General features: G+C 47.5%; 1 protein-coding gene across 1 annotated transcript; it reads right to left on the reverse strand.

Annotated features, from left to right (window-relative positions):
• Nucleotides 1–7,556: 7,556 nt before the first annotated feature.
• Nucleotides 7,557–115,820, reverse strand: LOC147120779 (uncharacterized). Its single transcript, XM_085978526.1, has 10 exons — nt 115,673–115,820; nt 79,731–80,078; nt 40,888–41,235; nt 21,688–22,035; nt 16,083–16,217; nt 14,423–14,496; nt 13,031–13,072; nt 11,710–11,752; nt 10,920–10,965; nt 7,557–7,927 (listed from the first exon to the last, which is right to left on the reverse strand). Exons 1-9 carry the CDS (start codon nt 115,722–115,724, stop codon nt 10,940–10,942), a joined length of 1,416 nt encoding a protein of 471 aa, XP_085834652.1. The 5' UTR covers nt 115,725–115,820; the 3' UTR covers nt 7,557–7,927; nt 10,920–10,939.
• Nucleotides 115,821–144,179: the final 28,359 nt, after the last annotated feature.

Below are 144,179 nucleotides of genomic sequence, written 5' to 3' on the forward strand. Positions count from 1 at the left end.
AAGTGATGCGCAAGTCCGTCATCCTCATCGCCAGTTTTGTTGTGTCTCAAGGGGTTTTATACCCTTACCTGTATAACAATTAAGAAGGACTCCGGGGTGGGGAGTTTAGTTAATGGCCATTTTATTTACAATTAGCTGGGGGGAGCCCGGCTTTGCCAGGGCTGTTTTGGGCTGGGCGGTTTAAATCGAGTCCCAGGCTTTGGGGCCTCTCTGTGTCCCTCTGTGAATCTGGTGCCGGGCAACATTTAAATCGAGTCCCAGGCTTTTGGGCCCTGTCTCTCTGTCCCTTTGTGAATCTGCTGCCGGGCAACATTTCTACCTTTTAATACCTTCAAAGATGAAAGTGAAAGTACTTATAAAACGTTTTTGGTAAATGTTATGTTATTTTTAAAAGAGATACTAACTTTTTCAAAGCTGGATAAGGAGAATAGTTTGAGCTGGAAGCTGAAGTAATGGCAGTGAAACAATGTCTGCCACATCGCTGAGATTAAAACAATTAGTCCCGCCCACACACACACCGATTGGCCAACCATCAGGGGACCCTACTGTAGGATTGGTCAATCGTGACGGCACAGGATTGGTCGAACCTTGACGTCAGTCAATCAATGCTAAGTAGCAGATAATGAGTTTAATTTTGAAGGTTTTTTGCATAAGGCGCGAACAATTTTGGTCCGACCGAAAAGTAAATATGCTTACGACTGTCCCGGAAGCGTAAGCTTTCTTCGGAGGTAATGCGCGCGTAGGTACGCTCTATAACTTTCGAGCGCATAGCCGGACAGACGCACACCCGAGGACAGACAGACAGACAGATCGACTCGTTTATATATATATATATACTAGCTGGAGTGCCCGGCGGTGCCGAGGCTTTTTCGAGGACATGTTGTTGGAAGAGAGAGGGAGAACGACTGGGGGGGGAAAGAGAGCGAGCGACTGTGGGGGGGGGAAAGAGAGCGAGCGACTGTGGGGGGGGGAAGAGAGCGAGCGACTGTGGGGGGGAAGAGAGTGAGCGACTGTGGGGGGGAAGAGAGCAAGGGAGAGGGGGGAAGAGAGCGAGGGAGAGAGGGGGGAAGAGAGCGAGGGAGAGAGGGGGGAGCGAGGGAGAGAGGGGGGTCGAGGGAGAGGGGGGGTGAGGGAGAGGGGGGTGAGGGAGAGGGGGGGCGAGGGAGAGGGGGGGCGAGGGAGAGAGGGGGGGCGAGGGAGAGAGGGGGTGAAGGAGAGAGGGGGGCGAGGGAGAAGGGAGGCATGGGGGGGCGAGGGAGAGGGGGGGTGAGGGAGGAGAGAGAGAGAGAGAGAGAAGGGGGGAGAGAGTGAGAAGGGGGGGAGAGAGTGAGAAAGGGGGAGGAGGAGGAGGGAGAGTGGAAGGAGGGGAGGAGTGTTTTGGGGGGGTCAGCGAAAGAGCAAAAAATATTTTTTTTCAAAAATGGGTGTTAAGAAGATGGGAGGCCATCTTGAAAGTTTTTTAATGTTTTTAAAAAGCTGCCATGGAGAAAGAACGCGCAGTCTGTGAAACCAACAGAAATTTTTTTTTTTAAAGCTGCCACGGAGAAGGAACGCGTAGTCTGTGAAACCAACAGAATTTTTTTTTAAATTTTTTTTTATAAATGGATGTTAAGAAGATGGGAGGCCATCTTGAAAGTTTTTTAATGTTTTTAAAAAGCTGCCACAGAGAAGGAACACGCATTCTTGCTGAAAACACCAAAAGTTATTTTTTTTAAACGGCTGTTAAGAAGATGGGACACCATCTTCATTGTGTTTTAACGTTTTAGACATTGTGTTTTTACGTTTTACACATTAAAAAAAAGAAAAAAAATCGCTCCTAACAAATAAACACACAGAAGGTGAGAATAAAGATGGCGGCCACTCACCTCAGTTCAGAACGATAAGGCCCGCCCACACACGCACTGATTGGTCGATCGTCATGTCACCGAAGCATAGGATTGGTCAATCGTCCTGTCACTCGACTCTAGGAGGGCCCGGCTGCACATGCGACGAACCCGCCCCCACCACGCATTGATAGGTCGACCATCGGGTTGGTCGACCGTACGATTGGTCGACCTCAATGTCACTCTATGGTAATGAGTGGATAATGAGCGGAATGTTGAAGGTTTTTTGGATACCGTGGGCGCAATTTTCGTCCGGCCGAAACGTAAATATGCTTACGACCGATTTGGAATGGTAAGCTTTCTTTTGAAGTAACGCACGCGTAGGTACGCTCTGTAACTTTCGAGCGCATAGCCGGACAGACGCACACCTGAGGACAGACAGACAGAAGGACAGACAGAAGGACAGACAGATCAACTCTATATATATAGATACTAGCTGGGGGAGCCCAGCTTTGCCAGGGCTGTTTTGGGCCGGGCGGTTTAAATCGAGTGCCAGGCTTTGGGGCCTCTCTGTGAATCTGCTGCCGGGCAACATTTTAAATCGAGTCCCAGGCTTTTGGGCCCTGTCTGTGTCCCTTTGTGAATCTGCTGCCGGGCAACATTTCTACCTTTTAATACCTTGAAAGATGAAAGTGAAAGTACTTATAAAAGGTTTTTGGTAAATCTTATGTTATTTTTAAAAGAGAAACTAACTTTTTCAAAGCTGGATGATCAAAGGGCTTTCAGGCCCTGTCTCTCTCTCCCTGTGTGAATCTGCTGCCGGGCAACATTTCTACCTTTTAATACCTTGAAAGATGAAAGTGAAAGTACTTATAAAACGTTTTTGGTAAATTTTATGTTATTTTTAAAAGAGATACTAACTGTTTCAAAGCTGGATGATCAAAGTAGTTTGAGCTGGAAGCTGAAGTAATGGCAGTGAAACAATGGCTGCCAGATCCCCGAGATGAAAACGATTAGTCCTGCCCACACACACACACACCGATTGGCCAACCATCAGGGGACCGTACTGTAGGATTGGTCAATCATGACGGCACAGGATTGGTCGAACCTTGACGTCAGTCAATCAATGCTAAGTAGCAGATAATGAGTTTAATTTTGAAGGTTTTTTGCATAAGGCGCGAACAATTTTGGTCCGACTGAAAAGTAAATATGCTTACGACCGTCCCGGAAGCGTAAGCTTTCTTCGGAGGTAACGCGCGCGTAGGTACGCTCTATAACTTTCGAGCGCATAGCCGGACAGACGCACACCCAAGGACAGAAGGACAGACAGACAGATCGACTCCTTTATATATATAGATGTGCTTCTTCACTCAATACACTACATTTCCCATAGTGCATTGTAAATCACCACTACAGTATACCATGTGGGACAATTCTAATACACATTCAAAATACACAACAGGAAGGATGATATTGTTTGTTTCAGCCTTCATTGTTTAATTAGCATTCGTCCTTTACTTTCCCAGCATTCAGTCTCATGACTGACTCCATTTTGAAGACGCATTTAAACCAAATCTTGGGGCATTTTCTCCTCCACAGTCTAGTCACTCAATCCAGAAAGGCTGCTACGGCCCTTCAGAAGGTTCAGAGGTGAACATTGAAGGTGGTTCTGGACATCTGTATTGAATTTCAGTTCTTTTCCTTTGGAGAAGAGAGCAACTTTTCAAAATTCTGACATTGACAGAATTGATCCAGGCAGATTGTTCATTGTGGCAAAGGCCTCAACTATCAGGGCACGGATTTAAAAATTAGGAGCAAGAGAGGGAAGTCTGACAGATTCTTTTTGAAGCAAAGGATAATAGAGTTGTGGAATAAATTCTAGGATAGACCTCCAAACAGTAATGCGGAGGTCGGGGATGGCATTAAAAGGGAAATTAGAGATGGGTGCAATAAGGGCACAGCAGTTATCATGGGTGACTTTAATCTACATATAGATTGGGCTAACCAAATTAGTAACAATACTGTGGAGGAGGAATTCCTGGAATGTATATGGGATGGTTTCCTGGACCAATATGTTGAGGAACCAACTAGAGATCAGGCCATCTTAGACTGGGTATTATGTAATGAGAAAGGATTAATTAGCAATCTTGTTGTGCGAGGCCCCTTGGGTCGGAGCGATCATAATATGATAGAATTCTTCATTAAGATGGAGAGTGAAACAGTTGACTCAGAGACTAGGGTCCTGAATTTAGATAAAGGAGACTACGATGGTATGAGGTGCGAGTTGGGTAGGATTGATTGGGGAATGTCACTCAAAGGGTTGACGGTGGATGGGCAATGGCAAACATTCAAAGATCGCTTGGATGAACTACAGAATTTGTTCATCCCAGTTTGGCATAAAAATAAAACAAAAAAGGTGACTCAACCGTGGATAACAAGGGAAATTAGGGACAGCATAAGATCCAAGGAGAGGACATATAAATTGGCCAGAAAAAGCAGTAAACCTGAGGATTGGGAGCAGTTTAGGATTCAACAAAGGAGGACAAAGGGATTAATTAAGAGGGGGGAAATACAGTATAAGAGTAAGCTTGCAGGGAACATAAAAACTGACTGTAAAAGCTTTTATAGATATGTGAAGAGAAAAAGATTGGTGAAGTCAAGCGTAGGTTCCTTGAAGCCAGAATCAGGGGAATTTATAATGGGGAACAAAGAAATGGCAGACCAATTAAATACATACTTTGGTTCTGTCTTCAAAAAGGAGGACATAAATAACCTCCCAAAGATGTCGGGGAACATAGGGTCTGATGAAAGAGAGGAACTGAAAGAAATCAGTATTTGTAGGGAAATGGTGTTAGGAAAATTGACAGGATTGAGGGCCGATAAGTCCCCAGGGCCTGATAATCTACATCCTAGGGTACTTAAGGAAGTGGCCCTAGAAAAAGTAGATGCATTGCTGATCATCTTCCAAAATTCGATAGACTCTGGAACAGTATCCATGGATTGGAGGGTAGCTAATGTTACCCCACTATTCAAAAAGGGTGGTAGAGAAAAAACAGGGAATTACAGACCGGTAAGCCTGACATCGGTAGTGGGGAAAATGCTAGAGTCCATTATAAAGGATGTAATAGCAGAGCACTTGGAAAAAAGTGACCGGATCGGACAATGTCAATATGGCTTTACAAAAGTTAAATCGTGCTTAACTAATCTACTGGAATTTTTTGAGGATGTAACTGGTAAAATAGATAAGGGAGAACCAGTGGATGTGGTGTATTTGGATTTTCAAAAGGCTTTCGATAAGGTCCCGCATAAGAGATTAGCGTGTAAAATTAAGGCACATGGGATTGGGAGCATGGTATTGACTTGGATAGAGAACTGGTTGGCAGACAGAAAGCAAAGAGTTGGAATAAACGGCTCTTTTTCCAAGTGGCAGGCAGTGACTAGTGGGGTACCGCAGGGTTCCGTCCTTGGACCCCAGCTATTCACAATATATATTAATGATCTGGACGAGGGAACTAGATGTAATATCTCCAAGTTTGCAGACGACACAAAGCTGGGTGGGTGTGTGTGCTGTGAGGAGGATGCCGAGAGACTCCAGTATGATTTGGACAGGTTGTGTGATTGGGCAGAAGCATGGCAGATGCAATATAACGTGGATAAATGCGAGGTTATCTACTTTGGTGTCAAAAACAGGAAGGCAGATTATTATCTGAATGGCAATAGATTGGGAGAAGGGGAAGTGCAACGAGACCTGGGCGTCCTTGTGCACCAGTCGCTGAAAGTAAGCATGCAGGTGCAGTAGGTGGTTAAGAAGGCAAATGGTATGTTGGCCTTCGTAGCGAGAGGGTTTGAGTACAGGAACAAGGATGTCTCGCTGCAGTTGTACAGGGCCTTGGTGAGACCACATCTTGAGTATTGTGTGCAGTTTTGGTCGCCTTATCTGAGGAAGGATGTTCTTGCCATGGAAGGAGTGCAGCGAAGATTCACCAGGCTGATACCTGGGTTGGCAGGAATGATGTATGAGGAGAGATTGGGTTGATTGTGCTTGTACTCACTGGAGTTTAGAAGAATGAGAGGGGATCCGATCAAAGCTTATAAAATTCTAACAGGACTAGACGCTGGAAGGATGTTCCCGATGGTCGGGGAGTCCAGAACCAGGGGACACAGTCTAAGGATAAGGGGTAAGCCATTTAGGACAGAGATGAGGAGGAATTACTTCACCCAGAGAGTGGTGAACCTGTGGAATTCTCTGCCAAAGGCAGTAGAGGCCAATTCATTAAATATATTCAAGAAGGAGTTGGATATATTTCTTAAGGCTAAAGGGATCAAGGGATATGGGGAGAAGGCTGGAACAGGGTACTGAATTTGGGTGATCAGCCATGATCTCAGTGACCTCCGTCTTACCCAGCATTGGGACTGTTTCCCCAGTGTAGGTCTTTAAGATGAGCTTGGCTGGCGTCAGTGATAGGTGGTTCAGTTTTTCTTTGAATAGCTTCTCTGGAATCAAGGAGACAGCAGCCCCCGTATCCAGCTCCATTTTGACCAATATTCCCTCTAGTAGTGGAGTGACTCCTTAGCCTGATGAGCCTCCATTCACCGTTAACACATGGAGATTCAGCTCCCCATCAGAGTCTGTGTCACTGTCTTCCTGTTCTTGTTTCACCATGTGTAGGTTTTTCTTTTTAGAACACCAGTTGGATGTGTTTCCTTGTTTGTTTTTATGTGTCTCTGTGTAGGATTGTTTGCTTTGCCCTTTACACACACGTTCAATGTGTCCATTCTTTTCACATTTCTGACAGGTCAGGTCTTTACACCAGCAGTCAGATGGCTGATGACCTGACCTTCCACATCTGTAACACTCTCTGGCACCCCTTGCATGCTTATCCGGTGTAGCTGCTACCCTGTGCACTCTTGTTGCAGCCCCCAACAGCTGTGCATCTTTAGCTGCTAACTCCATAGACACAGCAAGCTCCACTGCTGATTTAAGCGTCAGTTTGTCAGTCGTGAGCAAGCGCTTCTGTGTTGCTTCAAATCTTAATCCACACACAAACCTATCACGGACAGTGTCATTTAGAGTTTCACCAAACTCGCAATGCTCAGTTAGCTTCTTTAGCACTGCAACATATTCGGCTATGGACTCACCCTCCCCTTGGTTTCGTTTGTGAAACCTGAACCTCTCGGCAATCAGCAGCGGCTTGGGTGCGAAATGTGTTTCCAAAACTTTCACAATCTGATCATATGTCTTAGCGCCAGGCTTATCCGGGTGCATCAAACTCCGTAACAAGCCAAATGTTTTTGCTCTGATCACACTGAGGAAAGTCGCCACTATGACATCATCTTTAATGCCATTTGCAGTCACGAAAAATCCGAAACGCTCTGTATAAGCACTCCATTGCTCCGCCGTTTCATCAAATGGTCCAAACGCTCCGGTTAGCATAGCCATTTTGTTTTCTTTTTTTTTTACACTCCTTTTCCTCCACTTCGTTTCACTGTATCGTTACTCTCCCCCTTCTTATTTGTGTAACACACGAACCGCCACCTTTACGAGGCGATTGCATCAGCACTAAACTGCGGGCGCGCCATTAAGAAAAGACAGGAACTTCTTACTTTAAACATCGCCGATTCCAGTGCAAAGTGATGTGCAAGTCCGTCGTCCTCGTCGCCAGTTTTGTTGTGTCTCAAGGGGTTTTATACCCTTACCTATATAACAATTAAGAAGGACTCCGAGGTGGAGAGTTTAGTTAACGGCCATTTTATTTACAATGTGCTTCTTCACTCAATGCACTACATTTCCCATAGTGCATTGCAAATCACCACCACGGTATCCCATGTGGGACAATTCTAATACACATTCAAAATACACAACAGGAAGGATGATATTGTTTGTTTCAGCCTTCAATGTTTAATTAGCATTCGTCCTTTACTTTCCCAACATTCAGTCTCATGACTGACTCCATTTTGAAGACGCATTTAAACCAAATCTTGGGGCATTTTCTCCTCCACAGTCTAGTCACTCAATCCAGAAAGGCTGCTACGGCCCTTCAGAAGGTGCAGAGGTGAACATTGAAGGTGGTTCTGGACATCTGTATTGAATTTCAGTTCTTTTCCTTTGGAGAAGAGAGCAACTTTTCAAAATTCTGATGTTGACAGAATTGATCCAGGCAGATTGTTCATTGTGGCAAAGGCCTCAACTATCAGGGCACGGATTTAAAAATTAGGAGCAAGAGAGGGAAGTCTGACAGATTTTTTGAAGCAAAGGATAATAGAGTTGTGGAATAAATGCTAGGATAGACCTCCAAACAGTAATGCGGAGGTTGGGGATGGCATTAAAAGGGAAATTAGAGATGGGTGCAATAAGGGCACAGCAGTTATCATGGGTGACTTTAATCTACATATAGATTGGGCTAACCAAATTAGTAACAATACTGTGGAGGAGGAATTCCTGGAGTGTATACAGGATGGTTTCCTGGACCAATATGTCGAGGAACCAACTAGAGATCAGGCCATCTTAGACTGGGTATTATGTAATGAGAATGGATTAATTAGCAATCTTGTTGTGCGAGGCCCCTTGGGTCAGAGCGATCATAATATGATAGAATTCTTCATTAAGATGGAGAGTGAAATAGTTGACTCAGAGGCTAGGGTCCTGAATTTAGATAAAGGAGACTACGATGGTATGAGGTGCGAGTTGGGTAGGATTCATTGGGGAATGTCACTCAAAGTGTTGACGGTGGATGGGCAATGGCAAACATTCAAAGATCGCTTGGATGAACTACAGCATTTGTTCATCCCAGTTTGGCATAAAAATAAAACAAAAAAGGTGACTCAACCATGGCTAACAAGGGAAATTAGGGACAGCATAAGATCCAAGGAGAGGACATATAAATTGGCCAGAAAAAGCAGTAAACCTGAGGATTGGGAGCAGTTTAGGATTCAACAAAGGAGGACAAAGGGATTAATTAAGAGGGGGAAAATAGAGTTTAAGAGTAAGCTTGTAGGGAACATAAAAACTGACTGTAAAAGCTTTTATAGATATGTGAAGAGAAAAAGATTGGTGAAGTCAAGCGTAGGTCCCTTGAAGTCCGAATCAGGGGAATTTATAATGGGGAACAAAGAAATGGCAAACCAATTAAATACATACTTTGGTTCTGTCTTCAAAAAGGAGGACACAAATAACCTCCCAAAGATGTCGGGGAACATAGGGTCTGATGAAAGGGAGGAACTGAAAGAAATCAGTATTTGTAGGGAAATGGTGTTAGGAAAATTGACAGGATTGAGGGCCGATAAGTCCCCAGGGCCTGATAATCTACATCCTAGGGTACTTAAGGAAGTGGCCCTAGAAAAAGTAGATGCATTGCTGATCATCTTCCAAAATTCAATAGACTCTGGAACAGTACCCATGGATTGGAGGGTAGCTAATGTTACCCCACTATTCAAAAAGGGTGGTAGAGAAAAAACGGGGAATTACAGACTGGTAAGCCTGACATCGGTAGTGGGGAAAATGCTAGAGTCCATTATAAAGGATGTAATAGCAGAGCACTTGGAAAAAAGTGACCGGATCGGACAATGTCAACATGGCTTTACAAAAGTTCAATCGTGCTTGAGTAATCTACTGGAATTTTTTGAGGATGTAACTGGTAAAATAGATAAGGGAGAACCAGTGGATGTGGTGTATTTGGATTTTCAAAAGGCTTTCGATAAGGTCCCGCATAAGAGATTAGCGTATAAAATTAAGGCACATGGGATTGGGAGCATGGTATTGACTTGGATAGAGAACTGGTTGGCAGACAGAAAGCAAAGAGTTGGAATAAATGGCTCTTTTTCCGAGTGGAAGGCAGTGACTAGTGGGGTACCGCAGGGATCGGTCCTTGGACCCCAGCTATTCACAATATATATTAATGATCTGGGCGAGGGAAGTAGATGTAATATCTCCAAGTTTGCAAACGACACAAAGCTGGGTGGGTGTGTGTGCTGTGAGGAGGATGCCGCGAAACTCCAGTATGATTTGGACAGGTTGGGTGATTGGGCAGAAGCATGGCAGATGCAATATAACGTGGATAAATGCGAGGTTATCTACTTTGGTGTCAAAAACAGGAAGGCAGATTATTATCTGAATGGCAATAGATTGGGAGAAGGGGAAGTGCAACGAGACCTGGGCATCCTTGTGCACCAGTCGCTGAAAGTAAGCATGCAGGTGCAGCAGGCGGTTAAGAAGACAAATGGTATGTTGGCCTTCGTAGCAAGAGGGTTTGAGTACAGGAACAAGGATGTCTTGCTGCAGTTGTACAGGGCCTTGGTGAGACCACATCTTGAGTATTGTGTGCAGTTTTGGTCGCCTTATCTGAGGAAGGATGTTCTTGCCATGGAAGGAGTGCAGCGAAGATTCACCAGGCTGATACCTGGGATGGCAGGAATAATGTATGAGGAGAGATTGGGTTGATTTTGCTTGTACTCACTGGAGTTTAGAAGAATGAGGGAATCTGATCAAAACGTATAAAATTCTAACAGGACTAGACGCTGGAAGGATGTTCCCGATGGTCGGGGAGCCCAGGGGACACAGTCTAAGGATAAGGGGTAGGCCATTTAGGACAGAGATGAGGAGGAATTACTTCACCCAGAGAGTGGTGAACCTGTGGAATTCTCTGCCAAAGAAGGCAGTAGGGGCCAATTCATTAAATATATTCAAGAAGGAGTTGGATATATTTCTTAAGGCTAAAGGGATCAAGGGATATGGAGAGAAGGCAGGAACAGGGTATTGAATTTGGGTGATCAGCCATGATCTCAGTGAATGGCGGAGCAGGCTCGAGGGGCCGAATGGCCTACTCCTGCTCCTATCTTCTATGTTTCTATGTTGAATAAATAGATAGAAGAGGAGTGTTTCTGGAGAGATTAGGGATTGAGCAATATAATGAGGTAGGTAGGTGGGGCTGGGATATGGTGAAAAGACGCCTCGATATGGTGGGATATGGGGAGGAGGTGGGGATATGGGGAGGAGGTGGGGATATGGGGAGGACAGGTTTGATCTATGAAATAAGGAACAGGCTTTTTGGGCAAGTCCCTAATAGTCGTTATGTTCCTGGTCCCAGAATGACAGCTTACGGAAGGATTTCTTCTGTAGTTCAGATGTCGGCAGTTTGTTTATTGCCTGTTTAAACAAAATAAAAAATAGTGCAGTTTCCAAAATTAATCTCGCAACAAATGTGACAATAAAAGATAATTCCAGATCCTCTGATGTGTTTACCCAGGAAGTATCCTCATTTTTAAACTTTGTGCCCTGATAGTTGGAGTGACTGTTAACTTTGTCCCTGATTATTGTTTCTAAAAGCTTCCCCACTCCCGAGGTTAAACTGACTGGCCTGTAGTTGCTGAGTTTATCCTTACAACCTTTTTTGAACAATTGTGTAACATTTGCAATTCTCCAGTCCTCTGGCACCACCCCCGTATCTAAGGAGGATTGGAAGATTATGGCCAGTACCTCCGCGATTTCTTCCTTCACTTCCCTCAGCATCCTAGGATACATCCCATCTGGTCCTGGTGACTTATCTACTTTAAGTACAGCCAGCCTTTCTAGTACCTCCTCTTTATCAATTTTTATCCCATCCATTATCTCCTCCTCCTTCACTATGTCTGTGGCACCATCCTCTTCCTTGAAGAGAGATGCAAAGTACTCATTTAGTACCTCAGCCATGCCCTCTGCCTCCATGCATAGGTCTCCTTTATGGTCCCTAATCGGCCCCACCCCTCATCTTACTTCCCATTTACTATTTATATGCCTATAGAAGACTTTTGGATTCCATTTTATGTTTTCCCACAGGTTCACCATTTATACAAAAAGTGACAGATATCACAAGCTTCGCCTCCACCCTTGTCAAGTGTTACAGAAACATACCTTTAAGCTCAGTGTATATGGACTGATCTGGTTGCTGTAATGCCTAACAGAGAACAGAGCAATGATAGAATTAGCAATCTAGTGGCACGTGCCCAATGAAGGGTTAGTTGGAATATTTCAATGTTCTAATAATACTTATTGTTATGGGCAATAAAAGATGTACCTGTGTCTCTGCTAGTGTCCTCCTGAATTCCTAAGAGTTGGCTCACTGGGTAGTACACTTGCCTCTGAGTCAGAAGATTGTGGGCTCAAGCTCCACTCTAGAGACATGGTCATATAACCCAGACTGACACTTCTGTGCAGTGCTGAGGGAGTGCTGCAGGGTTGGAGGTGCAGTCTTTTGGATGAGACGTTAAACTGAGGCCCCATCTTCCCTCTCAGGTGGATATAAAAGATCCCACTGCACTATTTTGAAAAAGAGCAGTGGAGGTCTCCCAGTGTCCTGGTCAATTATGTTTGTGGGTCATTACTGTGCTCAGATTGGTTGTTGTGTTTCCTACATTACAACAGTGACTACTCTTGAAAAGCATTTCATTGGCTGTAAGGTGAGGTGGGACAATGAGGTCGTGAAAGTAGCGATATTAATGGAAGTTTTCTTTCTTTCTGAGAAATTGTGGAATGCAGTGGGTGGCCACAAGTCCTGAGGTTAGGAGTGAGCAAAGAGATTGTTATGTTCATTAATAACTAGACATTCTTATTATGAACACAGCTAGCTTTTGCTAGTTACTTTTATTGAGCACATGTGGACTTGTACAGCATCTTGTAGAGGCTTCCATCTTGACTGCTGCCTTGTGGGTAGCCTAGCCTCATGGGTAATGTAGTCTTAATATATATACAGCTGGGTAGTGTTGTCTTAATACATACAGCTATATACAGCTCTACACAGCTCTATGGCTCCACCTAGTGTCCACTATAGAATGACATGTTTTTGATCATTACAGAGACCAGGGGATTGGGAATGAGTGAGTGCAGCAGAAAGCCTGTGGTGGCTGGGTGGGAGCAGATGAGGCATGAACTTGTGGGGGTGGGACTGGAAAGGAATGAGACCTGAATGTGGAGACAGCAATGACCCTGCACAGTGAGCCTGGAACATGAGAACTGAGCAGGAAGATCCCAGTGATTCAGTGGGCAATCCAGCAGGGCTGAACATTTGGATTGCTAGTCACCTTGCCCATTCCCATTAGTTAGGGCTTTGGGATTGGTGGATAGGTCTATCAATAAGACACATGGGACCAATTAGATCCCAGAAAGGTAAAACTTTGTGCATTTGGTGAATTTTGTGCACCAGACACATCATTGTTTATCGTACAAAGAGACTTACCATGTATATTTGATTGGAATCTGCTGGAGAATGTTTCAAACTCTGTAACAAAGTGTAAACAGATAAAGATTGGGTCAGGTAGCCATTGTCAAAATGAGAATTTACTAAATCCTGCCGACACACAGTCAGGAGTTACCGTCTTGAAACGTTTATATTTCCACGAACGTGCCTGATTTCTGATATAGTTTAATTCGACTGTAGACACAGTATGTTAACGGAAGATGAACACTATAGTTGAAGATGAGAGAAATGTCTTTGTTAGAACAGTACAAACATACTGTGATCGTACGTTGCAAGGTCAAGCTTCAGTCTGCCTCTTTCACCAGTTTATCACCGGGTCTCTGTGCTGCTTTGAAGCTAAATGATGTGATTGAAAGAACACAAACTCCTGAACTCCTGAAGTTTGACAATTAATCCACACGTAACCTAATATCACTGCTCAGTCAGTTATAAGTAATTTGAACTGTTTATCTACATTTAATCTCACTCACTAGACAAATCCAGCCATTGTTAGATTAACAAAAACATTGAAAAGTATTTAACAAAATATTATGGACAAAAAGTCAACAGATCCAATGTTACTTTTTTGGCAGTGTTCTATTTCACAGCTTCCTAAATGTGTCCAGTGACAACACTGGCAGTAAGAGCATTGACAAAGGAGGGCACCTGGTTTAACCTGCCGGAGGATTGCCCCGTGTAACCGTGGTGATAACCTTTGGGAGAGTGATCAGCCGGGTGAAGAGCGCAATGGCTTCTGTCAACAGGTTTGTTGGGTTGTTTAGAAATGTATCTGTGTCCAGGAATGGTCTCGGAGAAAGCTCAGACTGGCACCATTGGCTGCAAGCTGAAACTTGTCTGGTTGCCCTCCAGGCTTGGGCTGGTTGCAATACGTGGATTGCTGAGATGGTGACCAGCTAGGGAAGGGGTGTTTGAGTGCTCAGCATCGTGGTCTGTAGCCTGGGCTGTGGTTCTTCCAATATCCCACTTTTCCTTCAGTCCTGCCCAGTTCTCTATTTGATTCAATGGGAGGGAAAGCCTTCCCCGGACTGGGGATGCAGTGCGGGTCGTGATAGAGCCCCGTGAGAGAAGCAGAGGTCAGGCACCGTCCACTGGGAGAGCACATTGGAGGATGGGTCGTGCCAAGCTGTTCCCAAATACCTAATGTGAGTGTCAGAGGAGTCTGTAGAGACCAGGGATCAGAGCTCCTGATCTCTCTCGCTATGCCAGGGACTGATGATCTCTGAGCATGGGATATATTCAAAGAAAAAAGCTGAAAAGTTGGGCTGTGCAGAAGAAATTGATTTGAAATCACAAACTCAGATTCGCACCAGCCGCACCATTGGGCCTTTTCTTGTTACAGGATCACGTATGTTAAGAACCAGCGGAACTCACCCGCCTGTGTCCTGCAGCAGGACGGTTACCGTAATCTACATGTGGGCTCTGGTCACCAGTTGTCCCTGATGAGGCTGTGAAATAAAGGATAAAATGTCACCAACAGCCAAGTGTTATGCGTTATTGAATGGCGGAGCAGGCTCGAGGGGCCGAATGGCCTACTCCTGCTCCTATCTTCTATGTTTCTATGTTTCTATTGAGAACACTTCCCTGAATGTTAATTCAATTCTGAAAGCAAAGGTTAGAAAAATAATGAAGGATATTTGCCAGCTTTCTTATTGTTATATAAAAGTGAATTTGAGCCTGACTGTGGTCCCACTTCACTCCCAATATCTGGTACAATGTAGATGGGCTGATATTAACTTGCAATGCAGTCTGCAGATCACCAAAACACGTCCCTTAATTATTCCCGGACTCATTTCTATACAAGATGCACTGCAGCAACTTGCCAAAGCTTTTCTGACAACATCTCGCTAACCCGTGACCTCTACCACCTAGAAGGACAAGGGCAGCAGGCACACCACCACCACCAAGTTCCCCTCCAAGTCACACACCATCCTGACTAAGAAGTATATCGCTGATCCTTCATCGTCGCTGGGTCAAAATCCTGGAACTCCCTCCCTAACGGCACTGTGGGAGTACCTTCACCACACGGACTGCAACGGTTCAAAAAGGCGGCTCACCACCACATTGACAAGGGCAATTTTTTATTTGTTTATGGGATCTGGGCATCACTGGCAAGGCCAGCATTTATTGCCCATCCCTAATTGCCCTTAAGAAGGTGGTGGTGAGCCGACTTCTTGAACCGCTGCAGTCCGTGTGGTGAAGGTACTCCCACAGTGCTGTTAGGGAGGGAGTTCCAGGATTTTGACCCAGCGACGATGAAGACTCGGCGATATACTTCCAAATCAGATGGTGTGTGACTTGGAGGGGAACCTGGAGGTGGTGGTGTTCCCATGCGCCTGCTGCCCTTGTCCTTCTAGGTGGAAGAGGTCGCGGGTTTGGGAGGTGCTGCTGAAGAAGCCTTGGCGAGTTGCTGCAGTGCATCTTGTAGATGGTACACACTGCAGCCACAGTGCGCCGGTGGTGGAGGGAGTGAATGTTTACGGTGGTGGTTGGGGTGCCAATCAAGTGGGCTGCTTTGTCCTGGATGGTGTTGAGCTTCTTGGGTGTTGTTGGAGCTGCACTCATCCAGGCAAGTGGAGAGTATTCCATCACACTCCTTACTTGTGCCTTGTAGATGGTGGAAAGGCTTTGGGGAGTCAGGAGGTGAGACACTCGCCGCAGAATACCCAGCCTCTGACCTGCTCTTGTTGCCACAGTATTTATGTGGCTGGTCCAGTTAAGTTTCTTAATTAGGATGGGCAATAAATGCCGGCCTTGCCAGCGACACCCACATTCCGAGAATAGACAAATTTTCACTGCCTGAAAGGGCGGTGGAAGCAGATTCAATAATAACTTTCAAAAGGGAATTGGATAAATACTTGAAGCAGAAAAATTCCCAGGGCTATGGGGAAAGAGCGGGGGAGTGGGACTAATGGGATAGGTCTACTAAAGAGCCGGCACGATGGGCCAAATGGCCTCCTTCTGTGCTGTATCATTCTATGATTCAAAACAATTGCATAACAATCAAGTCAAACTGAATTATTTCGTCACATACGGGATTGTTTTTTTCCACAAAGTGTGTATCTGATGAGTAAAATGGCTCCAGTAACAACAGCGACTCCCAGCACAGCACCCAGAATGATCCAGACAAGGGTCGTCCTCACGACTCGATCCATTTGTGTTTCAGGAACTGGGAAAGGAAATGACATGTTTAAGGCAGAAGACCAGGGAAAGGCATCAGATTCTCTTCAGACAGTGAAGTGTGAAATGGTACCAACGGGAAAATCAAATCAGGGTGGAATTCAGATTGAGCAGGGCACCCAACATGATGGAAACTTGGAGGCATAATGGCCGGGAGTTGCTTTGCTGTGGCGCCGTAACTTCACCAGACGTGCGGTATAGACCCATACAGTTCCAAGGAAATTCTGGCCACTGTTAGCTTGAACATAGAGCGTTTGGGAGGGACGGTAAGTTAAGTGGATGGGAGCAGCAAGTTAGAAAGGGCAATAAAAACAGTGAATGCTGGAAATACTCAGCAGGTCAGGCAGCATCTGTGGAGAGAGAAACCGCGTTAACGTTTCAGGTCGATGACCCTTCGTCAGAACACAAAGGGACATCGGCAGACTAAATAAGTGAGCAAAACTGGCAAATGGGGTTCAACGTGAGGAATTGTGCGGCCATGCACTCTGGATCCAAGGAAGACAAATGGGAACATTTTCATAATGGCGAGAAACTAGGAACTGTGGAGGAGTAAAGAGATTTGGGTGTCCAGGCACAAATATCACTAAAAACTAGAGAACAGGTGGAAAGGCTGATGGAATGTTGGCCTTTATCGCAACATGGCTACAATACAAAGGGGGGCAGCGATGCTTCAGCTGCACCGAGCCTTGTTCAGACCCCATCTGGACACTGCGTTCAGTTCTGGGCAGCGCACCTCAGGAAGGATAGATTGGCCTTGGCGGGGCTCCAGGTACAGATTCACCAGAGTAATACCGGGGATAAAAGGGTTAAATTATGAGGACACGATGGGCCGAAGGGCCTCTTTCTGTTCTGTATAACTCTATGACAGGTTTCATAAACTTGCCTTTTATTGCCTTGAGTTTAGTAGATTGAGGGGTGATCAAATCAAGGTGTTTAAAGGTAGGTACAGAGAAATGATTTCACCTGGTGGGGAAGTCCAGAACAAGGGGACACAATCTAAGGCTGGGTCATTCAGGAGTGAAACCAGGCAGCACTTTTTCACAGAGAGAATAGTAGAAATCTGAAACTCCTCTCCCCCAAAAGGCAGAGGATTCTGGGTTTATTGATATTTTCGGGGCTCAGATTGACAGATTTTTATTAGGTAAGGGTAACAAGGGATATGGATCAAAGGCGAGTAACTGGAGTTGAGGTACAGATCAGCCATGATCTAATAGAATGAGAGAACAGCTCGAGGGGCTGAATGGCCTCCTCCCGTTCGTATGTTCCCCCACTTTATCCCAGCATTGGCAGTCGCGCCTTCAGTTGCCTAGGGCCCACGCCCGAGTTCCCTGCCTCAACCTCGATTTCTCTCCACCTCCCTCTCCTCCTTTAGGACCCTCCTGAAAATCCACTCTTTGAGCAAGTGTTTGGACACCTCTCCCAAAACGATGCATCACCAACTCCCCCTACATGCTACTGTGTGAAGCTTTCAGTGTCAGCCCTCACTGGGTCAGAAGTATTGGTCTTCACGGTTTCACACCATGCCTCTGTTCAGCTTGGAGTTCTCGCTCCATGGGCTGATCAGTTGCAGTGGGGTTTGGAGGTGGCCAAGTTGGTGGGCAATTGGCAGATTTGCGACCAGCTGATTCTTTTCTTCCATCTGAGGTGGTAAGTGTGAAAGTATCTTCTCAGCAAGCCTGATTCTGTTTTACTTCATTAATCAATGGTTAGGTGGCCGAACTTTCAGAATTTCAGGGGGATTGACTTTGTCAGCTTCAGCCATTAGATATCTCCCCTCCTCTGTGGGTGCTGGACGACAACAACAGGGCTGTTGGGGTGGGGTCGGGGGTCGAAGGTCAGCAATCACGGTGTTGACATGTCTTCTCTCTTTGGGTGCTGATGGGCGTGTTGGATGTTTCCAATATTTTAGGCATTTATATTTGATTTCCAGCATTTACAGTTTTTTTCTTTTTAATCTCCCATTTCACTTTCCATGTTTTCCATCTCTGTCCACTTGATTCTGGAGTTTATTTGCTGTGTATATTCCCTGTACCTTTTCACATGCAGCTATTTTCACATCTTTTTACTGTCTTAATCCCTCGTTGTTGCCTCCTGCAGGTGATCTCCGTCTATCATCTCCCTGTTTACACCTCTTTCCAGCTTTATTATAAACCTCTCGGCCTCTCTCTTCAGCAACACTGACGCACTCTATCTCAAAGCTGTCCTGGTCCGCAGTTCCATTTCAACCTTCGCCTCACCCAGCGATTCAACAAAAAACTTTTTTTCTTCCTTTCAGGTGTCAAGGATCGCAAGCTTCAACAACTCTTGAACACCAACACCCCTCCGGAACCTTCTTCCCCTTCACTTTCCTCTGACCCCATCCCTTCTCCCAATCTCACCCCCTGCCGCATTTTCACTATCCCCTCTGACCTTCCCCTTTCTGACCCCGAACGATCAGTCCTCAGCAAAGCCCTGAGCTTCATCCCCTTACGCCCCCATCTCAATGAATTTCGAGCTCGGCACGATGCTGAGCTCTTTTTCCGCCGCCTTCGTCCCCGTGCCCACTTCTTTGGCCAGGGGTCTTCCCCTCGCACAGCTGACCTTTTCTCCCGCTTTCAGAATTCTCGTTCTACCTGGACCCCTCCCTCTGGCCTCTTACGCTCTCTAGATCTTTTCATTGCAAACTGCTGGCGTGACATCGACCGTCTCCATTTCTCTGCTCCCCTCACTCACTCCAACCTACCTCCCTCTGAACTTGCAGCACTCCATTCTCTCAGATCCAACCCTGACATTGTCATTAAACCTGCTGACAAGGGTGATGCTGTTGCTGTTTGGCGAACCGACCTCTACCTAGTGGAGGCTGAACACCAACTCTCCGACACCTCCTCCTACCTCCGCCTGGACCATGACCCCACTACCGAACATCACGCCACCATTTCCAAGGCTGTCACTGACCTCATCTCTTCTGGAGATCTTCCCCCCACGGCCGCCAACCTCATAGTTCCCCAACCCCGCACAGCCCGCTTCTAACTCCTTCCCAAGATCCACAAACAGGACTGCCCTGGTAGACCCATCGTTTCAGCCTGTTCTTGCCCCATGGAACTTATCTCTTCCTAACTCAACTCTATTTTTTCTCCCTTTGTCCAGTCTGTTCCCACCTACATCTGTGACTCTTCCGACGCCCTCCGCCACTTTAACAGTTTCCAGTTTCCTAGTCCCAACCGCCTCCTTTTCACTATGGACGTACAATCCCTCTGCACCTCCATCCCCCACCAGGATGGCCTGAAGGCGCTCCGCTTCTTCCTTGAACAGAGGCCCAACCAGACCCCATCTACCACCACCCTCCTCCGCCTGGCTGAACTTGTTCTCACATTGAACAACTTCTCCTTTGACTCCACTCACTTCCTCCTATTTAAAGATGTTGCTATGGGAACCCGCATGGGTCCTAGCTATGCCTGCCTTTTCGTGGGATATGTGGAGCATTCTTTGTTCCAGTCCGACTCAGGTCCCCTCCCTCACCTCTTTTTCCAGTACATGGATGACTGTACTGGTGCTGTTGCCTGCTCTCGCCCTGAACTAGAAAATTTCATTCACTTTGCTTCCAATTTCCACACTTCCCTCACCTTCACATGGTTCATCTCCGACTCTTCCCTTCCCTTCCTCGACTTCTCTGTCTCCATCTCTGAGGATAGGCTATTGACAAACATTCACTACAAGCCCACTGACTCCCACAGCTACCTGGACTACACTTCCTCCCACCCCGCTTTCTGTAAGGACTCTATTCCATTCTCCCAGTTTCTCCATCTCCTCTGCATCTGCTCTGACGATGCCACCTTCCATACTAGTGCTTCTGACATGTCTTCCTTTTTCCTCAACCGAGGATTCCCCTCTACTGTTGTTGATACAGCCCTTGAAGGTGTCCGTTTTATTTTCCGCGCTTCTGCTCTCACCCCTTCCCCTCCATCCCGGAAACACGATAGGGTTCCCCTTGTCCTCACCTTTCACCCCACCAGCCTTCACATTCAACGGATCATCCTCCGCCATTTCCGCCACCTTCTGATCCCACCACCAAATGCATCTTCCCCTCACCTCCCCTTTCAGCATTCCGAAGGGACCACTTCCTCCGCGACACCCTGGTCCACTCCTCTATCGCCCCCAGCACCCCTTCCCCTTCGCCCGGTACCTTCCCGTGCAAGCGCAGGAGATGCAACACCTGCCCTTATACCTCCATCCTTCCCACTGTCCAGGGCCCCAAACACTCCTTCCAGGTGAAACAGTGATTTACTTGTACTTCTTGCAATTTAGTATACTGTATTCGCTGCTCACGATGCGGTCTCCTCTACATTGGGGAGACCAAACGCAGATTGGGTGACTGCTTTGCGGAACACCCCGAGCTTCCGGTCGCTTGTCAGTTTAATTCTCAGCTCCACTCCCACTCTGACCTCTCTGTCCTCAGCCTCTTACACTGCTCCAATGAAGCTCAAGGTAATCTCGAGGAACAGCACCTCATCTTTCGATTAGGCACTTTACAGCCTTCTGGACTCAACACTGAGATCAAAAATTTCAAACCATAACCTCTGCCCCATCTTTTTTCCCATTTTTTTCTCTCTCACATGGCGGCGCTCGATCATTCTGCCATCGCCATTCACACTTCATCTACAGTCGTCTATTGTTTCTGAACGTGTCCCATTACCATCTCCTTTTGCCTCGCACCAGCAGCCCTTTTGTCTCTGAATCTCTCCTGCCTTCCAGCCTATCACAGACCTTCCCTTTTGTTCTTTCCTCCCCTCCCCCCTCTCCCTGCCCCTCCACTCGCTTAAAAACCTGCTCCATCTCCAACTTTTTCCAGTTCTGACGAAGGGTCATCGACCTGAAACATTAACCCTGTTTCTCTCTCCACAGATTCTGCCTGACCTGCTGAATATTTCCAGCATTTTCTCTTTTTATTTATTATAAACCTGCTGGCGGGTCACTGAACCAATCAGCTGCCTCTTTGTGACGCCTGTTGTCGTTCAGCTCTTCTCTCTGCCCCGTTCCCCACTTCATTTTGTTGAGTCTAAAAGGGGCTGTTTCCCCCCAGTTTTTTCAGGCTATAAGCCCAAAACATGGGCCCAGCCTTTCTCTGTACAGATGGGCATCGGCCTGTTATGTATTTCTAGCATTTTCTGTTTTATTTCGGATTTCCAACATTTGCATTATTTTATTTTAAGATTGAACAGCATTGGACTAATTCCCTGTGGTAGTTTTTTTGCGCAGTTGCTGTGGGGAGGACATCTCTTTACAAGTGTTCCCTGTGGTTATCTGCCAACTTACAGGAAATGAATGGAGGCGAGTCTGTGACTGGACAAACTGGGCATTGCTGTTGGAAGGGCAGGGCTCAGTGTCCAAATGGCCTTGTCTCATCCCATAGCTTCCGTGTTCTTACACTCAATACGGTGCTGTTACTGAGACCCTGCCAGTGTTAGCTAACATTGACTTACCGGTTACATTGAGCTGGGTCCCTGCTCCATAGATGTAGCTCCACACACCACAGCTGTAGGCAGCAGTATCGCTGAGGGACACATTCACGATGGTCAGAATGTAACTGTTACTGGTGACGTTCCTGGAAGGTTGAAAACGGTCGGGGAAACCCCGGGATCTGGTAATGGTGCCATTCACAAACTGGCTCATCACCCACTCGCTGTTGTTCCCAGGTCGCTGGTAGTGCCAGTGGACATCAGTGTCACTCACACTGGCATTGTACATGGCACATTGTAACTGGATGGTTTCACCCTCTGGCACCTTGCTGACTGTTGGATACTGAATAAGGACCGGATCAGCCAATGGACCTGTTAATATTTAAAAGAACCAAAAATAATACAACTTGAAGCACCACATTTTATAAAACCTGCTCCTGCTTAAAATGATCTGCTAAAGGTTAACTGAACCTTATAGCATGGAAGCCCTGTCTGCAAGCACCTTGGGAGTGGATGATGTGATACAAGTGCATCTGCTGATTGCACTGCGATCGGCGTATATTATCCGTTCAGTGCAAGTTCCTGCCCACAGAACGGACTCTCTAAAGGAGCATTTACACAACGTTCACAGCCGACACTTGTTCAAAGAACTCTAGCAGACATTTAAATAGGTGCATTCTCACCTGCAGCATAAAGGAAGGGCTTTAAAGCTTCAAAGCTGCTGCACAACAGTCGCTCCTTGACCACACCGGGCCAGAATTACTGTGACTGCACTGACACTCACCTTGGATAAAGTGAGGGAAGGAACTCCGTCCTCTGTCACATCTTGGAGCCCCTTCCCTAAATAGACTGGTGCAATGGGCTGGCGGGAATTAACTGACAGGATGATTGCTCTTACCAACTTACAGCAGATTGTCAGCAAATATTACCTCGAATGACATCGAATATACCGCCCAGAAACTGGCCATTCGGCCCAACTAGTCTGTGCTGGTCTTTATACTCCACACGAGACTCCTCCCATTCTATCCACCTCATCTCAGCCTTTCAGCAGATCTTTCTCCTCCCTTTTCTCTCATGTACTCCTCTAGTTTCCTTTTAAAAGTAACTGAGCTATTCGCCTCAACCACTTCCTGTGGTAGTGAGTTCCACATCCTAACCAGCCTCTGAGTACAGAAATTCCTCCTCATTTCCCCATTGGATTTATTAGTAACTATCTTGTATTTATGGCCCCTGGTTTTGGATTCTCCCACAAGTGGAAACATCTCTCCACATCTACCCTGTCCTTCCCATTCAGAATTTTAAAGCCCTCTATCAGGTCACCTAAAGAAAAAAAGCCCCCAGCTTATCAATCTTTCCCGCTAGCTGTAATCTCTCCGTTCCGGTACTATCCTTGTAAATCTTCTTCGCACTTTCTCCAGTGCTTCTGTGTCCTTTTATAGTGTGGAGACCTGAACTGTGCGCAGTTCTCCAAGTGTGGCCTGACCAGGTCCTATACTAGTTTATTGTAACTTCTCTACTTTTGAATTTGATACCCCTAGAAATAAATCCCCGTGCCTTGTTAGCATTAATTGCTTTGCTGACCTGCGATGCTGCTTTTAATGATTTGTTCACTTGTATCCCGAGATCCCTTTGCTCTTCCACCCCATTCAGTTTCTTATTGTCTAAGGTGTGGGTGATGTTTCTATTTTTCCTACCAAAGTGCTTCAGCTCACATTTATCTCTGTTAAAGTTCATTTGCCGCTTAACCGACCAGTAAGAGCGATCTGAAGAAATCCGCCGAGATGAGGAGCTGTGTTCTTAAGCCAGGTCTGCCACAAGGGGGTAGATCTTGACTTTGTGCGATTGTGTAAAACGGGTGATCGCGAGTCGGCAGCCCGTTCTACATCTCTCCCGATTATTGATCCCAATAGAAATAAAAACCGGGAGAGATGTAGAACGTGCTCCCGACTCACGATCACCCGGTTTACACAATCGCACAAAGTCAAGATCCACCCCAAGGGGTTTCCTCAAAACCTGCTATTCTTTCATGGCAGCCCCAAGCAAACATTCCGACAGCCTCACAGCCCTTTGAATGCTTACTGTACACACACATAAGTAGGCATAAGTAGGATAGTGATAGACTTCAAGAAGACATAGACAGGTTGGTGGAATGGACGGACAGGTGGAAGATGAAATTTAATGCAGAAAAGTGCGAAGTGATACATTTTGATAGGAAGAATGAGGAGAGGCAATATAAACTAAAGGGTACCATCTTAAAGGGGTGCATGAACAGAGAGACCTGGGGGTATATGTGCACAAATCATTGAAGGTGCAAGGCAGGTTGATAAAGCGGTTAAAAAAGCTACGGGATCCTGGGCTTCATAAATAGAGTCATAGGCTAGGATTTTCATTGGGCCGTGGAGTCGGGATTGGAGGCGTGTGGGGGGTTAAAATCCTGAAATCAGGGGCATGAACCCATTCCGCACCCAACCCGCCTCCATGCCAGTTTCAAAGGAGGTGGGTACCCGCCATGCACTGGGACCCACCTACCCTAGGCGGGAAGGGATTAGTGCCAATTAACTGCCTGTTAACAGATAGTTAACAGGCAGTTTTTAGCCTAATCCCTATTTTTAATGTTGAAGTGTGGGATTCCCAACAGCTCCCAACCACGCCAAGTTAGAGGAGGTGGACCGTCGGGATGAAGGGCTTGGAGGGGTCGAAATGTCCGGTGTTCAGGTGAGTGATGTGTGCATGAGTGCAAAGGTAAGTGTGTGTAAAGTGTTTAAATAAGTTTTACATACCTTTACTTAACTTTACAGCCTTCCTTCCTTCAGGTCTTGGGAGTTCCTCATCTCACCGGCACAGAAAGCAGAATGGCTGTGAGCTGTCAAAAATTGCAGCATTCAGCTTTCTGTTCCTGGGAGATCTCTAAAGCAGCCTGACAGGAAGGAATTAACCTGGAGTGCAGATTGTCAGTGTTTGACAGCTTCAAAAAGCTGTGAAACACTGATATTTCATCTGTCAAAAGGTCTTGACAGATGAAATATCAATCTGTGATATCACCTGTTGCTGGGTGGCCCTTAATTGGCCTGCTGAGCCCGCTGGGCGGGCTCAACAAGGTCAATCAAATTAAAATCACGTGGGTTGGCTAGAACTCAATGGAGGCGGGACTACAACCCCAAAAGTTGTAGTCCCGCCTCCTCCCGACTTCTCAATGAAAATCCAGCCCATAGAGTACAATAGCAAGGAAGTTATGATGAACTTTTATAAAACACTGGTTCAACCTCAACTGGAGTATTCTGGGCAATGCACTTTAGGAAGGATGTAAAACCCTTAGAGAGGGTGCAGAAAAGATTTACAAGAATGGTTCCAAGGATGAGTGATTACAGTTACGTGGACAGATTGGAGAAGCTGGGGTTGTTCTCCACAGAGCAGAGAAGTTTGAGAGGAGATTTGATAGAGGTGTTCAAAATCATGAGGGGTCTAGACAGAGTTGATCGAGGGAAACTGTTCCCATTGGCGGAAGGGTCGAGAACCAGAGGACACAGATTTAAGGTGATTGACAGAAGAACCAAAGGCAACATGAGGAAAAACTTTTTTACACAGCGAGTGGTTAGGATCTGGAATGCACTGCCTGAAAGGGTGGTGGAGGCAGACTCAATCACGGCTTTCAAAATGGAATTGGATAAATACCTGAAGGAAAACAAATTGCAGGGCTACGGGAAAAGGGCAGGGGAGTGGGACTAGCTGAAGTGCTCTTGCCGAGAGCTGGCACGGGCTCAACGGGCCGAATGTGCTGTAACCATTCTATGATTCTACTCGAATTCCTTCCAACACACCCAAGCTGCATGATGCACCTTCCTTTACTGACACACATTGTGCTGCAGGCTGGGCCCTTCTGTGTCACTTGATGTGTTCTTCAAATTTCCCGTGACTATAGCCTCGACTATATTACAACGCAAGATCTGTGGAGCTAACATTATAACGTATGTTCATAAAAAGGCTTGGAAATTCTGATGGGGTTCTACCAGTTTCCGCTGTAACCTATGGAGAAATGGTGTAAATGACTGCACATTGTGACGGGGTTTCTGCCGATCTCCCACTGAGGTCATAGCAGGAAACAGGAAGAAGCCCCACAGAATTTCAGGGCCCCAATGTTGTAAATCTGAAACAAAAAAACAGAAGTTGTTGGAAGTACAGCCCGTCAGTCAGCATCTGTAGAGCGCGAAGAAAGGTCAACATTTCAGGCAATGCCCTGCTTCAGAACGGAGAGCTGAAAGATCAGCGAGCATTTCAACAGAATCAGAACAGGAGGAGAAACTCCAAGCACAAAAATGGCATTAATAGGTTGAATGATCCGTAAGCTGCTGAAATGAAAAGCAAAAGATTGTTAGATGATGTAAAAAAGATCATCTGAGTTAGGCAACCGGAAGAAGCATTAAAAAAGTTGAAAGTGTAGTGTATGTACCTTTAAGGGGAGAACTACTTTTTACAGCTCCTGTATACTGTAGTACCGGCAGTGACCACACCTGTGTATAACCCTGAGTAGGGATCTGTACGTTTATCACAGAAATCACAGAAACCCCACAGTGCAGATAGAGGCCATTTCGGCCCATCGAGCCTGCACCGACACATATCCCACCCGATCCCTGTAACCCCTACACCAACACATATCCCACCCTATCCCCGTAACCCCACGTATTTAATCCCCCTAACACTAAGGGTCCATTTATCATAGCCAATCAACCTAACCCGCACATCTTTGGACTGTGGGAGGAAACCGGAGCACCCGGAGAAAACCCACGCAAACACGGGGAGAATGTGCAAACTCCACACAGACAGTCACCCGAGGCCGAATTCGAACCCGGGTCCCTGGCGCTGTGAGGCAACAGTGCTAACCACTATGCCACCGTGCTGTTTAGTTTTAGAGTAACCCTCATCTAGTAAACACCTGTTGATTGTTCCCTGCAGTCTCGTGTCTAGTTATTGAAGGACACACAACATCAAAATACACGGATCTAACAATGGCGACGAGGCAGATTCGAACCTACCTGCAACTCTGCATCACCTCCAAGGGATTCACTCCTGGAGATCAGTGGAAGAAGGTCGATTCCAGAGGCACAGGCGTCGACCACGAGCAACCGCCCAGTCATCCAGCGGAGATTTGAGCATCACAGGGGAGGCTGTTGAGAGCTGGGCTTGGTTCTCCAGTCACGGTGGTCCAGCGAAATGGGCTGGCAACAGGTACGGTGCAGACCCTTCCCGGACAGCGGCGGCTAGAGCCGACCGATGGCACAGAAAAGGCCGAGCAGTGTCGACGGGAGAAGAGAGAGGGTAGAGCGCACAGGGTGCAGCCGATGTTCAGGACTGAGCTGCGTCGATGGGAGAAGAGAGAGGGTAGAGCGCACAGGGCGCAGCCGATGTTCAGGACTGAGCTGCGTCGATGGGAGAAGAGAGAGGGTAGAGCGCACAGGGCGCAGCCGATGTTCAGGACTGAGCTGCGTCGATGGGAGAAGAGAGAGGGTAGAGCGCACAGGGCGCAGCTGGTGTTCAGGACCGAATGGCGTCGACGGGAGAAGAGAGAGAGGTGCGAAGGAAAATGCGCAGAGCGCAGCCGGTGTTCAAGGGACGAGCAGCGTCAGCAGGGAAGAAAGGAAAATGCGCAGAGCGCAGCCGGTGTTCAAGGGACGAGCAGCGTCAGCAGGGAAGAAAGGAAAATGCGCAGAGCGCAGCCGGTGTTCAAGGGCTGAGCAGCCGCAGTGGAGAAGAAGGGAGAGCGCGGGAAACGCCATTTTGAGCCACAGCGGAGAAGAAGGGAGAGCGCGGGAAAATGCCATTTTGAGCTGCAGCGGAGAAGAAGGGAGAGCGCGGGAAAATGCCAATTTGAGCCGCGAGAAGAAGGGAGAGTGCGGGATAACGCCATTTTGAGCCAGTCAACCACACCCAGGGATGCCGAAGAGTGGCAGTATCACAGCGTTCAACAATGAAGTCGAAGATTGGACGACATATGTCGAACGCATAGAAGTGTACTGCAAGGCGAATGAAGTGCCAGATGAGAGGAAAGCACTGGTATTGTTGAATTCAATGGGTGCAAAAACGTATGGCTTACTGCGAAACCTAGTAACCCCAGAGAAGCCAGTGGAAAAGGATTTTGGAAACATAGTGTCAATCCTACAGGACCACTTAAACCCCACACCGCTGCTGATAGCAGAAAGATTTAAGTTTCACAAAAGGAACCAGCATAAAGATGAAAGTAATGCTGAGTATTTAACGGAACTGCGCAAGCTATCAAAAAACTGCCAGTTTGGAACGGGACTAGCAGATACTTTAAGGGACAAGTTTGTGTGTGGGCTTCAAAGTGAAGGAACCCAGAAACGGCTTCTATCAGAAAAGGATCTTACGCTGGACAAGGCTTTCAGCATGGCAGTATCACACGAAGCTGCCGCACGGGGCGCTGCAGAGATACAACGGAGACCGCAAGAATATGGCACAAATGAAATGTCATACAGAACAGTGAAGTGCGATCGCTGCGACAGAACAACACACGACCATAATGATTGCTGGTTCAAGGACAAAGTGTGCAGACAGTGTGGAAAAGTAGGACACATAGCAAGAGTCTGCAGGTCGGGAAAGAAAACCAGCAGCAAGAAATCTCCACAGGAGAAGTACAAGAAGGTACATAAGGTGACGGAGAGTAGTTCAGATGAACAGAAAAGTGATACAGACTCCGGAAGTAAGGAGCTGGGTTGTCTGAAACTACATAATTTGATCAAAATGGAGGATCACCAAACTATCTGGGTCACGCTCAAGATAGCTGGAGTGAAAATGGAATTGGACACAGGATCAGCCCTAGCAGTCATAAACCGAAGGGACTACAAGTGGCTATTCTCACATATACCCTTGAGAGATACAGAGATTGTCTTGAAGACATACACGGGGCAAAAAGTCTACCCCAAAGGAAAAATAAGGGTGAACGTTATATATAACGGCAAGGAAACACCAAAAATGGACCTATATGTATTGCCAGATGGAGGACCACCACTACTAGGACGTGAATGGATCCAGAAGATACAGCTAGATTGGCATTCCATACAAGCACAGACTGTAGATGCCAAAAAGGATGACGACGCCACACCTAGACGACTGTCAAAAATGCTAACTGACGCACAAGAAGTGTTCCAGGAGGGACTTGGAACACTAAAAGGCATAACAGCGATGATGAAAATAGAGGAAAATGCAAGCCCAAAGTTTTTTAAGGCCAGACCGGTGCCTTATGCGATCTGCCCAGCCGTCGAAGCAGAGCTGGGAGGTTTGGAACATTCAGGAGTACTGTCCAAAGTGGACTGGAGCGAGTGGGCCACACCCATCGTTCCTGTAATGAAGAGGTCGTTGAGTAATACGCCTGGGGAACCAAAGAAAGTTCGCATCTGTGGGGACTTTAAGGTGACAGTGAACCCAGTCCTTCACATGGTACAATATCCGCTTCCGCAGATTGAAGATATTTTTGCCTCGCTATCTGGAGGGAAACACTTCACTAAGATTGATCTGGCCCAGGCGTACCTGCAAATGGAGGTAGAAGAAGCCTCGAAACAGTACCTCACGATCAACACTCATAAAGGTCTCTACCAATAAAACCGGCTGGTGTTCGGGGTAGCATCAGCTCCGGCTATTTGGCAAAGGGCAATGGATCAAGTCCTGCAAGGGATTCCAGGGACCCAGTGTTATTTGGACAACATCCTGGTCACGGGCGAAAATGACAGTGCTCACCTTGCCAACCTGGAGCAGGTGCTCACTAGATTGAAGGAATATGGGCTCCGAGCAAATCGCCACAAATGCGAGTTTTTCCAGAAGCAGATCTCGTATTGTGGCCACGTTATTGATGAAGAGGGGTTACATAAGTCCCCTGAAAAGATTGAGGCAGTAGTCAAGGCTCCAGCACCGGAAAATGTGTCACAACTGAGGTCGTTCCTTGGGCTGGTGATCTACTACCATAAGTTCTTGCCGAATTTGTCTACAGTACTACACCCACTGAACACCCTACTGCAAACGGGGGTACCATGGAAGTGGAATGACAAATGTAAACGAGCTTTCCAGAAGTGCAAAGAATTGATCACATCAAAAGAGGTGTTGGCTCATTTCAACCCAGCACTACCAATTCGGTTGGCGTGTGATGCATCACCCTATGGCATTGGAGCGGTGCTGTCGCACAAGTTCCCGGACGGCTCGGAGAGGCCGGTAGCCTTTGCGTCTCGGTCACTAACCTCAGCCGAGCGTAACTACGCCCAGATTGACAGGGAGGCCCTCAGCCTAGTGTGGGGAGTGAAAAAGTTCAACGACTATCTGCACGGGCAGAAGTTCACCTTGCTGACTGACCACCAACAACTTGTCTCCATCTTTAATCCAAAGAAGGGCGTTCCGGTGATGACTGCGCAACGGCTACAAAGATGGTCCCTTTTTCTAGGGGCGAACCAATATGAAATCGAGTATAAGGGCATGAAACAGCATGGAAACGCTGATGGGCTATCACGCCTGCCACTGCCTACTGCGGAGGAAGCACCAGCAGTGGACCCTGTTGAAATATTTTATTCGACTATAATTGAACGCTTGCCAGTAACTAACGCTGATATAGAGAAGGAGACCCGAAATGACCCGACACTGTCTCGGGTATATGACTTGACGGTGAAGGGATGGCCAACACATGGCGACTCACTGTTGCCAGCATTCTCATCCAGAAGAGAACAGCTGTCAGTATGCCAGGGGACCTTGATGTGTGGATCCCGAGTGGTAATTCCACCCAAGTTAAGGGAGAGAGTGCTCAATGAGCTTCACGAAGGCCATCTGGGAGGGGTGAAAATGAAAAGCCTTGCTTGGGCTTATGTGTGGTGGCCGGGGATCGATCAGCAAATTGAGGACCTGACAAAGAGCTGCTCAGGATGCCAGAAGGTCCAAAATGCACCACCACATGCCCCTCTACACCCATGGGAGTGGCCCTCATCTCCATGGCAACGGGTGCATATTGATTTTGCTGGTCCATTCATGGACTCAATGTTTTTAATAGCCGTGGATGCGCACTCAAAATGGCCTGAGGTGATCAAAATGTCGTCCACCACCACGGAGAAAACTATTGCAGTCCTACGGACCATATTTGCCAGGAACGGCTTTCCAGAGCAGATTTGCTCCGATAACGGACCACAGTTTGTGTCCGAAGAGTTTCGAGGATTCATGAAAAGGAATGGGGTAAGGCATTACACATCCGCCCCGTATCATCCAGCCACAAATGGATTGGCTGAGAGGTTCGTACAAACCTTTAAGAAAGCAGTAAGGGCCATGTGCGATGACGACATTCCACTGCAGCATTAGGTGGACAATTTCCTGTTAGCCTACAGAAATGTGACACATGCAGTCACCAACCAGACCCCGGCCATGATGTTCTTTAACCGAAGGTTGAGATCTCGTCTGGATTTGCTCAGACAAAATGTACGAAGAGATGTTGAGAGTAAGCAATTCCAGCACATCAATGAGAAGGCGACAAGGAGCTTCAATGTAGGACAACCAGTCTTGGCCCGCGACTACCGAACAGAGAAATGGCAACCAGGAACGATATGCACACGGCAGGGGCCACTAATGTACAAAGTGGATGTTGGGGAGAACATTGTGAGACGCCATGTCGACCAGATCCTGGAGTCACAGGAACGAGTCAACCCCATGTCTCGCGCACCTGGTGATGAACCCGACATACAGGTAGCATCTACCCCAGAAACAGTAGCATCGGAAGCTGATGAACCAACTGACGACAGGGGGCCTCCGCACCAAGAGCAAGACACTCAGGAAAGGCGCTACCCAGAAAGGATCAGGAAGCCGCCCCAAAGACTGAATTTATAAATGGACTTTTTTCAGTTAATGTGCATGTTAAAAGTGTTAATTGTTAAATGAATGTTATGTACTGTTAATCTAAAAGGGGAGGAATTGTAGTGTATATACCTTTAAGGGGAGAACTACTTTTTACAGCTCCTGTATACTGTAGTACCGGCAGTGACCACACCTGTATATAACCCAGGGTAGGGATCTGTACGTTTAGTTTTAGAGTAACGCTCATCTAGTAAACACCTGTTGATTGTTCCCTGCTGTCTCGTGTCTAGTTATTGAAGGACACACAACATCAAAATACACGGATCTAACAGAAAGCATTAAAGATACGAAGAACACGTGAATCGTTAAAGGAGCGAGAGGCCCACATGAGGGAGGAAGCAAAAAATTGAGCAAGTTGAGAAGAAAGACACAAAAAGCCTGTAGATCAGGTCCACGATTAAAATAGAAAATACTGGGTAGATACAGTAGATCAGCCTGTCCCGTAGAGGGGAAAGACAGACCATCACCAAGGCCACAAACTCCACCAACAGCTGAGTCTTCTGACCAAGGAGATAGATCTCCCTGTTTCTGCCCCTGGATGTATTGCAATGCCTGGGATATTGAATCGAGGGGAGAGAGAAGCACACGCCCATGAGGGAACCCACCCAATCTCCTGTCCATTAAATGAATGGAGGGAACATCAGGCAGGCTTCCTTACAGACCTACACTCCTCCTCAACCCATCTTTCTCTACACGTTGTGCCCAGGCGGTTCAATACGCCCAGGCACAGGAACGGGGAAATCTTCCCTCGGCTCTGCACCCCAAATGCCAACCCGCCTCTCCTGCCCTCTGACACTAAAAGACCCACCCCACATCACCGGCACCCTCTACCACATAGACAATGGGAGAATATAGCTAAAGTCTGAGGTTACTAAAATCAATATTCAGAAAAGAAGGTTAAAGATTTTCCAGGATGAAGTTAAGATATTGACTCTGAAGCTTACGTTGCAATCATTTGGAACAGTATCAGAGGTCGAAGGTGGAGAGGTCAACAGCTTGTGTTTATATAGAGCCTTTAATATCGAAAAACATCCAAGGTGCTTGACAGAGGTATAAGGACAAATGGACAGCAAGCCAAAGGAGGTATTAAGAGCGTTAACCAAAAGCTTGGTCAAAGAGACGGGTTTTAAGCGGGTCCTAAAAAAGGAGAAAGAGGCAGAAAGGTCGAGGGAGGCAATTCCAGAGCGTAGGGTCGAGCCCAGGGAAGCACAGACACCTTTGGTGAGCCAAAGGGAGTGAGGATAGGAGAGGAAATAAAGGCAGCCAGCCTCTCATTCTTCTAAACTCTAGTGAATACAGGCCTAGTCGACCCAATCTCTCCTCATACGACAGTCCTGCCATCCCAGGAATCAGTCTGGGGAATCTTCGCTGCACTCCCTCTACTGCAAGTATATCCTTTCTTAGGTAAGGAGACCAAAACTGCACACAGTACTCCAGGTGTGGTCTCACCAAGGCCCTTTATAACTGTAGTAAGACATCCTTGCTCCTGTACTCAAATCCTCTTGCAATGAAGGCCAATGTAGTGTCCGTGTGTAGATAAAGACACTGAAGACAGGAGTTGGTTCATAGGTATTTACTAAGCAAGTCTGGGGGGGGTTCTAAAGGATATACACAATACACAGGCTTATATAGCCAAGTGGCAATTACCGGCATTACGCACACCTGGGGCTCTTAAAGGCACATACGCCACAATTCCTCCCCTTCTAGCTAACTAGTACATCATATTTTAAGTAATTATTAATTACATGTTATATGCAAAATAATATACATTGCTGTATTAATTAATTATAAGTTAGTCTCTCAGGAGGCTTCCTGACTCGGTCCGGATAACGCCTCGGGGGTGTAGTAGTTTCTGGTGGTGTAGTAGGTTCTTCTGGCAAGGCTGATTCGGCTTGAAGGCCAGTGTCGGGTTCATCGGGTTCCAGTATCACCGGATCGGAGGTAGATATGGGTATCTCTACTTCATCGTTAGATGTATAGCGTGGTGGTGTAGGTTGTCCTTTTTCGGATGACTTGATGATCTGGTCAGCATGGCGCCTTATTATGCTTTCTCCGATGTCCACGGTATACATCAGTGGTCCTAGTCGTGTGCAGATAGTTCCAGGCTGCCATTTCTCGGTACGGTAGTCCCGGGCCAAAACCGGTTGGCCTATCTGGAAGGCCCTAGTTGGCCTTTCATTCATGCCCTGAAACTGCCGGTTCTCCACGTCCCTTCGGATGTTGGGCTTGACCAAATCCAGCCGGCATCTTAGGTTTCTATTGTAGAACATCATGGCAGGAGTTTGGTTTGTAACCATATGTGTTGCATTCCTATATGCAAATAAGAAGTTATCCACCTTGTGCTGAAGTTTTATGTCTTCATTACCCATGGCCTTTATGGCCTTCTTAAAGGTCTGGACAAACCTTTCAGCCAATCCATTGGTGGCGGGATGGTATGGGGCGGACGTGTAGTGCTTTACCCCATTGTTCTTTAAGAACTTTCTGAATTCTTCGGACACAAATTGCGGTCCATTATCAGAACATATCTGTTCCGGCAGCCCATTCCTGGCAAATATGGTCCTTAATACTGTGATGGTTTTTTCCGTGGTGGTGGAGGACATCTTTATTACCTCCGGCCACTTGGAGTGTGCATCAACTGCGATTAAGAACATTGAGTCCATAAATGGACCAGCAAAGTCGATGTGCACCCTTTGCCAGGGAGATGAGGGCCACTCCCATGGATGTAGAGGGGCCTGTGGTGGAGCATTTTGGACCTTCTGGCATCCTAGGCAGCTCTTGGTCATGTCTTCGATGTCTCCATCGATACCTGGCCACCATACAAACGCCCTAGCTAGGTTCTTCATTTTCACTCCACCCAGATGCCCTTCGTGAAGCTCCTTTAGCACTTTATCCTGGAGTTTGGGTGGAATCACCACTCTGGATCCACACATCAAGGTTCCTCGGCACACTGACAGCTGTTCTCTTCTTTGCGAGAATGCTGGCAACAATGGTTCGCCATGTGCTGGCCATCCCTTCATTGTTAAATCGTAGACCCGTGAGAGAGTAGGGTCATTTCTTGTCTCCCTTTCAATGGCAGAATTTGTCACCGGTAGACATTCCACTATGGTAGAGTGGAATATCTCTACTGGGTCTACTGTAGGTGCCTCTTCTATCGTTGGCAACGGCAGGCGCGATAAACCGTCAGCATTCCCATGCTGTTTTGACCCTTTGTATTCAATGTTGTATTGGTGTGCCCCTAGAAAAAGGGACCACCTCTGTAGTCTTTGTGCCGTCATAATGGGGACACCTTTCTTAGGGTTGAATATGGAGATGAGGGGTTGATGGTCAGTCAGCAAGGTAAATTTTTGTCCGTGTAGGTAATGGTTGAATTTCTTCACTCCCCATACCAGGCTGAGTGCTTCCCTGTCTATCTGGGAATAGTTATGCTCAGCTGAGTTCAATGAGCGTGACGCAAAAGCTATCGGCCGTTCCGAGCCATCAGGGAATCTATGGGACAATACCGCTCCTATACCGTAAGGGGATGCATCGCACGCCAGTCTGATTGGTAGTGATGGGTTGTAATGAGCCAAAACTTTCTCGGATGTGATTAAGTCTTTACATTTATGGAAGGCACGTTTACAGTCTTCGTTCCATTTCCAAATCACTCCTGTGCGTAGAAGATCATTAAGAGGGTGTAGAATAGTTGATAAGTTCGGTAAAAATTTATGATCGTAATTTATTAATCCCAGGAATGACCTCAATTGTGAAACATTTTCAGGTGCTGGGGCTTTTATAACTGCTTCAATTTTTTCAGGTGACTTATGCAACCCTTCCTTATTAATTATGTGGCCACAATATGATATCTGATTTTGGAAAAATTCGCACTTGGGGCGATTTGCTCGTAGGCCCCATTCTTTCAGCCTAGTGAGCACCTGCTCCAAATTGGCAAGGTGCTCGTTGTCGTTTTCTCCTGTTATAAGGATGTCGTCTAGGTAGCACTGAGTCCCCGGAATCCCTTGCAGGACTTGTTCCATAGCTCTTTGCCAGATAGCTGGAGCTGATGCTACTCCAAAAACCAGTCGATTGTACTGGTACAGGCCTTTGTGTGTGTTTATTGTGAGATACTTTTTAGAGGTCTCCTCAACCTCCATCTGTAGATATGCCTGTGCCAAGTCAATTTTTGTGAAACGTTTTCCTCCGGATAGTGAGGCGAAAATATCTTCTATCCTCGGAAGAGGATACTGTACCATGTGAAGGACCGGGTTTACAGTCACCTTAAAGTCCCCACAGATGCGAATTTTTCCCTGTTCCTCTGAGTTATTTTTCAATGCTTTTTTCATGACTGGAACGATGGGTGTTGCCCATTCGCTCCAATCTATTTTGGATAATACGCCTGCCTTTTCCAAATTCTCCAGCTCTGCCTTGACTGCCGGACGTATTGCGTATGGCACCGGTCTTGCCTTAAAAATTTTTGGAATTGCTGCATCTTCCACTTTTATTGAGGCGGTGATGCCTTTCAAGGTTCCTAGTTTCTCTTGAAACACTTCTTTGGCGTTGGCCAAGATGTCTTTTAATCGTTCAGGTATGATGTCATCATTGTTTTTTTCCTTACTGGTCACCGTCAGTGCCTGAATGGAGTGCCAGTCTAAACGTATCTTCCTTATCCATTCACGTCCCAACAACGGTGGACCACCATCTTGTAGAATGTATAAATACAACTTTTGTATTTCTTTGCCGTTGTATACCACAGGCACCTTTATTTTTCCTTTGGGGTATACTTTCTGCCCCGTATATGTTTTTAAGATAATGGATGTGTCTTTTAGAGGTATATGCGAAAATAGCCTCTCGTAATCTCGTCGATTTATTACGGTTAGAGCTGATCCTGTATCTAGCTCCATTTTAACTGGGGACCCTGCTATTATGAGGGTAACCCAAATGGTCTGGTAATCTTCATTGGCAATTACATTATGTAATTTGAGAGAGCTTAGTCTCTTGTTCCCGGAGTCGCTATTGCTCTTCTGGTCTTTGGAGCTACTGTCCGTCATCATTTGTACCTTTCTGTGCTTTTCCTTATTGTTTCTCTTCCCGTTAGTGGATTTTTTATTTTCAGATCGGCATACACGTGGAATGTGTCCCATCTTCCCGCATCGCCTGCATGCTTTTTCTTTGAACCAGCAATCCCTCTGTTCAAGGTTGGATCTGCCGCAGCAATAACATCTCTTGAAACCCCGTGTCATTTCATGGGTGCCGAAGTCCTTTGGCCTTTGCTGTATCTTTGCCGCTCCTATTGCACTGAAAGCTTTGTCCAGTGTTAAATCTTTTCCAGAAGATACCTTTTTTTGTGTTTCTACACTTAGGGGATCGCAGATGAATTTGTCTTGCAGAGAATCTGCCAGTCCTGCCTCGAATTGGCAGTGTAGGGTATCAACAATCTCCTCAAAATTCTTGTCCATCGGTTCGGCTGGAGTGATTAAGTTGCGTAACAGCTTGTATGTTTCTGCGCCCATTAGATCCAGAAGCACTGAAGCTTTTTTTTCATCTTCTATTCCATTTGCGGTGCAAAACACCTCCACTCTTTCTACATATGTGGTCCAATCCTCTATCTTGTTATCAAAAACATCAATATTGCCAAAGTTAGGCTCTGTTTCGTTATCAAAAGCATCAATATTGCCAGACTTAGGCATTTCAAAAAAGATATGGCGCTTCCCGCGCTTTTTTTTTCTCTGTAGCAACGATATGGCGTTTCCTGCGCTTTCCCGCCGCTGCTACCGATAACAACGCTGTTTTACTGTGGTTTCCGTTTATTCACTGTTGGAGACTAGTTCCCGACGGAGGTCTAAACGCTGACCTGCTTGCCGCGCCGGCCGTCTCCCGAGTGCACCCTCCCAGTCCGTTATTGCTTGCCTCCGATTTCGCTGCCTGTCTCAGCTGTAGAGCCCGCCGCTGGAGCCCCAGCCTGACGCCCAGGAAGGATTAGCGCAGTACCTGCCACCAGCTTGGCCAGCTGGTGAAACCACAGTTTCTATTACTTCCTTGAGTCTTCTGGACGCTGGAGGAATCGATGTCCTTGAGGTGCTGCCGAATTGCAGGTAAGTCCGTATCCCATCCTCGTCGCCACTGTAGTGTCCGTGTGTAGATAAAGACACTGAAGACAGGAGTTGGTTCATAGGTATTTACTAAGCAAGTCTGGGGGGGGTTCTAAAGGATATACACAATACACAGGCTTATATAGCCCAAGTGGCAATTACCGGCATTACGCACACCTGGGGCTCTTAAAGGCACATACACCACAGCCAACATACCATTTGCCTTCCTAACTGCTTGCTGCACCTGCATGTTTGCTTTCAGTGACTGGTGTACAAGGACACCCAGGTCCCTTTGTACATCAACATTACCCAATCTATCACCATTTAAATAATACTCTGCCTTTCTGTTTGTCCTACCGAAGTGGATAACTTCACATTTATCCACGTTATATTGCAAATGCCATGTATTTGCCCACTCACTCAACTTGTCTAAATCGCCTTGAAGCCTCTTTGCATCCTCCTCACAACTCACAATCCCACCTAGTTTTGTGTCGTCAGCAAACTTGGAAATATTACATTTGGTTCCCTCATCCAAATCATTGATATATATTGTGAATAGCTGGGGCCCAAGCACTGATCGCTGCGGTACCCCACTAATCACTGCCTGCCACCCCAAAAGAGACCCATTTATTCCTACTCTCTGTCTCCTGTCTGTTAACCAATTTACAATCCATGCCAGTATATTACCCCCAATCCCATGTGCTATCAAGCGGCAATTACTCACCAATAACGTGCTCACTGATGCCCAGTTTGGGTTCTGCAAGGACCACTCGACTCCCAACCTCATTACAGCCTTGGTCCAACCATGGACAAAGGAGCTGAATTCCAGAGGTGAGGTGAGAGTGACTGCCCTTGACATCAAGGCAGCATTTGACCGAGTCTGGTATCAAGGAGCCCAAGTAAAACTGAAGTCAATGGGAATCGGGGGGAAAACTCTCCACTGGCTGGAGTCATACCTAGCACAAACGAAGATGGTTGTGGTGGTTGAAGGTCAATCATCACAGCCCCAGGATATTGCTGCAGGAGTTCCTCAGGGCAGTGCCCTAGGCCCAGCCATCTTCAGCTGCTTCATCAATGAACTTCCCTCCAACATAAGGTCAGAAATGGGGATGTTCATTGATGACTACACAGTGTTCAGCGCCATTCGCAACTACACAGATAATAAAGCAATCCATGCCCGCATGCAACAAGACCTGGACGACATTCAGGCTTGGGCTGATAAGTGGCAGGTAACATTCGTGCCACAGAAGTGCCAGGCAATGACTATCTCCTAAAAGCGAGAGTCTAACCACCTCCCCTTGACCATCGCCAAATCCACCACTATCAACATCGTGGGGGGTCACCATTAACCAGAAACTTAACTGGACCAGCCACATAAATACTGTGGCAACAAGAGCAGGTCAGAGGCTAGGTATTCTGCGGTGAGTGTCTCACCTCCTGACTCCCCAAAGCCTTTCCACCATCTACAAGGCACAAGTAAGGAGTGTGATGCAATACTCTCCACTTGCCTGGATGAGTGCAGCTCCAACAACACTCAAGAAGCTCGACACAATCCAAGCCAAAGCAGCCCGCTTAATTGGCACCCCATCCACCATCTTAAACATTCACTCCCTCCACCACCGGCGCACCGTGGCTACAGTGTGTACCATCTACAGGATGCAATGCAACAACTCGCTAAGGTTTCTTCGGCAGCACCTCCCAAACCCACGACCTCTTCCACCTAGAAGGACAAGGGCAGGAGGCACATGGGAACACCACCACCTCCAAGTTTCCCTCCAAGTCACACACCATCCTGACTTAGAAGTATATCGCCGATCCTTCATCATCGCTGGATCACAATCCTGGAACTCCCTCCCTAACAGCACTGTGGGAGCACCTTCACCACATGGACTGCAACAGTTCAAGAAGGTGGCTCACCACCACCTTTTCAGGGGCAACTAGGGATGGGCAATAAATGCTGGCATTGCCAGCGATGCCCTGATCCCATAAAACAAATAAAAATTAAAAAAATATATATATAGACAGGCTAAGTGAGTGGGCAAGAACATGGCAAATGGAATATAATGTGGAGAAATGTGAAGTTATCCACTTTGGTAGGAAAAATAGAAAAGCAGAGTATTTTTTAAATGGTGAGAGATTGGGAAATGTTGGTGTTCAGAGGGACCTGGGTGTCCTTGTACATGAATCATTGAATGTTAACATGCAGGTACAGCAAGCAATTAGGAAAGCTAATGGTATGTTGACCTTTATTACAAGAGGATTTGAGTATAAGAGTAAAGACGTCTTAATGCAATTATATAGGGCCCTGGTGAGACCACACCGGGAGTATTGTGTACAGTTTTGTTCCCCTTACCTAAGGAAGGATATAATTGCCATAGAGGGAGTGCAATGAAGGTTCACCAGACTGGTTCCTGGGATGGGGGGACTGTCCTATGAGGAGAGATTGAGTAGACTCGGCCTACATTCTCTAGAGTTTAGAAGAATGAGAGATGACCTCATTGAAACATACAAAATTCTTACAGGGCTTGACAGGGTTGTTGCAGGGGGGATGTTTCTGCTGGCTGGGGAGTCTAGAACTAGGGGTCACAGTCTCAGAATAAGGGGTCTGCCATTTAGGACTGAGATGGGGTGAAATTTCTTCACTCAGAGGGGGTGAATCTTTGGAATTCTCTACCCAAGATGGCTGTGGAGGCTCAGTCATTGAGCGTGTTCAAGACAGAGATCAATAGATTTTTGAATATTAAGAGAATCAAGGGATATGGGGATAGTGCAGGAAAGTGGAGATGAGGTAAAAGATCAGCCAAGATCTTATTGAATGGCGGAGTAGGCTCGAGAGGCCAAATGGCCAAATGGCCGACTCCTGCTCCTAATTCTTATGTTTACCCTCAGCTACATCATCCAGAAGCAGGGTCAACATTTACATCTACAGCAACACTCGGCTCTGCCTCTCCACCTCCTCCATTGATTCCAAGGCTGTTCCATTCTCTCCAAATGCCTGTCCAACATTAGGACTCGGCGAAGACAAAACTTCCTCTTCAGCTCAGCAAACCCCTACACGCCTCGAACCTCCCCAGACACCCGCTCAGGCTAAGCCCAGAGATGTCGAACTTTGGTGAATTACTCGACCTGAGCTCAGCTTCTTGCCCCCAGCTAATCCATGGCCCAGACCACTTTACTTCACCTCCTACTGCTTTATCAGATACTGATCTCCAATTCATTCATGTGTGAGGGGTTATTACTTTCAGGCTATTGTAATGCAAACTCTACTTACTGGTTACACTGAGCAGGGTTCCTCTCCCATAGATCCTTCCCCACACTGAGCAGTAATAGACGGCAGTGTCACTGGGCTGCACGTTTGTGATTGTCAGAATGAAGCTGTTATTGGAGGTGTCTCTGGAAGGCTGGAGACGGTCAGTGGAACCTGGGCTCCCTCGTGTGCTGCCACTTGCCTCATGTGTTAAAACCCACTCCATATCTTGCCCTGGTCGTTGCCGGCGGGACCAGTGGACATCGGTGTTGTTCACTGTGGCGTTCCGCATGGTGCACTGTAACCGCGCCGAGTGACCCTCTGTGACACGTTCCAGGCTCGGAGACTGGAGAAGGACTGGATCATTTGCACCTTTAAGGGAAAAATATCAATAACTTAAAAACCGGTCTGAAAGTTACAAAGTGTCCTGGTGTTTAAAGGGACAGTCCAGGCAGTACAGATCAGGTTAAACAGAGAGAACAGATTGTAAGACTGAGCCCGTGGGTTAGATTGTTACTGATTCAGATCAAACAAAATATATTACAGTGAGTCAAGAGAAATAATTCAATAAACAATGACTTTAAAATATCTGTGTTAAATATCTATTAGTTTAACCATATGAACAGGAATGGCAGGATCAGAGTCTGGAGTGACGTGTGCCTGAACAGCGGGCAGCTCCTCATTACAGCCCCCAGCCTCAGACTTTGCCTGCTCCCTGTCCCCACTAGGGTCCCCAAGCCCCACACTTCACCCTCTCCCTCTTCCCTGATACCAGCCACCGCTGGTGCTCTGCTCATTGCTCAAGTCCCGCAGCATGTTCCCTGAAACTCCCTAATCCCCTCCCCACCCTCACTTTCCTCTCAATGCTCACCTTTCCCTGACCCTGAGTCTTCACTACTCATTCTGCTGCCAAGTACATAGTGTAATGATATCAGCAAATAGAGATGGTATTTGCTTGTTTGATTATGATGCTTTACCAGCATGTATTGATTGCTTGTGCCTGACCAGCAGAGGGCATGTGACAGAGACAAGCAAGGCAATTTGGTTTGGTTTCAGTTTCGTTCTCGATGCATCACTAGCATGATGTCTCCTGTAAATGCTGTTAAAAGAGTTGAACAAGCTTTAGATTAAAAGACATTCTCTTTCATAAATGTCTCATCATTGAACCCACAAAGAAATCAATACATGGTGTCAGAAGTGATTGAAAGAGATGAAGAGAAAAAATCTGAAGTTAAATCAGCTCTCCACAAATTAGCAAGCCAAAAGAGAACATCGTTACTTACCATTAGAGAATAGGTAACAAAGTGAAAAAATGGAAGGTTTACACCCACCGGCGATGCTTCAGTTGACAGGTAATGTGGCTGAAAATTGGAGGAGGTTCAAACAACGTTTGGGGTTGTATTTATCAGCAATCGGAGCTGACGAGAAAGGTGATAAAATGAAAGCGTCACTGTTCTTACATGTCGTGGGTGATGAAGCGCTGGAGGTGTATAATAACTTCACATTCACTGCTGATGGAGACAAAATGAAGCTAGATAAAATAATGGAACAGTTTGAGGCCTACTGCATACCTAAATGTAATGTGACGTTTGAGAGGCACAGATTTTTCACATGTGTACAGAAAACGGGAGAGACTATTGATCAGTATGTGACTGAACTGAGAAACCGAAGCAAAACATGTGAATTTGGGGGACTGACAGACTCGCTGATAAAAGACAGACTGGTGTGTGGTATTCCAGATAATGGTCTAAGGGAAAAACTGCTAAGAGAGCAAGATCTAGACCTGGGAAAAGCCATAGCACTGTGTAGGGCTACAGAGACTGTGAAGTGACAGGCAAAGGAGCTGTTCAGTGACAGTAGCTGCAACGTGGATGCAGTGAGAATGAACGGACACAAACCGGTTAACAAAAAGAGCGCCAATGTGAAAAAAGAGGCGTGGCCAGCGAACAAAAATGAAAGGGACTATCGAAAGACATGTAGTCGATGCGGTGCACAGCATAAACCAAAAAAGTGTCCAGCATATGGTAAAACATGCAATAGTTGCAAAAAAAACAACCATTATGCCCGTTGCTGCAAGAACCAAGCGCAGCAAAGCAAGGTCCATGCAGTAGATGAAAGCGGGATAGAGGAGTTCTATGTAGATGTTGTGTCTGAAAACAAAAAAGAAAAAAGAGACTGGATGTTGACACTAAAAGTGAATGACATACACATTCCATTTAAATTGGATACTGGAGCACAAGTTAATGTGATATCAGAGACTGATTTTAAGAAAATTAGACCCAGGCCAAAGATACATGGAATAAAAGTGAAAGTGACAGGATACTCAGGTACTGATATACCAGTGAAAGGAAGATGCATTGTCAAAGTGACACACAAGGACAGAGAGCACACGCTAGCATTAATCGTGGTGCCAAAGGATGTGCAAGCCATACTAGGTTTAAAAGCCTGTGAGAGACTGAACCTGGTAAAGAGAGTCCTCGTTGTGGAAAGCGAAGGAGAGACAGTCTATGATGAACTGAATGTTGCGTACACACCGGGTAAGCTGATGTATACAGCAGACACGTTGTCCAGAGCTGTTGACCCAGGAGAGCCCGCAAACACAGTGAAAAGACTGAAGTACAAGGCACAAGACAGTGGAACTGACTTCTACCAGAGCATGCTTGTATACCGCACAACACCGCTCGAGTGTGGTAAGTCACCAGCCCAACTCCTGATGGGACGTCGGCTAAGGTCAAACCTACCCATCCCGGAGAACCTCCTGAAAACAAAAGAGGGGGAGAAAGTGAGGAAGTTCAAAGAACAACAGAAAGAAAAGCAAAAGTACTACTATGACAGAGGAACACAAAACCTACCTGAACTCCACACTGGTGACCAAGTAAGGTTCAAAGACAAAACAAACATATGGACTCAGAAGGGAACCGTCCTGAGTGAAGTTCAACCAAGATCATACACCATTCAGACAGATGAGGGTGCTGTTCTGAGAAGAAATCGTCGAGATCTTCTCCTGGGACCAGCCACAGCAGGTCAAGAGACTGATACTGTTGAACAACCTGATCACACAGCTGAGAACACATCATCTGAGGCAACAACTCAGATTCAAGGACAATCAATCAGAAAATCCTCAAGACACGTGAAGCCTCCTGAGAGACTCATTGAGCAAATTTAAGGACTATTGTTATAGAAGGAAGTAATGTTATCTTATTCTTTCTTCAAGTTCTAGTGTATTGACATATTTCATGTGAACACACAAAGCAAGGTTAAAAAACCTTAATCATGATAATGATAATGTAAGTTCATTAAGTGTTACAGTTAAAATGCAGATTAATACAAAGAAAACATGTTGTTAGTTAAAAGTAAAATACTTTTGTTTTAAGAAAAGGAGATGTAATGATATCAGCAAATAGAGATGGTATTTGCCTGTTTGATTATGATGCCTTACCAGCATGTATTAGTTGCTTGTGCCTGACCAGCAGAGGGCATGTGACAGAGACAAGCAAGGCAGTTTGGTTTGGTTTCAGTTTCGTTCTAGATGCATCACTAGCATGATGTCTCCTGTAAATGCTGTTAAAAGAGTTGAACAAGCTTTAGAATAAAAGACATTCTCTTTCATAAATGTCTCGTCATTGAACCCACAAAGAAATCAATACACATAGTGCCCCTGAGTATTCACTGGCACCAGGTACCAGCTGATTACTAACGGGCCCTGTACCCCCCTGTGTTTAGGAGCCACTCAGACCCGAAACCCCAGTTTCTCGCACCCACACGTGATACACCAGCTCCCAACCAGTCTGTCCCCACCTGATCCTGACATCCTCCTCTGACCCAGGATATATTGGCTGGCATCTCCCCTTGCCCAAATCACCAAAGTTGTGGCATAATACATATCTCCAAATCCCACCTTGATCCAACAACCCAGCTTTTTCCCCATGAGCCGTCATGAAACTCAAATATCCACAATTAATTACTGCTCCCCCACCCACCGACTACACACACACTTTCACACACACAAACTACACACACACTCACACACACACACACACTCACATCCACTGACTACACTCACACACTCACACACTCTCACACACACTGACTACACTCACACACTCACACACACTCACACACACTGACTACACTCACACACACACACTCACACACACTGACTACACTCACACATACTCACACACACTCACACCCACTGACTACACACACACACTCACACACACTCACACCCACTGGCTACGCACACACTCACACAAACTCAAACACACACTCACACCCACTGACTACACTCACACACACACACTCACACACACTCACACCCACTGGCTACACACATAATCACACACACTCACACTCACACACACACATTCATACACACACTTGACGTTGTCAACTTCTGCTGTCTTGAGACTTTCCAAAGCTCTTTCTAGTTCCTTCCTGTCGTGTATTGATTGCAAGTTTGACACCAGTCAATGCGGTAATGTAATATGCATTGCATTATGGGAATTACCCGGGAAAACGGCAGTCGGCCATTTTAGGCAATAAAGTGAACATCGCAGTTATAAGCCTGTCTGCCTGACTCTGATTTAATTTGACATATCTACATGCTTGATTGAATGCATTAAAGCATAGATACAACATTGGCGACGAGGATAACGAACGGAATCATTTTAGATAGGTAGTTGCCCAAGTTTTAGTTAGCTAGGATGGAGAAGACCGGCATTCAAAATTTTGCATGCTTCGCCGAGCCAGCCACGTTGGGTCCAAGATGGACGAGGTGGTTAACGTCTTTTGAGCTTTATGCCGACGGCAAAGGACTCATTATCGACGATACCTCTACAGGTGCCACAAAGCAGAGTAGAAGAGCTCTACTTCTACACCTAGCAGGACCAGATGTCCAGGATATCTTTTCCACTCTACCAGACACAGGAGAGCCAGCAGACTACATGGCGGCAGTTAGTGCTTTGAATCACTACTTCGTGCCCCAGGTCAACGCAGCATTTGCTAGACAGACTTTTCATAAGTTGTCCCAGAAGACAGGTGAGACTGTGCAACAATTTGCTACTCGCTTGCGGCAGGCTGCTAAAGACTGTGCTTTTGGGGGGGATGTGGATAATCAAATAAGAGATGCTATCCTGAGTATGTGCACGTCAGCCTATGTGCGGAGGAAATTGCTAGAGGAAGGGCAAGGCCTAACGCTCGCCCGCACGTTACAATTGGCCTCACAATGTGAAAACGTCGAGGAGCAGACGTCAGCCATGTCATGTACAGAGAAGGCGGAGACAGATACTGTTCGTCGTGTTACACAGAAAAGAGGGTATTATGCGAAAAGCTCGACAGAGAAACCAAAGGGAAATGGCAATAGGAATGAAAGGAAATGTTACAGATGTGGACACACAGACCACATGGGCAGAGATCCGAAATGCACAGCACATGGACAAACGTATCATAAGTGCAAGGGAAAGGATCATTTCTCCAAAGTATGCTGCACAAAGGGTACAAAGAAACACAGTGTGAACAATGTAGAGGAACAAAATGACTTTGCATTTGCTGTTACTGTAAATAACGTGACAGAGGGACTTACCTTTTGTGTGGGGGGAGTAAACCTGAAAATGTTAATTGATTCGGGTGCAACTAGCAATGTGATAGATGAGAATACATGGGAAGAATTAAAGTCAGAACACATTAAGTGTCAGTCACATGTCCCTAAGACAGAGAGAAAGTTATTCTTTTATGCTTCTAGCTGACCACTGTCAGTTAAAGGCATATTCACATGTGGGATTACAATAGGTAAGAGTACTGAGCAGGTGGAGTTCATTGTGGTTAAAGGCCATGGAGAGCCGTTGCTAGGAAGGGAGACAGCCATGAAACTGGGAGTTTTAAAAATAGGCGCAGATGTCTCAGCTGTGGTAGATGTAAGACAGCTACTAGAACAGCAGTATCCAAAGATGTTCCAGGGAGTAGGAAGGCTGAACACAAAACAGATCAGTTTGTATATCGACCCACAAGTGAAGCCTGTGGCCCAGCCACTCAGGCGTATACCATTCAACTTAAGGGGGGCAGTAGAGGCCAAAATAAAACAATTGAGGGACATGGACATTATTGAACCTGTAACTGGTCCCACCCCATGGGTAAATCCTGTGGTTATTGTACCAAAAGCAGATAAGGATGTAAGGTTATGCCTAGACATGAGACGAGCAAACCAGGCAATAGTGAGGGAACGATATCCAATCCCCACCGTTGATGAGATACTGCAAGGTATTTAGTAAGCTAGACCTGAAATGGGGTTATCACCAGCTAGAACTGACCCCTGAGTCACGAGAAATCACAACATTTGCAGTACATAACGGAGTATACAGGTACAAGAGGCTGATATTCGGTGTATCTTCAGCTAGTGAGCAATATCAGCACGAGATAGCTAATGCCTTAGCTGGAATAGAGGGAGTTGAAAACATCTCAGATGACATTATCGTGCATGCACATGACCAGGAAACTCACGACAGATGCCTGCACGCTGTCATGGCCAGTCTAATGGAAAGTGGACTGATACTAAACTCAGAGAAGTGCCAATTTAACACGGACTGATTGATTTTCATGGGAATCCTGTTGTCTGAAAAGGGCATCGGACCAACAGCAGAGAGAGTGCAAGCGGTGGCAGAAGCCCGGGAGCCAGAGAATGCTACAGAGGTGAGGAGTTTCTTGGGACTCGTTGGGTACAGTAGCAGATTCATCCCGCAGTTTGCAATGCTATCAGAGCCATTGCGACGCCTGACGAGAAAAGACACACCATTTAAATTTGGATCACAACAGAAACAGTCATTCAATGCACTCAAGGAAGAGTTGGCCAGAGCTGGCACTTCAGCATATTTTGATAACGACGCACCAACCAAGGTGATAGCAGATGCCAGTCCTGTAGGTTTAGGCGCAGTACTAGTTCAGGACCAACAGGGACAAGAGGTGCCAATATGCTATGTAAGTCGTAGTTTAACAGACTGTGAGAGGAAATACTCTCAAACAGAGAGAGAGGCCTTAGCTCTGGTATGGGCTTGTGAGAGGCTGCATCCATATGTGTATGGCCAAAAATTTAACTTGGTAACTGACCATAAGCCATTACAAGTGACATACGGCCCACACGCTAAACCCTGTGCCCGTATAGAGAGATGGGTACTTAGATTACAGCCATACGATTTTAAGGTGATACACATTCCAGGCAAGCAAAACATTGCAGACCCACTGTCACGATTGCTGGGGGAGACAACAAAACAGGAGAGACATTCTCATGGCTCAGATGAATACGTGAGATTTGTAGCTGTGAGTGCGACACCAAAAGCACTCACTACTAGAGAGGTGGAGGAAGCATCTGCTACCAACCCAGAGCTGATTGAGGTACGGAAAGCAATCACAAACGGACATTTTGAGCACTGTAAAGCTTATGCAGCAATTGCAAACGACCTGTGCGTAGTGGGGTACCTAGTTCTTCGGGGAACATGCAGCGTGCTACCCACAGTGTTACACACATGAGCCCTGGTGTTAGCACATGAAGGACACTTGGGAATAGTTGCAACAAAGCAACATCTCAGAACCAAGGTTTGGTGGCCTGACATGGACAAGGCAGCTGAAAAACACTGTAAAGCGTGCCACGGCTGTCAGATAGTAGCCAGACCCGACCCAGCTGAACCGTTGAGACCAACACCATTACCGGAGGGCCCCTGGCAGGATGTAGCTATAGACTTACTGGGACCCTTGCCATCCAACCACTCCATTCTTGTGGTAGTTGATTATTATAGTCGCTACTATGAATATGACATCATGACCTCCACAACAACAGAGAAGGTTATTGATAGTTTAGAGTCAATCTTCAGCCGTCATGGTTTGCCAATCACCTGCAAATCTGATAATGGTCCCCAATTCAGATCTGAATTATTCCCAGAATACTGTGAAAACAACGGGATCAAACACCTGAAAACGACAGCAAAATGGGCTCAGGCTAACGGAGAAGTCGAGCGCCAGAATGCATCGCTGATGAAGAGAACCAGAATTGCTCAGTCAGAGGGACTAGATTGGAAACATGAACTTAGAAAATATGTGACTGTGTACAGGAGCATTGACCATGCCACGACAGGAAAGAGCCCGGCAGAGCTGTTCTTTGAATGGAAAATGAGAGGAAAGCTGCCAGACATCACGGAGTCATGCGCAGACATGGAAGTACGTGACCGGGACGCAGAACAAAAAGGCAAGTCCAAACTGTACGCAGATGAACAGCGGAGAACACAATACTCAGAGGTGGAAGTTGGTGACACGGTGCTGGTACGGCAGGACAAAGTGGACAAGTTCACCACTCCTTTTAATGCCACACCCCACAAAGTTTTGAGTAAAACAGGGAGTCAAGTAGTAGTAGAATCTCCAGCCGGAGCACGCTACTCGAGGAACACTACGTTTGTGAAGAAATACAGAACCAATTGACCAAAGGAGACACTCCATGAGCAGGAGGAAACACAAGGGACTGAGGACAGTACAGTAGACCCTGACACACATACCACTGTGACACAGGCAATACCCACTGACACCAAAATGTCAGACATACCCAATACAGCCAGACCTCAAAGGGTTAAAAGAAAACCCCAAAGGCTGTCTGATTATGTCACAACATAAACTGTGCAAGAACTGCATGGGTGGCGCTAAATGTTAAACCTTGGAATTATTTAGTTGTGTGGTAAGACACAAGTTTGTAAAACGTTTATAAACCAAATAAGTTATGTCGTGTTATTGTAAGCAACTGTTTGTAAACTGCAAGTTTGTTTCCAAGGAAAAGGGGGATGTTGTGTATTGATTGCGAATTTGACACCAGTCAATACTGTAGTGTAATGTGCATTGCATTATGGGAATTACCCGGGAAAATGGCAGTCGGCCATTTTAGGCAATAAAGAGAAGATTGCAGTTATAAGCCTGTCTGCCTCACTCTGATTTAATTTGACGTATCTACATGCTTGATTGAACACATTAAAGCATAGATACAGCACTTCCTAATCAGCTTTCTCCTAAATGTCTCCCTTCCTAGTTTCTATCCCTGGAAAAAGGCCCACCTTCATTTGTGCCGCCTCACATTCCAACCTCCCTCCACCCATGATGTCATTAATATCTCACTCGATCAACCGCATAAAAGTTTCACATTTACGGTCAATATCCTTTCGCTATTATCACCAACAATTTCCCATTCCCCACACCCCTGGTCTCGCAGCCACCTCCATGGTTACATAGGCCACAAGCTTGAGCACCTGGTGAGTGACCTGCCCAGATGTTGCTTGTTAAATATGACTCGAGTATAGCGAGCTCCACAGTTCCCTTTCCACAGCCGAATCCTCTTACAACTCTCAGATAATCCTGGAGAGAAGAAACAACTCGAAACTGCTCCTCTCCACCACTAACCATCTGACCCACCTCACCGCACACTCCATGCTCATTTCAGGCACCAATTAAAAGGAACACATAGACTTCTTTGTGTCCACAATCAAGATCACCCACTCTACTGCCTCTTGGCTCTTGCAGTTGGGACCCACCTCCTGCCCACTCACACTTCCAGATCCTGCAATCAGTCTTCTGTCTGACCCACAACACTGAGACGGCACTGATCAACGTCACAACTGACATCTGTGTGATTGTGATGGTGGCTGTCTGTCCCTCCTCGTACTCTTTGATCTCTTCGCTCCTTTAGACACCATTGAGCACACTTTCCACACTTACCGCAAATGTAACACCCCTATTCAAGAAAGGAGAGAGACAAAAAGCAGGAAACTATAGAACAGTAAGCCTAACATATATCATTGGGAAAATGCTGGACTCCATTATGAAGGAAATAGTAGCAGGACATTTAGAAAATCATGATACATTCAAGCAGAGTCAGCATGGTTTTATGTAAGGGAAATCATGTTTGACAAATTTCCAGAGTTCTTTGAGAATGTAATGAGCAGGGTGGATAAAGGGGAACCAGTAGATGCAGTGTATTTGGATTTCCAGAAGGCATTCGATAAGGTGCCACATAAAAGGTTACTGCACAAGATAAGAGCTCATGGGTTTGGGGGCCAGTGTTGGGAGGAGCAGAGAGCGGTGGTACAGTGAGTACTTAAACTCACTTTCACAGGCTTTCTTTCAGAGTCCAGTGTCAGGAGGAGCAGAGAGCGGCGGTACAGTGAGTACTGAAACTCACTTTCGCGGGCTTTTTTACAGAGGCCGGTATCAGGAGGAGCAGAGAGCGGCGGTACAGTGATTACTTAAATTCACTTTTGTGGGCTTTCTTTCAGAGGCTTACCAATCTCACAGACTGGCGGCGGCGTTCCGGAGCCACGTCACGATTCAAAAAGTGACGCGGGCAAGAAAAAGCAGCTGATTGGGTGAGTACGGCAATGTGAGTACTTATACTACTCTAGAGTTTGACAGTTAAGATTAATAGGTTATAAAATTTAGAAGGTCTTAATTTTTGTGGTTATAATTTCTAAGGTCTCTGTTGTGTATCGGGGAGTGCTAGTAACCAAGGGCCCTTGAGTATATCATTTAATTGTAGTGTAATTAGCGGTATTGATTTGATTTAATTTAACTTAAATTAATTAAAGGGTAAGTCATGGCAGCACAACTCGGCCCCGCAGCATGCTCCTCCTGTGCTATGTGGGAAATCAGGGACACTCCCTGTGTCCCTGACGACCATGTGTGCGGGAAGTGTGTCCAGCTGCAGCTACTAACAGACTGCATTGCAGCACTGGTGCTGCGAATGGATACATACTGGAGCATTCGCGATGCTGAGGACATCGTGGATAGCACGTTTAGGGAGTTGGTCACACCGCAGGTAAAGGGTGCACAGGCAGAAAGGGAATGGGTGACCACCAGGCAGAGTAGTAGGCGCAGGCAGATAGTACAGGGGTCCCCTGTGGCCATCCCCCTCTCAAACAGGTATACCACTTTGGATATTGTTGAGGGAGATGGCTTATCGGGGGAAGGCAGCAGCAGCCAAATTCCTGGCACCAGGGGTGGTTCTGCTGCACAGGACGGGAGGAAAAAGAATGGGCGAGCTATAGTGATAGGGGATTCTATTGTAAGGGGAATAGATAGGCGTTTCTGCAGCCACAAATGAGACTCCAGGATGGTATGTTGCCTCCCTGGTGCAAAGGACAAGGATGCCTTGGGGTGGCTGCAGGGCATTCTGGAGGGGGAGGGTGAACAACCAGTTGTCATGGTGCATATAGGTACCAACGATATAGGTAAAAAACGGGATGAGGTTCTAAAAGCTGAATATAGGGAGTTAGGAGGTAAATTAAAAAATAGGACCTCAAAGGTAGTAATCTCAGGATTGCTACCAGTGCCACATGCTAGTCGGAGTAGAAATAGGATATTTCAGATGAACATGTGGCTAGCGGAATGGTGCAAGGGGGAGGGATTCAAATTCCTGGGACATTGTAACCGGTTCTGGGGGAGGTGGGACCAGTACAAACTGGACGGTTTGCACCTGGGCGGGACCGGGACCGCTGTCCTGGGGGGAGTGTTTGCTAGTGCTGTTGGGGAGGGTTTAAACTAAAATGGCAGGGTGTTGGGAACCTGTGCAGGGAGACAGAGGAAAGGGAAGCAAGGATAGAAACAAAAGACAGGAAGGAGAAAAGCAAAAGTGGAAGGCAGAGAAATCAAGGGTGTTAATCAAACAGGCTCCAGTAAATAATAATTCTAAAAGGACTAAGAGTGTTAAAAAAACAAGCCTGAAGGCTTTGTGTCATAATGCAAGGAGCATTCATAATAAGGTGGATAAATTAGCTGCAAAAATAGATGTAAACGGATGTGATATAATTGGAATTATGGAGATATGGCTTCTGGGTGACCAAGGCTGGGAATTCAACATCCAGGGGTATTCAATATTCAGGAAGGACAGGCAAAAAGGAAAAGGAGGTGGGGTGGCATTGCTGGTTAAGAGGAGATTAAGACAATAGTTAGGAACGATATTAGCTCTGAAGCTGTGGAACCTGTATGGGTAGAGCTGAGAAATACCAAGGGGCAGAAAACGTTAGTGGGAGTTGTATACAGACCCCCAAACAGTAATGCTGTTATTGGGGATGGCATTAAATGGGAAATTAGAGATGCGTGCAATAAGGGCACAGCAGTTTTCATGGGTGACTTTAATCTACACATAGATTGGGCTAACCAAATTAGTAACAATACTGTGGAGGAGGAATTCCTAGTGTGTATACGGGATGGTTTCCTGGACCAATATGTCGAGCAATCAACTAGAGACCAGGCCAACTTAGACTGGGTATTATGTAATGAGAAAGGATTAATTAGCAATGTTGTTGTGCGAGGCCCCTAGGGGAGGAGCGATCATAATATGATAGAATTCTTAATTAATTTGGAGAGTGAAGTAGTTGACTCAGAGACTAGGGTCCTGAATTTAAATAAAGGAAACTACGATGATATGAGGTGCAAGTTGGCTAGGATGGATTGGGGAATGTTACTTAAAGGGTTGACGGTGGATAGGCAACATTTAAAGATCGCATGGATGAACTATAAAATTTGTTCATCCCTGTTTGGCATAAAAATAAAACAAAAAAGGTGACTCAACCATGGCTAACAAGGGACATTAGGGGTAGCATAGGAGAGGACATATAAATTGGCCAGAAAAAGCAGCAAAACTGAGGTTTGGGAGCAGTTTAGGATTCAACAAAGGAGGACAAAGGGATAAATTAAGAGGGGGAAAATAGAATATGAGAGTAAGCTGGCAGGGAAAATAAAAACTGAGTGTAAAATCTTCTATAGATATGTGAAGAGAAAAAGATTGGTGAAGTCAAGCATAGGTCCCTTGCAGTCAGAATCAGGGGAATTTATAATGGGGAACAAAGAAATGGCTGACCAATTAAATACAAACATTGGTTCTGGCTTCACAAAGGAGGACACAAATAAACTCCCAGAGATGTCGGGGAACAGAGATTCGAATGAGAGGGAGGAACTGAATGAAATCAGTATTTGTAGTGAAATGGTATTATGGAAATTGACGGCATTGAAGGCCTAAAAATCCCCAGGGCCTGATAATCTACATCCTAGGGTACTTAAGGAAGTGGCCCTAGAAATAGTTGATGCATTGCTGTTCATCTTCCAAAATTCTATAGACTCTGGAACAGTTCGCATGGATTGGAGGGTAGCTAATGTAACCCCACTATTTAAAAAGGGTGGTAGACAGAAAACGGGGAATTATAGACCGGTAAGCCTGACATCGGTAGTGGGGAAAATGCTAGAGTCCATTATAAAAGATGTAATAGCAGAGCACTTGGAAAAGAGTGACAGGATCGGACAAAGTCAACATGGATTTACAAAAGGTAAATCAGGCTTGACTAATCTACTGGAATTTTTTGAGGATGTAACTTACAGAATAGATAAGGGAGCACAGGTGGATGTAGTGTATGTGGACTTTCAGAAGGCTTTTGATAAGGTCCCGCATAAGAGATTGGCGTACAAATTTATAGCACATGGGATTGGGGGTAAGGTACTGACTTGGATAGAGAACTGGTTGGCAGAGAGGAAGCAAAGAGTTGGAATAAATGAACCTTTTCCAAGTGGCAGGCAGTGACTCGTGGGGTACTGCAGGGTTCGGTGCTAGGACCCCAGCTATTCACAATATATATTAATGATCTAGCCAAGGGAACTAGATGTAATATCTCCAAGTTTGCAGACGACACAAAGCTGGGTGAGCGTGTGTGCTGTTAGGAGGATGCAGAGAACCTCCAGTATGATTTGGACAGGTTGGGTGATTGGGCAGATGCATGGCAGATGTAGTAAAATGTGGATAAATGTGAGATTATCCATTTTGGTGGCAAAAACAGGAAGACAGATTATTATCTGAACGGCAATAGATTGGGAAAAGGGGAAATGCAATGAGACCTGGGTTTCCTTGTGCACCAATTGCTGAAGGTAAGCATGCAGGTGCAGCAGGCGGTTAAGAAGGCAAATGGTATGTTGGTCTTCATAGCGGGAGGATTCGAGTACAGGAGCCAGGATGTCTTGCTGCAGTTGTACAGGGCCTTGGTGAGACCACACCTTGAGTATTGTGTGCAGTTTTGGTCAACTTATCTGAGGAAGGATGTTCTTGCCATGGAGGGAGTGCAGCGAAGATTCACCAGACTGATACCTGGGATGGCAGGAATGACGTACGAGGAGAGATTGGGTCGATTGGGCTTATATTCGCTGGAGTTTAGAAGAATGAGAAGGGATCTCATTGAAAATTATAAAATTCTAACAGGACTAGATAGACTAGATGCAGGAAGGATGTTCCCGATGGCGGGGGAGTCCAGAACCAGGGGTCACAGCCTAAAGATAAGGGGTAAGCCATTTAGGACAGAGATTAGGTGGATTTTCTTCACCCAGAGTGTGGTGAACCTGTGGAATTCTCTACCACAGAAGGCAGTTGAGGCCAATTCATTAAATATATTCAAGAAGGAGTTAGATATGCTTCTTAAGGCTAAAGGGATCAGTGGATATAGGGAGAAAGCAGGGACAGGGTACTGAATTTGGATGATCAGCTATGATCTCATTAAATGGCGGAGCAGGCTCAAGGGGCCGAATGGCCTAATCCTGCTCCTATCTTCTATGTTTCTGTTTAATATATTAGCATGGATAGAGGATTGGCTAACTAACAGGAAACAGAGAGTCGGGAGAAAGGGGTCATTTACAGGTTGGCAAACTGTAACTAGTGGGGTGCCACATGGATCAGTGCTGGGGCCTCAGCTGTTTACAATCTATATTAATGACTTAGATGAAGGGACCGAGTGTAATGTAGCCAAATTTGCTGATGATACAAAGGTAGGTGGAAAAGTAAGTTATGAAGAGGACACAAAGAATCTTCAAAGGGATATAGATAGGTTAAGTGAATGGGCAAAAACTTGGCAGATGGAGTATAATGTGGGAAATGTGAGGTTATCCGCTTTGGAAAGAAAAATAAAAAAGCAAATTATATTTAAATGGAGAGAGACTACAAAATGCTGTGGTACAGAGGGATCTGGGGGTCCTTGTACATGAAACACAAAAAAAAACAGAGAGAACAGATTGTAAGACTGAGCCAGTGGGTTAGGTTGTTACTGATTCAGATCAAACAAAATATAATAGAGTGAGTCAAGAGAAATAATTCAATAAACAATGACTTTAAAATATCTGTGTTATATATCTATTAGTTTAACCATATGAACAGGAATGGCAGGATCAGAGTCTGGAGTGACATAGAAACATAGAAACATAGAAGATAGGAGCAGGAGTAGGCCATTCGGCTCTTCGAGCCTGCTCCGCCATTCAATGCGATCATGGCTGATCATCCAAATTCAGTACCCTGTCCCTGCCTTCTCCCCATATCCCTTGATCCCTTTAGCCTTAAGAAATATATCCAACTCTTTTTTGAATATATTTAATGAACTGGCCTCCACCGCCCTCTGTGGCAGAGAATTCCACAGGTTCACCACTCTCTGGGTGAAGAAATTCCTCCTCATTTCAGTCCTAAATGGCTTACCCCTTATCCTTAGACTATGACCCCTGGTTCTGGACTCCCCGGCCATCATAAACATCCTTCCTGCATCTAGTCTGTCCAGGCCTGTCAGAATTTTATAGGTTTCGATGAGATCCCCTCTCAATCTTCTAAACTCCAGTGAGTATAAGCCCAATCGACACAATCTCTCCTCATACGTCATTCCTGCCATCCCAGGTATCAGCCTGGTGAATCTTCGCTGCACTCCTTCCATGGCAAGAACGTCCTTCCTCAGGTAAGGCGACCAAAACTGCACACAATACTCAAGGTGCGGTCTCACCAAGGCCCTGTACAACTGTAGCAAGACATCCTTGTTCCTGTACTCGAACCCTCTTGCTACGAAGGCCAACATACCATTTGCCTTCTTAACCGCCTGCTGCACCTGCATGCTTACCTTCAGCGACTGGTGCACAAGAACACCCAGGTCTCTTTGCACTTCCCCTTCTCCCAATCTATTGCCATTCAAATAATAATCTGCCTTCCTGTTTTTGCCACCAAAGTGGATAACCTCACATTTAGCCACATTATAGTGCATTTGCCATGTTTCTGCCCAATCACCCAACCTGTCCAAATCATACTGGAGTTTCACGACATCCTCCCACCCAGCTTTGTGTCGTCTGCAAATTTGGAGATATTACATCCAATTCCCTCGTCCAGATCATTAATATATATTGGGAATGTGCCTGAACCGAGGGCAGCTCCTGATTACAGCCCCCAGCCTCAGGCTTTGCCTGCTCCCTGTCCCCACTAGGGTCCCCAAGCCCCACACTTCACCCTCTCCCTCCTCCTGATACCAGCCACCTCTGGTACTCTGCTCATTGCTCAAGTCCCACAGCATGTTCCTGTAGTGTATGTACCTTTAAGAGGAGAACTACTTTTACAGCTCCTGTACACTGTAGTACCGGCAGTGACCACACCTGTATATAAACCATGAGGAGGGCTCTGTACTGTTAGTTTTTAGAATACCCTCATCCAGTAAACACCTGTCGATTGTTCATCTGCAGTCTCTGTCTATTTATTGAAGAGCACCATACCTCATGATTCACGGATTCAACAGTGGCGACGAGGATGGGATTCAAATCTACCTGCAACTCTGAAGAAGAAGGCCGAGTCCAGAAATACGGGCGTCGACCATCCAAAGAAGACTTGAACATCGCAGAGGAGGCTGTGGAGAGCTGGGCTTGGTTCTCCAGTCACAACGATCCAGCGCAACAGGCTGGCAACAGGTACGGCGAAGACCCTTCCCGGACAGCGGCGGCGGGAGCCGACCGACGGCACAGAAAAGGCCGAGCAGCGTCGATGGTGTAAGAGAGAGGGTAAAGCGCACGGGGCGCAGCCGGGTGTTGAAGACCGAGCAGCGTCGACGGAAAGCAAAAAGAGAGAGAGGGTAAAGCGCAGCTGGGGTTCAGGACCGAGTGGAGTCAACGAGAGAGGCGCGCAGGAAAACGCGCAGAGCGCAGCCAGTGCTCAAGGGCTGAGCAGCGTCCGCAGGGTAGAAAGGAAGCGCAGGAGACGCCATTTGAGCCGCAGCAGGAAGAAGGGAGAGCGCGGGAGATGCCATTTTTGGAGCCGCAGCGGAGAAGAAGGGAGAGCGGAGAAGAAGCGATAGCGCGGGAGACGCCATTTTGAGCCAGTCTAACCACACCCAGGGATGCCGAAGAGTGGCCGTGTCACAGCGTTCGACAATGAAGTTGAAGATTGGGCAACATATGTAGAACGCATTGAAGTGTACTGCAAGGCGAATGAAGTGCCAGATGCCAGGAAAGCACTGCTATTGTTGAATTCCATGGGTGCAAAAATGTATGGCTTACTGCGAAACTTAATAACCCCAGAGAAGCCAGTGGATAAGGATTTTGAAAGCATAGTGGCAATCCTACAGGACCACTTAAACCCCACACCGCTGCTGATAGCAGAAAGATTTAAGTTTCACAAAAGGAACCAGCATAAAGACGAAAGTAATGCTGAGTATTTAACGCAACTGCGCAAGCTATCGGAACACTGCCAGTTTGGAACGGGACTAGCAGATACTTTAAGGGACAAGTTTGTGTGTGGGCTTCAAAGTGAAGGAACCCAGAAACGGCTTCTATCAGAAAAGGATTTTACGCTGGACAAGGCTTTCAGCATGGCAGTATCACACGAAGCAGCCACACGGGGAGCTGCAGAGATACAACGGAGACCGCAAGAATATGGCACCAAAGAAATGTCATATGGAGCAGTGAATGTTATCACTGCGGCAGAACATCACATGACCAGAAAGTTTGTTGGTTCAAGGACCAAGTGTGGAAAAGCAGGACACATAGCAAGAGTCTGCAGGTCGGGGAAGAAAACCAGCAGCAAGAAATCTCCACAGGAGAAGTACAAAAAGGTACATAAAGTGACGGAGAGTAGTTCAGATGAACAGAAAAGTGATACGGACTCCAGAAGCAAGGAGCTGGGTTGCCTGAAACTACATAATGTAATCAAAATGGAGGATCACCAAACTATCTGGGTCACGCTCAAGATAGATGGAGTCCAAGTGAAAATGGAATTGGACACAGGATCAGCCCTAACAGTCATAAACCGAAGGGACTACAAGCGGCTATTCTCACATATACCCTTGAGAGATACAGAGATTGTCTTGAAGACGTACATGGGGCAAAAAGATTACCCCAAAGGAAAAATAAGGGTGAACGTGATATACAACGGCAAGGAAACACCAAAAATGGACATATATGTATTGCCAGATGGAGGACCACCACTACTAGGACGTGAATGGATCTGGGAGATACAGTTAGATTGGCATTCCATACAAGCACTGACGGTAGATGCCAAAAAGGATGACGACGTCATACCTGGACTGTTGTGTATGTACCTTTAAGAGAATAACTGGTCTCAGACTGCAGTACCGGCAGTGACCACCCCTGTATAAAAGGCACTAGAGAGCCTCTGTTGGTTAGATTCGTTTATGCCTTTCAACAGTAAAGACTTGTTTGTTTCTCTCCTGCTTGTCTGTGTCTCAATCATTCACGGACATAACACTGGCGACGAGTTAGAAACAAACTTACCTGCAACTCAGCAGCAGATCCGACGACGTGTTGAAGGTCGGAGCCAGAAGAAAGAAGAAAAAAAAAAAAATAGGCCATTGGAACTCGAGAAATGGGCGTCGACCGTCAATCATCGATTTCAAAACTCGCAGGAGAGACTGTCCAGAGCCAGGCTGGATTCCTCAGTCTGTGGTTTCCCAGCTAATCGGGCTGGTGGCAGGTAGTGCTCTGATCCTTCCTGGGCTGCAACGGGGCCGGGCAGCGAGTCGGTACGCAAGGAGAGAGAGGGTGGCGCATACAGGGCGCGGCCGGTGTTTCAAAGCTGGGCAGCGTTCGGACCTCAGAAGAGGGAGGGAAGTGTCCCAGAGGGTCCGCTCCACGACGGGAAAATAATAAAAGAAAAAGAATACGCGCAAGAAACCGTGGAAAGCAGCGCTAACAACAGCGGGGAAGAAGGAAAAGCGCGGGAGGCGCCATTTTGTTAAATCGGAGAAGAAGGCAAAACGCGGGAGGCGCCATTTTAGATTTGCAAGATGCCGAAGACTGGCTGTATCACTGCTTTTGATAATACATTAGCGGACTGGACCACGTATGTGGAAAGAGTCGAGGTATATTTCGAGGCAAATGAAATAGCGGAGGGGAAAAAGGCATCAATATTGCTAAACGTAATGGGCGCTAGAACGTACGGCCTATTGTGGGATCTGATTACTCCAGCCAAACCGAAGGCGAAGAGTTTTAACGAAATTGTTGCTGTTCTACAGGAGCACTTAAACCCTGCACCGCTGTTGATAGCAGAAAGATTTAAATTCCACAGGAGAACTCAGCACAAAGATGAGAGCAATGCTGAGTATCTTACAGAACTACGCAAGCTATCAAAGCACTGCCAGTTCGGAGCAGGGCTGGCAGATACCCTACGGGACAAATTTGTCTGTGGACTCCTGAGTGAAGGAACACAGAAGAAGTTACTCGCAGAAAAAGAGCTGACGCTAGATAAGGCTTTCAGCGTGGCAGTATCGTATGAAGCAGCAGCCAGGGGAGCTGCAGAAATTCAACAAAAACCACAGGAATACGGCACCCACGAAATGACACGGGGATTTGCAAAATGTTATCGCTGCGGCAGAACTAACCATGACCAGAAGGACTGCTGGTCCAAAGACAAAATATGCAGACAATGCGGGAAGATTGGACACATTGCACGAGTTTGTAGGTCTGGGAAGAAGACCAGCGACAACAAAAAGGCTACTAAGGAACCGTACAAGAAAGTACAAAAGATGACGGACAGTAGTTCCGAAGACCAGATGAGCGATAGTGAATCCGAGAACAGGAGATTAAGCTGTCTCAAACTTCACAATGTAATCGCAAAAGAGGATCACCGAACCATTTGGGTCACCCTCACGATAGCAGGGTCCCAAGTTAAAATGGAATTGGATAAAAGATCAGCGCTAACCGTCATGAATCGACGAGACTATGAGCGGCTATTTTCACACATACCCTTGAGAGAGACATCCATCGTCTTGACGACGTATACAGGGCAAAAAGTATACCCCAGAGGAAAAATAAGGGTGCCTGTCGAATACAATGGCAAGAAAACACGGAAATTGTATCTCTACATACTGCCAAATGGTGGACCACCGTTATTGGGCTGGGAATGGATCAGGAAGATAAACTTAGATTGGCATTCCATTCATGCAATGATGGTGGAAGGTAAAAAAGATGAAGACGTCACTCCTGGACGATTGTCAACATCTTAGCTAACGCCCAGGAGGTATTTCAACAAGAACTGGGCACGCTTAAAGGCGTAACCGCCTCGTTAAAAATTGAAGAGAATGCAGTTCCCAAGTTTTTCAAAGCGAGACCGGTACCATATGCAATTCGTCCAGCCGTCGAGGCAGAGCTGGAGAATCTGGAGAAGGCGGGCGTGTTGTCTAAGGTCGACTGGAGCGAGTGGGCGACACCCATCATTCCTGTCATGAAGAAAACGTTAAGCAATAAGTCCAGAGAGCCAAGGAAGATTTGCATCTGTGGGGATTTCAAGGTGACGGTGAACCCTGTCCTTCACACAGTACAATATCCTCTTCCAAGGATAGAAGACATCTTCGCCTCACTGTCTGGAGGGAAGCGTTTTACAAAAATTGACCTAGCACAAGCATATTTGCAGATGGAGGTTGAAGAGTCCTCTAGGAAGTATCTCACGATAAACACTCACAAAGGTCTTTAACAGTATCATCGATTGGTATTCGGAGTAGCATCGGCTCCGGCGATATGACAAAGAGCGATGGAACAAGTCCTGCAAGGGATTCCGGGGACTCAGTGTTACTTGGACGACATCCTTGTAACAGGTGAAGATGACAGTGAACACCTTAACAACCTAGAACAGGTGCTCACTAGACTACGGGAACATGGGCTGCGAGCCAACCGCCCCAAGTGCGAATTTTTTAAGAAACAGATATCGTATTGTGGCCACGTGATTGATGAAGAGGGGTTGCATAAGTCCCCTGACAAAATTGAAGCGGTTGTTAAGGCCCCAGCGCCTGAAAATGTGTCGCAACTGAGGTCATTCCTCGGGTTGGTGAATTACTATCATAAGTTTTTGCCGAATTTGTCGACAATTCTGCATCCACTGAACGCCCTGCTACGAACGGGGGTAGCATGGAAATGGAGCGATGATTGTAAATGTGCTTTTCAGAAGAGTAAGGACTTAATCACTTCGAAGGAAGTATTGGCTCACTACAACCCAGCACTGCCAATCAGGCTGGCGTGTGATGCGTCTCCCTACGGCATTGGGGCGGTACTGTCACATAAATTCCTTGATGGTTCGGAGAGGCCGATAGCTTTTGCGTCACGCTCGTTAACTTCTGCCGAACGTAACTATGCCCAGATTGACAGAGAGGCACTCAGCCTAGTGTGGGGGGTGAAGAAGTTCAATCACTATCTGCACGGTCAAAAATTCACTCTACTAACCGATCATCAACCTCTTGTCTCCATTTTCAACCCTCAGAAGGGCGTACCGATAATGACAGCACAACGGCTGCAGAGATGGTCCCTTTTCCTAGGGGCACACCAATATGACATCGAGTACAGGGGAACTAAACAGCATGGAAATGCTGATGGATTGTCACGTCTACCGTTGCCGACGGTGGAAGAAGAAGACCTTGCAGTGGATCCAATGGAGTTATTCCACTCGACCATAGTCGAATGTCTCCCTGTGACGAATGCAAACATAGAAAAGGAAACACGGAATGACCCGACACTATCACGGGTCTATGATTTAACGGTGAAGGGATGGCCAGCACATGGCGAACCACTGCTGCCAGCATTTTCGCCAAGAAGAGAACAGCTGTCAGTGTGCAGAGGGACCTTGATGTGTGGATCCAGAGTAGTAATTCCACCTAAGTTGACGGATAGAGTGCTCAATGAGCTTCATGAGGGTCATCTGGGTGGGGTAAAAATGAAGAGCTTAGCCAGAGTGTTTGTGTGGTGGCCGGGAATCGATAGAGAAATCGAAGAGATGACCAAGAGCTGTGCAGGATGCCAGAAGGTCCAAAACGCCCCACCACAAGCTCCTCTGCATCCATGGGAGTGGCCCTCATCTCCATGGCAAAGGGTGCACATTGATTTTGCTGGTCCCTTCATGGACTCGATGTTTTTAATTGCGGTGGATGCACATTCAAAGTGGCCAGAGGTAATAAAAATGTCCTCAACCACCACGGAAAAAACTATCGCAGTTTTACGAACCATATTCGCCAGGAATGGGCTTCCTGAACAGATTTGCTCTGACAATGGACCACAGTTTGTGTCTGAAGAGTTCCGGAGATTCTTAAAGAACAATGGTGTTAAGCATTACACATCTGCCCCATATCATCCAGCCACTAATGGATTGGCCGAGAGGTTTGTCCAAACATTCAAGAAGGCTATCAAGGCAATGTGTAATGAAGATATACCCCTACAACACAAGGTGGACAACTTCTTGTTTGCCTACCGGAATGCGACACATGCGGTTACCAACCAAACTCCAGCCATGATGTTCTTCAATCGAAGACTACGATGCCGCTTGGATTTGGTTAAGCCAAACGTCCGAAGAGATGTGGAGAACAGGCAGTTTCAGAATATGAATGAAAGGCCAACCAGGAGTTTTAAGATAGGTCAACCAGTTTTGGCCTGGGACGACCGCACTGAGAAATGGCAGCCAGGAACGATTTGTACACGACAAGGACCTCTCATGTATACCGTGGACGTTGGGGAGAGCATTGTAAGATGCCATGTTGACCAGATTCTAGAGTCACTGGAAAACGTCAACTCCACACCACGATCTGATACACCTAGTAATGAAATCGACGTTCCAATTGCAGCTACCGCAGAACCGGTAATATTGGAAGCAGATGAACCAAACAACGACATTGATTCTGACTCAACATTGCCAGGAGAACCTGATACTCCAAAGAGGCGTTATCCCGACAGAATCAGGAAGCCTCCTCAAAGACTGAACTTATAATTGCTTAAACTTAACCAATGTATCTAGCAACAGTAATTGTGATTGTAATTCGTTATCATTAGTTGTTAAATGAATGTTATGTACTGTTTATCTAAAAGGGGAGGAATTGTTGTGTATGTATCTTTAAGAGAATAACTGGCCTCAGACTGCAGTACCGGCAGTGACCACACCTATATAAAAGGCGCTAGAGAGCCTCTGTTGGTTAGATTCGTTTATGCCTTTCAACAGTAAAGACTTGTTTGTTTCTCTCCTGCTAGTCCGTGTCTCAATCATTCACGGACTTAACATGGACGACTGTCAAAAATGCTAACTGACGCACAAGAAGTGTTCCAAGAGGGACTCGGAACACTAAAAGGCATAACAGCGACGATCAAAATAGAGGAAAATGCAAGCCCAAAGTTTTTTAAGGCCAGACCGGTGCCTTATGCAATCCGCCCAGCTGTCGAATCAGAGCTGGAAGGTTTGCAATGTTCAGGAGTACTGTCCAAAGAGGACTGGAGCGAGTGGGCTACACCCATCATTCCTGTAATGAAGAGGTCGTTGAGTAATACGCCTGGGGAACCAAAGAAGGTTCGCATCTGTGGGGACCTTAAGGTGACAGTGAACCCCGTCCTTCACACGGTACAATATCCGCTTCCGCGGATTGAAGATATTTTCGCCTCGCTATCTGGAGGGAAACGCTTCACTAAGATTGATCTGGCCCAGGCGTACCTGCAAATGGAGGTAGAAGAAGCCTCGAAACAATACCTCACGATCAACACTCACAAAGGTCTCTACCAATACAACCGGCTGGTGTTCGGGGTAGCATCAGCTCCGGCTATTTGGCAAAGGGCAATGGATCAAGTCCTGCAAGGGATTCCAGGGACCCAGTGTTATTTGGACGACATCCTGGTCATGGGCAAAAATGACAGTGATCACCTCGCCAACCTGGAGCAGGTGCTCACTAGATTGAAGGAATATGGGCTCCGAGCTAATCGCCACAAATGCGATTTTTTCCAGAAGCAGATCTTGTATTGTGGTCACGTTATTGATGAAGAGGGGTTGCATAAGTCCCCTGAAAAGATTGAGGCAGTAGTCAAGGCTCCAGCACCGGAAAATGTGTCACAACTGAGGTCGTTCCTCGGGCTGGTGAACTACTACCATAAGTTCTTGCCGAATTTGTCTACAGTATTACACCCACTGAACACCCTACTACAAACGGGGGTACCATGGAAGTGGAATGACGAATGTAAATGAGCTTTCCAGAAGTGCAAAGATTTGATCACGTCAAAAGAAGTGTTGGCTCATTTCAACCCAGCACGACCAATTCGGTTGGCGTGTGATGCATCACCCTATGGTATTGGAGCGGTGCTGTCGCACAAATTCCCTGATGGTTTGGAGAGGCCAGTAGCCTTTGCGTCTTGGTCACTAACCTCAGCCGAGCGCAACTACGCCCAGATTGACAGGGAGGCCCTCAGCCTAGTGTGGGGAGTGAAAAAGTTCAACGACTATCTGCACGGGCAGAAGTTCACCTTGCTGACTGACTACAAACCACTTGCCTGCATCTTTAATCCAAAGAAGGGCATTCCGGTAATGACTGCACAACGGCTACAAAGATGGTCCCCTTTTCTAGGGGCGAACCAATATGAAATAGAGTATAAGGGCACGAAACAGCATGGAAACGCTGATGGGCTATCACTCCTGCCACTGCCTACTGCGGAGGAAGTACCAGCAGTGGGCCCTGCCGAAATATTTTATTCGACTATAATTGAACACTTGCCAGTAAATAACGCGGATATAGAGAAGGAGACCCGAAATGACCCGACACTGTCTCGGGTGTATGATTTGACGGTGAAGGGATGGCCAACACATGGCGACTCACTGTTGCCAGCATTCTCATCCAGAAGAGAACAGCTGTCAGTATGCCAGGGGACATTGATGTGTGGATCCCGAGTGGTAATTCCACCCAAGGTAAGGGAGAGAGTGCTAAATGAGCTTCACGAAGGCCATCTGGGAGGGGTGAAAATGAAAAGCCTTGCTAGGGCTTATGTGTGGTGGCCGGGAATCGATCAGCAAATCGAGGACCTAACCAAGAGCTGCTCAGGATGCCAGAAGGTTCGAAATGCACCACCACATGCCCCTCTACACCCATGGGAGTGGTCCACCTCTCCGAGGCAACAGGTGCATATTGATTTTGCTGGTCCATTCATGGGCTCAATGTTCTTAATAGCAGTGGATGCGCACTCGAAATGGCCTGAGGTGATCAAAATGCCCTCCACCACTACGGAGAAAACGATTGCAGTCCTACGGACCATATTTGCCAGGAACGGCTTGCCAGAGCAGATTTGCTCTGATAACGGACCACAGTTTGTGTCCGAAGAGTTTCGGAAATTCATGAGAAGGAATGGGGTAAGGCATTACACATCCGCCCCGTATCATCCAGCCACAAATGGATTGGCTGAGAGGTTCGTACAAACCTTTAAAAAGACAGTAAGGGCCATGTGCGATGACGACATTCCACTGCAGCATAAGGTGGACAATTTCCTGTTAGCTGACAGGAATGCGACACATGCAGTTACCAACCAGACCCCGGCCATGATGTTCTTTAACTGAAGGTTGAGATCTCGTCTGGATTTGCTCAGACCAAATGTACGAAGAAATGTTGAGAATAAGCAATTCCAGCACATCAATGAGAAGCCGACAAGGAGCTTCAATCCAGGACAACCAGTCTTGGCCCGCGACTACCGAACAGAGAAATGGCAACCAGGAACGATATGCACACGGCAGGGGCCACTAATGTACACAGTGGATGTGGGGGAGAAAATTGTGAGACACCATGTCAACCAGATCCTAGCGTCACAGGAACGAGTCAACCCCATGTCTCGCATACGTGGTGATGAACCCAACATACTGGTAGCATCTACCCCAGAAACGGTAGCATCGGAAGCTGATGAACTAACCGACGACAGGGGCCCAGAATCGCCTCCGCACCAAGAGCAAGACACTCAGGAAAGGCGCTATCCAGAAAGGATCAGGAAGCCGCCCCAAAGACTGAATTTAGAAATGGACTATTTCAGTTAATGTGCATGTTAAAAGTGTTAACTGCTAAATGAATGTTATGGTACTTTTAATCTAAAAGGGGAATTGTACTGTATGTACCTTTAAGAGGAGAACTACTTTTACAGCTCCTGTATACTGTAGAACCGGCAGTGACCACACCTGCATATAAACCCTGAGGAGGGCTCTGTACTGTTAGTTTTTAGAATACCCTCATCCAGTAAACACCTGTTGATTGTTCATCTGCAGTCTCTGTCTATTTATTGAAGAGCACCATACCTCATGATTCACAGATTCAACAGTTCCCTGAAACTCCCTAATCCCCTCCCCACCCTCACTTTCCTCTCAATGCTCACCTTTCCCTGACCCTGAGTCTTCACTACTCGCCCCCGAGTATTCACTGGCACCAGGTACCACCTGATTACTAACGGGCCCTGTACACCCCCTGTGCTTAGGAGCCACTCAGACCTCAATCCCCAGTTTCTCGCACCCACACGTGTTACACCAGCTCCCAACCAGTCTGTCCCCACCTGATCCTGGCATCCTCCTCTGACCCACAACACTGAGACAGCAGTGATCAACATCACAACTGACATCTGTGTGATTGTGATGGCGGCTGTCTGTCCCTCCTCATACTCTTTGATCTCTTCGCTCCTTTAGACACCATTGAGCACACTTTCCACACTTACCGCAAGTGTAACACACCTATTCAACAAAGGAGAGAGACAGAAAGCAGGTATAAAAGAGGCGCCAGAGACCAGGTAGACTTACTAATCTCCAATCTCCGAACTCAGAAGGAGGGAAAGAAGTCAAAAGTAATCGAAGTGTGATGTCACCAGAAAGCAGGTAAGTGATTGCTTGGAGAGTATTTCTCTCTTTTTTAACTTTAACTCTGTGGTTTATAGTTTTTAAGCTCTCTGTGGTGTAGCGGGGACTGTTGGTAAACCAGGGCCCTTAAATATACCATTTAACGGTAGTGTAATTGGTGGGATTGATTTGATTTAATTTAATATCAATTAATTAAAGGATATGTCATGACAGGAGAGCCTGGCCCCATGGTATGCTCCTCATGCGCTATGTGGGAACTCAGGGTCACTTCCTGTGTCCCTGACAACTATGTGTGCAGGAAGTGTGTCCAGCTGCAGCTACTGGCAGACCCCATTGCAGCGCTGGAGCTGCGATTGGACACATACTGGAACATTCGTGATGCTGAGGACGTTGTAGATATCACATTTAAGCAGTTGGTCACACCGCAGGCAAAGGTTGGACAGGCAGAAAGGGAAGGGGTGACCAACAGACAGAATACTAGGCGCAGGCAGGTAGTGCAGGGGTCCGCTGTGGACATCTGCCTCTCAAAGAAATACACCACTTTGAGTACTGTTAGGGGGGATGGCTAATCAGAGGAAGGCAGCAGCAGCCAAATTCCTGGCAGCAGGGGTGGCTCTGCTGCACAGGATGGGAGGAAAAAGAGGGGTAGAGCTAAAGTAATAGGGGATTCTATTGTAAGGGGAATAGGTAGATGTTTCTGCAGCCGCAAACGAGACTCCAGGATGGTGTGTTGCCTCCCTGGTCCAAGGGTCAAGGATGTCTCAGAGCGGCTGCGGAACATTTTGGAAGGGGAGTGTTAAGTCTGTGTGTTATAGTGAGAATTACTACACAGACCACAAGAGTAAATTCAACAGGTCTTTACTGGTTGGAGGTCGGACTATACTGAATACAATATTATTACACTGTGCTTATATACCGGTGCGGTCACCACCGGTATTACGTATACAGCAGCCAAAGAGAGTAGTACCTTTCTTAAGGTGGACCAGGCTTAAGTTCTCTTAAGGTGGAACAGGTTACATACACCACAATCCTCCCTTTTTAGCTTAACAGTCATATCCCCAAATAAACATAACATATATACATATATAACTTCAGGTATAACAGTTCAAAGGTTCAGTCTCTCAGGAGGCTTTCTGATTCGGCTTGGATAACGCCTTTCAGTGGTCTCTGATTCTTGTTGTTGAGGTGCCTCCTCTAGTTGGTTGCCAATGTATTGGACGTCATCATCATCAAATACATTCTCGGCCGAGGTAGATGCTTCAGGTTCATGAACGTCTTCCACAGCTGTCTCTGTCACAACCATGGGTTCGACCCTTGCTCTCGACTCTACCAGTTGATCCGCATGATGCCTTATCACATTATGACCAATATCTATGGTGTACATCAGAGGTCCTTGTCTGGCCCGGATTGTTCCGGACTGCCATTTGTCGTTTCCATAGCCCCTTGCCATCACTGGTTGTCCTACGTCGAAAGTTCGAGTGGTCTTGCTGTTAATATGCCGAAACTGTTTGTTTTCCACTTCCCTCCGCACATTTGGTTTTAACAAGTCCAACTTGGACCGCAACCTCCTGTTATAAAACATCATAGCAGGACTTTGGTTAGTCACGGCATGATCGGCGTTTATATATGACATCAGGAACTTATCGACCTTGTGTTGCAGCGGAATCTGATCATCATTCATGGCCTTAATAGCCTTTTTGAATGTCTGGACAAATCTTTCAGCCAACCCGTTTGTCGCCGGATGATATGGGGCAGAGGTATAATGTTTAACTCCATTCTTCTTTAAGAATTGTTGGAATTCTTCCGATACAAACTGTGGTCCGTTGTCCGAACAGATCTGTTCTGGCAATCCGTTCCTTGCGAATATTGTTCTTAACACCGCAATTGCCTTTTCTGAAGTAGTGGTATTCATCTTGATGACTTCTGGCCATTTGGAATGTGCGTCCACCGTGACTAGGAACATGGAGTCCATGAATGGACCAGCAAAGTCAATGTGTACGCGTTGCCATGGGGCTGAAGGCCATTCCCATGGGTGTAGCGGTGCTATCGGAGGTGCATTTTGCACTTTTTGACACCCAGCGCAGCTTTTCGTTAACTCCTCAATCTGTTGGTCAATACCCGGCCACCATACATAAGCCCTAGCAAAACTTTTCATTTTAACTCCCCCCAGATGACCTTCATGTAGTTCTTTTAAAACTCTTTCCCTTAACTTGGGAGGAATAATCACTCTTGTCCCATACATCAAAGTACCATGGCAGACGGACAGCTGGTCTCGCCTTGCCGAGAATGCCGGTAACAGAGGATCACCCCGTGTTGGCCATCCTTTCACTGTCACCTCGTAGACTCTGGACAGTGTCGGGTCGTTCCTGGCTTCTCTTTCAATACTTGCGTTGGTGACAGGTAAACACTCGATAATGGTCGAATGAAATAACTCAACAGGGTCAACTTCCGTCGTGTCTTCATCTTCAGGTAGTGGCAGGCGCGACAGGCCATCAGCATTGCCATGCTGTTTCGTACCTTTGAATTCTATCTGATATTGATGTGCCCGTAAGAAAAGAGACCATCTCTGGAGACGCTGTGCTGTCATCACCGAAACACCCTTCTTAGGGTTAAAAATGGACACCAACAGTTGATGGTCCGTCAGAAGTGTGAATTTTTGGCCCTGTAGGTAATGATTAAACTTCTTCACTCCCCATACAAGGCTAAGGGCCTCCCTATCGATCTGCGCATAGTTGCGCTCAGCGGAGGCCAATGATCTGGATGCAAATGCGACTGGCCTTTCCGTGCCATTTGGCAATTTATGTGAGAGTACTGCCCCAATACCATATGGAGAAGCATCACAAGCCAACCGAATAGGCAGTGTCGGGTTGAAGTGAGCCAACACTTCCTCTGAGGTGATCAATTCTTTGCTTTTGCGAAATGCCTTCTTACAGTTTTCGCCCCAGTCCCATGGTACCCCTTTCTGTAAAAGAGCGTTCAACGGATGCAGCACCATGGATAGATTTGGCAGAAATTTATGGTAGTAGTTAATTAATCCTAGAAACGACCTCAACTGAGAGACATTCTCCGGAGCGGGAGCCTTTACAACTGCCGCTATCTTGTCAGGAGACTTATGAAGCCCCTCCCGGTCAATGACATGACCACAGTACGAGATCCGCTTCTGGAAGAACTCACATTTCTGCCGATTTACCCTAAGTCCATAGTCTTTCAGTCTGTTGAGCGCCAGTTCCAAGTTAGCGAGATGCTGTTCATCACCATCACCTGTGATCAGAATGTCATCCAGGTAACATTGTGTGCCTGGAATTCCCTGTAATACCTGCTCCATGGCCCTCTGCCAAATTGCTGGAGCCGATGCCACACCAAAAACCAGCCTATTGTACTGGTACAACCCTCGATGCGTGTTGATCGTGAGGTATTGGCGTGACTCTTCGTCAACCTCCATCTGCAAGTACGCCTGCGCCAGGTCTATCTTGGTGAAGTGTTTCCCGCCAGACAGTGAAGCGAAAATATCCTCAATCCGTGGAAGCGGATACTGCACCGTGTGAAGCACCGGATTAACGGTGATCTTGAAATCTCCACAGATGCGAACCTTCCCTGGATCTCCTGGCTTATTGTTCGCAGGACGTTTCATAACGGGAACAATGGACGTAGCCCACTCACTCCAATCTACTTTAGACAGTACCCCTGAACGTTCTAGTGCTTCCAGCTCCGCTTCAACCGCAGGTCGTATTGCATAGGGTACCGGTCTGGCTTTAAAAAATTTTGGTTGTGCATGTTCACCAATCTTGATGTTTGCCGTAATTCCTCTCAGTGTTCCCAGTCCCGGCTGGAACACCTCTTTAGCCTCATCCAATATTCTGGACAATCGTTTAGGTTTGACAGCTGTTTCCCCGGAATCTACCGTTAGTGCTTTCAAGGAGTGCCAGTCCATATTCATTTTCCTAATCCACTCCCGTCCTAGTAGTGGTGGACCTCCTTCAGGTAGCACATATAAGTCCATTACTTGGCTTCCTTCGCCCTTGTGGACCACTTCTACCTCTATTTTTCCGATGGGGTACACTCTTTGCCCCGTGTACGTTTTCAATATAATCTCCGTATCCTGTAAGGGAATATGTTGGAATAACCTTCTGTAATCTTTCTTATTCATGACCGTCAATGCCGATCCAGTGTCCAGTTCCATTTTTACTTGGACTCCTGCTATCTTAAGAGTGACCCAAATTGTCTGGAGGTCTGTATCCTTACCAACGTTGTGTATTCTTAAGCTATCCAGTTCATTACTGCTAGCGTCTGAATCTGACTTCTGTTCAGTCAAACTGTTCTTTGTCACCTTGTGTACCTTTGCATATTTTCCTTGCGGTGACTTTTTATTGCTGGTCTTCTGTCCTGACCGGCATACTTTAGCTATGTGGCCAAACCTGCCACACGTTCTGCATTCTTGGTTTTTAAACCAACACTGGTTCTGATCATGCGTTGTCTTTCCACAACAATAACATTTGACAGAACTCAAACCCAATTTGTTTGTACCGAGTTCCGGTGGCCGTAGCTGCATTACTGCTGTGCCTCTCGCTGCGGCCTCGTGTGCTGCTGCCATAGTGACCGCCTTCTCGAGAGACAGCTCATTCTCCTCGAGCAGTCGCCTTTGTGTATCCTGTTTAAATAAACCACACACAAATCTATCTCGAAGTGCCTCTGTCAGTCCCGTTCCAAACTGACAATATTTTGCTAGCTTACGTAATTCCATCAAATATTCAGCATTGCTTTCATTTTGCCGCTGTCTTCTATTGTAAAATTTAAATCGTTCCGCTAGCATCAGCAGCGTGGGGCTAAGATGATTTTTTAGGACAGTAACAATCTGTTCGAACGTCTTATCCGCCGGTTCATCTGGTGATAACAGGTGTTTCGATTGCCCGTATGTCTTCGCACCCATTAAGTTTAGTAATGTTAGTGCTTTATCTGTCTCAGGAATTTTATTTGCCTTACAATAGTTTTGTATGCGTTCTACATACATAGCCCAGTCTTCTATATCACTGTCGAAGGCATTAATGTTCCCATGTTTAGGCATCGTAGCAATTTATCGTATTTTTAATGTTATCAAAGATGGCAGCTTTCCGCTCTTGCCGTCGTCCTCCGCCCACAAAATGGCGGTTTTCCCGCGCTTGGCAGTCTTCACCCGTCCCCCGACGCTGTCTCCGCTTCACCGTGGCTCTTGCGCCTTCAGTTTCCCCAGACGCTGCGCCTTTAGCCCGAATGCAGCCCTTATCTCCGGTCGCGATCGATGTCCCGCGCTGCGCCTCTTGCTCGAAAGCGGCCCGGCCCTTATCTCTGGTCGCGATCGACCTCACCGCCCTTATTCCTCCGTCTTCCCAGCCCCGTCTGTACAGCCAACGCGGTTGACTTTCTGTCGCATCGCTGCCCGGCTTACCCACCACGAGGTAGTAGAAGAAGCTGACAGTCGCTGATGGAGGCTTCGAGGTCAGGACGTCTTCTGCACTCCGGTTGCTCGATGCCTGCCGCTCGACGTGTCTTCCCGTAGGTGATGAGGGTGGAAACCTCTCTTCGACGTCCTGTCTGTGGACGAAGTCGCCGTGGAAATTACTGCAGCAGGGTAAGAATCGGACTCGTCGCCACTGTTAAGTCTGTGTGTTATAGTGAGAATTACTACACAGACCACAAGAGTAAATTCAACAGGTCTTTACTGGTTGGAGGTCGGACTATACTGGATACAATATTATTACACTGTGCTTATATACCGGTGTGGTCACCACCGGTATTACGTATACAGCAGCCAAAGAAAGTAGTACCTTTCTTAAGGTGGACCAGGCTTAAGTTCTCTTAAGGTGGAACAGGTTACATACACCACAGGGAGGGTGAACAGCCAGTTGCCGTGGTGCATATAGGTACCAACGATATTGGTAAAAAACGAGATGAGGTCCTAAAAACTGAATATAGGGAGTTAGGAGGTAAATTAAAAATTAGAACCTCAAAGGTAGTAATCTCAGGATTGCTACCAGTGCCACGTGCTAGTCAGAGTAGAAATAGAAGGATATTTCAGCTGAATATGTGGCTATAGGAATGGTGCGAGGGGGAAGGATTCAAATTCCTGGAACATTGGAACTGGTTCTGGGGGAGGTGGGACCAGTTCAAACCGGACGGTTTGCACCTGGGCAGGGCCGGGACCGATGTCCTAGGAGGAGTGTTTGCTAGTGCTCTGGGGGAGGGTTTAATCTAAAATGGCAGGGGGTTGGCAACCTGAGCAGGGGGACAGAGGAAAGGGAAACAAGGATAAAAGCAAAAGATAGGAAGGAGAAAAACAAAAGTGGCAGTCAGAGAAATCAACGGTTTAAATTAAACATGGCCACAGTAAATAATAATTCTAATAGGCCTAAGAGCATTAAAAAAACAAGCCTGAAGGCTTTGTGTCTTAATGCGTGGAGCATTCGTAATAAGGTGGATGAATTAGCTGCGCACATAGAGGTAAACAAATATGATTTGATTGGGATTACGGAAACATGGCTCCAGGGCGGCCAAGGCTGGGAACTCAACATCCAGGTATATTCAGTAAAGATAGGCAAAAAGGAAAGGGAGGTGGGGTAGCATTGCTGGTTAAAGAAGGGATTAACACAATTGTAAGGAAGGATATTAGCTCTGATGATGTGGAATCTGTATGGGTAGAACTGAGAAATACCAAGGGGCAGAAAAAATTAGTGGGAGTGGTATATAGACCTCCAAACAGTAATGCAGAGATTGGGGATGGCACTAAAAAGCAAATCAGAGAAGCGTGCAATAAGGGCACAGCAGTCGTCATTGGTGACTTTAATCTACATCTAGATTGGGCTAACCCAATTAGTAACAATACTGTGGAGGAGGAATTCCTGGCGTGTTTACGGGATGGTTTCCTGGACCAATATGTCGAGGAACCAACCAGAGATCAGGCCATCTTAGACTGGGTATTATGTAATGAGAAAGGATTAATTAGCAATCTTGTTGTACGAGGCCCCTTGGGTCGGAGCGATCATAATATGATAGAATTCTTCATTAAGATGGAGAATGAAGTAGTTGACTCAGAGACTAGGGTCCTGAATTTTAATAAAGGAAACTACGATGGTCTGAGGCGTGAGTTGGATAGGATTGAATGGGGAATGTCACTCAAAGGGTTGACGGTGGATAGGCAATGGCAAACATTCAAAGACTGCATGGATGAACTACAGAATTTGTTCATCCCAGTTTGGCATAAAAATAAAGCAAAAATGGTGACTCAACCGTGGCTAACAAGGGAAATTAGGGATAGCATAAGATCCAAGGCGAGGACATATAAATTGGCCCGAAAAAGCAGTAAACCTGAGGATTGGGAGCAGTTTAGGATTCAACAAAGGAAGTCAAAGGGATTAATTAAGAAGGGGAAAATAGAATATGAGAGTAAGCTTTCAGGGAACATAAAAACTGACTGTAAAAGCTTTTATAGATATGTGAAGAGAAAAAGATTGGTGAAGTCAAGTGCAGGTCCCTTGCAGTCAGAATCAGAGGAATTTATAATGGGGAACAAAGAAATGGCCGACCAATTAAATACATATTTTGGTTCTGTCTTCACAAAGGAGGACACAAATAACCTTCCAGAGATGTCGGAGAACATAGGGTCTGATGAAAGGGAGGAACTGAAATAAATCAGTATTTGTAGGGAAATGGTGTTTGGGAAATTGATGGGATTGAAGGCCGATAAATCCCCAGGGCCTGATAATCTACATCCTAGGCTACTTAAGGAAGTGGCCCTAGAAATAGTCGATGCATTGCTGATCATCTTCCAGCATTCGATAGACTCTGGAACAATACCCATGGATTGGAGGGTAGCTAATGTTACCCCACTATTCAAAAAAGGTGGTAGAGAGAAAACGGGGAATTACAGACCAGTAATCCTGACATCGGTAGTGGGTAAAATGGTAGAATCCATTAGAAAAGATGTAATAGCAGAGCACTTGGAAAACAGTGACAGGATCGGACAAAGTCAACATGGATTTGCAAAAGGTAAATCGTGCTTGACTAATCTACTGGAATTTTTTGAGGATGTAACTGGTAAAATAGATAAGGGAGAACCAGTGGATGTGGTGTATTTGGACTTTCAGAAGGCTTTCGATAAGGTCCCGCATAAGAGATTAGCGTGTAAAGTTAAGGCACATGGGATTGAGGGCAAGGTATTGACTTGGATAGAGAACTGGTTGGTAGACAGAAAGCAAAGAGTTGGAATAAACGGATCTTTTTCCAAGTGGCAGGCAGTGACTAGTGGGGTACCGCTGGGATCATTCCTTGGACCCCAGCTATTCACAATATATATTAATGATCTAGACAAGGGAACTAGATGTAATATCTCCAAATTTGCAGATGACACAAAGCTGGGCGGGCGTGTGTACTGTGAGGAGAATGCCGAGAATCTCCAGATGATTGGACAGGTTGGGTGATTGGGCAGAAGCATGGCAGTTGCAATATAACATGGATAAATATGAGTTTATCCACTTTGGTGGCAAAAACAGGAAGACAGATTATTATCTGAACGGCAATAGATTGGGAGAAGGGGAAGTGCAACGAGACCTGGGTGTCTTTGTGCACCAGTCGCTGAAGGTAAGCATGCAGGTGCAGCAGGCGGTTAAGAAGGCAAATGGTATGTTGGCCTTCGTAGTGAGAGGGTTTGCGTACAGGAACAAGGATGTCTTGCTGCAGTTGTAGAGGGCCTTGGTGAGACCACATCTTGAGTATTGTGTGCAGTTTTGGTCGCCTTATGTTCTTGCCATGGAGGGAGTGCAGCGAATATTCACCAGACTGATACCTTGGATGGCAGGAATGACGTATGAAGAGAGATTGGGTTGATTAGGCTTATATTCGCTAGAGTTTAGAAGAATGAGAGGGGATCTCATTGAAACTTATAAAATTCTAACAGGACTAGACAGACTAGATGCAGGAAGGATGTTCCCGATGGCTGGGGAGTCCAGAACCAGGGGTCACAGCCTAAGGATAAGGGGTAAGCCATTTAGGACTGAGATGAGGAGGAATTTCTTCACCCAGATAGTGGTGAACCTGTGGAATTCTCTACCACAGAAGGCAGTTGAGGCCAACTTATATTAAATATATTCAAGAAGGAGTTAGATATATTTCTTAAGGCTAAAGGGATCAATGGATATGGGGAGCAGGCAGGGACAGGGTACTGCATTTGGATGATCAGCCATGATCTCATTAAACGGTGTAACAGGCTCGAGGGGCCGAATGGCCTACTCCTGCTCCTATCTTCTATGTTTCTATGTTCAATATATTAGCATGGATAGAGGATTGGCTAATTAACAGGAAACAGAGAGCCGGGATAAATGGATCATTTTCAGGTTGGCAAACTGTAACTAGTGGGGTGCCACAGGGATCAGTGCTGGGGCCTCAGCTGTTTACAATCTATATTAATGACTTGGATGAAGGGACCGAGTGTAATGTAGCCAAGTTTGCGGATGATAAAAAGGTAGGTGGAAAAGTAAGTTATGAAGAGGATACAAAGAATCTTCAATGGGACACAGATAGGTTAAGTGAGTGGGCAAAAACTTCGCAGATGGAGTATAATGTGGGAAATGTGAGGTTATCCGCTTTGGAAAGAAAAATAAAAAAGCAAATTATTATTTAAATGGAGAGAGACTACAAAATGCTGTGGTACAGAGGGATCTGGGGGTCCTTGTACATGAAACACAAAAAATTAGCAAGCAGGTACAGCAAGTAATTCGGAAGGCAAATTGAATTTTGGCCTTTATTGCAAGCGGGGTGGAGTATAAAAGCAGGGAAATCTTGCTGCAACTGTACAGGGCGTTGGTGAGACCACACCTGGAGTACTGCGTACAGTTTTGGTCTCCTTATTTAAGGAGGGATATACTTGCATTGGAGGCAGTTCAGAGACGGTTCACGAGGTTAATTCCTGAGATGAAGGGGTTGTCTTATGAAGAAAGGTTGAGCAGGTTGGGCCTATACTCATTGGAGTTTAGAAGAATGAGAGGTGATCTTATTGAAACATATAAGATTCTGAGGGGGTTTTACAGGGTAGATGCAGAGAGGATGTTTCCCCTTGAGGGGGTATCTAGAACTAGGGGGCATAGTTTCAGAATAAGTGGTCACCCATTTAAACCGGAGATGAGGAGGAATTTCCTCTCTCAGAGGGTCGTGAATCTTTGGAATTCTCTGCCCCAGAGAGCTGTGGAGGCTGGGTCATTGAATATATTTAAGGTGGAGATAGACAGATTTTTGAACAATAAGGGAGTCGAGGGTTATGGGGAGCGGGCAGGGAAGTGGAGTTGAGGCCAAGATCAGATCAGCCATGATCTTATTGAATGGCGGAGCAGGCTCGAGGGGCCAATTGACCGGCTCCGGCTCCTATTTCCTATGTTCTTAAAAGTCTCTGTTCAATAGTCCACCTCCATGGCACTGGTCTCTCATGGTTCCACTCCTGCTCCATTGGAGACATCATCCGAAAACACAGCGTCATTTTCCACATATAAGCTGACGACACCCAGCTCCACCTCACCACCACCTCTCTCGACCCCTCCACTGTATCTAAACTCTCAGACTGCTTGTCCAACATCCAGTTCTGGATGAGAGAAAATTCCTCCAACTAAATATTGGGAAGACAGAAGCCGTTGTCTTCGGTCCCCACCACAATCACCGTTCCCTAGTCACTGACTCCATCCCTCTCCCTGGCAACTGTCTGAGGCTGAACCAGACTGTTCGCAACCTTGGTGTCATATTTGGCCCCGTGATGAGCTTCCCACCACACATCCGTGGCATCACTAAGACCGCCCATTTCCACCTCCGTAACATTGCCCAACTCCGCCCCTGCCTCAGCTCATCTGCTGCTGAAACCCTCATTCATGCCTTTGTTACCTCGAGACTTGACTATTCCAACACACTCCTGCCCAGCCTCCCACTTTCTACCCTCGGTAAACTAGAGGTCATCATAACCTCGGCTGTCCTGTCCCAACTCGCACCAAGTCCTATTAACCCATCACCTCTGACCTACATTGGCTCCCAGTTAAGCAACGCCTCGATTTCAAAATTCTCATCCTTGTTTTCAAATCCCTCCATGGCCTCGCCCCCTCCTTATCTTTGTAATCTCCTCCAGCCCCACAACCCCCCTCCCAGATATCTGCGCTCCTCCAATTCTGGCCTCTTGATCATCCCCAATGTTAATCGCTCAACCATTGGCAGCCGTGCCTTCAGCTGCCGAGACACTAAGCTCTGTAAGTCCTTCCCTAAACCTCTCCGCTTCTCTACCTCTCTTTCCTCCTTTAAAACACATCTTAAAATCTACCTCATCATCTGTCCTAATATCTCCTTATGTGGCTCGGAGTCACATTTTGTTTAATAACGTTCCAGTGATGCCCCCTGGGACATTTTACAACATTTAGGCGCTATATAACTACAAGTTGTTGTTGTTGCTGGTCACACCATTAGCTTTATATCACCACCAGTGGTGTCTCCTCCGATGTCTGAATGACCATCTCTGCTGGGCCCCAGGGCACCATCCTTGGGTTCCTCCTCTTCATCATTTCACCCTCAGCAACATCATCCAGAAGCAGGGTCAACATTTACATCTACAGCAACACTCGGCTCTGCCTCTCCACCTCCTCCATTGATTCCAAGGCTGTTCCATTCTCTCCAAATGCCTGTCCAACATTAGGACTCGGCGAAGACAAAACTTCCTCTTCAGCTCAGCAAACCCCTACACGCCTCGAACCTCCCCAGACACCCCCTCAGGCTAAGCCCAGAGATGTCGAACTTTGGTGAATTACTCGACCTGAGCTCAGCTTCTTGCCCCCAGCTAATCCATGGCCCAGACCACTTTACTTCACCTCCTACCGCTTTATCAGACATACTGATCTCCAATTCATTCATGTGTGAGGGGTTATTACTTTCAGGCTATTGTAATGTAAACTGTACTTACTGGTTACACTGAGCAGGGTTCCACTCCCGTAGATCCTTCCCCACACTGAGCAGTAATAGACGGCAGTGTCACTGGGCTGCACGTTTGTGATTGTCAGAATGAAGCTGTTATTGGAGGTGTCTCTGGAAGGCTGGAGACGGTCAGTGGAACCTGTGCTCCTGTGTGTGCTGCCACTTGTCCCATGTGTTAAAACCCACTTCTTATTTTGCCCTGGTCGTTGCCGGCGGTACCAGCGGACATCGGTGTCGCTCACTCTGGCGTTCCGCATGGTGCACTGTAACCGCGCCGAGTGACCCTCTGTGACACGTTCCAGGCTCGGAGACTGGAGAAGGACTGAAGCATCTGCACCTTTAAGGGAAAAATATCAATAACTTAAAAACCGGTCTGAAAGTTACAAAGTGTCCTGGTGTTTAAAGGGACAGTCCAGGCAGTACAGATCAGGTTAAACAGAGAGAACAGATTGTAAGACTGAGCCAGTGGGTTAGCTTGTTACTGATTCAGGTCAAACAAGAAACTTGCTGAGGGGCAGGGTGTGCTGATATCAGCAGGACAGGTGAACTGATATAACAGGAAATGCAATGTTGATCTCACACTGAACAACAGCTTCTAACACAAGCTTACTTCTCTCAGACTGGAATTATCTTTCCTGTACTGATAATAGTGGGAAAGTCTTCCTCAGAATTCAAAGCGATGTGAGAACTGGAATTGGGACGTGTCTGCGGTAATAGAAGAGGCGGCCAGGCAATTAAAGGGGCAGAAGTTCCCCAAAGATCAACAGGACTACAGCCGTTTAGATCTCAGCACACTGAGCTCTACACAGGGAAGGGTGTGGGGGCAAGACTGGAGGAAGAGGAGGCTCTCTCCCTGCATTCCCTGGCCCCAGGGTCTTCACCACTGCTACCTCCGGCCTACTGCCATCTTCCACGTGGCGGGCACGGGGAGTGGTGGGAACTGGGGCCGACTGGAGGGAAAGAAAGACAGAAAGACAGACTTGCATTTATATAGTGCCTTTCACGACCAAAGGACGTCCCAATGCGCTTTACAGCCAATGAAGTACTTTTGAAGTGTAATCACTGTTGTAATGTGGGAAATGTGGCAGCCAATTTGCGCACAGCAAGCTCCCACAAACAGCAATGTGATAATGACCTGGTAATCTGTTTTAGTGATGTTAGTTGAGGGATAAATATTGGCCCCAGGACACCGGAGAGAACTCCCCTGCTCTTCTTCAAATAGTGGCCGTGGGATCTTTTATGTCCACCCGAGAGAGCAGACGGGGCCTTGGTTTAACTTCTCATCCGAAAGACGATGTGGACCCAAGCCCTGCCCCTCCAACAGGGCTAAAGTCTTTCTGGATTAAGAAGCAGAACCAGTGGACATCGGTGTTGTTCACTCTGGCGTTCCGCATGGTGCACTGTAACCGCGCCGAGTGACCCACTGTGACGCGCTCCAGGCTAGGAGACTGGAGAAGGACTGCATCATTTGCACCTTTAAGAGAAAAATATCCCTTCTATGGCTGGTATTTTTGACTCTTGCTCTACTGTGGAAATGGAAACAAAGTGCTCCTTTAATAAATCACCATCACCTTGTTATTGGCCCCGATATTAACGGGGAGGTGGAACATTGACTGGCGGCCTGGTTGGTGGGCGGGAGCACAAACAAGCAGCAGGGAGTCAGCTGGGGACCCATGGGGACGGACCCTGGCAGCTAGTGGGGGACACTCGGGGCCACGATCGGTGGGGGAGGGGGCGAGAGGCCATGGCTGTGACCGGGGGCGGGGGTGAGCGGTCAGGACTGTGACCGGGGGCGGGAGGTCAGGGCTGTGACCAGTGCGGGGGCGGCGAGAGGTCAGGGCTGTGACCGGTGGGGGGGCCGCGAGAGGTCAGGGCTGTGACCGGGGGCGGGGGCGAGCGGTCAGGGCTGTGACCGGGGGCGGGGGGTGAGAGGTCCGGGCTGTGACCGGTGGGGGGTCAGCGAGAGGTCAGGGCTGTGACCGGGGGCGGGGGCGAGCGGTCAGGGCTGTGACCGGGGGCAGGGGTGAGAGGTCAGGGCTGTGACCGGGAGGGTGAGAGGTCAGGGCTGTGACCGGGGGCGGGGGCGAGCGGTCAGGGCTGTGACTGGGGGTGCGGTGGGGGAGGTCAGGGCTGTGACCGGTGGGGGGGCAGCGAGAGGTCAGGGCTGTGACCGGGGGGGCGAGAGTTCAGGGCTGTGACTGGGGGCAATGGCGGGTTAATTAAGTAGAGGTACAGATCACCCATGATCTGATTGAATGGTGGAGCAGGCTCGAGGGGCTGAATGGCCTCCTCCTGTTCCTGTGTAACAGGCTTGAGGGGCTGAATTGTCTCCTCCTGTTCCTGTGTAACAGGCTCGAGGGGCTGACTGGTCTCCTCCTGTTCCTGTGTAACAGGCTGGAGGGGCTGAATGGCCTCCTCCTGTTCCTGTCTAACAGGCTCAAGGGGCTGAATGTCCTCCTCCTGTTCCTGTGCAAGAGGCTCAAGGGGCTGAATGGCCTCCTCCTGTTCCTGTGTAACAGGCTCAAAGGGCTGAATGGCCTCCTCCTGTTCCTGTATAACAGGCTCAAGGGGCTGAATGGCCTCCTCCAGTTACTGTGTAACTGGCTCGATGGGGCTGAATGGCCTCCTCCTGTTCCTGTGGAGCAGGTAGGAGGGGCTGAATGGCCTCCTCCTGTTCCTGTGTAACAGGTTGGAGGGGCTGAATGGCCTCCTCCTGTTCCTGTGTAACAGGTTGGAGGGGCTGAATGGCCTCCTCCTGTTCCTGTGTAACAGGTTGGAGGGGCTGAATGGCAACAGATTGGGAGAAGGGGATGTGCAACGAGACCTGGGCGTCCTTGTGCACCAGTCGCTGAAATTAAGCATGCAGGTGCAGCAGGCTGTTAAGAAGACAAATGGTATGTTGGCCTTTGTAGCGAGAGGGTTTGTGTACAGGAACAAGGATTGCTGCAGTTGTACAGGGCCTTGGTGAGACCACATCTGGAGTATTGTGTGCAGTTTTGGTCGCCTTATCTGAGGAAGGATGTACTTGCCATGGAAGGAGTGCAGCGAAGATTCACCAGGCTGATACCTGGGATGGCAGGAATGACGTATGAAGAGAGATTGGGTCGATTGGGCTTGTACTTGCTGGAGTTTAGAAGAATAAGATGGGATCTCATCGAAACTTATAAAATTCTAACAGGACTAGACAGATTAGATGCTGGAAGGATGTTCCCGATGGTCGGGGAGTCCAGAACCAGGGGTCACAGTCTAAGGATAAGGGGTAAGCCATTTAGGACAGAGATGAGGAGGAATTTCTTCACCCAGAGAGTGGTGAACCTGTGGAATTCTCTACTGTTGTGTCTCAAGGGGTTTTATACCCTTACCTATATAACAATGAAGAAGGACTCCGGGGTGGAGAGTTTAGTTAATGGCCATTTTATTTACAATGTGCTTCTTCACTCAATGCACTACATTTCCCATAGTGCATTGCAAATCACCACTACGGTATCCCATGTGGGACAATTCTAATACACATTCAAAATACACAACGTATTTCCTCCCCCTTGAAATAGAATGTCCACAAAACAGAATAACTGAAAATGACTATAACTTTGGAAGAGTGGGTAGACTGCCTCTACATTCCACTAACCCTGGGGATTATTCTGCCCCATGCACACAGTTTAGCACTAACTGTAACTAAGGCGCTCTGGAGGCTGCCTTTCTCTTTGGGGGTAACGCCTAGTCTCAGGAGCAGGCTCTGGCTGGCTCTCCCGTGACCCTGCAGGCGTGGCTTCTTCCCTCGATGGCACAAGAGTGGATGGTGCCACCGTCTCAGGGTCGGACGACCAGTCCCTGCTGGAGCACCCAGCAGGTCCTTGATCCTCTGTTTCTTGGGTTACCTGTGGCGACTGTCTTGGCAGTAACTGGTCTACATGTCGTCTCCATGTTCGGTTGTCTCCGGTGCGGACTCGGTATGAAACGGGGCCCATCTTTTGAATGACCGTAGCCGGGACCCACTGCTCCGGGGTGGTGTAGTTACGCGCGAGGACCTTGCACCCCAACACAAAGTGTCGTTCTTTGGACCTCTGAGCTCGTCTGCTGACTTGATCCTGCTGATTGGCGTGCACCACTGCTTCTGTGGACATTGGCCTCAGCAGGCCAAGGCGTGTCCGTAGCTGCCTTCCCATGAGTAGGTAAGCAGGAGATGCTCCAGTTGTAGCATGAGGCGTGTTTCGGTATTTCAGCAAGAAAGCATTCAGGTGCTGCTTTAGAGGAGCATCACTTCTTGCCGCTTTCAACGCGCGTTTCAGCGTCCTGACAAATCTCTCCGCCAATCCATTCGTGGATGAATGATAAGGCGCGGAGAATGTGTGCTGGATTCCATTGCTCTTGAGGAATCCTCCATCTCCTGGTATGTGAACTGTGTTCCATTGTCGGTTATGATCTGCTCCGGCAGACCAAATCGCCCAAACATCTCTCTGAGTCTCGATGGTTTTCTCCGTAGTGGTAGTGGACATTACTGCAACCTTCGGCCATTTGGAATGGGAGTCCACCGCGACCAGGAACATCGCTCCTTCCACTGGTCCTGCGAAGTCCAGATGGATCCGTTGCCACGGTGTCGCCGGCCATTCCTATGGATGCAGTGGCGCTGCTCTTGGCATATCCCTGGTTGTCTCGCATGATGGGCATGATTTCGCTTTAACTTCAATTTCATGATCCAGACCGGGCCACCAGAAGTAGCTTCGTGCCAGCTCCTTCATCCGAACAATACCACAATGTCCTGAGTGCAGCTCGTTGAGGACATGTTTCCGCAGCTTTGGTGGTATGATCACTCGCATGCCCCAAGGGAGGCATCCTGACGTGACATACAACTCCTTCCCTCTTGACAGGTAAGGTAGGAGCTCAGGTGGTGTGTCTGACACCCGTGATCCGTCTCCTCGCATCACCCGATCCAGCACCTTGGATAGCGTAGGGTCCACTCTGGTCTCTTTCTTGACCTGCCGGGCCATGACAAGGGCATTGCTCACCATGTCAAAGTAGAAAATCTTCTGCTCACAGCCTTCAGAGGGCACAGGCAGCGGAAGTCTTGACAATCCGTCCGCATTGCCATGTGCTGCTGACCTCCGGTGTTTGATGTTGTAATTGTGAGCGCTTAACATCAGCGCCCAGCGCTGCATCCTGCACGCTGCCAGGGAGGGTATTCCTGTGTGTGGACCAAAGATCGATGTCAGAGGAGGATGATCCGTCAGCAAGGTGAATTTCCTTCCGAACAAATAGTGATGGAACTTTTTGATTCCAAAGATGATGCGCAAAGCCTCTTTTTCAATCTGCAGGTATTTCGCCTCCGCCTTGCTCAGGGACCTTGACGTGAATGCAATCGGCTTCTCTTCACCTGAGGGAAAGATGTGGGACACGACCGCGCCGACGCCATAAGGCGACGCGTCACAGGCCAGCTGAATCTGCAACGACGGGTCAAAGTGCGTCAACACTCTGGGGTCAGTCAAAGCTGCTTTGGCTTTCTTGAATGCAGCTTCGCACTCCTTCGTCCACGCCCAGGCCTAGCCCTGACACAGCAACTCATGTAATGGCTTCAACAGTGATGCCAGCTGTGGAATAAACTTTCCGTAATAGTTCAGGAGACCTAAGAATGACCGCAGCTGGCCGATATTTGTAGGTGCAGGAGCGTCGGCAATGGCTTTCACTTTCGACGGTGCTGTGTGTAGGCCGTCCGCGTCGATGACATGGCCTAGGTACTCCACTGATGGCTTGAAAAATTCGCATTTGTCCTTGCGAACGCGTAAGCCATATTCTTCAAGTCTTCCCAGTGTCTTCGTCAGGTTCTGCAGATGCTCGTTGTCGTCCTTTCCTGTGACAAGGATATCGTCGAGATAACATTGTACCCCTGGAATGCCGCTTAAGATCTGGTCCATAGCCCGCTGAAACAATGCTGGTGCTGACGTTATACCAAAGGGTAGGCGGCAGTACCTGTAGAGGCCCTTGTGGGTGGTGATGGTGAGGTACTTCTGTGAGTCCTCTTCTACATGCATCTGCAAGTAGGCTTGGCATAGATCAATCTTGCTAAACTTCTGACCACCTGCTAGACCCGCGAAATGATCTTCAATGATGGGGAGGGGGTACTGTTCAGATGAGAGCACAGGATTCACTGTTATTTTGAAATCTCCACATAAGCGAACCGCACCGTCACTCTTCATCACTGGTACCACGGGCGTGGCCCACTCACTGAGCGAAACCGGCACCAGGACCCCTATCTTGACCAGACGCTCCAGGTCAGCCTCCACCTTTGGTCTGAGGGTGTAGGGAACGTTCCTGGCCTTCAGGAATCGTGGCTGGCTGTCAGGCTTCACCTTGAGTTTGACCGTAATTCCCTTCATACTCCCCAATTCTCCATCAAAGACAGCCGCATGCTTTGTCAACACTGCCGCTAGCCCCGCCTCTTCGACTGACACCGCATTCACTTTTTTCCAATCCAGATGAATTTTCTTCAACCATGGCCTGCCCATCAGGGATGGATAGTCACCCTTGACCACGTAAACTGGCAGCATCATGGTTTGTCCATTAAACTCTACCTTGACCTCCGTCTTACCCAGCATTGGGACTGTTTCCCCAGTGTAGGTCTTTAAGATGAGATTGGCCGATGTCAGTGATAGGTGGTTCAGTTTTTCTATGAATAGCTTCTCTGAAATCAAGGAGACAGCGGCCCCCGTATCCCCAGCTCCATTTTGACCGGTATTCCCTCTAGTAGTGGAGTGACTCCATAGCCTGATGAGCCTCCATTCACCGTTAACACATGGAGATTCAGCTCCCCATCAGAGTCTGTGTCACTGTCTTCCTGTTCTTGTTTCACCATGTGTAGGTTTTTCTTTTTAGAACGCCAGTTGGATGTGTTTCCTTGTTTGTTTTTGTCTGTCTCTGTGTAGGATTGTTTGCTTTGCCCTTTACACACACGTTCAATGTGTCCTTTCTTTTCACATTTCCGACAGGTCAGGTCTTTACACCAGCAGTCAGATGGCTGATGACCTGACCTTCCACATCTGTAACACTCTCTGGCACCCCTTGCATGCTTATCCGGTGTAGCTGCTACCCTGTGCACTCTTGTTGCAGCCCCCAACAGCTGTGCATCTTTAGCTGCTAACTCCATAGACACAGCGAGCTCCACTGCTGATTTAAGCGTCAGTTTGTCAGTCATGAGCAAGCGCTTCTGTGTTGCTTCACATCTTAATCCACACACAAACCTATCACGGACAGTGTCATTTAGAGTTTCACCAAACTCACAATGCTCAGTTAGCTTCTTTAGCACTGCAACATATTCGGCTATGGACTCACCCTCCCCTTGGTTTCGTTTATGAAACCTGAACCTCTCGGCAATCAGCAGCGGCTTGGGTGCGAAATGTGTTTCCAAAACTTCCACAACCGGATCATATGTCTTAGCGCCAGGCTTATCCGGGGGCATCAAACTCCGTAACAAGCCAAATGTTTTTGCTCCAATCACACTGAGGAACGTCGCCACTTTCACGTCATCTTTAATGCCATTTGCAGTCACGAAAAATCCGAAACGCTCTGTATAAGCACTCCATTGCTCCGCCGTGTCATCAAATGGTCCAAACGCTCCGGTTAGCATAGCCATTTTGTTATTTTTTTTAATCTTTACAGTCCTTTTCCTCCACTTCGTTTCACGGTATCGTTACTCTCCCCCTTCTTATTTGTGTAACACACGAACCGCCACCTTTACGAGGCGATTGCATCAGCACTAAACTGCGGGCGCGCCATTAAGAAAAGACAGGAACTTCTTACTTTAAACATCGCCGATTCCAGTGCAAAGTGATGCGCAAGTCCGTCGTCCTCGTCGCCAGTTTTGTTGTGTCTCAAGGGGTTTTATACCCTTACCTATATAACAATGAAGAAGGACTCCGGGGTGGAGAGTTTAGTTAACGGCCATTTTATTTACAATGTGCTTCTTCACTCAATGCACTACATTTCCCATAGTGCATTGCAAATCACCACTACGGTATCCCAGGTGGGACAATTCTAATACACATTCAAAATACACAACATCTACCAAAGAAGGCAGTAGAGACCAATTCATTAAATATATTCAAGAAGGAGTTGGATATATTTCTTAAGGCTAGGTGGTTCAAGGGATATGGAGAGAAGGCAGGAACAGGGTATTGAATTTGGATGATCAGCCATGATCTCATTGAATGGCGGAGCAGGCTCGAGGGGCCGAATGGCCGACTCCTGCTCCTATCTTCTTTGTTTGTATGTTTCTATGTTATTGTGTAACAGGCTCGAGGGGCAGAATGGCCTCCTCCTCTTCCTGTGTAACAGGCTCGAGGAGCTGAATGGCCTCCTCCTGTTCCTGTGCAACAGGCTCAAGGGGCTGAATGGCCTCCTCCTGTTCCTGTGCAACAGGCTCAAGGGGCTGAATGGCCTCCTCCTGTTCCTGTGTAACAGGCTCGAGGGGCTGAATGGCCTCCTCCTGTTCCTGTGTAACAGGCTCAAGGGGCTGAATGGCCTCCTCCTGTTCCTGTGTAACAGGCTCAAGGGGCTGAATGGCCTCCTCCTCTTCCTGTGTAACAGGCTCGAGGGGCAGAATGGCCTCCTCCTCTTCCTGTGTAACAGGCTCGAGCGGCTGAATGGCCTCCTCCTGTTCCTGTGTAACAGGCTCAAGGGGCTGAATGGCCTCCTCCTGTTCCTGTGCAACAGGCTCGAGGGGCTGAATGGCCTCCTCCTGTTCCTGTGTAATAGGCTCGAGGGGCTGAATGGCCTCCTCTTGTTCCTGTGTAACAGGCTCAAGGGGCTGAATGGCCTCCTCCTGTTCCTGTGCAACAGGCTCGAGGGGCTGAATGGCTTCCTCCTGTTCCTGTGTAACAGGCTCGAGGGGCTGAATGGCCTCCTCCTGTTCCTGTGCAACTTGTTCGAATATCAAATGGGTTTTTACGACAATCCAATAGTTTCATGGTCACCATTACTGATACGAGCTTTTTATTCCAGATTTATTTAATTAACTGAATTTAAATCCCCCAGCGGCCATGGTGGGATTTGAATTCACGTCTCCGGATCTTTTCTTTAGATTACTAGTTCAGTAACAGAACCACGATGTGACCGTACCAGGTTGACACCACGCTCGTTTTACAGGCACAAAATGGTGACCTAGGTTTCCACTATGGCCATATTGGTGAAAATAGAAAAAGAGCCAATCAGGCCGTGAGTCTGAATCTTGCGTTCGACCCTTTCCATGTGAAAATAAGGGGCCTAACAGTTGTTGCAGGATCGCATCACAAGATCTACCCTGAACGCTTCCGGCGCCAGACTAGGTCTACATGCAGCCTAACCAGTGGTCCTTAAGGGGACCACGACAGCCCCTCACCTAAAAGATGAGTTTTTTAATAAAGTACTTACCTGAATGTGGAACTGGGAGGTGCAGGAGTGTGCCTCCCGCCTCCACAGCAGCACTGAAGACCGTTACCAGCTCTCTCCTGATTGCCCTCACCTTCCCTCCCCCACTCCCGTTCGACCCCTCCATTCCTCCCGATCGCCTCCATCCTATTCACAATCACTCCCTTTTCTCCCAATCAGCTCCTCCCTCCCTCCCAGGACCTACCCGAAGGCCGATGCCAGTGACACTGTGGTCTGAGATTGTAATCCTCTTTGCCAGCGGAATGCCTGGGGATGCCCAGCAGGTGCCCACAACACGCCGGTCTCGTGTCATATCGAGACCATCATTTCTAACCGCACCCATCCTGCAGTGGTGGGCTGCCAGATGCAGGATTGTTGCTGCACCACCACCACAAGAAATGCAGTGGTCCAAGGGAAAGGCCCACCACCACCTTCTCAGGGCAACTAGGGATGGGCTCACGTAGGATCAACACTGAAGATACGGCCAGGACCGTGAAGAAGAAGAAACTGTTTTGGAAAAAAGAATTGATCATCCCTCCTGCTCTGGATTGGGTTCCCTGGACAATACCTCCCCACGAGTGGACACCCACCAAATTTCTGCTGGTATGGGCCAACAGACCTGCCTCAGATGGTACTTCACCTGCCTGCCCCATGCAAATGAGGGCCCTCCCATTAACTCTGCAAAGCACTTTCAATGATTCCCAATACTTAACCTTGTGATAGTGTTAACTGCATTATAATATACACATTAATCAATGCACCTCTATATCTAACGTCTCCCGAGATAACTCCGGCAATTAGCAGTTAATCGCCTTACTCAGTTGTACACGTCGTCCCTATGATTGGTTTTGATTGTGTAACTGTTTGTATACCTTGGACTGGGTGATATAAAATGGTTCAAAGTTGGGCTAAATCTTATAAACCTTAGATGTGGATGATAATTGTGGAATCCAAATGTGTGAGTTGGATTTGAAGTAAAGGGATAGTGGCCCTAAAACAAAATGCCATAGCTGGTCCCAGATTTGGAATGATAAAAGGTTATCATGACAGGACCATAGCCCACCTTAATCCTGAGGATTACAGAGGTTTGTCCGATATTGTACGATATCACCCAATCACCAGACACCCTCACCTGCTACAGAAGGATGGACTAAACCATGGAAAATCCTTGGATGGGCAGCAGGAGCTCGTGGAGAGGTTAGCAGCAATGAAAACCAAACCCCAGATGGTCTCTGTTGTTACACTGTTGTACCTCCTGAACTACAAAAGACAAGAAACCCAAGACAGAGCCTCAGGAATTCAAACAGGAAGGGTGCAAAGGGAAACAGACTTGCAGGCAATGGAAGAACAGTGATCTGACAAGGAAGTGAAAAATCTGTAATTAGAAGCAGAACTACAACAGGAGATGAAGGAGCAGATAGCCCAAAACTAAAGTGACTGTAAATAGATTAAGCACGAGTTCACCAAAAGAGATTACAAAGCCAAAATGAGCTAATGCATGGAAAGAGGCAATGATGGAGAAGGAAAATGTGCTGAGGCAAGTCAAAGGCTTAGAGAAACCAAGGGAGAACTCAAAGAAGGGGGGGCGGGGGGCAAGAATTGAACCATTGGCAAACTAAACTAGATCAAATTCAGACCACTTTAGGGCAGAAACGAGATGAGCTGGCCTGAGAGCACAGTGGACTTCTCAGGACACAGTAAGAATGTAATAAGAACATAAGAAACAGGAGCAGGAGTCGGCCATTCGGCCCCTCGAGCCTGCTCCGCCATTCAATAAGGTCATGGCTGATCATCAACCTCAACTCCACTTTCCTGCCCGATTTCCATATCGCTTGATTCCCCAAATCTGTCTCAGCCTTGAATATCTTCTTCTTCTTAGGCAGTCCCTCAGAACCGAGGATGACTTGCTCCCACACTAAAAATGAGTTCTCAGGTGACTGATGAGTCCAATGCGGGACCTACAGTCTCTGTCACAGGTGGGGCAGACGGGGGTTGAAGGGGTGGGTGGGTGGGGTGCTTGGGTTGACGTGCGTTCCTTCCGCTATTTGCGCTTGGCTTCTGCTTGCTCCCGGCGAAGAGACTCGAGGTGTTTGGTACTTCACCTGCCTGCCCCATGCAAATGAGGGCCCTCCCATTAACTCTGCAAAGTACTTTCAATGATTCCCAATATTTAACCTTATGATAGTGTTAACTGCATTATAATATACACATTAATCGATGCACCTCTATATCTAACGTCTCCCGAGATAACTCCGGCAATTAGCAGTTAATCGCCTTACTCAGTTGTACACGTCATCCCTATGATTGGTTTTGATTGTGTAACTGTTTGTATACCTTGGACTGGGTGATATAAAATGGTTCAAAGTTGGGCTAAATCTTATAAACCTTAGATGTGGATGATAATTGTGGAATCCAAATGTGTGAGTTGGATTTGAAGTAAAGGGATAGTGGCCCTAAAACAAAATGCCATAGCTGGTCCCAGATTTGGAATGATTAAAGGTTATCATGACAGGACCATAGCCCACCTTAATCCTGAGGATTACAGAGGTTTGTCCGATATTGTACGATATCACCCAATCACCAGACACCCTCACCTGCTACAGAAGGATGGACTAAACCATGGAAAATCCTTGGATGGGCAGCAGGAGCTCGTGGAGAGGTTAGCAGCAATGAAAACCAAACCCCAGATGGTCTCTGTTGTTACACTGTTGTACCTCCTGAACTACAAAAGACAAGAAACCCAAGACAGAGCCTCAGGAATTCAAACAGGCAGGGTGCAAAGGGAAACAGACTTGCAGGCAATGGAAGAACAGTGATCAGACAAGGAAGTGAAAAATCTGTAATTAGAAGCAGAACTACAACAGGAGATGAAGGAGCAGATAACCCAAAACTAAAGCGACTGTAAATAGATTAAGCACGAGTTCACCAAAAGAGATTACAAAGCCAAAATGAGCTAATGCATGGAAAGAGGCAATGATGGAGAAGGAAAATGTGCTGAGGCAAGTCAAAGGCTTAGAGAAACCAAGGGAGAACTCAAAGAAGGGGGGGCGGGGGGCAAGAATTGAACCATTGGCAAACTAAACTAGATCAAATTCAGACCACTTTAGGGCAGAAACGAGATGAGCTGGCCTGAGAGCACAGTGGACTTCTCAGGACACAGTAAGAATGTAATAAGAGCATAAGAAACAGGAGCAGGAGTCGGCTATTCGGCCCCTCGAGCCTACTCCGCCGCACGGCCCCTCGAGCCTGCTCCGCCGCACGGCCCCTCGAGCCTGCTCCGCCGCACGGCCCCTCGAGCCTGCTCCGCCGCACGGCCCCTCGAGCCTGCTCCGCCATTCAATAAGATCATGGCTGATCATCGACCTCAACTCCACTTTCCTGCCCGATTTCCATATCGCTTGATTCCCCAAATCTGTCTCAGCCTTGAATATCTTCTTCTTCTTAGGCAGTCCCTCAGAACCGAGGATGACTTGCTCCCACACTAAAAATGAGTTCTCAGGTGACTGATGAGTCTAATGCGGGACCTACAGTCTCTGTCACAGGTGGGGCAGATGGGGGTTGAAGGGATGGGTGGGTGGGGTGCTTGGGTTGACGTGCGTTCCTTCCGCTATTTGCGCTTGGCTTCTGCTTGCTCCCGGCGAAGAGACTCGAGTTGTTTGGCGCCTTCCCGGATGCTTCTCCTACTCTTTGTGCGGTCTTGGGCCAGGGATTTCCAGGTGTCGATGGGGATATTACACTTTTTCAAGGGGGCATTGAGGGTGCCCTTGAAGTGTTTCCTGTGCCCACCTGGGGCTCTCTTGCCGTGTCAGAGCTCCGGGTAGAGTGCTATTTTTGGGAGTCTCGTATCAGGCATGCGGACGATGTGGCCCGTCCATCGGAGCTGATCGAGCGTGGTCAAAGCTTCGATACTGGGGATGTTGGCCAGAGTGAGAACACTGACTTTGATGTGCCTATCCTGCCAATGGATTTACAGGTTCTTGCGGAGGCAGCATTGGTGGTGCCTGCTGTACATGGTCCATGTCTCTGAGGTATATAGGAGGGCGGGTATCACTCAATATACTTAATGACTGAGCATTCACAGACCTCTGGGGCAGAGAATTCCAAAGATTCACAGCCCTATGAGTGAAGAAATTCCTCCTCATCTCAGTGTTAAATGGCCGACCCCATATCCTGAGACTATGCCTCCTAGTTCTAGACTCTCCAGCCAGGGAGAAACAACCTCTCAGCATCTACCCTGTCATCCCCTTCAATCTTGTAATATTATGACTTAAGGTTAAAGGAGCAAGCCTCAGAGATTACAACCCTAAAATCATTCACTTGCCATTGTTGGCGAGATTCATTGTTGTGCTGGTACTGTTGTGTGTGGATTCTGGGACGGGACCTGTCCCCACCGGATTTTTACCCTGCACTGGTTACACTGGTTACACTCCAGTTTCTGTCCTGATCTGAGGCTTTCCATATGTGCATTCAGTGATGCTGCTGGGAGCTTATTATCACAATCAGTGACAACGTTCCACGTGGATGTGCCACCCCATGGCAATTAATTCCTATGTACAGGACAGTTTTCTGTTTTAGGACCAACAAGGGGAACAGGCCATTTAAGATTTAGTAATGAGTAACGAGCCAGAATTAATTAATACTCTGTTAGTAAGGGAGCATCTCACCAACAGTGACCCTAAGATGATAGAGTTTGACATTAAGTTCGATGGAGAAAGATCACACACAAACCAAGGTTTTAAACCTAAGTGAGGCTGACTTTGAAGGAATGTAAACTGAACACGTTAAACTGGGACGAGGTGTTGACGGGTAAACCTACCTGTGGGAGGTAGTCAAAGTATTTAGTACAATATAATGGAATAATTACCCCTAAAGAGCAATGGTTCCACTTGTAAAGTCAAGCAACCACGGTCAACACCTGAGGTAGGTCACAGTATAAAGCTAAAAGAAGTGGCTTACAACAAAGTGGTAATCCAGTGGAGAAATAGGGAAAACAATAAAGGGACACAAAGAAATATTAAGAACTGCGAAAAGGAATACGAAAAGAAATTGCAAGTAATATAAAAGCTAATAGATAAAGTATTTATAAATATAAGAAAAGAAAGACTTGCATTTCTATAGCGCCTTTCATGACCACCGGATGTCCCAAAGCGTTTACAGCCAATGAAGTACTCTTGAAGTGTAGTCACTGTTGTAATGTAGGAAACGTGGCAGCCAATTTGCGCACAGCAAGCTCCCACAAACAGCAATGTGATAATGAGCAGATAATCTGATTTATTTAGTGATGTTGATTACGGGATAAATATTGGCCAGGACAGCGGGGATGTGGGCCCATTAATAAGAGACGCAGGTGATACGGTAATAGGCAAAAGGTAATGGCACATTTATTAAAGGAGTATTTTGTATCTGTTTTCACAGCAGAGGAAGAGGATAAAACACTAGTAATAGAATGGAAACTAAAAATAAATGGGAGGAACTCATTGGATTCAATACAAGTTAGAAATGGCAATGGAGAAAATATTGGAACTTAAAGTAGATAAATCTCCAGATCTGACCTAGTTTCCACCCCAGGGCATTAAAGAAGTAGGCGAGCAACTAGCAGAAGCATTAGTCATATACTTTCAAATCTCTCTTTATTTTGGAATTGCGCTGTTAGATTGGAAATTTTCAAACCTCACTCCATCATTTAAGAAGGGCGAGAGAGAGAAATCAGGTAACTAAAGGCCTGTCAGTTTAACGTCAGTTGTGGGGAAGCCACTAGCATCTGTCATTAGGGACAGAGCGGCTGAGCACTTGAACAAATATCAGCTGATCAGAGAGAGCCAGCATGGCTTTGTTATGGGTGTCATGTCTGAGTAAAGACGTTGAATTTTTTGAGCAGGTTACAAATAAGGTAGATAAGGGCATGTCTATGGAAGATGTCTACATAGACTTCTAGAAGGCATTCGATAAGGTTCCTCATGTGAGATTATTAGCAAAATGAGAGAGAATGGCTTTTGACTTGGGTTGGAAATTGTGACAAGTGGTGTTCCTCAGGGAACTGGTCTGGGGCTTCAACTTTTCACCATATTTATTAATGACTTGGATGATGAAATAGAGTATATCGAAGTTTGCAGCTGACACTAAGTGAAGAGATAAAAGAAAGACTTGCATTTATATAGCGTTTTTTGAAACCTCAGGACATGCTAAAGTGCTTTACAGACAATGAAGTGCTTTTGAAGTGTAGTCACTGATTTTGACACAGGTGTACAGCCAGCACTACCCATGCTATTCATTGGCTGCGTGCCTACTTGGGAAGGTGGGAAATCAGGTGTCTTTCACATCACTGAAAGGCGGCCTGCACCTATTAAAGTGGAAGCACACTCTGCCCGCAGATACCAGGGAGCAATTGTTATCACAGAAATGGCTGCCAGACCCGCAGATCGGGCTATCAGGTTCTCCGATGTTGCACTGGAGGCCCTGGTCTGGGCGGTGGACAGGTGGGGGGAGAAATTGAATATAGCCCCGTTTGGGGCGCCAGCCTCGCCAGGGCGCTAACAGTAGCACCCCGGAAACATTCGCGCCCCCGCACCGGAAATTGAGTTGTTGCGCACCAAAGGGAAGCGCGGCGCCACTGGAGGCGCCCCAAATCCCTCTTACGGCGCTGCGAGTGAATATCGTGGCGCTACGTGCCGCAGCGCCACACGCTATGGCACATCGCGCTGCGGTATTGCAGGCCTTTCTCCCCTTCTTAAAGGGGAGGGGCCTTGTGCAACGCAATCTGGGACCCAGCTGGGCCCCCGAGGATCGGGAGCACAGGCAAACGCGCCCGGCACCGAGGAGAAGTGCCGGGCTCTTGGAACGCAGCTGGCACTCCGCGGCGGGGGGGGGTTCAGGGGGCCGGGGACGGGAGCACAGGCAGGTGCTGGCAGGCGGCCAACAACAAAAATGGCCGCCCCGCACCTCGCCTTTAATTTGCGCCTCCCCGGCCGCAGGTAGGCCCCCCAAAACCCGTCGGACATAGCGTCTGGTGGTAAATCAGGGGGCGCTGCCAAATATCGCGGCTGGGGCATCAGCGGGGTGCTGCGCACACCGATGACATCATCAGCAGCGGCGCTTCGCAAACCGTTAGCGCCACCACTAATGTCCCGCGGAATTTAGCGGGAGGCGTGGACAGTGCCGCGCCTGGGCGCCAGCTGGCTTGCGACCCAATTAGTGCCCTCTTAAGGCGCTAATGGCTGGCGCAACCTACTAAATTTCTCCCCCGTGGTGTCCTCCAGGCAACACCTCCGCCAATAGTGGGGAAAGGTAGCAGAGGAGATTAATGCCAGCTTAGCTCACAGGACATGGCTGCAATACAAAAAATATTTACATGTCCTCAGCGGAGTTGTCACGGTAAGAATCTTACCTCTCACCTCAACTACTCTCTCCTCATACCTGCAGCATCATTACTCACAACAATCCCCTCCCCCACTCTCCTACAACCCCACGGGCAGGGGGAGAGTCACTTTTGTGACAATGCTGGAGGAGTCACTGTGCAGGCTTTCTTCACATTGTATCAGCTTCTTTTTCCCTTCAAACCTCTACCTCACCCCACACACTGCATGAGAAACTGTAGCTGTTCTCATCAGCCACTCAAAGCTAACCCTTGTCCGACTCTCAGAGGCTAGATTGGAACCACAGCTCTAAGGGTCAGCTGTGGCTCAGTGGGTCGCACTCTCTAGGTGGGAGGGGCTTGGAGTGAGCAGGTGTTACTGGTTGCCTGATTGCAGCTGGGAGTTGGAGGGAGTTTTGTAAAAAGTTGGTGGTGGGTTTTGTGGTTTTGTTTTCAGGTTTTAGGGCCTTTTTGGCCCACAAAAACAGCCAGATGGCTGCTGAGGGGTCCAGAGTGCCGGGCCCCTCAGAAGAAAGTGTTCCAGAGAGGAATTTAATTAGGGAAGAAACTGTGGTAGGAAAGGAAAAAAAAGGCCCAAAGATTTGGGCCGGGACCCCAGGAGGTTTGGTAAAAAAAACACGGTGGTGGTGCAGTGTGAGGATAAGAAGATTCGAGCTTGGAATATTATCCAGGCGGTTCATGAGGACTGTGGCGAGGGAAGCTGCTTTGCCTGCCGACCTAAGCCGAATGTGGGATTCGAGGTGACGGTCAGTGGCCGTGAGGATGTGGAAAGACTGTTACTCAGTCTGAAAGTTGGTGAGAAATTCTTGGAGGTGACTCTGCTATATTCAGAGGAGGTGGTGGTTTCATTTTTAAACTTGCCATTTTACATCAAGGACGAAGTGCGAAGCAAAAAGTTGGAGTCATGGGACATTAAAATCTGTTCTGCAATAAAGAGGATGTACTATCTGGGAACATGGGTAGCAGACGGAACCCGGTATATAAAGGTACGGTTCCCAGAGGGGGTGAGGTCATTGCCGTACTGTATGAAGTTCGAGACACTGGAAGGAGTGCAGTACTTTCGTGTGCTGCATGATAACCAAGTAAAAGTGTGCTATTATTGTCTTGGACATGACCATCTCATAAGAAACTGTCCAGACCTGTATTGTTACAATTGCGGTGAGTCGGGACACAACGCTCGGAGCTGCAAGGCGGAGAGCTGTGGGTTGTGTCACAAAGGCCCCACCCGCTGTGAGTGTGTGGCAGAATGGAGCAATATGAGTGATGAGGAGATGGGAGAAGGAGCAGGAGATGAGAGTGGAACGGCCGGAGGAGCAGTGCAGTCGGAGGACACAGCCGGTAAAATGAAGGAGAAAGGAGCACAGAAAGAGGCAGAGGATGCCGGAGCGGAGAACGGGATGGAGATGGTGGTAAACACGCCGACTGCTGTGGAGGGGAACAAAGACAGCAGTGGGCAGCGAGGGTCGAGTGCAGACTCGAGCCTTAGTGCGGTTCAGCTCCCCCTGGGGAGTCTGGTGTCTGCGGGGGGAGAGGAGGCGGGGGTGGGGTGTGTGGTGGATGTGGGTGCTCCGGGGAGAGGTGGGGAGTCGGATAGCTGGGTGAGCGGGAGGGGGCAGGACGGGAAGAGGGTGCAAGAGGCAGGAGCCTTAAAGGGACAGCAGGATGGGATCGGCGAGATAGAGACGTCAGAAGGGAACAATTTAGATGCACCATTGTCCCATGGAGAGAGGGAACAGGGTGCAAGGGTCAGAGGTGGAGATGTGGTCGAAGGGAGCGGCACAGTGGGAGAAACTGCGATAGCAGGAAGACTCTCTATGGGAGATGAAGTATCTGACGGGGAGCAGGATTATGTATCTGACGGGGAGCAGGCACAGGGGGTTGCAGAAGAGCTTGAGTGTGAGGAATTAGAGGGGGACAGAGACATGGAAGTCGGGGGTGGGGTGGCATCATGTGGAAAGGGAAAGGTTAGTGAGGGGCAGAAGGAGGGAGGAAGGGCAGCTCCTGGGCCCAAACTTAATGCAAGGAAGAGGCTGAAACAGCAGGGAAAGTTTAAACAGGAGGTGAAAAAGAGTCGGAGGCTGCAGGAAAAAGCAACAGCTGCCCGAAAAGTTGAGGAGCATGAGAGGAGGGAAGAGCCAGAGATTAAATGATGGGGAGATTATTGGGCATACTTCCCTTCTTTGGAGCCATGATTACATTGGTCTCGATTAATGTGAACGGACTGAGGGGTGAGAAGAAATTGCAGCAGTTGTTGCAGGATTTTAAAGGTTCGGACTTGTGTCTGCAAGAAACCTTTTGGGATGCGGATATTCTAGAAAGAGTTCAGAAGGTTTGGAAGGGAGAGGTGTTTGCAAGTTGTGCAAACAATAACCGTAGAGGGGTGGCTGTTTTGGTGAGTCCATCCATAAAAGAGAACGTTGCCTTGGTGGACAAGGACACTGTGGGGAGATTTTTACGGCTAAGGGTAAAAATGGAGGGATTTAATTGCGATCTCTTTAATATCTATGCACCGAACGACCATTGCAAGCATCGAAAGTTTTTTCGAGGGTTATTCACTGAAGCGGCAGAGGTGGAAAATCCTTGTATAGTGGGGGATTTTAATGTATTTTTATCTCGGATGGACATTTCAGCCCAGATGACCTTTAAGGATGATAACTCCAGAGGGATGATTGTAAAAATGATGGCAAATTTAAATTTGAGTGACTTATGGAGGGACTGGAACCCCATAAAAAGGGAGTTATCCAGAGCAGGTTGGGTGGGTGATGTTTTAAAACAGAGCCAAATAGATTTTGTCTTAATATGGGAAGGGTTAAGTTCTGAGGTGATGGAGATTTATTCTAAAAAAGTATTTTTTAGTGATCACTCGGCTTTGGTTCTTAGAATTAGGAACAGCAGAGTTAAGATCAGTTCAGGGGTATGGATTTTAAACCATCAATACCTGAAAGAAATTGCTTATAAAGAAGGGATTATAAATATAATAAAGAATGCTCGGAAGGAACCTTTGTTCTTGAAAGAAAGAAGAGTTTGGTGGGACAATTTCAAATATGAGGTAAAAGTTTTTTCGGTTCGTTATGGGAAAAAGAGGGCGGCAGCTAACTGGCGTCGAGAAGGGAATATAAACAAAAGGTTTACGGATGTCTGTAAAGCAGTTGACGGAGGGGATAAGGGAGCTGAGACTTAAGTTCCGGGCGCTAAAGGAAGAGTGGGAATTATCGCAAGTTGAAAAATACAAGGGGGCCATTCTCCGTGCAAAGGCTAGAGATGCATTGGAGGGTGAAAGATGCACTCGATATTTTCTAGAGCAAGAGAAGCTGCGACAGAGATTATCAATAATTGAAGAGTTGAAGGTTGGGGAGGAGATCATTCATGAAAGTGGGGAGATTTTAGAGGTGGCTAGCAGCTTTTATCAAGAGTTATATACAGAAGAAGACATTTCCAATTTGGCGATGGAGAAGGTTAATGCTTTTATTGAAGAGGGTTTAAAGGAGGATGAGAGAAACATGTGTGAAAAAGAAGTAGGATTAGCGGAAATAAAAGTAGCAATAAGTGGAATGAAGGGGGAGGAAAGCCCAGGGTCCGATGGACGAAGTGCAGAATTTTATAAAGAATTTTGCGAGATTTTTAGTCCATTGCTCTTAGAAGTTTTTAAGGAAATTAAAATTGAGGGAAGCCTGGCCCCATCTATGAGGAGAGGTATCATAAGCTTAGCTTATAAAAATAAAGGGGATAGATGGGATCTGAAGTATTGGAGGCCCATCACATTATTAAATGTGGATTATAAGATCTTGGCGAGGGTTATGGCAAATCGTTTGAAGGAGGTGTTACCGCAGATAGTTTGGCCCTCTCAGTCCTATGGAGTCATAGGCCAGGACATCGCAGACTCTGTGGTCTCACTCCGAGATGCGATAGAGCTCATGGAAGAGAGTGGGAGGGAGGCTTATGTATTAAAGATAGATCAAGAGAAAGCCTTTGATAGGGTCTCTCATGAGTTTTTATTGAAGGTTTTGGAAGCATTTGGTTTCAAGGAAAATTTCATTCAGTGGATAAGGATTTTTTATTCAAACATATTTAGCTGTGTTAAATATAATGGTTTTTTATCCAAGTACTTTCCGATACAGAGATCAGTGAGAAAGGGTTGTCCCCTGTCCCCATTGTTGTACATATTGGTAGCAGAACCATTAGGTTACATGATGCGAAAGAAACAAGGTGTAGTTGGAATTGTGGTCCCCAGTTCTGGGCTGGTGTCAGTGATGCACCAATATGCAGATGACACAACCTTAACATTGAGAAATGGGGAGTCAGTGATGATAGCTATGGATGGAGTGGAGGAATATTGTAGAGCTTCAGGAGCCAGAGTGAATTATAATAAGTCCCAATGCCAAATCTAGTGGGAGGATGGAAGATTGGGAAGTCTTTAAAAGACAGCAAAAAATAACTAAAAGATTGATTAAGAAAGGGAAGATAGATTATGAAAGTAAATTAGCAAAAAATATAAAAACAGACAGTAAAAGTTTCTATAGTTATATAAAAAGAAAAAGGGTGGCTAAAGTAAATGTTGGTCCCTTAGAGGATGAGACTAGGAAATTAATGGTGGGAAACATGGAGATGGCAAAAACACTGAACAATTATTTTGTATCAGTCTTTACAGTAGAGGACACTAAGAATATCCCAACACTGGACAAACAGGGGGCTCTAGCGGGGGAGAAACTAAATATGATTAAAATCAGTAAGGAAGTGGTACTTGGTAAAATAATGGGACTCAAGGCGGATAAATCCCCTGGACCTGATGGCTTGCATCCTAGGGTCTTGAGGGAAGTAGCGGTAGGGATTGTGGATGCATTGGTAATAATTTTCCAAAACTCACTGGACTCAGCAAAGGTCCTGGCAGATTGGAAAACTGCTAATGTAACACCCTTATTTAAAAAGGGTAGTAGGCAGAAGGCTGGAAACTATAGGCCTGTTAGCCTAACATCTGTGGTTGGTAAAATGTTAGAGTCCATTATTAAGGAGACAGTAACGGGACATTTGGATAAACATAATTTAATAGGACAAACTCAACATGGTTTCATAAAGGGGAAGTCATGTTTGACAAATGTGCTGGAGTTTTTTGAGGAAGTAACATACAGGGTGGATAAAGGGGAACCAATGGACGTAGTGTATTTAGACTTCCAAAAGGCATTTGACAAGGTGCCACACAAAAGATTATTGCTCAAGATAAAAAATCACAGGACTGGGGGTAATATTCTGGCGTGGGTGGAGGATTGGCTCTCTAACAGAAAGCAGAGAGTTGGGATAAATGGTTCGTTCTCAGATTGGCAACCAGTAACTAGTGGTGTTCCGCAGGGGTCAGTGCTAGGTCCCCAACTCTTTACAATCTATATTAACGATTTGTAGGAGGGGACCGAGTGTAACATATCAAAGTTTGCAGATGATACAAAGATGGGACGGAAAGTAGTGAGTGAGGAGGACATAAAAAACCTTCAAAGGGACATAGACAGGCTAAGTAAGTGGGCAGAGATTTGGCAGATGGAATACAATACTGGAAAGTGTGAGGTTATGCACTTTGGCAGGAAAAATCATAGAGCAAGTTATTATCTTAATGGCAAGAAACTGGAAAGTACTGTAGTACAAAGGGATCTGGGGGTCCTGGTGCACGAAACTCAAAAAGTTAGTATGCAGGTGCAGCAAGTGATCAAGAAGGCCAATGGAATGTTGGCTTTTATTGCTAGGGGGATGGAATATAAAAACAGGGAGGTATTGCTGCAGTTGTACAAGGTATTGGTGAGACCGCACCTGGAATACTGCATACAGTTTTGGTGTCCATACTTAAGAAAAGACATACTTGCTCTCGAGTCAGTACAAAGAAGGTTCACTCGGTTAATCCCGGGGATGAGGGGGTGGTCATATGAGGAGAGGTTGAGTAGATTGGGACTCTACTCATTGGAGTTCAGAAGAATGAGAGGCGATCTTATTGAAACATATAAGATTGTGAAGGGGCTTGATCGGGTGGATGCGGTGAGGATGTTCCCAATGAAGGGTGAAACTAGAACTAGGGGGCATAATCTTAGAATAAGGGGCTGCTCTTTCAAAAGTGAGATGAGGAGAAACTTCTTCACTCAGAGGGTGGTAGGTTTGTGGAATTTGCTGCCCCAGAAAGCTGTGGAAGCTACATCATTAAATAAATTTAAAACAGAAATAGATAGTTTCCTAGAAGTAAAGGGAATTAAGGGTTACGGGGAGCGGGCAGGAAATTGGACATGAGTCTAGGTTCAGAATGGTCATGGCCCTGTGGGTAGTGGAGTGGGCCCAGGGGCCGTGTAGCCTGGTTCTGCTCCTACTGTGTTCTAATTCTGTGTTAGATTTCAGGAGATGGTTTTATTCCTGTTCCTGGCTGGGGTGGAGATTGCCTTTACAGAAGGTAAGTACTGTAGAAAATATAGGGACAGAGTGATCTCCTGGAAGAATTTCGATCGCCTAGATGGGTCGGAGAGGAATTTCCCAAATTTTTTTCTCCCAAATTGGCCATTGGGTCTTTATCTGGTTTTTCGCCTCTCCCGGGAGATCACATGGGTTCGGGTGGCTGCAGAGTGATAGAAGATTTGAGGTTAGGATCAGATCAGCCATGATCTTATTGAATGGTGGAGCAGGCTCGAGGGGCCGATTGGCCTACTCCTGCTCCTATTTCTTATGTTCTTATGTTCTTATGCCTGGTTGCAGGGAGGGGTAGGGGGGAATGGTTTGGGGAAACTCCCTTTAAGGTGGTGGAGGTTTTGGAATTCTGGGGGTGCATATGGGTTGCAAGAAAGACAGGGATGAAGTGGATCGATTAAATTGGGAACCGAAGGTTATGAAAATTTAAAAGATTTTGGGAAGATGGGAAAGAAGGTGGTTGAAAGTGCAAGGAAGAGCGACAGTGGTGTCTGCCCTCCTGCTATCTAAGCTATGGTACTTATTGACAGTGGAGGATATTCCTGAGTGGGCGGGAAAGTCCATCCAGGAGAGGCTTGTGTGAGGTTCTTATGGGAAGGGAAACCAGCCTTGGTAGCTTACAATACCATCATTGGACGGAGAAATCAGGGAGGACTCAATTTCCCAGATATTGATTTGAAGAAAAAATCCTTTAGAATCAAATGGGTGAAGAGATTTCTTCAGAAGTCAAATACAAGTTTTTGGAAGAGTTGTTTGGAGCATTTTTTTAAACGAAGTGGGATAGGAGAGCAGGGGATATTGTATATGGAATACAATAATATGTTTTTGAAATCGATTAAACTTCTCCCTAGGTTTTATAAGGGGGTTGTAAAGACTTGGGCCCAATTTTTTAAAAGTGTGCAGTTTATGCCCAAGGGGGCTGAGGAATTTTTAGACCAGCCCTTATTTTTGAACAGGTGGGTCAACATCAAAGGAGAGGTTTTACTTAATCAAGCTTTTATAAAAGCTGGGATTGTATCTGTGAAAGTTGTATTATACGAGGTGATTCCAGGTTGGTTGCTGGAAGCGATAGTGAGGGACATGGTGTGGGAGGAGGATCAGGAGGTAGAGGAGAAAGCAATAGGAATCATGTATGAGAAGATTGTAATAATAATTGAATTTTATTTGCCATATGTACAAGTACAATGGAATGCTTACTCCCCGTTGGGACACGTCAACTATTTTTACAGCGCCGTGTTCAGAAAGTCAATTCTTTGGCATCCAGTGGCTGTGGGAGCACGATGTCCCTCAGCCGCTCCCTCCTCCTCGTCCCCGCGGCCTCCTCCTCATTGTTGCCGGCTCGGCTCCATGTGTGGTGGCCTGCTTCTCCCGCTCACCCTCTGGCCACCATTCCCGGCTCCCCTCCTCCCAGTCAGACTGCGAGTCGTTGTGGCTGTTTCTGCATCCCGATGCACTGCGCTGCCTCCGCCCAACTCGCCGAACACATCCTCCGGTCGCCGCGGCCTCCAACTCACCGTCGCCGGCTCCACGGTCCGACGGCCCGGGTCTGCTTCTCCTGCTTCCGGTCCGGCCTCTGGCTGCCATGCTCGGCTCCGCTCCTCCCAGGAATGCCTTCCCGTTGAGGAGCAGCCGGCCGACGTGCCCTAGCGGGTCGACGTGGCTGCTGCTTCATTCCGATGCGCTGCGCTACCTCCTCCCGACTCGCCGAACACCTCGCTCCGGTTGCGGGAGCGAGCGGCGAGAGCGGGCCGCCTGAAACAGGGAGAGTGCGCTAGCACCAGACCGTCTCGGGCGCCATCTTGACTCAAACGAGGGCAATGCCACAGGATTGGATGGAAGAAATAAATGCGGAAATCTCCAAAGGAAGTAAAATGCGTCCTGCTTTTCCAAGCTTTATACTGGAGAAAGGGGGAGAGTTGGCCCAATTTGACAACTGTAATACTCGAGATTTCAAAGAGCCGGCACACAGACAATGGGCTGAATGGTCACCTTCTATGATTCTATGATAAATATTGGGCAATAAATAGAGAACTGCCCTGCCCTTTAAATAGTGCAATGGGATCTTTTACAACCACCTGAGAGAGACGACAGGGCCTCGGTCTAATGCCTCATCCAAAAGACAACACATCTGACAGTGCAGCCCTCCCTCAGTACCGCACTGGAGTTTCAGCCTGGATTCATGCGCTCAAGTCTCAGAGTGGGGCTTGAACCCACGACCTTTGGACTGAGAGGAGAGAGTGCTACCCACTTTTTTAAAATTAATATACTTTATTAAACATAAAGAACATTTACAACATCGTGATCATTTCATTGTATGATACAAATCAATTCCGCCGCTCTGCACAGCCATTCCGGCACCACATTTTAACATCAAAACCTGAAGTTTAATTTGTCTCCTATAACATATATTAATCGATTGTACTTTAAAAATTGGTTGTAAAATACTATCCTTAAATTCCTTTCTGAATAAAACATCCACATAGCCTTATAATGATGTTTTAGCTTATATTTAAAATACTCTTTTAGATTGATTCTCCTCCCCTTAAAAAAGAGCGTTCCGTCTTTGCATAATCACGAATCTAGCCAAACTGAACATTAAATTAATTGCCGCTCCGCTAGACTCGGGCAGACTCTCCTGCAATCCCCATCTCAAAATTGAGTCCCACGGGATTCCCATTCTCGCTCTTCGGTCCCCACCCAGCAAAAAAGCTTCACACAACTGTTGAACATAGTACTTAAAGTCATTTAACTATGGACATAACACCAATAAATGGGACAGAGTCTCATCCCGTGTCCCACACATTGGGCAACTTGCCGCTTCCACTCGTCCAATCTTGCACAAGACCATTACGGTAAAAATCCAGTTATGAGTCATTTTGAAATCCAGTTCAATCCATTCTGGACATTTAAAATTCGCCCACACTCCCTTCCAAATCCTGTTGAAGACCAGCTGTGGGTATATACTCTGCCAAAACTCCTGACCAGCAGCTGTCTTGAATCTCCATTCTCTGGGTGGGGGAGCAGTAATTAATTGTGGATGTTTGAGTTTCATGATGGCTCATGGGGTAAAAGCTGGGTTGTGGGATCAAGGTGGGATTTGGAGATGAGCATTATGCCACCACTTTGGTGATTTGGGCAAGGGAAGGTGTCGGCCAATATATCCTGGGTCAGAGGAGGATGCTAGGATCAGGTGGGGACAGATTGGGTGGGAGCTGGTGTAACACGTGTGGGTGCGAGAAACTGGGGTTTGGGGCCTGAGTGGCTCCTAAGCACAGGGGGTGTACAGGGCCCCTTAGTAATCAGGTGGTACCTGGTGCCAGTGAATACTCGGGGGCACTATGTACTTGGCAGCAGAATAAGTAGTGAAGACTCAGGGTCAGGGAAAGGTGAGCATTGAGAGGATAGTGAGGGTGGGGAGGGGATTAGGGAGTTTCAGGGAACATGCTGCGGGACTTGAGCAATGAGCAGAGCACCAGAGGTGGCTGGTATCAGGGAGGAGGGAGAGGGTGAAGTGTGGGGCTTGGGGACCCAAGTGGGGACAGGGAGCAGGTAATGCCGTGCCGCGTACACTCTCCTGTGCGTTCCCACCTCCAGATGACTTCGCTCGCCTCCTCGGAGAGTTCCCAGATCTGACCAGTCTCAATTTCTCCTCCTCGGCCACGAAACATGGTGTAGAACATCACATTACCACTAATGGCCCCCCGGTTTACGCAAGGGCCCGACGACTCGAACCCGGCAAGCTCGCGGCTGCGAAAGCGGAGTTCGACATGATGGAGCGGCTGGGGATTATTCGCAGGTCGAATAGTCCCTGGTCTTCGCCTCTCCACATTGTTCTGAAACCCGGTGGCGGATGGCGGCCACGCGGCGACTACCGACGCCTGAATGACGCCACTTCTCCTGATCGGTACCTGATCCCGCATATTCAAGATTTCTCGGCCCATTTGGCGGGAAATAATTTTTTTTCAAAAGTCGACTTCGTCCATGGTTACCACCAGGTCCCCGTGCGCCCGCAAAACGTCCCGAAGACCGCAATCATCACCCCATTCGGCCTGTTTGAATTTCTGTGGATGCCGTTTGGCTTGAAGAACGCTGCACAGGCTTTCCAGCGCTTGATGGACTCCGTCCTTCGGGACCTAAAATTCCTCTTCATCTACCTCGATGACATCCTCATCGCCAGCCCTAGCAAAGAGGAGCACTTCTGCCATTTGCGCACCCTCTTTACACGCCTCAGTCAGCATGGTTTGATTATCAACCCGGCCAAGTGCCAGTTCGGCCTGCAGCGGATTGATTTCTTGGGCCACCGCATCACATCAGACGGCGCAATTCCCTTACAGCCGAAGGTCAAGGTGGCTACATCTTTCCTGCGCCTGCAGACCGTCAAGGCCCTACAAGAGTTCCTCGGGATGGTCAATTTTTATCGCCGGTTCGTCCCTAAGATGGCCCTGCTTATGCAGCCCTTGTACGAAGCCCTCAAGGCCAAGTCCGGTAAGGATCCGATCAGTTGGACGGCCGAGATGGACCGGGCATTCGTCGACACCAAAGGCGCCTTGGCCAATGCAACTATGTTGGCGCACCAGCTTCCAGGTGCCACCATTGCCCTTACCACCGACGCGTCGGACTACGCAATCGGCGCAGTGCAGGAACAGTGGGTGAATGGGACGTGGCAACCGCTGGCGTTTTTCAGCCGTCAACTACGGCGAAACGAAAGAAAGCACAGCACTTTCGACCGGGAGTTGCTGGCCCCTTTTCTAGCCATCCGCCATTTCCGGTCCTTACTAGAGGGACGTCCGTTCACAGCTTTCGTAGACCACAAGCCACTAACGTTCGCTATGGCCAAGACCGCCGAACCGTGGTCAGCCCGGCAACAACGTCACCTGACGTTCATTTCAGAATTCACCACGGACAGCCAGCATTTGTCCGGTAAAGACAACCTGGTGGCGGATTGCCTCTCCCGTGCGACTGTTCACGCAGTCCACCTCGGAATCGACTATGCCCTAATGGCTGCGGATCAAGCTTCGGACCCAGAGGTCCAATCATACAGAACCAGCCCCTCTAGCTTCCAAGCGGCCGACGTCAAATTCCATGCCGCAGGCACCACGCTGCTTTGCGACCTCTCCATGGGAGCTCCCCGCCCTATCGTACCAGTCACCTGGCGCTGAACAGTGTTCGACGCCATATACAGGTTGTCACACCCTGGCATGAAGGCCTTGTAAAGGCTGATGTCGTCAAAATTCATCTGGAGGGGTATGCACATGGATGTCCGCGACTGGGCCAATACCTGCGTGGTCTGCCAAAAGGCCAAGGTACAGCGTCAGGTAAAAGCTCCATTGGCCATTTTTGCTGTTCCGGAGCGTCGGCTCAACCTCGTGAATGTGGACCTCGTGGGGCCGCTTCCACCTTCTCAAGGTTTAAAACACATACTTACAATGGTAGACCACACCACTAGATGGCCAGAGGCAGTTCCTTTGGTTTCCACCACTTCGGCAGACGTAGCCAGAGCTTTCACCTCCTCTTGGGTTGTTCGTTTCGGGGTTCCGGCGGACATCTCTTCCGATCGTGGACCGCAGTTTTCCTCTGAGCTCTGGAACGCTGTAGCTCAGGGGCTCAGCTCCAAACTATATCGCACCACCACCTATCATCCACAGGCGAACGGCCTGTGCGAGCGATTCTACAGGTCGCTCAAAGCCGCTATGCGGGCCAGTCTTCAAGGGTGGACAGACTTCCATGGGTCCTTTTAGGTCTTCGTACGGTGCCCAAAGAAGATTTGCAATCGTCCTCGGTGGAACTCGTATATGGCCAGCCACTATGAGTACCAGGGGATTTCCTCCCGTCTCCAACAGAGCCATGGTTCGCATCCCAGCAACTCGTCAGCCACCAGGAGGCGGCGAGATGTTTCGCTCCAGCGCCTATGTCGCATCACGGCTTACAGAGCTCTCATGTTCCAGCTGAGCTGAAGAGCGCCGAGTACGTGTTTATCCGCCACGACGCTCACCGGGATCCACTCAAGCCCCCTTACACTGGTCCCTTCGGCATCATAGAGCTGGGAAATAAAACCTTTTCGGTTGATATCGGAGGTAAACCGGACCACATTTCGGTTGACCGGTTGAAGCCGGCACACTTAGACCTAGACCGCCCAGTTGAGATCGTTCAGCCGCCAAAACGTGGCCGAACGCCCACAGTCGCCATGCCAGATCTACCACAACCGCCAGCCAGCTCGACCACCGTCCATCAGCTTCCACTTCAGGGTTACAGAAGTCGCTCGGACAGGCTTGTCAGGCCTCCTCGCCGTCTCACTTTTGCTGTTAACGACAATTCTGGGGGGGGGGCGCATGTGGCGGAGCCACTAAAGGAATCAGATCATTTGTATATAATTCCCTTTAACAACATGTTAGCTACAGCCTGAGTCTGTATCTGTATTTATACTGTTTACTTGTACAGAGCATGGTTACTTTAACAGCGCGGGTAAACGCGATGACGTCATGCCGTTCATCACGTGATCCCCCACTGGCGGGAAGAACGTGATTACGTCATGACGTCAACCACAGGACCTCCAGAGCAGTCCTCGTGGAGCCTCCGAACTGAGTAGACCTACACTTGATGTTCTCCTGTAGTTACTTGTTTAAACCTGCTAGTTTCCATTAAACTTTTTATGGTTTGAGCGCCTGAGTGGACCTCAGTCTTTGGATAGGAATACCTCTTAACCTCCTCTGCTCTAAGGAGAACAATCCCAGATTCTCTCGTCTCTCCAACAATGCACCCACTAATTTTTTTTGGGTGCGCGGCACCTTTAACGGGCTGTGCAGCCAGTTCAAATTATCGCACATACGCGGGTTTTGCCATTTGAAAGCCATTGAGATGCCTGTGCGGGAGCTCCAGAACGCTGCACGGCTGCGCAACTTAATGGGAACATTGCTCTCCACATAACTGAAGTCCCTCATCCTTGGGAGCATCTGGTCAATCTCCTCTGCACCCTCTCCAAGGCCTTGACATCCTTGCAAAGTGTGGTGGCCAGAATTGGACACAATACTCCAGCTGAGGCCGAACCAGTGATTTACAAATTCCTTGCTTTTGTCCTCTGTGCCTCTATTTATAAAGACAAGAATCCCTTTGGCTTTTTTAACAACCTTCTCCACTTGTCCTGACACCTTCAAAGTTTGTGTACATACACCCCCAGGTCTCCCTGTTCCTACACCCCTTTAAAATTGTACCAGTTAGTTTATATTGCCTCTCCTCATTCTTCCTTTCAAAATGCATCATTTCACACTTCTCTGCTATGTGCCTGCCCATATTCCTCATCTGTCTATGTCCTCTTGAAGCCTGATAGTAGCCTCCTCACTGTTTACTACATTTCCAAGCTTTGTGTCATCTGCAAACTTTGTAATTATGCCCTTTATACCGACTGTATACTTCCCTCCTGCCTGATAAACAGCCGTTCACCGCTACCTTGTGCTTTCTGTTTCTTAGTCAATGTCATATCCATACTGCCACTGCCCATGGGCTTCCATTTTGTTTGCAAGTCTGTTGTGTGGCACTTTATCAAATGCCTTCTGAAAGTCCATATACACAACATCAACTGCAGTACCTTCATCAACCATCTTCATTATTTCATTGAAGAACTTAATCAAGTTTGTCAGACACGATGTATCTTTAACAAATCTAAGCTGGCTGTCAATTATTAACCCATGTTCTTCCAAGTGACAATTCATTTTGACCTGGATTATGGTCTCTAGAAGTTTTCCCACCACCGATGTCAGACTGACTGGCCTGTAATTACCTGGTTTATTTCGCTCCCCTTTTTTCAATAGGGGTGTAACATTTGCAATCCTCTGACATCATTTCCTTACCCAAGGAGGATTAAAAGATTGCGGCCAGAGCCTCTGCAATTTCCATCTTTACTTCCCTCAGCAACCTAGGATGCATCCCCTCTGGACCGGGTGACTTTTCTTCTTTGAGCACGGTCAACCTTTTAAACACCTTCTCTTTATCTATTCTATCCTTGTGAGGGAGTAAGCCGTATTTCAGAAAGATACACCATAATATGAACAGAATTCTGATATTTATTAATGCATGATATACTGGGTTTAAAAGTCTGGAAAGCCTTGGAGATACAGGCTGCAAACAGAAAACAGGCTTCTGAGATAGGATGCTTTGATAACAAAGTTGTAAAAACCAAACAAGCTTTGAAATGGGAATTAGTTAAATATACTAAAAGAATGACCCTATTGAAACAGCAGTTTGGCGATTCCAGATGGTCTGGAGATTGGGAATAACACAATGGAAGACCCAGTTTAAGGTGTTATAAGCTAACACATTGAACAGAAACACAAACATTAAAAGAGGCATGTGCCTTTGAAAAGATGACATCAAGTAAAAGAAACACCTGCTGGTCAAATAGTTTTTATATTAAACTTGGAAGACAGGAAACATAAGATTAAATATGCAACCAATTGAAATAGCTAGAAAACAAGTAAACACTCAGTCAAAGGGTCTTTAATATATACATAGTAAATATGGTACCAACAAGAACACTTTGAAGATATGACTTCAATAGATACACCAAGCAATTACATTGTGTTTGTATTGAACTTGGAGTAGTAAGGAGACTCAATGTCTGCTAAAAACCAGTTAAGCTAATATTAAGAATTGAATGAAAGCATTTTGTAAGAATGGCATCAAACAAAAACCATTGCTGTCATATTGTTTTCGTGATAGTTTTTTGAACACCTAAAGGTAGAGACATAATTACGCATGCAATAGTTGAATTGACAGTAAGATAGAAAGCATTCAACAGAGGTATCAATAAAGACAATTAGCCTACATGAGCAGAGAACTTCAAAGAATAAACCACTGCAAAAAGGATATAAAAGATAGACCTTTTCAAACAGAAAGTCAGAAGTCGTTGAACAGGCCAAGCGTTTCTCAACTTTACAGGCACCATCTGTAAGTTTTTAACTTTGAGTCTCGGGGATCAAACGATACTACAATTTGAATTTGGTGGATAATCTGGATTTAGAAATAAGTAAGAAATGTTACGAAGTTAAGATTTGAAAATAAGGATCTCTGAGAAATAAGAAATGTAAGCTATTTGTTTTTGAACTGTAGTGTTGCGATGGACTCACCAGCTGTTAACTACATGTCGGTTCTTTAATAAATTTATATATTTTTAGAATAGTCTCACTAAGTATTTCTGTATAAACTCACAAACTCAAATCTCTGTACATTCTTTGGTGAAGAGTTTCAGAGTCCTGGGGGGTATTCCGGACCCTCATAATATCTGGAAGGTTACAGTCTAGTTAAACTTATTAAAAGTGCTATCTGGAGGACGGTAATATCTTCCGGTCATTCCTTTCCTTTAGGGAGAGATAGCCTGGACCGTTAGACCCAATTAAGCAACTTATAGAATTCGGTTATCTCTAACTTTAGTTGAAGGTGAACATCTGGGGAGTACACCTGAACTGGGGTAGCCTGAATAGGGCTAGGACTAGTAATTATCCCTTCATGCGATCCAATTTCTCCACCCACTCCTCCTTTACTGTGACATTAGTAGCATCCTCTTCTTTGGTGACTATAGATGCAAAGTTCACATTTAGTACCTTAGCCATGCCCTCTGTCTCCGCAAGAGGATTCCTTTTTTTGTCCCTAATCCTCCACACCCATTCTTTGACTATCCCCCAAACAACTTCAATAAAACAGATTATCTGGCAATTATCACATTGCTGTTTGTGGGAGCTTGCTGTGCGCAAATTGGCTGAAGTGTTTCCTACATTACAACAGTGACTAGGACTTGTAATTATCCCTTCATCCTATCCAATTTCTCCACCCACTCCTCCTTTACTGTGACATAAGTAGCATCCTCTTCTTCAGTGACTTCAAAAGTACTTCATTGGCTATAAAGCGCTGTGAGACATCCTGAGGTCGCTATATAAATGAAAGTCAGTCAGGTCGGGTCAGTCGGTCTTTCTTTCCAGCAGGTATGTCTGTTAAACCAGTGAGAGCTTACAATGTAGACTGGACTCTTGTCCCTCGTTGCTTATTTGCACCCAGTGAGCTTCATTGATGCACATTCAACATGTTTCCTGTTTTCATCTGCACCAAAATTAGGTGGAACTAAAACCGATAAAACCATGAGTGTGGACAACAGATAACCACACAATTCCCACAGAAGAAACATATAAACGTGAAACGGCATTTACACCACACGTGTAAAAGAGCCGCACAGTTTGGCCGAAAGGGCTAAATAACAGGGACATGCCTTTCTGGCACTCTCCCCAATCTCCCCATTCACAAACACTTACTTTCACTGCATCTGCAAGTCAAACACAACCGTGTACCTGATCGAGGTTTCTACTGGATTATAAACAATGTCCGGTACAGGCAGCATAAAACATATCAAGATACACCTCGATTCCACAACAAGTGGGAGGTGAAATTAGCAAGCTACAATATTTCTTTTGAAACGTCAGTTTTTATAAATTGCAGTAAAGAGCTGGTGGAAACTGTAGCAGAGCCAGTGGGACAGACTGATGGTGCTGCTGAATAAACTGGGAATTGCTGGGGTTGCATTTGAGGAAAAACTGGAACAGATGGAAAGCTAAGAATTGATTTGAAAATTCACTGAAGTTAGTCTAACTTCTGTCTCCCTGTCTCCCCGTGTTATTGGTTCAAACAAGATCATTAGGCATTCCAAGCTCTCGAGATTAATGAGGTATCATTTCTAACTGATGCTCCTCCCGAGAACATGTGACATATTCGGACTAAATCCCTCGCGTGCTTTTAGAACACAAAAGTTAATTGTTAAATAATCAGAGAGAAAAGACAGCTCAATATTTGAGTTTTGGTAAATGACTCGACCTTTTGGCTGGTTTGTAAAAATAATAAACACGGTACAGAAGTTAAAAGGCGTTAATCAGAGATTGCAGGTTCTATTTTGGTGAGGTCTCTGACTGGGGTCATTGAGTGTCCCTGTGTCAGTGGATGAGCTCATGTTTCCCCACTCGCTCTACAGGACACTGTGTCTTCCACACTCGGCACCACACGACTCACCACAATATCCCGAGAAGAGGGAAGTTCCACTTTGGTGCAGACACGCCTGCTTCTCCTCTCCGGCTCCATGGGCTCAGTTTGCAGCTCTTGTTCTGAGAAGGTAATACTGAACTCAGGATCATTTACAAACTCGCACCTCCTGCAGGGAGTCTCTCCCTTTGGGTCTGCAGATTGGGAACTCACGGGCATGGTCCTCACCATTTTCTGTCTGTTAAACAGATGGGAAATGGTGGGAGGACAGGATGAGATCCGACAGCAGCAGTGAGACTAATGGGTCAGCTTGGCTCAGTTGGTAACACTCTCACACTCAGGTCAGAGAGCTGTGGCTTTAAGTCCCATGTCAGAGCTGTGAGCTCTCAGTCTAAGCTGACATTCTGGTGGACTACAGAGAGAAGATTGCATTGTCAGAGTGTCGTCCTACAGATGAGCACTTACACTGAGTCCATACCCCACCAATGTGGCGGTCCAGTTGAATATTGAAGATCCCAAGGCACAATTCTAAAAAGAGCAGGACATGTGTTTGGTGTCCCAGCCATCATTCATCAATCAACTAGGGATCACAGTCTCAGAATAAGGAGTCGGCCTTTTAAGACTGAGATGAGGAGAAAATTCTGCAAACAAAGGTTTGTGAATCTTTGGAATTCTCTACCCCAGAGGGCTGTGGAGGCTCAGTCGTTGAGTGTTTTCCAGACAGAGATGGGTGGATTTTTGGATACTAAGGGAATTGAGGGATATGGGGATCAGCAGGAAAGTGGAAATGAGGTCAAAGATCAGCCGTGATCTTATTGAATGGCAGAGCAGGTTCGAAGAGCCAAATGGCGACTCCTGCTCCTATTTCTTATGTTCTTATGTTCTAAATACCACCTTCAGAAAACACATTAATTGGCCATTCATCTCATTAATCTTTGGGGAATGTTGCTGGCACAGAATAGCTACAGTGTTCACCGACAGAACAGTTCCAGAACTTCAAACTGATTCATTGGATGTGAAGGACTCGGAGGTGTTTTAATGGAACAAGTGAAGTATTGTTCACTGTATAAAGTTGATGTGAGTGTCAGCTTGGCTCAGTTAGTAGAACTCTCATCTCGGAATCACAAGGCTGGAGATTCAAGAACTCTAGGTAGCCATTCAAATCCCCCGCAAATACACACCCTTAGTGTGCAGACTGATTAAATCAAACCAAAAACACATCTTTATTGTGCAGACTGTTACTCAAACCTACCCCAATAAAATGAACGACAAAAAATGATGGGAAGAGCAAACCCGGTTGTTCTGCTACAAAGTATTAACAACACAGAAACCGGCCATTCAGCCCAACAGATCCATTCCGCTATTGAAGCTCCAGACGAGCCTGATCCCACCCCTCTTCATCTAACCCCGTCAACATATCCTTCTATTCCCTTCTCCCTCATGTGCTTATTTAGCTTCTTTGTAAATGCATCGATGTTATTCCCTGTGGTAGCGAACTCCACATTCTAACTACATGTTCCCAGCCTGTGTAGATCTGCGCCAGGAGCACTAAACAATCCCAATACAGCGATAAATTCTCCTTGTAATACTCATGTCCAGTTCTGAATGTTCGAGCAATAGAATTCACACTAAATGCAGGAGCAGTCACACAGCAACACAAACCATGGAAAGTTCGTTTTATACGTCAAACACCTCTGAGCCAAACTGAAACTTGTACTTACCCAAAGCAACACAGAGGGACAGGGTGACAGCAACATAGGTTTTACTGATCATCTCAGCAGAATGACAGTCCTGTTTATCCAGAGTTTATTGTATGGACAGTAAAGACATCGAGACACGATGTGTCCCAGCTGTCTGCAGGTTAGTTAATATCCCTTCTTTCTGTGATGAGGAAGTTAAAGAGTACATAACCAGGAAGCAGTGACAATAAGCCAATGGCGAATCTATTCTGAGAACAGACATTGCTGGGTGGATTTTCCGTTAAGCGACTCGGTTAACACTTCAGAGTTAAAGTGAAAGATTTACTGAGTGCAAGTTCCCCACAATGCATCGACTTCACACTGAGAGCTCACACAATGGGGGCCACATTGGCTGCAGCAACATAAATGTTCCAAACACCCATTTAAAACCCCTGCAGCCAAACCCCCTCCCCCCTTTATAACAACAACTGACATTTATATAGCAGCTTTAACATAGTGCAACATTTCACAGGAGAGTAAACAGACAAAAATTAACACCAACAACAACAACAACTTGTATTTATATAGCGCCTTTAACATAGTAAAACGTCCCAAGGCGCTGCACAGGAGTGTTTTAAGACAAATAATTTGACACCGAGCCACATAAGGATAAATTAGGGCAGGTGACCAAAAGCTTGGTCAAAGAGGTAGGTTTTAAGGAGTGTCCCAAAGGAGGAAAGAGAGGTAGCGAGGCGGAGATGTTTAGGGAGGGAATTCCAGAGCTCAGGGCCTAGGCAACAGAAGGCACGGCCACCAAAGGTGGAGCGATTATAATCAGGGATGCTCAATAGGGCAGAATTAGAGGAGCGCAGATATCTCGGGGGGTTGTGGGCCTGAAGCAGATTAGAGAGACAGGGAGGGGCGAGGCCATGGAGAGACTTGAAAACAAGGATGAGAATTTTGAAATCGAGGTGCTGCTTAACCGGGAGCCAATGTAGGTCAGCGAGCACAGGGCTGATGGGCGAACGGGACTTGGTGCGAGTTAGGACATGGGCAGCAGAGATTAGGATGGCCTCAAGTTTACATAGGATGGAATGTGGGAGGCCAGCCAGGAGTCAAGTCTAGATGCAACAAAGGCAAAGAAGGTGACATTAAGACAGGGAACCAAAAGCCTGGTCAAACAGTTAATTTTTAAGCAGAGTCTTAAAGGAAGAGAGAGGTGGAGAGGCAGGGGGGTTAAATTTAATAACCCTGAAAACGAGCACAGGGGTCACAATGAGTGATTAACCTGCGCCCATACATTGCAAAGCAGGCAGGACTCTAACTTTGTGCTGCCTGCTCATCTCCATGATTTCTGTGTGCAGCCAGCGCTCCCTGTGCTCTTCATTGGCTGCACACATCAGCAGGGAGCCCAATACCCAATATCGTGAGTGTCTAGCAGTACTTAAAGCCAGCCTGCACTTCTTAAAGGGGAGGTGCATTGCGGCTGCTGGTGGTGCTGAGACACTTCTGAATATCGTGCAATGGACGAATCAACAGTGGCTGACCATGAGAGAGGCCCGCAGGCACTGCAGAACCCAATTTTGCCACCAGAGGGGTTTTGGTGAGGGAATTCCAGAGCTTAGGGCTGAGGCAGCTGAAGAAACGGCCACCAGTGTTGGGGCGAGGGAAATCGGGGATATACAAGAAGACAGAATGAGAAGAATGTGGAGTTCTCAGATCATTGTGGGGCTGGAGGAGGTTACAGAGATAGAGGGTCGAGGCCATGGAGGGATTTGAACATGAGAATGAGCATTTTAACATCAAGGCGTTGCTGGACTGAGAGCCAATGTAGGTCAGCGAGCACAAGAGTGATGGGTGAACAGGACTTGGTGCGAGTTAGGATACGGGCAGCAGAGTTTCAGATGAGCTCATTTATGGAAGGTGGAAGATGGAGGCTGGCCAGAAGAGCTTCAGAATAGTCGAATCTGGAGCTAACAAAAATATAAATGAGGGTTTCAGCAGCAGATGGGCTGAGGCGGGTGGAGACGGGTGATATTATGGAGATGGAAGTAGTTGGTCTTGCTGATGGGGAGGATATGGGGTTGGGAGCTCAGCTCAGGGTCAAATAGGATGCTGAGGTTGCACACAGTCTGGTTCAGCCTGAGACAATAGCCAGAGAGGGGTATGGAATCGGTGGCTAGGGAACAGAGTTTGTGGTGGGGGCCAAAGACAATGGCTTTGGTCTTCCCAATGCTTAATTGAAGGAAATTTCTGCTCATCCAGAACAGCATGTCAGACAAGCAGTCTGACAACACGGAGATGGTGGAGGGGTCGAGAGAGCTGATGGTTAGATAGTGCTGGTGTCGTCAGCGTGCAAGTGGAACCTGATGTTGTGTCTTTCATTGATGTAGCCAAGGGGCAACATGTAGATGAGAAATAGGAGGGAGCCAAGGATAGATCTCTGGGAGGCTCCATAGCTAATGGTATGAGGGAGGGAAGAGAAGCCATCGCAGGAGCATCTCTGGCTTTGACTAGAAAGTTAGGAGTGAAACTAGATGAAAGCAGACCCACTCAGCTGGACAATGGAGTTGAAGCATTGGAGGAGGATGGTGTGGTCAACCTTGTCAAAGGCTGCAAACAGGTGAAGAAGGATGAGGAGGGATTGTGTACTATAATCACAGTCACATAGGATGTCATTTGTGACTTTGATTAGGGCAGTTTCAGTGGTGTCAGGGACGGAAACCCAATTGGAGAGGTTCAAACGTGGAACTGTGGGAACGATGTGCAGGGATTTGGGAGGCGACAACACTTTGAAGGATTTTGGAGAGGAAAGCGAGGTTGGAGGTGGAGCGGCAGTTTGCAAAGGCAGAGGGGTCAACACAGTTTTTTTTGAGCAGGGGGGTGATGACGGCAGATTTGAAAGCGAGTGGGACAGGACTTGAGGAGAGGGAACCATTTAGAATATCAGCAAGCATGGTGGCCAGCAAGGGAAGTAGTTTGGTCAGTGGTTTGGTTGGAGTAGGGTGGAGAGAGCAGGGTGTCAGTCTCAGCTTGGAGAGGGCATGAGGGGAGGTAGGAGAGAAACCAGAGAGATGCACATTTAGGGGTAGGGCAGGGGGCAACCTTGGCTGAAGTTTGGCTTGGTGGGCTAGGGGAAGAAGGGATGCAGCAGAGGCAGCTAAATGGATGGTCCCAATCGTACTGACAAAGAAGTCCATGAGATCCTTGTACTTGCTGTTGGAAATGAGAAATGAGGCTGGTGAGCGCAGGGGAGAGGGGTTTAGGGAGACAATTGGTCGTGGAGGAAAGAAGATGAGGGTTATCTCTGCATTCCAGGATGATGCTGGTCTGGTGAGCAGTTTGACAGAGGAGAGCAGGGCCTGATGGTGCTTGATGTGGTCCAGCCAGATATGCCGATGAATGGGTCAACCAGTTGTGTGTCAGAACCGTTGATGGTAGCTGCAGAAGTGTTGTGTTACAAGCAGAGGGCCAAATGCTAGAAGGTTGGGAGTTTGAAAGTGCTGTTGTAACTTACTTGGGGGAAAGTATTTTGTCTGAGTTACACTGGAACCAATTCCACCCTTTAGGGTGAATGGAGTTGAGGTACAGATCAGCCATGATCCAATTGAATGGCGGAACAGCTTTACGGGGCTGAATGTCCGTCAGATGCTTGTGTTTCTATATATCAACCCGACCTTTATAGTCTGCTTAACCCTCCAAATCACTATTATTGAGATTAAATTCAGCCTGCTGGCCTAATGTTGAGGAAATATTGCTGTGCGCAGCCTTGGGAGATAACCCCTTACAACAACAACAAGTTGTATTTATATAGCGTCTTTAACGTGGTAAAATGTCCCAACGCGTCACAGGAGCTTCTCAAAGATAATTTGACACCGAGCCACATGAGAAGATATTAAGGCAGATGAACAAAAGCTTGGTCAAAGGGACAGGTTTTAGGTGTGTCTTAAAGGAGACTCATAGAATCATAGAAAGTTACAGCACAGAAGGAGGCCATTTCGGCCCATCATGTCCGCACAGCCAACAAAGAGCTATCCAGCCTAATCCCACATCCCACTCTTGGTCCGTAGCCCTGAGGTTACAGCATCCCAAGAGCACATCCAAGTACTTTTTAAATGTGGTTAGGGTTCCTGCCTCTACCACCCTTTCAGGCAGTGAGTTCCAGACCCCCACAACCCTCTGGGTGAAGAAATTTCCCCTCAAATCCCCTCTAAACCTTCCCCCAATTACTTTAAATCTGTGCCCCCTGGTTTTTGACCCCTCTGCTAAGGGAAATAGGTCCTGTCTATCCACTTTATCTATGCCCCTCATAATTTTATACACCTCAATAAGGTCTCCCCTCAGCCTCCTCTGTTCCAAGGAAAACAGATCCAGCCTATCCAGTCTTTCCTCATAGCTAAGATTCTCTACTCCCGGCAACATCCTTGTAAATCTCCTCTGTACCCTCTCTAGTGCAATCACATCTTTCCTGTAATGTGGTGACCAGAACTGCACGCAGTACTCTAGCTGTGGCCTAACTAGTGTTTTATACAGTTGAAGCATAACCCCCCTGCTCTTGTATTCTATGCCATGGCTAATAAAGGCAAGCATTCTGTATGCCTTCTTAACCACCTTATCTACTTGGCCTGCTACCTTCAGGGATCTGTGGACATGCACTCCAAGGTCCCTCTGAAAGAGAGGTAGAGAGGCAGAGAGGTTTAGGGAGGGAATTCCAGAGATAAGGGCCCAGGCAGCTGAAGCCACGGCCACCAATGGTGGAATGATTATAACCGTGGACGCTCAAGAGGCCATAATTAGAGGAGCGCAGATATCTCGGAGGATTGTAGGGCTGGAGGACGTTACAGAGATAGGGAGGGGTGCGGCCATGGAGGGATTTGAAAACGAGGATGAGAATTTTAAAATCAAGGCATTGCTTAACCGGGAGCCAATGTAGGTCAGCGAGCGGGGATCGAAGACGATCGCTTCGTTATTCCCAATATTAATTTGGAGGAAATTTCTGCTCATCCAGTCCTGGATGTCGGACAAGCATTGTGACAAACCAGAGGCAGTGGAGGGATCGAGAGAGTTGGTGGTGAGGTAGAGCTGGGTGTCGTCAGCGTAAATGTGGAAACTGACGCTATGTTTTCAGATGATGTTGTGGAGGGGCAGCATGTAGATGAGAAATAGGAGGGGGCCAGGGATAGATCCTTGGGGGCACCAGAGGTAATGGTGCGGGAGCAGGAAGAGAAGCCATTGCAGGTGATTCTCTGACTACGACTGGATATTACACACCAAGGGATATACGGCACAGAAACAGGCCATTCGGCCCAATCAGTCCGTGCCGGCGTTTATGCTCCACTCGAGCCTCCTCCCGTCTTTCCTCATCTAAATCTATCACCGTAACCCTCTATTCCCTTCTCCCTCATGTGCTTGTCTAGCCTCCCCTTAAATGCATCAATAATTTTCGCACTCTCTGTGGAAGCAAGTTCCACATTCTCACCACTCTCTAGGTAAAGAAGTTTCTTCTGAATTCCCTATTGGATTTCTTGGTGACTATCTTATATTGATGGCCACCACGACAGTCTGGACGGGGCAAGTGGTGGAAGGTATAGCCAGGCGGGCGGGCTTCATTTACGGGAAGGTGTCATCATCCCATCAGCCAGGTTTCCATCAAAGCCATGATGTTGATGCAATCATCCACAATAAGCTCATGGATGGCAAGGGCCTTGTTCAGAAGTGAACGGACATTCTGGAGGGAGATGTGGAGAGAGGCGGTGACAGCTGATCTAGGAGCAGAGTCCACAGGGTCAGCACTAGGAGCGGTGAGTGGGACGGCAAGGAGATCGGAAAGATTAGCCCCCAGCGGCGCGCTGGGTGGGAAGGTTGGTGAGAGAGGAGGATGGGGCAGTTGGGGTGGCTGCTTTAAAGGAGGCAAGCAGAATGTAGCATTAGGTAAATACAGAAGCAGCACTTATACCATCCACGCTTATCATGGGCAGCAGCCTATCTCTGAGAAAAAACACTAACCATTAGCCATGACTATTGAAGTTAATTATAAAGGTGTCGCTTATAACACATCAAGTGCATAAATACTTTGGGCTATAGGGAGGTGGAAACTTTGTCATTTTCATGGTCACAAGTTGCCTCCAGCCATTATTAATTTGAATTGATCAGCTCTATAAAGAAACACGCATTTTAATTATCAGTTTAATTAGAGTTTTGTTTAACAATTGGTTAGGTCAGTGAAATGAGACAAAGGTGGAAGTGTCTGCTGAATAGACTGCCCAAAAATAATTACAAAGATATGAAGAACAAGCACAAAGTACACACAAACCACAGACTTCACACACTTTGTTCTTTGGCCACTGGCCATTTGTCAGCCTATTTCCTCAACTCAGGCCCACGTTTGATTCTGAACATCAAATTAGGTCAAAATGTAAAGGCTGATACAAGCTCCCATAAACAACAGCTTGCATGTATATCGCAGCTTTAACACAGTAAAACATCCCACACCGAGCCACATAAGGAGATATTAGGTCAGGTGAAATCCCAACCTAGCAGTTTGTGAATTTGAATTCAAATTAAAAAAAACAGTTAAATAGACCTGGAATACGAAGCTAGCATCAGTAATGATCATCATGAAGCTGTCGGTTGTTGTAAAAACCCAACTGGTTCACTGATGTCCTTCAGGGAAGGAAGTCTGCCGTCCTTACCCGGTCTGACCGATACGTGATGGGCTGAGATCGATAGATTTTTGGACTCTTGGGGAATCGAGGGATATGGGGATTGAGCAGGAAAGTGGAGTTGAGGCTGAAGATCAGCCATGATCTTATTGAATGGCGGAGCAGGCTCGAGGGGCCGAATGGCCGACTCCTGCTCCTAATTCTTATGGTCTTATATGTGACTCCAGACTGTTGGAACATGGGACATGTTGGAACATGGAGAAGGAAGAGACAGAGAGGTTGATGGGAAATTAAGGCTAGCTTAGCATTAGCTTTTGGGGCAAAGAGCTTGGTGTTTAAATGAGTATTGCCTTACAGCTAGAATAGTTATTCATTTCAAAGTCTCCATTAATTGTTGAATAAAGCAAGTTTGTAGGAAGCTAAAAACAAAGATAAGGGAACCTAAGATAAAAATAGAGAATGCTGGAAATACTCAGGTCATCGACCTGAAACGTTAACTCTGTTTCTCTCTCCACAGATGCTGCCTGACCTGCTGAGTGTTTCCAGCATTTTCTGTTTTAATTTCGGATTTCCAGCATCTGCAGTATTTTGCTTTTGTCTAAGGGGACCTAAGCCTTGTCTCTGTCTAATTAGACTCTGGGCTAGGCTGAAGGTTGTGCCATCATAATAATCCAGAGATAGCGTGTGTGTGTAGGCTTGTTCACACAGTTAATTGAACAGAAGACATTGGCTGGAATTCTCTTTACCTGGGCAGGTCTGATGTGGGTGGTCGCCATGGCGGGTCACGACCCCGTTGCTGGCTCCGTCCCGTGCCACAGAACGAGTTTATGTTAATAGGGCCTATTAAGCCCGCCCTACGCGTTATCCGGCCCAATGAAATGGTGCGGGTCTGGTGACATCATTCATGACAGGTTTTCAGCTGGGAGTTTTAAAGGGGCCATGGTCACATTACATTTGAAGGTTAATGTAACATAGTGCTGTCAGTGCACTACAGCATTGGAGTGCTGCAAACACTTTGACAGTGACTGCACAGAGGCAGAGGGCTGAGCCCAGGTTCTCCGATAACACCCTCCATAAGCATATGGAGGGAGTCAGAGCGCACAGGGAGGTCCTCTTCCCTTCCAATGGGTGGAAGAGACCTCCCCAGGAGACCAAAACAGCCTGGTTAGAGATTGCAGAGAAGGTCTCCAGCAGGGATGTGGTCAGGGGGACCTGGGTACAGTGCCGCAAATGCTTCCATAATCTCATTAGATCAGGAAAGGTGAGTACAAAGCCACCCGCAAATTCATCCTGCTGCACCTCTGTAAGGGGTTTTGTCTCCTGGGATCACAGAGGTTTCTCTCTCTAGAGGCCTCTCTCTCCCTCTTGCACAGTAAAACTTTGAGTGGTTCGACCCACTCACCCCTTAGGTTCTAGACACTGGACTTAGGTGCAGGAACTACAATGCAGAGAATACTCTTATAGACCAAGTTTAATGAAATGAAATGACATTTTATTGCCTAAGGAAAAACAAATCAAATGCAAGCAAATAAGAGGGTACATGGGAGGGAAAAACACAAATCAAAATACAGTACTAACTAAGATAGATACAGGCATATTATGCTTTATGAAGATCATCATGAAATGGGGAAAACACACGGAACATCGAGGGACAACAACTCATGTTAATTACACCCAAAATGTCCACCCCCTTAAACCTATCTAGATCCGATTATGAAGGGCCAGAAACATGCTCACCAATCCAGCTAGAAATTGCAAGGTTTTGAAACAGGTCTGTGTTTTGATCCTTTCAGGCGTCCTGCTTCCTCGTGGTCAGCGCTGCGGGCTGCGAGCTGCGACACACCTTCTCTTCCTTGAGGTGAAGGTCACGGACAGGCTGGACCTCAGCAGGCCTGGGCGTCGATGTGGGGGAAGACCAACTGTTTGACCAAGGTTGGAGAGGTCTCTAGCTGGTTACCATTTTCATATAGGTTTCTTCTGTAGGGCTGCGGCCCTTTTGTCTCATCAACGGCCCGGGGTTTGTCGACGATCTCCCGATGGTTAACCCGGGGTGAGACGCAGACTCGAATCGCCTTCTTGGTCTCCCTTTCTGCTCGCTATCGACCTCCTCGCTACCGATGGCTATAGCTTTCTCCCGATGGCTATGGCTTCTCTTCGCTATGGCTGGCCCCCTTCTCGCTATGGCTGGCCCCCTTATCGCTATCGATGGCTACCCCAGGACTTCAGATATACTTCTCAAAAGAGAGCTTAGCTCCTGCCTAGATCAAGATTAGTCTTTGTTTAACTTTTGGCGGGCTTGTAGCACAGCGGGGTAGTTATTGGCCTAGAAATTCAGTGGGCTGCGCCACCAGTTAGCGCCCAAAGTGGGCACTCAGTGGCTTTAGCGCCACTGGCCACGCCTCCCGTGATATTTAGCGGGGCGCTAATAGCGGCGTTAGCTTGTAGCGCTGCGCCGACACCGATGACGTCATTGGTGTGTGCAGTGCCCCGCTCCCACCCCGATCGCAATATTTGGTCGCGCCCGCCTCTGTAACGCCGGTCGCAAATCGCGACCGGTTCACAGGGCCTACCTGTGGCAGTAGTGGCGCAAATTAAGGTGGAGGTGCGGGGCGGCCATTTTTTCTGGTGGCCGCCTGCCAGCACCTCCTCGCGCCGCCCTCCCCGGCCTCCTGATCCACCCCCCGGGCAGTGCCAGCTGTGTCCCAAAAGCCCGGCACTTCTCCTCAGTGTCGGGCTCTTTTGCTGGCACTCGCAATCAGTGATCGCGCCGGTGCAGGCCCCTCCCCCTTAAGAAGGGGAGGATGGCCTGCAGTACAGCAGCGCGCTGTGCCACAGCATGTGGCGCTGTGGCACGTAGCGTGGTGATATTCAGTTTGAGCACCCCAAGTGGGACGTGGGGAGCCTCGAGCAGCGCCCCGAGTCCCTCTTGGGGCGCTCCCACTGAATATCGGGAGGGCGCAAGCGGCTCTGGCCGGAGCGCAAATTCCGGTGCCCAGGCGAGCTTGGCGCCCCAAACACGGCGCCACCGAATTTCTAGGCCATTATGTTTTAAACTACTTTGGGATGGCCGGTAACGGCCATCTCTGGTCTGGAATGACCTTACATTGTTTTAAATGTCTTCTTGATGTCCTGAAATGGTGTTTGATGTTCCCCCTTTGAATATGAAATTGTTCCCCTTTGTCTGGGTAAACATTTAGATGGCCTTTATCTACAGGCCGATCTGACTGGATCTGCATCCAATCCATAGGTATGGGGTACTATCTGGTTTCGTTTTCTCCAAAACGGCCTTCCAGAACTTACTGTGGACTGAATCCACAAAGGCTGTCTGTGGAACTGCAGGAACCATTTTAAAGTGTCCAAAAGCTAGTCACGGGGTCTGGTGGCCATTTTATGTGTCCCTTTTTCTGGGCTTCTTTTAAAACAGTCTTTTTAAAAGTAAAGGCCTCTTCTGCCATAGACCCTTATAGGAAAAACATTTAATGTTGCGGATTCTTACACTCCCCCCTGATGATACTATAACTTGCTTGAAGTATCATAATTCTGGGTGAGCAAAATTTTCTGACTCTCCATAATCAAACCATCCCCTGTATTTACCTATCTATGACCCCACGACACATGCATTTCCCATTTCAGAAAACCCACAGTGTACAATAAGCAACTATAGATGTCAATACATTGGATTCCACATTTGACACGCTCATTTCCAGGCATGGAGGGGGGCCTAATACCTCTACACCACCTGGTTCATACACATCATCTTTTAATAATAACAACACATCTAATAAACTTCAATAAAAAATAAAGTACACACACAAAAATTGCACATGAATAAACATCAAATATATATATGAGGGAGGGAAACTTTAACTTTATACATAGCAGCCAAAACTAAACGGGTGTCTCTTCTTCTACCCGCACATAATGCTCCCTCCATTCCCCTCTGCTCTCGTACTTCTGCGAATGTTTGACCCTTTTACAATGTACAAAAAGTGAATAAATCATGATAAAAATCTGGCACACTACTAGGATATGAGAGGCTATCCTAATCCAAGCAGGGACCTCAATGTTAGTGAACAGGTCCCACCTCGGTGGGGTCACTATATCTAATATGTCTGCCCCTATCTCTAAAGTCTTCTGCTCCAGTGTGTAAAAATGTTTCTGTGAAACGGCAACGGCTTTTAGTATCTTGGTGAGGTGTTCAGGGAGAGGGGGAATGATATATCCAAAATGTGCAACGAATCGTTGTGATCGGTGAAATTATCTTTAACAGTGATGTGAACAGTGGAAGGTTCAGGAATGGGGACAATTCGCTCTTGGGCCACTTGAACTTCTGCCTTGGGCTTGAAGCAGAAACTGCTGTCACTGACCGGACACTAGCCGTGCTGTCCATGTTGGTAGTGGGGCGCTGCAGTGGTGACACAGTATGTCCCACCTCCTATATATGCCAACTGCGGGGGTATATGGCTTTGTGCCATTGCCTCCATGGTGCAATTTATAGGCTTCGCGCCAGCAGTTCTGAACCCGCACTGTAGTCTTGAATAGGCATTCAAGTGCTGGGGACACAGGATGATGTGTGCTCCCCGGCTCCGGTGCCCTGAGAGGTCAGTACCCATCATTGCATGCTCCCATCGAATGACGTAAGGTGGGACCGCTGTGTAGCGAATGTGTGCACCCCCTTGAATGACTCCAATGTTCTCCACCCTGTATACCGGGGCGGGTTTAGCTGTCTTTCCCATCACCGGCATCCTTACCACTATACCCATAATGGTGTGATTAGACCGTCCACAGTCCACTGGGAATGGGTAGGTCTCTGAAGCTAGTCTGAGCTGGCACGGACTCAATGCGTTCTCAAAAGGGTGGAGGGCTGCGAGGTGCTTGTTGCTGATCCAGGAGGGGACCAAACCTTGTTTTAAATCCTCCAGATTACTGCAGCCCTCGCCCAGTAACCACGCCCCGTACAGCACACACGCTTCATTCTGCGCAGCCTGATCTGATGCATTCCGATCCTCCCTAATGAGAGCATTTACTGTTTTAGCGTGTTTCTCCAGCTCAGCTATTATTTCCTTTAAGTGTAGTGTCATGGCCTGGTCCTCATGCAACTCAGAACCCACTACCTTATTCTCGTCAGTCAGTATCTTTCTTAGCTGTGTTTTCATCCATTGATCTGGGTTTGCAGCTCCACGTCATCCAGGGTGTTGATGATGGAAGTCCCTGTGTTAAAAGCGGTAAAAATATCATTGACTGCACCCCTTCTTTGTCTCCCTATACTGTCCAAGACCTCATGTGGTGTGGTGTACAATTTGGCTCTGTCGACATCGGCAAAGTCGAATTCATAAAATTGTCTGAACATGTTTGTTAACAGGACCTGGTATAATTGCTCCGTTTCCCTGGGGCACCATTCTGGCAATCGCACCTCGGTGAGGTTTAAAATCACTGAAGTTACCGCGTAGTGCACCCCTTGGTACAGCACCTGACCTGTGGGCACTAATACCAATCCGTTCCTGGGTCCCTTGGTAGTGGTGGGGCACCCTTCCTTGCAGGCTTTGGCTACCGGAATCGTGGGTAGGGGCTTGCGGGGGCGGGTGATGAGCTCGGTGGCATTCACTGGGATCTGAGAGTATGGGACTCTGCAGGCCCATGTGCTGACGTCCCACTTCATCCCTTGTCCAGCATCCTGCCACTGCCTTTGGAAAAAGATGGAGACGCCTGTGGGGCAAGCGCGTTCTGAACCCCACATACAGATGTAAATCCCCCCATCTGGTTCCCACCATTTGTCCCAACAGACACTCAATCCCCCATGAGTCCCCGTAATAGTCCGATGGGTGTTGTTACCCAGTCTCTCCCACTCGACCGTGGAGTTCTTCATGGTCTTACTCAGCTTCCGAAGCCACCACCAGCGGTCCAAAGGAACATGTCCAGTGCACACCAGGCAAATCTTTTTCCCAACGGTTGTAAGATTCGAAATTTTCAGCAATAATCACGCAAGAAAACAGGATAAAATAAGACAGTTTATTGACCAAAGTAAGCTTGCACAGAAAAACCTTTGATAAAAGGGCATACAAAATGGCCGCCGGGCCTCGTGATCAGTTTCTGGACCATTTGATTTCTGTTACTGCAAGCCAGACAGGCTTGTGGATTGAAGACAGTAAGCCCGCGAAAGCCAGTATCGGGAAACCGAAACTCAGGGAAACAACATACATATTCAATGGATTCTAAGTACAAGACAGTTTCAGGCAAACAGGATGGGGCCCATCAAGATATGGGCAGACAATGAATGAACACTTAAACCCATTTAATGTACAAAGGAGAAACCGTTTAACAGCCATCAAGGGAAATCTCCAGACCGATCAATATGCGAACCGAGTCACGGTGACAATGTAAAAGACATTAAAAGACATTATCGGCCAGGAAGGCCAGTTCAGTTATCACCGGCTCCCGTTACAAGACAAAGCGCCCCTGCAGAGATTTCTGCCCGCCAAAATATTACAAAGACTGGATTATGATCTGGCGGGAGATAAGGCTGGCCCAAAAAGGGTATAAATATGGATTTTGAAAAGTCCATCGGCGCTCTTCTACCTCGGTAGCTTCGGAATCGATCAAGACGCTTCTTCTTTTAAAGACGCTTCGGACGGACAATTTCGGTGAAAAGGCAACGTGGTCGGTGTTCAGCCAGGCAAGGCTCGGCCACGACGGGAAGACGACGAGGGTGGCCCGGGTGCTGTTGTCGGGAGATCATCGACGACCCAGGCCGAAGGAGAAGACACCCTCGGGAAAAACGACGATCCAGACCGGAGAAAAGGACATTCCGGGCCTAGCACTTCCGTGCCTCAACATCCCATCGAGGTGTTGTTCTGTTCCATGAACCCAAATCCACAACAGACTTGGTGGATTTCAGCCATGACGAGCGCTCACCGAGGCTGTGTCCACTGCCTCATCGCCTGAGAGAGAGAGAGAGAAAAACAAGCTGCGCCAGAAGTTTCCAAATCCACGTGACGACGGAGAGCTGTGCCAGAAAGGCTGCGAACCCCTCCTTTTTGCGATTCTGATAGTGGTGAGCATGATCCCGAGTTCCTCAAGTCGAAACTTAGTGTAGGTATTAGGGGAGGGAGTAAGGTTAAATCGTAATGTGTTTCCCCTTTTACGACGTGCCGTGTGTTCCCCATTTCCATAGAGTCAAGTTCATAAATTTGTGCATGATTGTAGTTACTTTAATCTGTGCCTATGACATGTATTTTGTAATGCTTCAAACTGTTTAAAAATAAAAGCATCCATTTCGTGCTATTCAACCTGGTCTATTGAGTCCTTTCTCTGCACTGCAGTTCTCTGCATCTAAGTCCAAGGTTTAGAACCGTAGGGGAGAGTGGGTCGAACCACTCAAGGGTAATTATTGCACAAAGCCTGGCAGGAGACCAGAACGAGCAAGAGAAACCCCCTACAGGTGACGCTGACTCTGGGTGCGATGATCCTCACCCTAGGGCACATTAGAGAGGTCTCTCCATATGCAAAGCCGGTCTGGCTGGAGTATTCTGCAGAGTTCGACCCCAGCCATCCTGGCCACCTCCCTTTGTGGAAGTAGGTGACTGTCTCTTCAACATCCCGCCTGCCTGTCCCATCAGTCGCGATGGGGGCGGTGTCTCCGGAACATCCGTAGATGGTGGAGTCCTTAGTGTAGCCCCGATAGGCCACGCTACACCCGATCACTGCGAACACGACGAGAAGTTTTTCCATGGTGTCCTTGGCTCCTGTAACAAATTAAACGATACAACCAGGCTCCCGAGAGATTCTGGCCTAGGTGAAGGCATGATCGGGTCTTTCGACCTCGATCCAAACAAACACACATGCTGGGCAGATTCCAAAACTACATCTTATTAACACTTAACACTGTATCAAAATTACACAATTCAAACTTAACGTAAATTACACAATTATGTACAACGCCGCCCGTCCCCGGGCGGCCTGCCTAATCCCTGTTTGGGTTGCAGCTCACCGCTCCCTGTGGCGGGGCCGCACTGACCTGTGGCTTGAGTTCCCCGCAGCCTTTTGCTGCCAATTGGGGACTGCGTCTCTCCAGGGATTTCCCAACCTCTCATCACATCCCCATCACTCTGCCTTCCCAGCCCTGCTCCTGCACATCCTTAATCACACCAACATACCTTGCTCGTCCACTCATCCCTCTCTCTCTATCTACATTATCACATCCCCAACTCACTAATTACCCCTCACACTCACCCTCACCCTAGTGCAATAATACCAACTAATAACACACAAGGAGGCCACTTGGCTTTGGCACCCCACTCCATCATAGTCTTCCTCTAAAGATCGAACCCATCCATTCCTTACCATCATTACCATCCATCATTTACAAAGCTTACAACAGCAGAGGAGGCTGCTTTAGAAATATCTGGAGTCGCCGAGTAGCTGGAGGTGGGAGACGGAGAGAGGGAAACATCTCAGCAACCTGGTGACAGAATTACAGATCATACAGCCACATGGCAAACATCAGTCAGTCATATAGGGACTGATGTCAGCAGCCAGTGAATGGTCATCATGTGTATAATGGTACAGGAAACTTTGGTTTATCCGGAGGTTGTATGTCCGGAAACCTCGATCCACCGGCAGAAATCAGGAGCCGTTTGGTTAGGTTTTTTTTCTTCTCGTGGCTTTTTTTTCAACAGTCAGGCTTTGCAAAGTCTCTCTGAAGCTGTTGCTAATCTACAGAGACACTTCCAAGGTACGGGCCGACTGTTTGGAAGCTGTTGCTAAGCAACAGTGTTTGTTGCCAGATACGGAGATGAAAACCTCCGTATCCTTCAGAATTAGCGCTGGTTTGTCTGGCAGTTTTGATAGATCAGCAACAGCTCGGTCCCGTCGGTGCCGGATATCACAAAGTTTCCTGTATCTGTAGCCATTCTTCACAGGACATAGAGGGCGCTAACGGGGCGCAAAGAAACTAACTCCCGGGCATGGTGCCACCAACGCCTCCTGCAAAATTCAGCGGGAGGTTAGAGGTGACGGTGACCATTAGTGCCCCGCGGCGCTGCGCCGCTGGCGATGACATCATCACCATGCACAGCGCCCCGCTCGTGCCCCAGCCATGATCTTCGGTAGCGCCCCCTGACTTACCGCTGGACGCTATGTCCGACAAGGTCAGAGGTGCCTACCTGTGGCCGGGCGGTGCAAATTAAAGGGGAGGTGCCAGGCGGCAATTTTTGTTGCTGGCCACCTGCCAGCACCTGCTCCCTCTGCCGTCCCTGGCCTCCTCTGCAGTCCCCCCGCGGAGCGCCGGGCCGGGAGCTCGGCACTTCTCTTGAGTGCTGGGATCTTTTGCTGACACTCCAATCCCTGGTGGCCCAGCTGGGCCCTGGGTCATGCTGCGCAAGGTCCCTCCCCTTTAAGAAGGGGAGGAAGGCCTGCAGTACCGCAGCGCGATATTCACTCCCTGCGCTGCAAGAGGGAGGCAGGACGCTTCCAGTAGCAAACCGCTTCCCTCTTGTGGCACTAGCAGTGAAGTACGGCCGTGGGGGTGCTAATTCCCGGCAAAGTTAGCGCCATCCAAAGGGGGCGTGACTCAATTTTTCCCCCATAGAGTCATAACGGCACAGAAGGAGGCCATTCGGCCCATTGAGCAACCCAGTCAGTCCCATTCCCCGCTCTATCCCCGTAGCCCTGCAAGTTTATTTCCCTCAAGTGCCTATGCAGTCTCCCCTTGAAAACATTGGGGGCTCGATTTTAACAGCCCTGAGGAGGCGGGTTTGGAGGTGTGTCAGCTGCTAAAATCAGAAAAAAATGGCTTCAGACACCCAGCCCGCCTCCATCCCGCCCCCAGGCGATTTTCGTGTGTGTCTGTTCAGCTGCTCCCAAACTGACCCGACTCCAACCAGTGCAACAGGTCGTTAAGGCAGTTAAGAGCCTGTTAACTGCCTTGATAATCCTATTTTGACAGAGGTTTCCCATTTTCGTGCCTCTGGCTCCAGTTTCCTGTCGTGTCAGAAACAGTCCTGCTGCAAGGAGACGAGTTGGTGGAGGACATGATCTGTAGTCATTATTGGTGCAGAACTTTAAAAGCGCTCCTGTAACATGGCTGACATTCAAATGCAACTAATTTGTTGTTGGAGGTTTGGGATAAGATTTTGCAAATCTACTGACCTTGTGACTGGTCAAGCTGACACACATCTGTTGTTTGAACTGATTGGAATAATTTCAGGCCACTTGGAGTGTGTGCTGGCAAGCTTCTAGCCCCAACTGAAATCTATAACAACGGGATGGGAACCATTTACATCCTCTCATCCTGGTGGTCAGTTTCGGAGGAAGAGCAGCGCGACTTAGTGCTGCCGGATGAACAAGTGGCACAGCACACAGCCTCCTCGGGGGAAGATGAAGAGGACGAGGAAGAGGAGGAGGAGGAGGAGGAGGATGAGGAGGAGGACAGGGAGTGATGCCTTGCGGGGCCGGATGTGGCCAATCCAGCAGCAGGCAACCACATTGCTGGCCATGAAGCAAGGGATGCGAGGTTATCCACTTTGGTGGCAAAAACAGGAAGGCAGATTATTATTTGAATGGCAATAGATTGGGAGAAGGGGAAGTGCAACGAGACCTGGGTGTTCTTGTGCACCAGTCGCTGAACGTAAGCATGCAGGTGCAGCAGGCGGTTAAGAAGGCAAATGGTATGTTGGCCTTTGTAGCGAGAGGGTTCGAGTATAGGAACAAGGATGTCTTGCTACAGTTGTACAGGGCCTTGGTGAGACCGCACCTTGAATATTGTGTGCAGTTTTGGTCGCCTTATCTGAGGAAGGACGTTCTTGCCATGGAGGGAGTGCAGCGAAGATTCACCAGGCTGATACCTGGGATGGCAGGAATGACGTATGAGGAGAGATTGTGTCGATTGGGCTTTTACTCACTGGAGTTTAGAAGATTGAGAGGGGATCTCATCGAAACCTATAAAATTCTGTCAGGCCTGGACAGACTAGATGCAGGAAGGATGTTTCTGATGGCCGGGGAGTCCAGAACCAGGGGTCATAGTCTAAGGATAAGGGGTAAGCCATTTAGGACTGAAATGAGGAGGAATTTCTTCACCCAGAGAGTGGTGAACCTGTGGATTTCTCTGCCACAGAGGGCGGTGGAGGCCAGTTCATTAAATATATTCAGGAAAGAGTTGGATATATTTCTTAAGGCTAAAGGGATCAAGGGATATGGGGAGAAGGCAGGGACAGGGTACTGAATTTGGATGATCAGCCATGATCTCATTGAATGGCGGAGCAGGCTCGAAGGGCCGAATGGCCGACTCCTGCTCCTATCTTCTATGTTTCTATCCATGCCTGATTCGCGTAAGCTTATGATTCAACCACAGGTGGCTGGCACATGGAGATGAATATAAGTCCAACATTCTCAAAACCCCAGGCATCATCTGTCCAATAAACGATGGTTTGTGCTCAGTGTCACCACCAACAATCTACATGGAAATCACCCTGAGCCCTCACTCTTAAACTTCCATTTCCCAGAACACAGAGGCCACACTTTAGGTGATCTCAGCAGATCATTAAACCTTTTTCCACACTGAACCCATGTGTGTCTGCACACAGACCTCGAGCTCACCTCCTCAGCAATTTGCAGCCAAATGATTGGAACAAATCTGGCATCTTTTTCATTTCATAGTCAGATAATAAATTGATATATAAAAAAAATCATAAATATCTTTCTGGAATAATATGACCTGCAATTTCATTCATTAAAATTTGTTCACAACAGACGCTGTCAACTCCCCTTTCTATGTAATGCAGCACCAATCCATCCCATTGACAGTTTTCCCAAAGGGGACATGGCCCCTTTCATTTTTCATTCAAACAACGCGTCATCAGAGGCGAGAAACTGACAGCCTCTAAGCAATTGCCTGGATGGACCCGCACGTCGGCCGTAACGAGGCCCGGGAGCAGGTTGGGAAGCCTCCGAGTAGCGGACCTGCACTCGACGCGCCTCGTTTAATAAAATCGCGGCCAAAGTATTTGTTTAATTTCTCTGCCATTTCCTTATTCCCCATTATAATTTCTCCTGTCTCAGCCTGTAAGGGACCCACATTTACTTTTGCTAATCTTTGCCTTTTTACATAGCAATAGAAGCTTTTGCTGTCTGTTTTTATGTCTCTCGCTAGTTTATTCTCATATTCTATATTCCCTTTCTTTATCAATTTCTTGGTCCTCCTTTGCTGAATTCTAAAATCCTCCCAATCCTCAGGCTTACTCTTTTTGGAACATTATAAGCCTCTTCCTTTGATCTAATACTATCATTAACTTCTCTTGTTAGCCACGGTTGGACAACTTTTCCCGTGAGATTTTTGTGCCTTAAAGGAATGTATATTTGTTGTAAATTATGAATTTATTCTTTAAATGCTAGCCATTGCTTGTCTACCATTATAGCTTTTAATGTAGTTTCCCAATCTACCTTAGCCAACTCGCCCCTCATACCTACAGTTTGCTTTGTTTAGATTTAAGACCCTAGTTTCGGATTTAACTAAACCACTTTCAAACTCAATATAAAATTCTATCATATTATGGTCACTCTTCCTTAAAGGCCCCTTTACTACAACGTTATTAATTAACCCTTTCTCATTGTAAAATACTAGATCTAAAATAACCTGTTCCCTATTGGGTTCCTCAACATACTGATCTAGAAAACTATCTTGTATACATTCCATGAATTCGTCCTCCACACTATTACTGCAAATTTGGTTTGCCCAGTCTATATGTAGATTAAAGTCCCCCATTAATACTGTATAACCCTTGTTACATGCGCCTCTAATTTCCTGATTCATACTCTGCCCTACATTACAATGAATGTTTGGGGCCTATAAACAACTCCCACCAATGTTTTCTGCCCCTTGCTGTTTCTTAGCTCCACCCAAACTGATTCTACTTCTGGATTTTCGGAGCTAAGATCCGTTCTCTCTACTGTCTTTATCCCATCCTTTATTATCAGGGCTGCCCCTCCTCCTTTTCCATTTTGCCTATCTCTTCTAAAAGTTAACGTCCTGGAATATTTAGTTCCCAACCTTGGCCACTTTGCAACCACATCTCTGTTATGAATATTAGATCAAACCTGTTCATTTCTATCTGCGCTATCAATTCATCTATTTTGTTGCGAATGCTTTGCGCATTCAGATATAGTGCCTTTTGCTTTGACTTATTTCTAGTTTTCATAGATGTCACCTTAGTCACTGATGCCCCATTACCTTTGTTACTCTCTCTCTCTCCCTGGCCCACTCTGCTTATTTTTACCCAAAACTCTACTCTGTTCTAGAGCCTTGACATTAATCTTACTGCTTTTAAATTTGCTCTTTATTTCACCAGGACATTGTTCCCAGCCCGGTTGAATTGGAGCCCATCCCAACGGAACAGCTCCCTCTTTCCCCAGTACTGGTGCCAGTGCCCCATGAACTGAAACCCTCCCTCCCACACCACTCTTTGAGCCACGCATTTAAACCTCTAATCTGTGTGTCCCTGTGCCAATTTGCACGTGGCTCAGGCAACAATCCAGAGATTATTACCTTTGAGGTTCTGCTTTTTAATTTGGATCCGAGCTCCTCAAACTCCCTCAGCAACAACAACAACAACAACTTGTATTTATATAGCGCCTTTAACATAGTAAAACCTCCCAAGGCGCTGCACAGGAGTATTTTAAGACAAAAACATTTACACCTAGTTCTACCTATGTTGTTGGTTCCTATGTGGACCATAACAACTGGATCCTCCCCCTCTCACTCTAAGTTCTTCTCCAGCTGCGAGGAGATGTCTTTAACCCTGGCACCGGGCCGGCAACACAACCTTCGGAACGCTCGGTCACGGCTGCAGAGAACAGTATCTATCCTCCTGACTATACCGTCCCCTACCACAACTACATTCCCTTTCACTCCCCCCACTTGAATGGCCTCCCTGCACCATGGTGCTGTGATCAGCTTGCTCATCCATCCTGCAGGATTTTCCCTCATCCACACAGGCAGCAAGACCCTCATACGTGTTGGACAAGGGCAAAGGCTGAGGCTCCTCCAGCACTGCACCTGGGGTCCCCTTACCTGCCTGAGTTGCAGTCACACCCTCCTGTCCCTGACCACTAACCAGACCTGTACCAATACCTAACCTATGGTGTGTGACTGCCTCCTGGATCAAAGTGTCCAGGTAACTCTCCCCATTCCTGATGCCCCGCAATGTCTGCAACTCAGACTCCAGCTCAAAAACTCTGAGCTGAAGTTCCTCAAGATGCAGGCACTTACTGCAAACGTGGTTGTTCGGGATCACAATGCTCTCCACAAACTCCCACATGCTGCAGTTGCGGCACCACCTGCACTGCCATCACTATATGACCTTGTTTTATTTAATTAAATTTAATTAAATTTGTATTTAAGTAACTTAGTTTACAGTGTATTTTCTTGACTACTTACTTGATCTAGATTAAATTATGGTTAATGAAATTAAATATCTACCTGTAACACAAAGCACTACAAGTAGTGTAGGCAAAAAGCAACAACTCCTTCCCCCATTCTCCAAATTCCCACACTTTCCAAATTCCAAATAAAACACGCTGTTTAAGCCCACTCTGTTTTAATCCCGTTCTGTGCAGACCGCTCTCTGCTCTGCAGACCTGTTTACTCTTATACTCTAGGAGCCTCACCCAATTTACAAGTGATGACTCAGCTCCCCTTCTCCCGCTGATTAGCGCTGATTCAAGACAGAAACCTACACCTGACTGACAGTTTTTTTTATTAGTTAATGGGATGTGGGCGTCGCTGGCAAGGCCAGCATTTATTGCCCATCCTTAATTGCCCTTGAGAAGGTGGTGGTGAGCCACTTTCTTGAATCGCTGCAGTCCATGTGGTGAAGGTGCTCCCACAGTGCTGTTAGGGAGGGAGTTCCAGGATTTTGACCCAGCGACGATGAAAGGATCGGCGATATACTTCTAAGTCAGGATGGTGTGTGACTTGTGACACTGGCAGGCAGCTTCTGTTAACTACAGTTTTTAAAGTCCTAGGTTAAAATCAAAATGTTAAACTAAACTTCACTTTTTACAGCTATTACTTAGCCAATACTTACTAGAAATTCCCACTCAGTCCAAATTCCCCCAAAAACACTCGGTTTAAAGGCACTCCACTTAATCCCGCTCTGTGCAAACCGCTCATATTGGGAAGACCGAAGGCATTATTTTCAGTCCCCGCCACAAACTCCGTTCCTTAGCCACTGACTCTATCCCTCTCCCTAACATCTGTCTGAGGCTGAAACACAATGTTCGCAAACTTGGTGTCATATTGGACCCCAAGATGAGCTTCTGACCACATATCCACAGCATAACTGAGACCGCCTATTTCCACCTCCGTAACATCACCCATCTCCGCCCCTGCCTCAGCTCATCTGCTGCTGAAACCCTCATCCATGCCTTTGTTACCTCGAGACTTGACTATTCCAGCACACTCCTGGCTGGCCTCCCACATTCTACCCTGCATAGACTTGAGGTCATCCAAAACTTGGCTGCCTGTGTCCTAACTCACACCAAGTCACAGAAACATAGAAACATAGAAGATAGGAGCAGGAGTAGGACATTCGGCCCTTCGAGCATGCTCCGCCATTCAATGAGATCATGGCTGATCATCCAAATTCAGTACCCTGTCCCTGCCTTCTCCCCATATCCCTTGATCCCTTTAGCCTTAAGAAATATATCCAACTCTTTTTTGAATATATTTAGTGAACTGGCCTCCACCGCCCTCTGTGGCAGAGAATTCCACAGGTTCACCACTCTCTGGGTGAAGAAATTCCTCCTCATTTCAGTCCTAAATGGCTTACCCCTTATCCTTAGACTATGACCCCTGGTTCTGGACTCCCCGGCCATCAGAAACATCCTTCCTGCATCTAGTCTGTCCAGGCCTGACAGAATTTTATAGGTTTCGATGAGATCCCCTCTCAATCTTCTAAACTCCAGTGAGTATAAGCCCAATCGACACAATCTCTCCTCATACATCATTCCTGCCATCCCAGGTATCAGCCTGGTGAATCTTCGCTGCACTCCTTCCATGGCAAGAACGTCCTTCCTCAGGTAAGGCGACCAAAACTGCACACAATACTCAAGGTGCGGTCTCACCAAGGCCCTGTACAACTGTAGCAAGACATCCTTGTTCCTGTACTCGAACCCTCTTGCTACGAAGGCCAACATACCATTTGCCTTCTTAACCGTGTGCTGCACCTGCATGCTTACCTTCAGCGACTGGTGCACAAGAACACCCAGGTCTCTTTGCACTTCCCCTTCTCCCAATCTATTGCCATTCAAATAATAATATGCCTTCCTGTTTTTGCCACCAAAGTGGATAACCTCACATTTATCCACATTATAGTGCATTTGCCATGTTTCTGCCCAATCACCCAATCTGTCCAAATCGTACTGGATTTTCACGACATCCTCCTCACAGCTTACCCTCCTACCCAGCTTTGTGTCGTCCCGTTCACCCATCACCCCTTTGCTTGCTGACCGACTTTGGCTACTGATTAATCAAGGTCGCAATTTCACAATTCTCATCCTTGTCTTCAACTCCCTCCATGGTTTTGCCCCTCCTGATCTCTGTAATCTCCTCCAGCCCCACAACCCCAACCCTATCCCCTCCCTACCCCCCACTCGATGAGATATCTGCGCTCCTCTAATACTGGCCTCTTGAGCATCCCTGATTATAATCGCTCCACCATTGGCGGCCGTGCCTTCTGTTGCCGGGGCCCTAATCTCTGGAATTCCCTTCCTAAACCTCTCCGCCTCGCGACCTCTCTTTCCTCCTTTAAAACGCTCCTTAAAATCGACCTCTTTGACCAAGCTTTTGGTCACCTGCCCGAATTTCTCCTTATGTGGCTCAGTGTCAAATTATTTGTCTTATAATACTCCTGTGCAGTGCCTTGTGAAGATTTTTATTTCGACTGGCATTAAATTGACAGCAAGACCAATTCTTTTGAAACAATTTGGAATAAGTTTATTAAACACACACACTCATGCACATCAAAACAATAGCCTACTGGTACCTATGGACTCTACTCGATTACAACAGGTAAGGTAATGGGTTAGATTTACACAGACTTGGACTTCCCTGAGTCAAGCAATGCATGCGGCCTTTTTCCTTGCTTCTTGCTCTGGTCTGTAGAGGGAGGGCTTCCTGCTTTTCCACGTGTTCATCCAGAGAGAGAGCGAGAGCCTTTGGGTTCCTTATTGTATATCCCTTTTAAGTCCATTGGCCTAGAAATTCAGTATAGCCACTTTTGGGGCGGAAAAGTCGGGCGGCCGCTAAAGTTTGCGCCCGGCGCAAAGTCGAGGCCACTTCGCCGATATTCAGTAGCTTCGCCCTAAGGGTTTGCTCGAGCGTTAAAACTGGCGTTACACAACTATCTTTAGGCGCAAAGCCGGCGGTGCTGAGCTAAACCGCCGAGGCCGGGCGCAGCACAGGTGCGGTCATTTCTTGATTGACAGCAGACACCCTGGCGCCGGCCAGCTCTTAAAGGGGGAAGGGTCGAGTTCGTCTGCTGCCACGCCCTGGACACTGCAGCCCTCCAGCTAGGCCTAAACACTGCTGCTGAACAGAAATAGCGCCGGGAAAGATGCAGAAGGCCCGTGAACGAGCGCAGAGCTTCACTGGCCATGATTTGAGGGTGCTGGTTAGGGCTTTGGAGAGGAGACGCAAACTCTTGTTCCCGGACAGTGGCAAGAAGCCTGCCACCAGCGTCTACAGGAAAGCCTGGAGGGAGGTCGCCCACAGGGTCACATCCAACAGCGAGGTCCCCAGGACCGCTGTCCAATGCCGGAAAAAGTTCAATGACCTCACAAGGATTGTCAGGGTGAGTCCCCTTTCCAGTGTCCTCCTCATCCTTGCATGTGCACCTCACATTATGGGCAAAGGGACCTAAAAGCCCTAATGGCCAGCCCTCATCCAGCAGCTATGGGACTGGCATGAACATCAATTGCACATTCTGCACTTTACACACTGGCCAAGCTATTCGACCATGGGAGGCAGTGCACACAAGATCTGGGCACCACACTGGCCAAGCTATTCGACCATGGGAGGCAGTGCACACAAGATCAGGGCACCACACTGGCCAAGCTATTCAACCATGGGAGGCAGTGCACACAAGATCAGGGCACCACACTGGCCAAGCTATTCAACCATGGGAGGCAGTGCACACAAGATCAAGGCACCACACTGGCCAAGCTATTCGACTATGGGAGGCAGTGCACACAAGATCCGGGCACCACACTGTACTTAGAGGCCATCCTTTCTCTTGCAGGCCAAGCTGGCACACAATCAGAAGAGCCGGACTGTGACCGGGGGAGGCCGTCCCCAGATCCAGCAGCTCAGTGACCTTGAAGAGCGCATGGGTAGCCTCATGGGTGCCCGGGTGATTGGCCCCGTTGCATCTGGAGATGCCGACCCTGTTCTGGGCACCAATGGTAAGGACATCACCTTTTGGACCTCTCTCGTCCCACTTGCGCTTCAGATCTACATCCTTTGCTACTGTCCGACCAATGCGCTGAATGCCACCACTCATGCCTCCCTCGCTGACGCCCTCTCCTCACTCTAAAGCTACTCTTGTGCCTTCCTGCTTTCAGATGGTGAGGAGGAGGTCCCTGAAGCTGCCAGTGACAGCCCCTCGGAAGAGGAGGCGGAGGAGGAGGAAGAGGAAGAGGAAGGCGGCCCATCAGGGGAACCCTCAGCCGCGCCAGGGGATGCCAATGGAGGGGACACGTCTTCGCTGGAGGAGAGCCAGGGGGAAGTGTCGCAGGGGAGTGTAGCTCCTGTGCCCAGTGGCGTGCAGCAACGCGGGAAGGGTCGGGCAGCTCGGCGGCCTTCTTCCCAGAGGGGGGAAGGGTCGCAGGGGAGTGTAGTTGCTGGGCCCAGTGGCATCCAGCAACGCGGGAAGGGTCGGCCAGCTCGGCGGCCTTCTCCCCAGAGGGAGAGTCTGGCCTCCAGTCCGGGGACGGTCCTCGCCAAGGAGGTGCGCCTCCTCGATCAAATGTCCGTGGACTCGGATCGCCGGCACACCGAGTTCATGGGGGTTGTGGCACGGTTGCCTGAGGCCATCGAGTCCCTGGTTCATAGTGTGGCCGATTTCGGCGCCTCACAGGCCAGGAGTTTCGAGCAATTCGAAGCAGCACACGCCGCGAGTCGGTCCGAATTCGGGGCAGCACAGGCCGCGAGTCGGGCCGAATTCGGGGCAGAACAGGCCGCGAGTCGGGCCGAATTCGGGGCAGCACAGGCAGCGAGTTGGGCGGAATTCGGGGCAGCTTACGCAGCGAGTGGCCAGGTGATCAGTGGTGCCGTGCAGTCACTGGCTGGTCTGATGCGGGCACAGACCAGGGCAGTACGGGCACTCACTGCTGCCACACTCACTGTGTCAGCCAGGCATCGCCAGGGCACCCGCCGCGCTGCAGCAGCACAGCGGTCTGTCCTTCAGCAGATTGCTGCGCATGCTGCAGTGCTGGCCCGGGCGAGTGCCAGTGTCTCAGACGAGCAGCGAGCGCCTGCCATCAGCCAGCTTGCCCCCATTCCTGCAGCCGCCACTGCCACTCCCCCAGTGGAGCTGCGACGAGCTGCTGGAGAGACTGCTGCTGCCCAGCCACAGCTGCAGCAGTCACCAGCCGGCCCCTCGAGGGCCAGAGCTCGTCTAGGCCGACCCCCAAGGGCATCTACCGTCACGCCATGTGCCCCTCAGGAGCCTTCCCCCAGCCTTGCAGCAGCCACTGGGTACACTTTGAGGAGGAGTAGCAGGGCGGCCAGGGGCCGCAAAAGGCTGGTCAAGGAATCGCCCTCGCGGGCCACAAAGTAGAGGGTGTGGGCAAATGTGTTTTTATATGGGGATGGTTGTTTTTATATGGGGATGGTTGTTTTGTTTATGGGGATGGTTGTTTTTGTAAGGCCGAGGATGAAGGCCATTTTTGTGGAAATGTTTTGTTATTCCTCCCCAGGTTGTGGGAGTGAGTCATGTGTGTGACTGCTTTTTGGGGGTGTTGTCTGTTTTTGGGTTTCATGTGGGAAGGGCCCTGAGTTTGTTCAATAAAGCATTTTATTTATTCAGCTTGTCCATGTTTGATGTTTGAAGTGGTTGTTGCCTTAACCGGCTGAGGGCTTGCGGAGCGGCTACATTCAGGTCCCTTCATTGGCACAAGCCATTCCCTGACAGGGGGCCTAGAAGTGACGTTCAATAAGCCACCGACGGGCGGCCCTTGGACCTTGTGCCTCCCTCCTGGGCTGGTACTCCTCCTCCTCCTCCTCCTCCTCCTCATGCTCCTCCTGCTCCTCCTCCTGAGGTGGTGCTCCAGCATGAGGTGGCAGTGCCTGAGTCCTGCGGATAGCCAGGTTGTGCAGCATGCAGCAAACGACCACGACCTGGGAGACTCTCTCCGACGAATACTGCAGAGATCCACTGGAACGATCCAGGCAGCGGAACTGTTGCTTGAGGACGCCAATTGTTTGTTCTATGATGTTCCTAGTGGCTTGATGGCTTTCGTTGTATGCCTCCTCAGCAGGGGTCCTGGGCGCGCGGAGCGGGGTCATGAGCCAGGTACACAAAGGATAGCCTTTGTCCCCGATAAGCCATCCTCTTGGGGGAGGCTGTGCCTGGAACATGTCAGCCACAGTAGTCTGTCGCAGGATAAAAGCATCGTGGCTGCTGCCTGGAAAGCGGGCATTGACAGCTAGGATGCGCTGCCTGTGGTCACACACCAGCTGTACATTGAGGGAATGGTAGCCCTTCCGGTTGCGGTAATCCTCGGCATTGTCGATAGGTGCCCGCAAAGCCACATGCGTGCAGTCAATGGCGCCCTGCACCATGGGGAAGCCCGCTATTCTTGCAAATCCCACTGCACGCTGCTGCTGCTTCTCCAGGGTCATGGGGAAGGAGATGAATTGGTGTCTCCTTCTGAAAAGGGCATTGGTCACCTGGCGGATGCAGCAATGCACGGCGAACTGGGATATGTTAGCAATGTCCCCAGCAGCGGCTTGGAAGGAGCCGCTTGCATAGAAGTTCAGAGCCACCGTGACCTTCACTTCCACCGACAGAGACGTCCTGCACCTCAGCTGTGGACGCAGATCTCTGTGAAGCAGCTGGCAGATCTCTGCAACCACCTCCCTTCTGAAGCGCAGCCTCCTAACACACTGCGCGGCAGGCATGGTGAGATAGGACACCTGCTGGCGGTATTTCCTGAGTGGGTAAGGCCTACGTTGCCGACGCCTGCTGCCCCCTCTGCGTCTAGCCAGGGCTGCCCCTCTCACACAGCGTCTGCGAGCCCTTCGCACATAATGCTGAAACTGAGGGTTGGCACACCATGCAGCCCCCATAATATACTGGCAAACAATGACCTCACAATGAAGGCGAATTGCCAAGCTCTGGCCTGAAGCCAAAAACACCTCTCCTATGTTGGGCCAAAGCAGTAAACTCTCTTCCTTGGTCTCTGTCCATAAATCCGTTGCACAAGAGTGATTGCTGCAAAATGGCTGGCCTTTATAGTTCAGGGTAAGTGCCCTTTAATTTGCGCTCCCCGCGGCCCGCATGGCCTCTGCTGCGTTCCAGTTCACAGTTCTTAGGACCACCACGCCCACATTGGGCGGGTGCGACTGAAGTTCCGGATTGGGGCGCACAAAGGGCGTTGCACGAGGAAATGACATCATAATCTGCGCGCGCAGCTGAGCGCGCACAAACACTTTGCGCCGGTGCTAAATGTCTACTGAAGTTGGGCGTAGGCGCAGATCGCGCTGCGCCCGGCCGCTAAGTGCCTAGCGCTCGAGATCTACTCCTCCTAAGGCGCTAACGGCTGGCGCACGCAACTGAATTTCTAGGCCATTGTCTCTAGTTTAAATTGCTAAGACCCCAGGATTGGGTCTTAGT

The sequence above is a fragment of the Somniosus microcephalus genome, chromosome 3 (genome assembly GCF_052327205.1).
Source record: "Somniosus microcephalus isolate GS21.2 chromosome 3, FLI_Smic_1.0, whole genome shotgun sequence".
In the NCBI taxonomy this organism is placed as follows: domain Eukaryota; kingdom Metazoa; phylum Chordata; class Chondrichthyes; order Squaliformes; family Somniosidae; genus Somniosus; species Somniosus microcephalus.

Excerpts from the sequence above, each read along its gene's own strand:
- LOC147120779 (XM_085978526.1), bottom strand. The coding sequence starts at position 115,724 with ATGATCAGTAAAACCTATGTTGCTGTCACCCTGTCCCTCTGTGTTGCT. Across the intron at positions 14,497-16,082 it reads TTGTGGAAAAAAACAATCCC|CCTCATCAGGGACAACTGGT; the intron begins GTATGTGACGAA and ends TTTATTTCACAG. Across the intron at positions 13,073-14,422 it reads CTGCTGCAGGACACAGGCGG|AGTTTGAAACATTCTCCAGC; the intron begins GTGAGTTCCGCT and ends ACTTTGTTACAG.